The following is a 144,179-nucleotide window of genomic DNA, read 5'->3' on the forward strand; positions in this document are numbered from 1 at the left end:
GGATAGGATGTGGGGAGTCATGAGGTGAGTTACTCACTGCAGGATTCCCAGTTTCTGGCCACAGTACTTATATCGCTGGTCCAGTTTAGTTTCTGGTAACTCCCAGGAAGTTGATAAATAATGGGGGATTCAGTGATGGTAATGCCATTGAATGTTGAGCGGCAATGGTTAGATCCTCTCTTGTTGGAGATGGTCATTGCCTGGCACTTATAATATTGCTGGAATATTGTCAGGACTCATAGCCTTTGCAGTATTCTGTGCCTTCAGCCAATTTTTGCTATCATGTGGAGTGAATCAAATGGACTGAAATCTGGTATTTGTGATGCTGGGGACCTCTGAAGGAGACCGAGATGGATCATCCACTCGCTATTTCTGGCTGAAGATTGCTGCGAATGCTTCAGCCTTGTCTTTTGCAGTGATGTGCTGGGCTCCTCCATCATTGAGGATGGAGATATTTGTGGATCCTCCTCCTCCAGTGAGTTTTTTAAATTATCCACTACCATTCGCTGCTGGATGTGGCAAGACCACAGAACTTAGATCCGATCTGTTGGTTGGGGAATCACGTACCTCTCTCTATTACTTGCTGCTTATGCTGTTTGGCACACAGTAGTCCCGTGTTGTGGCTTCACCAGGTTGACACCTCATTTTGTGGTAAGCCTGGTGCTGCTCCTGGCATGTCCTCCCGCACTCTTCATTGAACCAGGCTTGATCCCTAGCTCAGTACTAATGGTAGAGCATAATAGAGTGGCGGATATGCCAGCCCATGAGGTTACAGATTGTGGTTGAGTACAGTTCTGCTGCTGCTGATGGCCCACTGCACTTCATAGATGCCCAGTCTTAACTTGTTAGATCCTTTCGATGTCTATCCAATTTAGCACAGTGGTAGTGCCACACAACACGTCGGAGGGTATCCTCAATGTGAAGATGGAACTTAGTCTTCACAAGAACTGTATGGTGGTCACTCCTACAAACCTGTCATGGACAGATGCATCTGTGACAGGCAGTTTGGTAAGTATGAAGGGAAATATGTTTTTCCCTCTTTTTGGTTCCTTCACCACCTGCCATAGCAGGTGTGTTCTTTATGACCCAACCAACTTGGTCTGTGATGGTACTACCGAGCTGCTCTTGGTGATGGATATTAAACCTCCAACCCAGAATACTTTCTGCACCCCTTCCAGCCTCAGTGCCTCCTCCAAGTGTCGCTCAGCATTGAAAAGTGCTGCCAGTGGGACAGGACACACCCAGGAATGGTGAAGGTAGTGTCTGGGACATTATCTGTAAGATAATAACCCATAACTGATCAGCAGCGGAAAGCTACCGGCCACCAAACACAATTTTTGCACACTTACCCAAGCTGAAAAATTGCGCCTGAACTCTCAATGGGAGCAGCAACATTTGGCAGAACCATCTCTGCAGGCCCCAGCAAGACACAGGAGGACTTTAACCACATCCCCTTATGGCACACCAGACTAGGAATGCCCAATAAGGTCCAACTCGTAAATAACAGTTTTGCATTGAAAGGATTTTCTTGCTGTTGTAAAAGGTATGTTGAAGCTTTTTAAATATTTGTTTTGCTATTATTTAACAATCCTATTGTCATTGACTCATTGTAATTAAGCCTGACATCCAAAGCAGTTAGGTCAGATGAAGAACAAAGGGGAAACTACTTTTAAGGAGATGATTAAACCTGTGCAGGGGAGGTGTTTTTCGATCTCAGCCAACAGCTGGAATAACTGCTAAACTCCCAGCAAGAAGTTTCTTTGAAGAAAGCCTATCTTGAAAAGCAAGCTGATGGTTTTCATCTCAGCAACTTCAAAAGATATAACTGCCTTGTGTGGTAACTGCTATTGGATTTTTAATAGATTTTAAAATCCATAAGGTGTTGTGAAACATTTGGGGAGATTTAGTTCTGAAGCTCGTATAGTGAGGATTGTTTGGAACTGTTTAACTGAGTGATACTGTGGAGAACCATTTTGTTAGTTACGTATACTTCGAGTTTACTTTATAATTGTTTATTTTATTTTTTATTAAACATTTATTTTGTTCAAAATCATCACAAAACATCTGCAACATCATCCTCCAGTTTCAAACCTTTCCTCACATTGTACCAAATTGGAAAAATACAGTTGAGGGCAGTTGTTTCAAGTTATACCTCTGGGTTAGGAATAATCGGTTTATTTGGACTTTAACCTGGTGTTGTGAGACTTCTTACTGTGCCCACCCCAGTCCAATGTCGGCATCTCCAAATCGGTGCTTATGGTCAGCCATATCCCTAACACATGCATGGCAAACAAAAAATACAGAATAAAAACAGAAGTTTACTAAGGATTAAAAAAAAAATCAGTGGCAATTCTCTTAACAAATAATATATCCTGATGACCCCAAATGACTCGAGTGTATTGCTGGTGCTGCATGGTGTGACTTAAAACATTTTAAAGAAAATTAATTCACTCAGATCTGTTGTGTTTCTGAATTTACAAAATAATTATCAGTACAGCTTTCAAATTTTTAATATTTGAGTTTTCAGTCCGAGTCTTTCATTCTGCGACAGTTGCAAAATTGTGAGTTTGAATTTATTTTAAATCCTTTCTTTATTCTGAAGTCTTCTTAGATCTTCGCTATTTTTGGATCCTCTCTTTTTTGTAAATAAATTTAACTCTGGAAATTTCAAATAGCTTCTCGTCTTTGTCTCTTTTGGCAATTAATTTTCTTTCTCTATTTGCTCTGATTCACCCTGCCCCTTCGATTTCATTTTCCTAAATGTTTGTTCTTAACTTCCTTCCTCTTCCTTTGTTCCTGATAACAGAGATCCTAGCTCTTCCTCTTGGCTCCCTTTATCATTCCTAATCAGCTTCTTTTCACTTGCTGAAGGATGTTTATTTGGTTCCATTCCTGGAGGCTCCTTCCTACCCTGATGTTTGATTTCTTCCATCCTTTTGACACATTGCAAACCCTCATGTTGGCTGGTTTGTACCATTCCTTTCTGTTCCTCTTGATATAACTCAGTTTTATTTAGACCTGTTGCATCATTTCCTTCCTGTATTGTCCTTTCATCTTTTTTCCTTTCAATGCAAAGGCTTGTCACTCCTATCCTATTTGCCTCTTTAATATTCTTTTCATCCACATTGCTTTCTGTAAACTCTTCTTTTAATTGTTCATCCCGATTTTCCTTTTCCATATCTAATATTCTTTCTACAGTTTTCTCCTCACTGACCTTTAGCTGTTGCATATCATCCTTTCCCATAATATTTTCTTTCCCATCTCTCTGACACTTCTCTCCATGGGTTTTCTCAGGTGTAACTATTTCATGTGTGTCAGTACTGAAAACCTGCACATCTTCTTTCTCATCAGTTTCTTGCGACTGACTTTCCTTTTCCATCATTTCACACTTTCTTTTTTCTATGTTTCCCATTGGCTCTTTTGTTAATGGTGCACTATTTTCTGGAGGATCTTTTATCATTTCATTGGAAGGTTGATTGTTTTGTTCAAGATAGTGATTGCCTGTTCCATCTTCCATTCTTCCAAATTCAAGGCTTTCATTTTTCTTTCTCATTGTCATTGGTTTTTCTTCATCTGTATTCTCTCCTTTGACACATATTGGAAAAAAATGATTAAACAATGTAAATAATCCTATTCATAACAGTCACAATTAAATTCATAGCATGATGTTATTTTATAATTTTCATCCTGATAGGAAACATAGTTCATAATAAAAACCTCAGCCAGCAAACTAAAGGACACCAATACTTGGCAGAAACTGGGCTTGTGGGTAGAATCATACCGTGCAGAAGGAGGCCATTCGGCCCATCAAGTCTGCATCAACCAGAATCCCACAAAGAACAAAGAACAGTACAGCACAGGAAACAGGCCCTTCGGCCCTCCAAGCCTGTGCCGCTCCTTGGTCCAACTAGACCAATCGTTTGTATCCCTCCATTCCCAGGCTGCTCATGTGACTATCCAGGTAAGTCTTAAACGATGTCAGCGTGCCTGCCTCCACCACCCTACTTGGCAGCGCATTCCAGGCCCCCACCACCCTCTGTGTAAAAAAACGTCCCTCTGATATCTGAGTTATACTTCGCCCCTCTCACCTTGAGCCCGTGACCCCTCGTGATCGTCACCTCCGACCTGGGAAAAAGCTTCCCGCTGTTCACCCTATCTATACCCTTCATAATCTTGTACACCTCTATTAGATCTCCCCTCATTCTCCGTCTTTCCAGGGAGAACAAGCCCAGTTTACCCAATCTCTCCTCATAGCTAAGACCCTCCATACCAGGCAACATCCTGGTAAACCTTCTTTGCACTCTCTCTAACGCCTCCACGTCCTTCTGGTAGTGCGGCGACCAGAACTGGACGCAGTACTCCAAATGTGGCCTAACCAGCGTTCTATACAGCTGCATCATCAGACTCCAGCTTTTATACTCTATACCCCGTCCTATAAAGGCAAGCATACCATATGCCTTCTTCATCACCTTCTCCACCTGTGTTGCCACCTTCAAGGATTTGTGGACTTGCACACCTAGGTCCCTCTGTGTTTCTATACTCCTGATGACTCTGCCATTTATTGTATAACTCCTCCCGACATTATTTCTTCCAAAATGCATCACTTCGCATTTATCCGGATTAAACTCCATCTGCCACCTCTCCGCCCAATTTTCCAGCCTATCTATATCTTGCTGTATTGCCCGACAATGCTCTTCGCTATCCGCAAGTCCAGCCATCTTCGTGTCATCCGCAAACTTGCTGATTACACCAGTTACACCTTCTTCCAAATCATTTATATATATCACAAATAGCAGAGGTCCCAGTACAGAGCCCTGCGCAACACCACTGGTGACAGACCTCCAGCCGGAAAAAGACCCTTCGACCACTACCCTCTGTCTCCTATGGCCAAGCCAGTTCTCCACCCATCTAGCCACCTCTCCTTGTATCCCATGAGCCTTAACCTTCTTAACCAACTTGCCATGTGGGACTTTGTCAAATGCCTTACTGAAATCCATATAGACGACATCCACGGCCCTTCCTTCATCAACCGTTTTTGTCACTTCCTCAAAAAACTCCACCAAATTTGTAAGGTACGACCTCCCTCTTGCAAAACCATGCTGTCTGTCACTAATGAGATTGTTCCGTTCTAAATGCACATGCATCCTGTCTCCAAGAATCCTCTCCAACAACTTCCCTACCACGGACGTCAAGCTCACTGGCCTATAATTTCCTGGGTTATCCCTGCTACCCTTCTTAAACAACGGACCACATTCGCTATCCTTCAATCCTCAGGGACCTCACTCGTGTCCAAAGAAGCGACAAAGATTTCCATCAGAGGCCCAGCAATTTCATCTCTCGTCTCCCTGAGCAGTCGAGGATAGATGTCATCAGGCCCTGGGGCTTTGTCAGTTTTAATGTTCCCTAAAAAACCTAATACTTCCTCTCTTGTAATGGAGATTTTCTCTAACGGGTCAACACCACCCTCCGAGACACTCCCGGTTAACACGCCCCTCTCCTTCGTGAATACCGATGCAAAGTATTCATTTAGGATCTCCCCTATTCCCTTGGGTTCTAAGCATAATTCCCCTCCTTTGTCCCTGAGAGGTCCGATTTTCTCCCTGACAACTCTTTTGTTCCTAACGTATGAATAGAATGCCTTAGGATTCTCCTTAATCCTGCCTGCCAAGAACATCTCGTGACCTCTTTTTGCCCTTCTAACTTCCCGTTTGAGTTCTTTCCTACTCTCTCTGTATTCCTCCAGAGCTCCATCTGTTTTCTGCTGCCTAGACTTAACGTACGCCTCCCTTTTCATTTTAATCAGATCCTCAATTTCCCTTGTTATCCACGGCTCTCGAATCCTACCTTTCCTTTTTACAGGCACATGCCTATCCTGCAGCCTTATCAATAGTTCCTTAAAAGACTCCCACATGCCAGACGCGGACTTACCCTCGAACATCCTCTCCCAATCAACATCTACCAATTCCTGCCTAATCCGGCTATAGTTAGCCTTCCCCCAATTTAGCACCCTGCCCATAGGACAGCACTCATCCTTGTCCATTACTATTCTAAAGTTAACAGAGTTGTGGTCTGTTACCCACCTAGGCCCTATCCCCATAACCCCTTGCATTTTGCCCTAGCTAGTCCCCCTGACACTAAGGGGCAATTTAGCATGGCCAATCCACCTAATCCGCACATCTTTGGACTGTGGGAAGAATCCGGAGCACCCGTAGGAAACGCACGCAGACACGGGGAGAATGTACAAACTCCACACAAATAGTGGCCCAAGCCAGAAATTATACTCAGGTCCCTGGCGCTGTGAGGCAGCAGTGCTAACCACTGTGCCATCATGCAGTAAGTAAAACTGAGCAGATTAGTTACCCACTCAGATTTCCCTCTATAACCTAAAATTGAAAATTTCAGGAGATCTGATGTGCCTGTTTAATTGGGCCCTCAAGAAGGTCTGTTGATAAGGGTACAATAATAGAAGAACAATGCATTTAATCCAAGCAGGAAAAGCTCTCCCACCTGATGGTTTGATAGTTGCTGGAAGGATGAGGAGGTCATCCAAGGTAATAAAAATACTCAATTCTGTGGTGCCAAGAGGAGTAGGAAAGCCTCCTATGAAGCCTTCTTAAATTCCCCTCCACGTGACATAACTGATTGTTGATGAGCCTTCCTTTGCTGCTTCTAGCTGGTAGCTTCAGGCCATCTGAATGCCTTTTCTAGTCCCTAGGCTAGCAGTCATTTTACATCCTCTATGGCTGGGCAGCTGAAGAGTGGCATGTAGACAAGGCTCACGGGTTAAAATATCAAGGGGCCACAAACTTTGGAACACTTGTCCCCTATCCACCCATCCAAAACCTACTATGGATCCAAATGAACCCCAATGGCTGATCATGAGATGATGAGCAGATTATCTGAGCAAGCGCTAAATTTCTACCTTACCAATGTTCATGGTGTCATAATTCACTGACTTTTTTACAATTCATGATGTAAGTGTTTGAAAATGTTTACTAAAAGTATTTCTACTAAAAGGTAGTCAGACCTGTTCTGTGGCTGATAATTCATAGGAACATAGGAATTAGGAGCGCATTCTTAATGATCATGGCTGATCTCTCATCTTTACTCCACATCCCTGCCTTTGCTCCTTCCATAGCCCTTTATCTCACTTTTGATCAAATAGTTATTTATCTTTTTCTTGAATCCATTGATTGATTCTGCATCCACTGCACTCTAGGGCAGTGAGTTCCATAGATTCACAACCCTCTGTGAGAAATAGCTTCTCCGAATCTCGGTCTTGAACCTCCCCCCTCCTACACTACAACTATGATCTCTTGTCCTAGAGTGCTCTAGAAGGGGGAACATTTGGTTTCAATTCAATGTGTCATCAACTTTTGAAGGGAAGAAAGTTAAAGTAGAAAACATATTAATAGCACTAACTTATGTTGCATCCTGATTTGAATTTAATTTCCATAAGGTTTACTCCATACATAGAATAAAACATTGATAAATTGCTGCCATTTGATTCAAGTAAGTTGTTTAGTATACTACTGATGTTGATAAGGAGGTGAGAGTCTCTGTGTTGGAGCTGTTACTGCTCAGCAAGGAGCTTACTGGGCCAGAGTCTCTCTGCACAAGGGTATGGCTGAGCCAGCAAAACCTGTCTTAATGCTCTCTCCACTCACATTGTTTGTACCTTAAAGACTTGATTAGCTGTAAGTACTTGCATTCCAACCATTATTCTGCAAATTGAGTTTGTGTCTTTATATGCCCTGTTTGTGAACAGAATTCCCACTCACCTGAAGAAGGGGCTTAAGGGTCCGAAAGCTTGTGGCTTTTGCTACCAAATAAACCTGTTGGACTTTAACCTGGTGTTGTTAAACTTCTTACTGTGTTTACCCCAGTCCAACGCCGGCATCTCCACATCATGAGCCAGCAAAAACAGGCAGTCTCCTCAGCCTGGAGCCTTCCAGAAGCAAAGGAATAGCAGCGTATTAAGGATGTTCAAGCACCTGCCAATGGACTGTGACTACTTGGGACTGGAGACTTTCCTAAAACTCCACATTTGCCTCGTCTCCATTCCCCTCAATACACCATTGATGCCTGGCACAGAGGAATGTTACCAGTTCAGACTAACCATTGGGTTTAATTGAGCAGGGAAGGGAGTGTGAATACCAGAGCCTATTTCTCTATTCCTCTTTATTCTCTTTAGGCTGAAAGTTGGTTTTGCACTCATGCAACATGAGTTATTATATTCTTGATGTCATTCTTTCTTTTTATTATTGATTATGCATAAGCAATTACACCCACGGTGAATTTCCATAAGGACAATAAAATTGAATTGATTGAAATATATTGGAGTATACATTACCTTGCAAATATGCCATTGTTACCCCCATTTTAATAACTCCAGGCAAAGAGCTGTACTGCTGCTTTAAATTGAATAAAATGCTTCCTGGTATTTCATAGAATTATTGAAACTCTACTGTGCAGAACGAGGCCATCCAACCCATTGAGTCTGTACTAACTCTCTGAAGGAGCATCCCACCCACTTGCGCTATTCCCTCTGATCCCACACATTTACCATGGTTAATCCACCTAACCTACACAGCTTTGGACACTAAGGGGCAACTTAGCAAGGCCAATCTAACTAACCTGCACATTTTTGAACTATGAGAGGAAACCGGAGCACACAGAAGAAACCCACGCAAACACGGGGAGAAGGTGCAAACTCCACACGGACAATCACTCAAGACCAGAATCAAACCAAGATTCCTGGCACTGTGAGGCAGCAGTGCTAACCACTATGCCACTGGGCTACCCTTTAATTTGAAAAATCTTGCACAAAAATTTGGTGCAGATATTAAGTTGCTGAATACAAACTAATCCATTCCATATCAGAATGGAAGACTCTATTTACCTTGATAGATGTTTACTTCCTCCTTCCTGTACATTAGCATGTATGCTGTTTTTGATCTATGGTAAAAATACATACAGTTAAAAAAGTTATCTTAAATTTATGGTAAAAAAATTCTGGGGTTCATATAGCAGGCAAACTAATGGATAATCAAGATGATTTAATCAGAACCTCGGTAACACAACACAATTACCTTATACAAGGTATGCTTGATGGGCTGTTTGCATCATCAGAGGATGATTCTAAAATGAAGTCTGGCATCTGTAAAATAAATAATCATACTAATTTCTGGTTGAAGGTAAGATAAAGCATTATATTTCAGAGATTGCAAAACTCATGTTCATGAATAAAGGGAGAGGAGGTGTACAACAATGCTCCCTCTAAGCATTGCTGTACACTATGCTCAACTATGCTTAGAGAACAAACTGGCCATGCACAAGCAACCAGAATATTGTTAGAGAAGGACAAATGGAAATTGGTACAGGATATAGGACCTTAGAGTTTCTGGTACTCTTTGATCCCATGACACTTTTTCATTTTGAGCATTAATTTGGAATTGCATCTGATGGGGCATTCCTAGGAAACCTGCCAGAAATGTATCTAATTGGTCCAGCAGTATTGCCATTGATAAAAGCATGTACAGTTTCTCTGTGTGACTGAATATAGGCTACAAGAGTTTAATAGACAGTCAATGATTGATCCCAGAGTAATCCATGAATAACCCAAAGTCACAGGTAGAACTTTTCAGGAAGATGTGATCCTTTTCATCTTGGGCCCAACTAGCTGCGATTCCCTCTTTTGTGATGGGAGGGTGTGATTTGCTGCCTCTGCAGGGTGGGACCGCCCGCTGTACTCTGAGAGAGTTTAATTACTGGGGTTTGGAACAAGTACCATGCTGAAGGCAAATCTATATAAGTAAAGTTTCAAAATATATTTGGATTACATAAAGAGTTTGAAAGATTACTCCAGAAAATTTACAAAGAAAACTGAGAATAGTCAGAATATTTTTCTCAGTGAATACAATAATATTTACCTTGCAGACATTTCTATCATCGAAACAGTACCAGTTATTGGAAGAAATTGGTTTAATGTAAGCAACATAATGGCCACTGCCATAACCTCCCGAATGATCACATATTGCAAACAGCTTGAAGGTTGTGTAATCCTAGGGAGAGATTGAAGCACGTTATCAAAAAGGGAATCAAATCACACTTTAAACATTATGAAAAAACTTCATTTAATCCTTATTACGACTTTGGAATTGGATACCTATTTAATTAATGTAATGCTCTAGCATAAAGATGTAACTAAACCTGATTTTAATGTCAGATGTGCTAAAAACTTGGTTAAATGAATAAAAGTGCTGTACCTATTGTAAATCCCAATTGCAGACAGCTCCAGATTCTGAAGTCTTGAGAATATAATGCAGAAAATTGGGGAAGAAAATTGGCCATTTTCCCAAGCTCAATTCACAGAGTTATTTCCATACGGACAGTTGACCAACAGTTAGAGAAAGAATCATCTTCTTCCACTTAATGACAAAGCATATATCTTATTTATTTGTTCTTGGCATGGAGAATTTCTGCCTTTCCCTCAATACACATTGCTGAGTTCAGCAGCATTCTCTCACCTGTGGAAGCCATTTACGCTGAAGCATATGCAAATTAAACCAAAAGGGCAGAAGAATTTTACAGGCACACACTGGTTGGTTTGCAGGAGGTGGGGGGCAGTAGAAGTCTCCAAGTGGCCTTCCCGATGCTTATTCACCCACCGCTGAACTGTCTGAAATTTTTGATGGTTCAGCCTGCAGAAATATGTTGCAAGGTTTGCACACCGGCATACCTGGTGTATTGACAAGTCTGTCAGAAAGCCTGCTGTGATTGTTAAGGAGCATGGCACACGGCTTTGTGTGGAGTTTGAAGCCCGGCCTTTCTGGCAAGGACATGGTGACAAACTTGGGAACAGGTATAGACTCGCCCAGTGATGCATTATCTAATTGGTGGATGTCTCAGTCTCCATTCCATAGCTACCCAGTATCTGACTGATGCAGAAGAAGCTCAGACTGAAGTTAAACAAGCATAGCTTCCCTGCCTTAGCTGTTCAGACTATTGCCTTCCTAACTGTAAACACCAGTGCTCAAGGTGCTTGCACTGTCTCACAGCAGTCCAGCAATCTTTCCCTCAACATATTTAATTTCCTTAGAAACTGTCCTGGAAACATGACGGTGATTCCATGGAGCACAAGTATGTCCTCTCTCAGGATGACACTTCGTCCTCCCACCCCTGCCACTCTGTTGGTGCCCATAAATCAACCAGCCCAGGTTGTCAACATCAATACCAAGATGCCGTAATCCAGTACCAGGCCTTCTATTGGCCAAGCTGCTCAAGGTTGTTCTGTTAGGCATCTGCTGTCACCCTCACTAAAAGTTGGCAGCCTTTGAACAGCCATATTGCAATGGATAGGACCACCTGAACAACCAAAGTCACTTACAAGACAGGCAGTAAAGGAATGCACAGGAATGATTAGCTGACCGTCTTATGAAATATTGGATTTTCTTTCAATGTTGTTTGTTTTGTGGTGGTTTTTATTCCAACGTTACCAAGTGGCTGGTAACAGAGGAATTAGAAGGTTTAGGACTATTGTTTAACAATGTGCTATTGTTGCTGACTTTGCTGGTAATCTGTGCACGCGTGAAGTTTGTATGTGCGCAGATCAGCACACGGCCTCTTCAAAGATATCTTGCCGGTATGCATTGTTCCCATATGCAAAATAATATATTCACACAAGTTGATGACATTATGGGCAGACTGAATGTGTGGCCACAAGCAGGGAAAACGCAACGAAGGCTGGCGGTTTTGTCCGTTGTATCGTGAGGAACTTTGAAAAAACATCCCCAAGGAACAGGTCCCATGATGTCATGGTGGTGGGGCATGGCCAGCACGATTTTTCTTTTAAAGATTTTGAATTTGAATTCTCTATGTTTATGTATTTAGATGCAGCAGCCACTTTGTAATAAGTTTAAATTAATTTATGCATGTAACATGATGATACACGTGTAACATCTCAACAAATACTTTTACCAAACATCTGCCACAACTGTCCCAGAAGTGAGTATGAGGTGCAGATGTCACTTTTCACCCCAAATGGCAGCGACAATGCCAATATTTCAGATGTTATGGAGTCATGTTCGCAGCTAGAGCCTTCACCTCTTGGCACAAACTAACTCTGTTCCCCAACCATCAACTCCATACGTCTCTTCAGCTCCTGAGACCTCATCCTTTGAAATTGCCTTCCTAAATCGTATCATCTCTTTCCCTTCTCATCACTTCTTTAAAACAACCTCTTTGACCAAGCATTTATTCTAGTATCCCCTATATGCCTTGGTGTCAAATCTTGTTTGAAAACACTTCAGGGAAGCACCATATGACATTATACAATGCGAAAAGTGATACAGAAGTGCACATTGCTGTTGATTCAACAAAATTCAGGCGGAGTGAAGTATGTGCCCAAATAAGGCTGGATTTCTGCCTGTTTGAGATGCAGTTCATGTCAATGCCATGCAACCTCCACATAACCCAGGAAACATTTTCCAATGATGCAATGACCAAATTCATGCAAATTTCTATATGCCTCAGCAAGAACAGAAAAAACGTACACGTGCATATTTTTACAGGGCGGAATTTTACCTGCATGCCCGTCCGAGGTTTGTACGATCCCGCCCGAGACAAACGGAGAATGCCGTTCTCCAAGCCTCGCCTGCCCCTGGAATCGGGGTGGGCGTGTCGGTAAAATTCCGGTGAGAGTCTTTTAATGTCTTAAATCATTCCATAAAATGATCTTCTATACTATATACTAATGTGCCTCAAGACAGAGCTGTGTGCCTTGTTCGATGTGCCGTGCTCTGTACTCCTTACCTCCTGCCTCTCATCTTTTGCTGGCTTCAGGGTTTCTTCAGAATCAGCATTTCGGGATATTTCTAATGTTTGTGTACCCGGCTTTCTAGAATCTGCTGTTTCTCCTTCCTTGGATTCCTATGGAAAATAGCAATTGAAATCTGTTCAGTGGGCAATTAATTCACTTCACATAGTAATCTTATCGGAAAGACGTTCTACTGAAATATTCATTATTGCAGCACAACATTTGGAAACTTTGTCAACTGAATGTTCTGGAAAATTCCTAGGATTGTATAGAACTTACGTAAATTCGCTTTATTCTGATATGAGCTTTATTTTACACTCTCCCACCCGAGGGTTTCATGGCAGCGGTGCTTATAAATTGCAGTGTGTGCCCTGCCACTGCCTAGCTGCCCGTCACCCATCTGTCTCCAAATTTATGGGGATGGTAGATGTGACAGGTGGCAAAGAAATGGTCAATTAAGGGCCTCACCTGCTCCGGCACTATTTTACCCAAGCAGGGGAGTCTCATTACAGCACCCTAGCAATGTTAGCTGCATCAGTCCAGGAACGTGGGGAACTCTCTGACCAACAAGGCCATACCCCACTCCTTTACCTATCCCCATCGCAACACTCATACATGACCCTCACAACACTTGTGGGGCCTTCCATCCTGACTCCGGTGATAGCTTGGAGTCACCTTCATGTTCTTCTCCATTACAGCACATATGCACTCTCAGTATAGCGGTACTGTCACTGGATGGCCAAGGCAGAAATGCAGGATAATGCTCTGGGAACCTGGGTTCAAATCCCACCAAGATAGTTGATGGAACCTGAGCTCATTAAAAGAAATATTTGGAATCATGAAACCATCTGGTTCACTGATGTCCTGATATCAGGCATTCTATTGCCCGAGCTGCTCAAGGTTGTTCCCGAAGGCATCTGCTGTCACCCTCGCTGAAAGTTGGCAGCCTTTGAACAGCCATATTGCAATGGATAAGAACACCAGGACAACCAAAGTCACTTACAAGACAGGAATGATTAGCTGACATTCTTATGGATTTTCCTGCAATGTTGTGTGTTTAGTGGTGGTTTTTATTTCAACGTTACCAAGTGGCTCTTAATCATGGAATTATAAGGTTTAGGATTATTGTTCAACAATGTGCCATTGCTGCTGACTTTGCTGGTAATCTGTGCATGCGTGAAGTTTGTATGTGAACAGACCAGCACACAGCCTCTTCAAAGACACGTCAGCACTCATCTTGCCGCTTTATATTGTTCACATGTGCAAAATGATATATTCATACAAGTTGATGACATTATGGATGGAATTCGAGTGTGGTCACGAGCAGGAAAAACGCATTGGTGGCTTTGTCCATTGTATCGTGAGGAACTTTGAAAAAAAAAGTCCTCAAGGGGCAGGTCCCATGATGTCACGGTGGTGGGGCATGGCCAACACAGTTTTGCTTTTAAAGATTTTAAATTTGAATTCTCTGTGTTTATGTATTTAGATGCAGCAGCCACTTTGTGATAAGTTTATTTATGTGTGTAACATGATGATACATGTGCAACATCTGAACAAATAAATACCTTTACCAAGCATCTGCCACAACTGTCCCAGACGTACGAGGTGCAGATGTCGTTTTTCACCCCAAATGGTAGCCATGATGCCAACATTTCAGATGTTATGGAGTCACGTTCACAGCCAGAGCCTTCTCCTGTTGGCACAAATTACCTTTGTTCCCCAACCATCATCTCCATCCCTCTCTCTGCCAATCATCAGAGGCTGATCCAGACCGTATTTGATCCTAAAGTGAGTTTCAGGGTGACATATTCTATCATTCCCAAGAATGCCTATTCCACCAGCATGTTGCTATGCATCTCCCAGTCTCTTTTGCTACCTCCAGATTTGGCTATTCAAACAGATTCCTGTCCAGGAACCCAACCTCCCATCTCCATAACAATCAGTACAAACAAAATTCGCATCAGGTATGTTCGCTTGCTGCTCGATATAAGCTCCCAGTTTGGAAACACCTTAGTTTTAACATCCTTTTTAACTCCAAATCCCTTCAGAACTTCACCCATCCCTGTATCTATGACCTCCTTCGGACAGACAATCCTTTTGGCTCTTCCATTCTAACCTCTTATGCATTCTTGATTTTAATGTTCCATGATTTGGAACTGTGCCTTCAGCTCCTGAGACCTCATCCTTTGAGATTGCCTCCCTAAATCGTACCATATCTTTCCCTTCTCATCACTTCTTAAAAACAACCTCTTTGACCAAGAATTTATCTTTGTATCTCCTATGTGGCTTGGTGCCAAATCTTGTTTGAAAACACTTCAATGAAACACCATTGGACATTATACTATGTGAAAAGTGATACAGAAGTGCACATTGCTGTTGTTGATTCAACAAAATTCAGGCGGAGTGAAGTATGTGCCCAAATAAGGCTGGATTTCTGCCTGTTTGAGATGCAGTTCATGTCAATGTCATGCAACCTCCACATAACCCAGGAAACATTTTCCAATGATGCAATGACCAAATGCATGTGCATTTCTATATGCCTCAGCAAGAACAGCAAAAACTTACACATGCATATATTTACAATCTTTTAATGTTTTAAGCTATTCCATAAAATGGTCTTCTATACTATATACTAATGTGCCTCAAGACAGAGCTGTGTGCCTTGTTTGCTGTGCTGTGCTCTGTACTCCTTACCTCCTGCCTCTCAAGTTTTGGTAGTTTCTGGATTTCTTCAGAATCAGCATGTCGGGATATTTCTGATGTTTGTGTTTCCGGCTCTGTAGAATCTGCTCTTTCTCCTTCCTTGGATTCCTATGGAAAATAGCAATTGAAATCCATTCAGTGGGCAATTTATTCACTTCACATAGTAATCTTGTTAGAAAGCCATTCTAGTGAAATATTCATTATTGCAGCACAACATTAGTAAACATTGGCAACTGAATGTTTTGGAAAATTCCTGGGATTGTATAGAACTTACGTAAATTCGCTTTATCCTGATATGAGCTTTATTTTACACACTCCCATCCGAGAGTTTCATGGCAGTGGTGCTTGTAAATTGCAGTGTGTGCCCTGCCACTGCCTAGCTGCCCGTATCCAACTTGTCTCCAATTTATGGGGATGGTGGATGTAACAGGTGGCAAAGAAATGGTCAGTTAAAGGACTTCATCCGCCCTGCCACTATTTTACCCATGGCAGGGGTATCTCATGCCAGCACCCTGGCAACGTTAGCTGCATCAGCAGGTGTTGGTCCAGGAGCATGGGGGACTATCTGACCATCAAGGCCATACCCCACTCCTTTACCTATCCCCATCTGACCTCTCAAACATGACCCTCAACACTTGCCAGGGCCTTCCAGCCTGACTCTGGTGATAGCTTGGAGTCACCTTCAAGTTTTTCTCCATCACAGCACAGATGCACTCTCAGTGTAGCGGTACTGTCACTGGATGGCCAAAGCAGAGATGCAGGATAATACTCTGGGAACCTGGGTTCAAATCCCACCATGATAGATGATGGAACCTGAGCTCAATTAGAAAAACTATTTGGAATCATGAAACCATCTTGTTCACTGATGTTCTGATATCAGGCATTCTATTGCCCGAGCTGCTCAAGGTTGTTCTGTTAAGCATCTGCTGTCACCCTCGCTAATAGTTGGGAGCCTTTGAACAGCCATACTGCAATGCATAGGAGCACCGAATTCACAGAATAATACAGTGCAGAAAAGACCCTTCGGCCCATTGAGTCTGTACCGACGCATGAAATGACCTGCCCACCTAATCCCACTTGCCAGCACTTGGCCCATAGCCTTGATTGTTATGGTATGCCAAGTACTCATCCAGGTACTTTTTAAAGGGTGTGTGGCATCCCCCTTCCACCACCCTCCCAGGCAGCGCATTCCAGACCGTCGTCACCCTCTGGCTAAAAATGTTTTTCCTCAAATCCCCCCTGAAACATCCCACCCCTCACTTTTAACTTGTGTCCCCTCATAACTGACCCTTCAACTGAGGGGAACAGCTGCTCCCTATCCACCCTGTCCATGCCCCTCATAATCTTGAACACCTCAATCAGGTCGCCCCTCAGTATTCTCTTTTCCAACAAAAACAACCCAAGCCTATCCAACCTCTCTTCATAACTTAAATTTTCCATCCCAGGCAGCATCCTGGTGAATCTCCTCTGTACCCCCTCCAGTGCGTTCACTTCCTTCCTATAATGTGCTGACCAGAACTGCACACAGTTGTGGCCTCAAAGTTCTATACAACTCCATCACGACCTCTCTGCTTTTGTAATCTATACTCCGATTGATAAAGGCGAGTGTGCCACATGCCTTTTTCACCACCCTATTTACCTGCCCTTCCGCCTTCAGAGATCTATGGACAAACGTGCCAAAGTCCCTTTGTTCTTTGGAACTTCCCAGTGTCATACCTTTCATCGTATACTTCCTTGTCAAATTACTCCTTCCAAAGTGCATCACCTCACACTTTTCAGGCACCAGGAGAACCAAAGTCACTTACAAGACAGGCAGTAAAGCAATGCACCAGAATGATTAGCTGACCGTCTTATGAAATGTTGGATTTTCTTGCAATGTTGTTTGTTTTACGGTGGTTTTTATTTCAATGTTACCAAGTGGCTGATAGTAGAGGGATTATAAGGTTGAGGACTATTGTTCAACAATGTGCTATTGCTGCTGACTTTGCTAGTAATCTGTGCCTGCGTGAAGTTTGTATGTGTGCCTTGTTTGATGTGCCGTGCTCTGTACTCCTTACCTCCTGCCTCTCATCTTTTGGTAGTTTCTGAATTTTTTCAGACTCAGCATGTCGGGATACTTCTGATGTTTGTGTTTCCGGCTTTGTAGAATCTGCTGTTTCTCCTTCTTTGGATTCCTATGGAGAATTTCAATTGAAATCCGTTCAGTGGGCAATTAATTCACTTCACATAGTAATCTTGTTAGAAAGACGTTCTACTGAAATATTCATGATTGCAGCACAACATTAATGAACACTGTCAACTGAATGTTCTGGAAAATTCCTAGGATTGTATAGAACATACAAATGCTCTTTATCCTGATATGAGCTTTATTTTACACTCTCCCACCCAGTAGGTTTCATGGCAGTGGTGCTTGTAAATTGCAGTGTGTGCCCTGCCACTGCCTAGCTGCCCGCCCCCCATCTGTCTCCAAATTTATCGGGTTGATAGATGTGACAGGTGGCAAAGAAATGCTCAATTAAGGGCCTCACCCACCCTGGCTCTATTTTACCCATGGCAGGAGAGTCTCATGCCAGCACCCTGGCAGTGTTAGCTGCATCAGCAGGTGTTGATCCAGGAACGTGGGGGACTATCTGACCATCAAGACTATACCCCATTCCTTTACCTATACCCATCTGACCTCTCAAACATGACCCTCACAACACTTGCCGGGGCCTTCCAGCCTGAATCTGTGATAGCTTGGAATCATCTTCAGGTTCGTCTCCATTGCAGCCCATATGCATTCTCAGTGGATGACCAAAGCAGAGATGCAGATTAATTTTCTGGGAACCTGGGTTCGAATCCCACCATGATAGATAATGGAACCTGAGCTCAATTAGAAAAAAAGTTTGAAAGCATGAAACCATCTGGTTCACTGATGTTCTGATATCAGGCATTCTATTGCCCGAGCTGCTCAAGGTTGTTCTGTAAGGCATCTGCTGTCACCCTCGCTGAAAGTTGGCAGCCTTTGAACAGCCATGCTGCAATGCATAGGAGCACCAGGACAACCAAAGTCACTTACAAGACAGGCAGTAAAGAAATGCACAGGAATGATTCGCTGACCGTCTTATGAAATATTGGATTTTCCTGCAATGTTGTTTGTTTAGTGGTGGTTTTTATTTCAACGTTACCCAGTGGCTGGTAATCGTGGAATTATAAGGTTGAGGAATATTGTTCAACAATGTGCTATTGCTGCTGACTTTGCAAGTAATATGTGCATGCATGAAGTTTGTATGTGCGCAGATTGGCACACAGCCTCTTCAAAGACATGTCAGCACTCATCTTGCCGCTATGTATTGCTCACATTTGCAAAATGATATATTCACACAACTTGATGACATTATGGCTGGAATTAGCGTGTGGCCATGAGCAGGAAAATTGCACTGATGGCTGACGGCTTTGTCCATTGTATCGTGAGGAACTTTGAAAAAAATGTCCCAAAGGGACAGGTCCCATGATGTCACAGTAGTGGAGCGTGGCCAGCACGGTTTTGCTTTTAAAGATTTAGAATTTGAATTCTCTGTATTTATGTGTTTAGATGCAGCACCCACTCTGTAATAAGTTTAAGTTTATTTATGCGTGTAACATGATACATGTGTTGCATCTGAACAAATACCTTTACCAAACATCTGCCACAACTGTACCAGAGGTGAGTGAGGTGCAAATGCCTTTTTTCATCTCAAATGGTAGCCCCGATGGCAACATTTCAGATGTTATGGAGTCATGTTCACAGCCATAGTCTTCACCTCTTGGCACAAACTAACTCTGTTCCCCAACCATCAACTCCATCCCTCTCTCTGCCAATCAGTGATCCAGATCATATTTGATCCTAAAATGAGTTTTAGGATGACACGTCCTTCCATTCCCAAGAATGCCTAATGCACCATCATGATGTTGTGCGTCTCCCAGCCCTCACTCTTTTGTCACCTCCAAAATTTGGCTTTCAAACAGATTCCTGTCCCGGAACCCACACTCCAATCTCTATAACGATCAGCACAACCAAAATTTGCATCAAGTATGTTCACTTACCCTATATAAGCTCCCAGTTTGGAAACACCTTAATTTTAACATCCCCATTGACTTCAAATCCCTTCAGAACTTCTCCCATCCATGTATCAATGACCTCCTTCAGACAGACAAACCGTTTGGCTCCTTCCATTCTGGCCTTTTATGCATCCTTGATTTTAATGCTCTATGATTTGGAATTGTGCCTTCAGCTCCTGAGACCTCATCCTTTGAAACTCCCTCCCTGAATTGTACCATCTCTTTCCCTTCTCACCACTTCTTAAAAACAACCTCTTTGACCAAGCATTTATCCTGGTATCTCATTATGACTTGCTGTCAGATCTTGTTTGAAAACGTTTCAGTGAAACACCATAGGACATTATACTATGTGAAAGGTGACACAGAAGTGCACATTGCTGTTGTTGATTTGAGAAAATTCAGGATGTGTGAAGTATGCACCCAAATAAGAGCCTGGCTGGATTTCTGCCTGTTTGAGATGCAGTTCATGTCAATGTCATGCAACCTCCACATAACCCAGGAAACATTTTCCAATGATGCAAATTTCTATATGCCTCAGCAAGAACAGTTTTTAATGCCTTAAACTATTCCATAAAATGGTCTTCTATACTACATACTAATGTGCCTCAAGACAGAGCTGTGTGCCTTGTTTGCTGTGCTGTGCTCTGTACTCCTTACCTCCTGCCTCTCATCTTTTAGTAGCTTCAGGATTTCTTCAAAATCAGCATTTCGGGATATTTCTGATGTTTGTGTTTCCGGCTCTGTAGAATCTGCTCTTTCTCCTTCCTTGGATTCCTATGGAAAATAGCAATTGAAATCTGTTCAGTGGGCAATTAATTCACTTCACATAGTAATCTTGTTGGAAAGACGTTCGACGGAAATATTCATTATTGCAGCACAACATTAGTAAACATTGTCAACTGAATGTTCTGGAAAATTCCTAGGATTGTTTAGAACTTACGTAAATTTGCTTTATCCTGATATGAGCTTTATTTTACACTCTCCCACCCAAGGGCTTCATGGCAGTGGTGCTTATAAATTGCAGTGTGGGCCCTGCCACTGCCTAGCTGCCCATCACCCATCTGTCTCCAAATTTATGGGGATGGTAGATGTGACAGGTGGCAAAGAAATGGTCAATTAAGGGCCTCACCTGCCCCGGCACTATTTTACCCAAGCAGGGGAGTCTCATTACAGCACCCTAGCAATGTTAGCTGCATCATTCCAGGAACGTGGGGGACTATCTGACCAACAAGGCCATACCCCACTCCTTTACGTATCCCCATCGCAACACTCATACATGACCCTCACAACACTTGCAGTGCCTTTCAGCCTGACTCCAATGATAGGTTGGAGTCACCTTCATGTTCTTCTCTATTATAGCACATATGCACTCAGTGTAGCGGTACTGTCACTGGATGACCAAAGCAGAGATGCAGGATAATGCTCTGGGAACCTGGGTTCGAATCCCACCATGATAGATGATGGAACCTGAGCTCAATTAGAAAAAGATATTAGGAATCATGAAACCATCTGGTTCACTGATGTTCTGATATCAGGCATTCTATTGCCCGAGCTGCTCAAGGTTGTTCTGTAAGGCATCTGCTGTTCAACCCTCGCTGAAAGTTGGCAGCCTTTGAACAGCCATGCTGTAATGCATAGGAGCACCAGGACAACCAAAGTCACTTACAAGACAGGCAGTAAAGAAATGCAGAAGAATGATTAGCTGACCATCTTATGAAATATTGGATTTTCCTGCAATGTTGTTTGTTTAGTGGTAGTTTTTCTTTCAATGTCACCAAATGGCTGGAAATAGCGGAACTGTAAATTTTAGGACTACTGTTGAACAATGTGCTATTACTGCTGACTGTGCTGGTAATCTGTGCATGTGTGAAGTTTGTACGTGCACAGGTCGGCACACGGACTCTTCAAAGATACATCAGCATTCATCTTGTTGGTGTATATTGTTCCCATGTGCAAAATGATATATTCACACAAGATGACATTATGGACAGAATTTTTCGATTCTTTTGTAGGGTGTGGCCATGAGCAATCAAAACGCGATGAAGGCCGGTGGCTTTCTCCATTGTATCGTGAGGAACTTTGAAAAAAAGTCCCCAAGGGACAGCTCTCATGACCTCACACTGGTGGGGCATGGCCAGCACGGTTTTGCTTTTAAAATTTTGAATTCTCTGTATTTATGTATTTAGATGCAGCACCTATTTTGTGATGTGTGTAACATGATGATACATTTGTAATAAAAGAACAAAGAACAGTACAGCACAGGAAACAGGCCCTTTGGCCCTCCAAGCCTGTGCCGTTCCTTGGTCCAACTAGACCAATCGTTTGTATCCCTCCATTCTCAGGCTGCTCATGTGACTATCCAGGTAAGTCTTAAACGATGTCAGCGTGTCTGCCTCCACCACCCTACTTGGCAGCGCATTCCAGGCCCCCACCACACTCTGTGTAAAAAACATCTCTCTAATATACTTCGCCCCTCTCACCTTGAGCCCGTGACCCCTCGTGATCGTCACTTCTGATCTGGGAAAAAGCTTCTCACCGTTCACCCTATCTATCCCCTTCATAATTTTGTACACCTCTATTAGATCTCCCCTCATTCTCCGTCTTTCCAGGGAGAACAACCCCAGTTTACCCAATCTCTCCTCATAGCCAAGACCCTCCATACCAGGCAACATCCTGGTAAACCTTCTCTGCACTCTTTCCAACGCCTCCATGTCCTTCTGGTAGTGCGGCGACCAGAACTGGATGCAGTACTCCAAATGTGGCCTAACCAGCGTTCTATACAGCTGCATCATCAGACTCCAGCTTTTATACTCTATACCCCGTCCTATAAAGGCAAGCATACCATATGCCTTCTCCACCACCTTCTCCACCTGTGTTGCCACCTTCAAGGATTTGTGGACTTGCACACCAAGGTCCCTCTGTGTTTCTATAATCTTGATGGCTCTGCCATTTATTGTATAACTCCTCCCTGCATTATTTCTTCCAAAATGCATCACTTCGCATTTATCCGGATTAAATTCCAACTGCCACCTCTCCACCCAATTTTCCAGCCTATCTATATCCTGCTGTATTGCCCGACAATGCTCATCGCTATCCGCAAGTCCAGCCCATCTTCGTGTCATCCGCAAACTTGCTGATAACACCAGTTACACCTTCTTTCAAATCATTTATATATATCACAAATAGCAGAGGTCCCAGTATAGAGCCCTGCGGAACACCACTGGTCACAGACCCTCAGCCGGAAAAAGACCCTTCGACCGCTACCTTCTGTCTCCGATGGCCAAGCCAGTTCTCCACCCATCTAGCCACTTCTCCTTGTATCCCATGAGCCTTAACCTTCTTAACCAACCTGCCATGTGGGACTTTGTCAAATGCCTTACTGAAATCCATATAGACGACATCCACGGCCCTTCCTTCGTCAACCGTTTTTGTCACTTCCTCAAAAAACTCCACCAAATTTGTAAGGCACGACTTCCCTCTTACAAAACCATGCTGTTTGTCACTAATGAGATTGTTCCGTTCTAAATGCACATACATCCTGTCTCTAAGAATCCTCTCCAACAACTTCCCTACCACGGACGTCAAGCTCACTGGCCTATAATTTCCCGGGTTATCCCTGCTACCCTTCTTAAACAATGGGACCACATTCGCTATCCTCCAATCCTCAGGGACCTCACCTGTATCCAAAGAAGCGACAAAGATTTCCGTCAGAGGCCCAGCAATTTCATCTCTCGTCTCCCTGAGCAGTCTAGGATAGATGCCATCAGGCCCTGGGGCTTTGTCAGTTTTAATGCTCCCTGAAAAACCTAACACTTCCTCCCTTATAATGGAGATTTTCTCTAACGGTTCAACACCTCCCTCCGAGACACTCCCGGTTAACAAGTCCCTCTCCTTTGTGAATACCGATGCAAAGTATTCATTTAGGATCTCCCCTATTCCTTTGGTTTCTAAGCATAATTCCCCTCCTTTGTCCCTGAGAGGTCCGATTTTCTCCCTGGAACTCTTTTGTCCCTAACATATGAATAGAATGCCTTAGGATTCTCCTTAATCCTGCCTGCCAAGAACATCTCGTGACCTCTTTTTGCCCTTCTAACTCCCCGTTTGAGTTCTTTCCTACTCTCTCTGTATTCCTCTGAACAAATATCTTCACCAAACATCTGCCATAACTGTACCAGAAGTGAGTGTGAGGTGCAGATGCCGTTTTGCACCCCAATTGGTAACCACGATGCCAACATTTCAGATATTATGGAGTCACGTTCACAGTCAGAGTCTTCACCTCATGGCAAAAACTAACTCTGTTCCCCAACCATCAACTCCATCCCTCTTTCTGCCAATCATCAGAGGCTGATCCAGACCATATTTGATCTTAAAGTGAGTTTCAGGATGACATATCCTTCCATTCCCAAGAATGCCTATTCCACCATTATCATGCTATGTATCTCCCAGTCTCTTTTGTTACCTCCAGATTTAGCTATTCAATCAGATTCCTGTCCAGGAATCCAGCCTCCCATCTCCATAACAATCAGTACAAACAAAATTCGCATCAAGTATGTTCGCTTGCTGCACTCTATAAGCTCCCAGTTTGGAAACACCTTATTTTAACATTCTTTTTCGCTGGCCAGGCCGGGTCCCCCACAGTGCTGATCCTCCAGCCTCTCCAGTGGCCCAATCGCAGCCCCCACAATAATTCCCGGGCCAGCCCTGACCCTCCCCCGCCCCGGATCTCCCTGATGTCCAGCCCACCACCCCCCCAACAGTGGTGATCGCCCCACCCCCCTCATCCCAGCAGACCCCCCCCTCCCCCCCACCACCCTCTGCTGACCCCCCCAGGGTCAGATCCCCCTGCCCCTCCTCGGGAGGCAGGCCACCACCCCCCCAGTCCACCCCGATCGCTGGCCACCCTTCAGCCCAGACCAATCCCAATGCAGAGTGGCAGCGGGACCCCCCAACTCCACCAATCGCCTCCTAGGCCCCACCAACAATCAGCCCCACCCCTTGGCACTGCCCAATGGGCAGTGCCAAGGTGCCTCCTGGGCATGGGCACTTTGCCCCTTGGGCAGTGCTGGGGGCACAGGCACACACTGCCAGGATGCCCATGCCCAGGGGCACCACTCCCACCACCCGACCACCAGGGGGCCCCCCGATTGCCCCCCCCTTCACTCTGGCGGGGTGACATCAGCAAGTGTTGGTCCAGGAACGTAGAGGACTATCTGACCACCAACGCGATGCCCCACTCGTTTACCTATCCCCATCTGATCTCTCAAACATGACCCTCACCCTCCTCACAACACTTGCCGGGGCCTTCCAGCCTGACTGCGGTGATAGCTTGGCGTCACCTTCACGTTCTTCTCCATTGCAGCACATAACTCTCTGGGACTGCCTGCACTCTCAGTGTAGTGGTACTGTCGCTGGATGACCAAAGCAGAGATGCAGGATAATGCTCTGGGAATCTGGATTCGAATCCCACCAAGATAGATGATGGAACCTGAGCTCAATTAGAAAAAAATATTTGGAATCATGAAACCCCCTGGTTCACTGATGTCCTGATATCAGGCACTTCTTAAAAACAACCTCTTTAACCAAGCTTTTATCCTAGTATCTCCTATATGGCTTTCTGTCACTTCTTGTTTGAAAACACTTCAGTGAAGCACCATAGGACATATAATACGTGAAAGGTGATACTGAAGTGCACATTGCTGTTGTTGGTTCAACAAAATTCAGGGTGTGTGAAGTATGTGCCCAAATAAGAGCCTGGCTGGATTTCTGCCTGTTTGAGATGCAGTTCATGTCAATGCCATGCAACCTCCACATAACCCAGGAAACATTTTCCAATGATGCAATGACCAAATGCATGCACATTTCTATGTGCCTCAGCAAGTACAGCAAAAATTTACACATCTATATATTTACAGTCTTTTCATGTCTTAAACCATTCCATAAAATGATCTTCTATGCTCTGTGCTAATGTGCCTCAGACAGAGCTGTGTACCTTGTTTGATGTCCTATGTTAAACACTCCTTACCTCCTGCCTCTCATTTTTTAGCTTTTCATATTTGGATCTTTTCAATGGTTGTGGTTCCAGCTCTTTAGAATCTGTTGTCTCTCCTTCTTTGGAATTCTATAGACAATTGAAATCTGTTCAGTGGATAGTTAATGCTCTTCACATAGTAATTTTGTCAGAAAGACGTTCCACTGAAATATTCATTATTGCAGCACAACATTGGTAAACATTGTCAATTGAATGTTCTGGAAAATTCCTAGGGTTGTATAGAACTTATGTAAATTCTCTTTGTCCTGATATGAGCACTTGGGCTGGATTTTATGCTCCCCCACCTGGTGGTTTCATGGCAGTGGTGCTCGTAAAATGCAGTGTGTGCCCTACTGCTGCCTACCTGCCCGTCCCCCATCTGCCTCCAATTTTATGGGGGTGGTAGTTTTGTCAGTTGGGAAAGAAACAGTCATTTAAGGGCCTCATCCGCCCTGCCACTATTTTACCCATGGCAGGGGAGACTCATGTCATTGGGTAACCCTGGCAGCTTTAGCTGCATCAGCAGGTGTTGGTCCAGGAAGGTGGGGGACAATTTGACCACCAAGGTCATACTCCACTCCTTTACCGATCCCCATCTGACCTCTGAAACGTGACCCTCACTCTCCTTACATCCATTGCCTGGGCCTTCTAGTCTGACCCTGGTGATAGTTTGGAGTCATCTTCAAGTTATTTTCCATTGCAATATGCAACTCTCTGGGGCAGCCAGCATTCCCAGTGTCGTGGTACTGTCGCTGGATGACCAATCCAGACAGCCAGGGTAATGCTCTGGGTTCTGGGTTCAAATCTCACCATGACAGATGATGAAATTTGAATTCAATTCGAAAAAAATTTGGAATCATGAAATCATCTGGCTCAGCCAGCGATGTCAACATCCCACGAATGAATAGGCAAATAAAAACAGCCATCTGATTATCTGGCAGCTCATGGATGTCTCTCCTAACATTGCTCCCAGTATTAAATTTCTGAAGAGAAGCTAGTAGTATTGTGGATGGGTGGGCAGGTGCGCTCGGTTGAAGTCTGCTTGGAGCGCCATTGCACAGGTGCGGAATCTCCCAATATACTGTATACAGTTTAATATCCCAAAATATTCTTTTTCAGATATTTGCAACTCAATGACTTTATCCTGAATAAGATTACTCTTCTTCTTGAAGATAAGGTAACCCCCGTAGAAAGAAATCCTATTATCTGCGGAATCTAAGCAATTAATCATCAAATTTTGAGAGTATACATTGGACATTCTGCAGTCTTGGGAAAATGAGCTTGCTATTGATATTGATGAGGAGACATGGGGTGATATTTGGGAATGTGCCAATAAAATCTTGGTTTGCAATGGAACAAAAAGGGATTCAGCTTAAGATATTACACTGTCTGCATATTATTCCAAACTTGAGGCATAGGTTTGACCCTACTATATCTGAGATGTACAGAAGTGTGGGGTGGTCACGGGAATTGTGTCTGACTTGTGTTAGGATCAGATCCTACTGGTTCGGCATCCTTAAAGAGCTTGAGAGGCTTTTGATACGACCTTAGAGTTGAACCTTTTGTACTTGATTCTGGTTCTCCCAGATAAAAAGATAATTAACACTAATGGGAAAAGGTAGTACAATGTTCTAACTTATGAATTGGCAATAAATCTCCTTCAATTCAAAATTGGCATTAAACTATTATGGAATATATCCCTATGGAATTCCTGACTTGTATACTCAGAGCTAGATCGAATATATTCCGTAAGCCATGATGTGGAGATGCTGGCGTTAGACTGGGGTAGGAACAGTAAGTCTCACCGCTCGACAATCACCAGGCAGGAGTGTTCCCTTCCTTGGGAACACTTCAGCAGTCAAGGGCATTCAGCCTCTGATCTTCAGGTAAGCGTTCTCCAAGGCGGCCGTCAAGACACATAACAACGCAGAATCGCCAAGCAGAAACTGATAGCCATGTTCCGCACAGGAGGACAGCCTCAACTGGGATCTTGGGTTCATGTCACACTATCTGTGACCCCCACGACTTGTCTGGGCTTACAAAATCCTATTAACAGTCCTGGTTTGAGACAATTCACACCTCTTTAACCTGTGCTTAATCCTCTCTCCACTTGCATTGTATGCACCTGTAAAGATTTGAATACCTGTTAAGACTCGCAATCCAAGCATTATCGTGTAATTGAGTTTGTGTCTATATAGTGTTCAATTCTGGTCACCACACTCCCAGAAGGATGTGGAGGCTTTGGAGAGGGTACAGAAAAGATTTACCAGGATGTTGCCTGGTATGGAGAGCATTAGCTATGAGGAGAGGTTGGAGAAACTTGGTTTGTTCTCACTGGAACGACGGAGGTTGAGGGGAGACCTGATAGAAGTCTATAAGATTATGACAGGCATGGACAAAGTGGATAGTCAGAAGCTTTTTCCCAAGGTGGAAGTCAATTACTGGGGGGGCACAGCTTTAAGGTGCGGGGCAAGGTTTAAAGGAGATGTACGAGGCAGATTTTATACACAGAGTCGTGGGTGCCTGGAACTCGTTGCCAAGGGAGGTAGTGGAAGCAGATACAGTAGTGACTTTTAAGGGGCATCTTGACAAATACACGAAAAGGATGGGAATAGAGGGATATGGTCCCCGGAAGGGTAGGGGGTTTTAGTTCAGTCAGGGAGCATGGTCGGTGCAGGCTTGGAGGGCTGAAGGGCCTGTGCTGTAATTTTCTTTGTTCTTTATATGCCCTGTTTGTGAATCCAACTCTTCACTCACCTGATGAAGGGGCAGCGCTCCGAAAGCCCGTGCTACCAAATAAACCTGTTGGACTTTAACCTGGTGTTGTGAGACTTCTTACTATGCATATTCCGTAAGGTACTGGACCCCCTACCTCAAAGTATTAGACTCCGCATTGCCTGACTTAACCCTGCAAGGTTTTCCATAAGTTATCCCGTAAGCAAAGATGTGCATCAATGTGCCTTTCTTGGCTTTATCCTGATATCTTCCATTTTCTGAAATATCCTTTCACTATGTATGATATGAGGTGCCGAATACAATGAATAATTTGTACCAACTGTGTTGGTATTTTTTTCTGTCTTTTTCTATTTGTGTTTGTGGGAAATTGATCATTCTGTACCGTACTAATCTTTAAGGGTTTTTTGCATTGTTAAAAACTGAAGAATATTTAATAAATATGTATTTTTTTAAGAAAGTACTTAATGAACACACCCTTCTCTCTGTGACAAGTTCAATCCATGGTTAATATGTCGGTACTGCAACTTTGCACAGCTCAATACATTTGACTGGGGAGTGAGGGAGCAAGATATTGTTTTTTGCAAAGGTAATGGAGATCAACACATCTTGGACAGCAACTTATGAATTTTTACATTGAACTGTATATCTGCATTCACCTGAAACTGTTATCCAAATTGTGCATAGATAACAATGTGTGCCATTAATGACACTTTTATTTCTATAACAAACTTGACCCATCACAAACTGAAAAAAATCACTGCACAATTAATTTTACATACTATGGAATAATTTTTGAGGCAGGCAAGTGAGATCAAAGGCAGATGTATGAAAATACAATTCACAAACTCCCTCTTTCTGCTTTAAAAGAAATGGAACTGAGCACAAAAGAATAAGTGAGAATCCAGTGTACTGTAACTAAAGGGGTCAATTTTATTGAAATGCTTAGACCCTATTGCTAAACCCTAATTGCTATTTACAACATAATCCACATTTATTATTGATCAATTCTGCAGATGCATAGAAACATAGAAAATAAGAGTAGACCATTCAGCCTTTCAAGCCTATTCTGTCATTCAATACGATCATGGCAGATCCTTTATCTCAACACTATACTCCCTCGCTCTCCCCATTTCCATTTGACACCTTAGAAATCTATCTATTTCCTTCTTAAATATATTCAGTGAGTTGGTCTTCTGTGCTAGAGAATTCAACAGGTTCACCACCATCTGAGTAAAGATGTTTCTCCTCATCAATCCTAAATGGCCTGCTCTGTAGCTTGAGACTATGACCCTTGTCCTAGACCACCCCCAGCCAAAGGAAGCAACATCCCTGCATCCAGTCTGTCAGAATTTTATACATTTCAGTTAGTTCCCCTCTCACTCTTCTGGATTCCAGTGAAAAATCAGGCCAGTTAACCTAATCTCTCCTCAAACGACAGTGCGAAGGCCTGTAAGATGCTGCTTATATTCAACTTATGACAATGCCAATAACTAACTACTGCATTTACAGATTTTCAGTCTGTCTGTAACAAAGATAGGATCAAGTCTGCATTCCTCCACTGTATAGCACCATACATCCATGCGCTTGTATGCTGTGACATCACAAAGCTGTCCTTAAGATTGGTATAAACTGCCTAAAATTGTGAGACTTCTCTGTAAATAGCAAACCAATCCCCAGGAGATATATTGCAACAAAAATAATTTTTGAAAGGTGAAGAAATCTTACCACGGATGTCAGTTGCCACTCTGTTTTACCAGCAACAATAGTCTGTGAAATAGAAAAGTAAGTTGAAACAGTTTTATAAATCTAGTTTGCCCTAACTGTTTTTAATTGCACAGAAAAGAAAGACAAAAGAAAGCTATTTTAAAAAAAATTTCAGATCTGGAATTTCATCATGATGAAGAGACTCTCCAATGTGGCGATAATGGCAGAAGAGGCTAAAATCTGGAAGTCCTGCCATGAACATGGCACCTATCATTTCCACAGGGACAGAAATGGGCCCAGGTCAGGATTTGTTCATATGAATTTTCTCGAGGCTATATGAAACAGTAGGTGCTTCCAGTCATGTCTAATTTTCATTAGCCACTAGTGGGAGACATGACGGCCGGATTCTCCGGTCCCACCGGCAACGCACTCCCACCGGCAACGCACTCCCACCTGCAGTTTCCCGCCGGCGTGGAATGATGTCAATGGGAATCCCATTGACAGTGGCAAGACCAAAGAATCCCGCCACTAGCAACAATTCGCCACCTCCTGCCGGCGGGAAGCACGTGGCTGGAAGGCCGGAGAATCTCGTCCAACATGTGCAGATTAGAACTGGTAGGAGCTGACCTAAACTTTGCATAGTCCAATGGAGATGTGAGGTATCCCTTTGAAAAGGTAGGGTATCACTTTGGATCTGGTCCTGGGACACCACCAAGGGAGGTCAGGTGCCCTTTGTAAGAAGGTGGAGGATGCGGTCAAGAAGGCGTATGGCGTACTGGCCTTCATTAATCGAGGGATTGAGTTTAGGAGTCGGGAGATAATGCTGCAGCTTTATAGGACCCTGGTTAGACCCCACTTGGAGTACTGCGCGCAGTTCTGGTCACCTCATTACAGGAAAGATGTTGAAGCCATTGAAAGGGTGCAGAGGAGATTTACAAGGATGTTGCCTGGATTGGGGGGCATGCCTTATGAGGATAGGTTGAGGGAGCTTGGTCTCTTCTCCCTGGAGAGACGAAGGATGAGAGGTGACCTGATAGAGGTTTACAAGATGTTGAGGGGTCTGGATAGGGTGGACTCTCAGAGGCTATTTCCAAGGGCTGAAATGGTTGCTACGAGGGGACACAGGTTTAAGGTGCTGGGGGGTAGGTACAGGGGGGATGTCAGGGGTAAGTTTTTCACTCAGAGGGTGGTGGGTGAGTGGAATCGGCTGACGTCGGTGGTGGTGGAGGCAAACTCGTTGGGGTCTTTTAAGAGACTTCTGGATGAGTACATGGGATTTAATGGGATTGAGGGCTATAGATAGGCCTAGAGGTGGGGATGTGATCGGCGCAACTTGTGGGCCGAAGGGCCTGTTTGTGCTGTGGCTTTCTATGTTCTATGTTCTATAAGTCGGGTGGCCCTTGGAATTCTTAAAAGGAGGCTTGAATGCGCGTAAACCCATTAACTGTCAAGCTCATTGGAAATGTCAAAAGTGACAAAAGTGAACTGTCTAATATTAAAATGCACTCTGAAAAGCAACTGTCAAGGCATTTCAAACTCTTGCCCTTTAAATCTTTGAAAAATATCTGGAGGTGTTTAAAAACAAAAATCATTGTTTGTTATTTCACTTTGTTTATATAAGCCATTATTGATTTAGTGCTACATAACTAATTTCACAACCTTCCATTATCACAGGGGCAGCACGGTGGCACAGTGGTTAGCACTGCTGCCTCACAGTGTCTGTGTGGAGTTTGCATATTCTCCCCATGTCTGTGTGGGTTTCCTCCGGGTGCTCCGGTTTCCTCCCACAGTCCAAAGATGTGCGGGTTAGATGGATTAGCTTTGCTAAATTGATCTTTAGTGTCAGAGGGATTGACAGGGTAAATACGTGGGGTAACGGGGATAGGGCCTGGGTGGGATTGCTGTTGGTGCAGGCTCGATGGGCCAAATGGCCTCCTTCTGCACTGTAGGGTTTCTATGATTCTATGATCACAGTAGAGTCCCTTCAATGACAGCTTCAAGCGCTTATAGATTCTTTGAATTGGGACTATGAATTACAATTATATGTTCATAGTGGATTGAAAGCTTGAATGAAATATGTTTGTTTTTATAAGAATGCAGTTAAAGGAATATAAATGTAGCGAATGGCATTTTATGAATGAATTATTTCAAAATAAATTTGACAATAGATACTTAGAACTTCATATCATTTCATCTCAGCATAGTTCCTGAGGTCTGTCCATGGTAGATACTGTGAGAGTTAGAATGGTAGGTATGAGGGTAAAGGGTTGTAGGTGGGGATACGTGGTTCTGTATCAGTTGGCATGGGGCTGTAAATGATTTTGAGGATGGGTGGAGGGGCATAGGTAGGCAAAAGAGCTTTATAGGACCATGGAAGATAGGTGGAGTGGCATAATTTAGCCTAGGGACTATAAAGACCCATGGGGGTTGGTCGAGGTGGCATAGGTTGGCATGGATGGGTAGAGTACATTAGGTGGCCAGGGCTGGCATGGATTGGGCATGATGAGTGTGTGGTGGAGTGAGGGATTGTGAGGAGTGAGGACTGAAGCGTTGCTTTTTAAAACCTTGAACACATTGCCAAAGCACAGGTATAGGCTTTTCACCCAGCCTGCCTCTGCAGCCAGCATTTTCTATAGTCATTCTGGGGGAGATGGACATTGTCTCATAACTTTTGGAAGTGACAAACAAGGATGATGGTATCTGGGACCTTAGTAAATAGTGAGACCAACAGCGTAGCTCCTAAACCAATGACATTTAAGAATGAAAGAAGTAGAGGAAATAAAGGAGGGTGAATTAGAATTATAAACTACAATAACAGAAATAAACATGGAAAGTTTTACTTGAGGAATGAATGAGTTTGGGAGTGGGTGGGGTTTGAAAAACAATGAAATTAAAAACACACTACGAAGCTGACTCTAATTCATCAACATCCTCAGTTAATTGCAGCATGTTAGACTGCCTGTGAATAATCCCTTCAGGAGGACGAGTTACTGGCCGGAATTTTACCGGCACGCCCGCCCTGATTCTGGGGGCGGGCAAGGCTCGGAGAACGGTATTCTCCTTTGGCCTCGGGTGGACATGCTGATAAAATTCTGCCCACTAACTTATTAACAGAGATTTAAAATGTGTTTTGAGATTTAACTAATGATGGACAAGTTTCCCAGACTTCCTGGAACTCACTAGTCAGAACAATGTGGGAACACAGGCTAATTAAGCAGGGGGGGGGGGGGCACTGTAGAAATGAGAGGCACAAATTTCCATTAGCATTGAAAACCCCACAACTAATTTTCATCTCATTGTGAAAGACGTTAAGACACTTGTTTTGAGAGGATACTTTCATGATTTTACAGATAAATTTCACTTCAGAGGCTTTATATCTAATCTCCAATTTGCAACTGTGATCAGATTGGCATGGGTGTTGCTTACGCTGGGTGAAATCTGGAGCCCTGCCCCAGGGCAGGTTTGGTGACAGGGAGACATTTAAATGGACGAGAGGTTGCCGAGTGGGGACCCTGCCATTTTTTTGCTTCCGTCCCAATTAAGTCCATAGTGGGAAGGCTGTGAACAGCCTTCCCGACCCACTGTCAACTGAGACCCTTATGTGAGCAATTAATGTCCACTGGTGGGCTGGCAGGAGTGATGTCACCATGTGTGTTCAGGGGGCCTCCTTAAAGTGCACTCAGTTGCTGATTGAGGGACCTGGCATTGGGATGGAGAAAGCCATTGAAAGCCAATGCTATGACCTTGCTGTTGACCTTATTCACCCCCACCCCCCAACATTTGCAGCCTCCTGGAAGATGACCTACTGCCAGCTGGACCTGCTGAAATATTCACTTAAACCAGTGACTATTAAACTCACCATCACCCTCAATTTTTCCCCCTCGACCTTCCTTCCAGAGATCTGGATTGTGCATTCAACTGCCCACAAAGATAACTGATGCCAATCAGAAAGCCTTGGCTAGTTAGACATGGGTGTACAGAGACTTTTTAGATACTCCCATATTGCCCAGTTGTATTCATTAGCTGGAAGGACATCCACTCTCTGTCAATGGGCACAACCACAAAAAGATTCTTATGATAAGTTTGTGTAAGATTCTCGACAGCTGCCATGATGATTTCATCCCAAGTTAGTCTACCTCTCTAATCTCTTGACATCTCAGAGTTACTTTCTGGCTACTTGGTGACCAGACATACCCACATCAAACTTTGCCAATAATAATTCTGAGGAACTCAACAAATGAGTCCCAGGAATAATATAATGAAAGCCAAATGAAATCCGGAGTTGTCATTGAACCAGCAATCATCGGCTGAAAATATGCTTCAGGTGTCTCAATGGGTCTGGAGACACTCTTCAATATTCAGCAGCCAAGATCTCCAGAATGGCCATGGTGAGCTCCTCTCTACACAGCATTGCACAGTAGCAAGGTTTGGCCTTTCAGCTGAGCAAGACGCAGAGTGCAGAGCCTCTTCGGAGGAGGAGGAATGTGATGCAGGCAGTGTACCAACAACAGCTGGCTGAGATGTCCTAATATTGTGGAGGTTTGGTTAGGTTTCACAGTGGTCCCCCCTGGCAGCCACATGCAAAAGTAATTCCCCTCACCCCATTCTTCCCCCAACAGAAAGCACTGCTGCAATCCACTGAGCTTCCTTTTCAGAACTCCCTCCACTGCTCGGCAATATTTCCCGTCTTAGTCATCACAAGTAAAAAACATACGGCTGCAGTTACATCTATAAATGGACAATACAGGGAAGTGGTGGAATTGAATAATATTTCGGTGGTTGAAAACTGAAACAGAAATTTATCATTCTAATATTGCGAAACATAGCAATGTGCATAGTATTGTGCAACTACAACTCTTCACACTTCCTCTTCCCAGCGTGATATAATCTCTGCAGCTTCAGCAGGGCTGGAGGCAGGCTACTCAGACTATGGTGAAAGTGGAAGTGACTGGAGTTGAGCACTTTTATCATCACCCATCTCATGGAGATTTCAATTTCTGTATTAACAAAGTGCTTGAGAACATTCTGCTGCTAGATCAGTGGGGTAATGAATGCAAGACTAGATTATCATGAGTCCTATTTAAAGTGATATTCATTGAAAGCAAGCCATTAGTGGGATTCGTCAGGAACTTGTGTGATTGCAATGTTTGATGTTCCTTGCCAATGATCAGTGATCATTCTTTCCAGGGATGAAGACATCATTGCAAACGCCTGCAACATCATGCTACTCATGCCTGTGATTGACTGCTCCAGTCTCCCTGCATGTGTGCACGGAGCAGTCGGAGTGCAAGTCATTACTTAACACACTCATTGTGCATGCTCCAGAAGCATCATTTGGTCTATGGCTCATAACAATCACCACTGTGACCAGCTGAGTTTACCTTTGAGTATCCATGCCCGGTGCTGTGAATTCTGCATTGCTGTCTCTGCCTTCACCATCTGCTCTTGCTCATTTGTGATGCAAGGGACACCAGTGTGACTATCTTCTTTAATGGTCCCACTGAGTATCTGAACTGATGCATGCATAAGTCTTGTGACAGTTCACCCTCAGAGAGAGTGACTCCTTTGAGGAATTATCACGTCCTCCTGAACTACCTCCTTTGAATTGCTTGAAGGCCGTGTGGGACATTATAGACATGAATTAGAACTGTCATGGGGAGAGTATTTGAGCTAATCATTAAGCACGGAATGATAGATCATCTGCTATAAACATCAGGTCAATATGGATGAGTGTTGTATGCAAGGGGCTGGGTGAGATTTAATTCTGTCGCCAGATATCTAGGGCAACCCTTTCTCTCTACCTCCGATGGTCAGACATCCCGAGACTACTGATTTCCAGTGCTTCCATCTCTTCCAATGCTAATTGCTAGATTAATGGAGGGCCACCTCAAATTCTTTGTCTTTTCTTGATAGTCTATGGTAATTTCTCTTGCAGAGGGAGAAATAATAGACCTATGAATGAGCCAATAAAAGATGCTGAACAGATAGATGGACATCGTTTGTTGAGGGTGGTTATGCGGGAAAGCGTGAAAGTGCAGTAAGGTGCCAGTGTGTAGAGACAGATGGGTATGTGAGGAAGTGGACAGAGCAAAAGCACACCTGCAATGTAGATTTTTGTGAGGAGTAAAGAGTTGTATTGGTTTTGAGAAGGCAGAGTGACGGGAGTTAATACACACGTTAAGATGCAGTTGAACATGCCCTTTCCTCATTTTTCCTGCCCTGATTTGGTCACTGATACGCTTTCAGCATTGAATCCAAGAGTGTAATTCTTCCATGGCTCTGCTATTGGGTTCAATATGAGGTGGGAGTTCAATAATCAGTTTTAAGTTGGCCTGAATTTCTCACGGGATCTTCTGCTGGTGCCTGCCATCGCAGAAGGGAAAACGATTCGGACCAGTATTCTTATTTCCCAATTTTTATTGGTATTCTATTTTAAGGTATACAAGTATTCTTATTTTCCCATTTCTACTGTGTTTTCCTTCTGAGATGATAGATCGGGAAACCTGCTGGAGGCTGATATGATACTAATTTGCATCCAAATAATAGGATGTACATGAACAAAGAAAATTACAGCACAGGAACAGGCCCTTCGGCCCTCCAAGCCTGCACCGACCATGCTGCCTGACTTAGCTAAAACCCCCTAACCTTCCGGGGACCATATCCCTCTATTCCCATCCTATTCATGTACTTGTCAAGACGCCCCTTGCAGGTCACTACCGTATCCACTCCCACTACCTCCCCCGGCAACGAGTTTTAGGCACCCACTACTCTGTGTAAAAAATCTACCTCGTATATCTCCTTTAAACCTTGCCCCTCGCACCTTAAACCTATGCCTCCTAGTAATTGACTCTTCCACCTGGGAAAAAGCTTCTGACTATCTACTCTGTCTATGCCTCTCATAATTTTGTAGACTTCTATCAGGTCTCCCCTCAACCTCTGTCGTTCCAACGAGAACAAACCAAGTTTCTCCAACCTTCCTCATAGCTAATGCCCTCCATACCAGGCAACATCGTGGTAAAGCTTTTCTGTACCCTCTCCAAAGCCTCCACATCCTTCTGGTAGTGTGGCGACCAGAATTGAAAACTATATTCCAAGTGCGGCCTAACTAAGGTTCTATAAACCTGCAACATGACTTGCCAATTTATAAACTCAATACCCTAGCTGATGAAGGAAAGTATGCCGTATGCCTTCTTGACTACCTTCTCCACCTGCATTGAAGGCCCAACCACGCCTGGAAAAACTTGGCATGCAGAAGTTGGGATTTACCAATGCCTGGGATTGTCTCTGAAATTTGGAATAGAACATAGAAGCGCAGTACAGGCCTTCGGCCCTCGGTGTTGCGCCGACCAGTGGAACCAATCTAAAGCCCCTCTAATCTACACTATTCCAATATCATCCACATGTTTATCCAATAACCATTTGAATGCTCTTAATGTTGAACGGAGGCTGCCAGCAACTGTGGACCCCAGAGCACCCACAGCAGTGGGTGGGGAGAGCATCTACAGGTAGATTTATCAATATGGCACCCAGATATGATGATGGGACTCATGCCATCATGCTCACACTGCCAAGGAATATGGCACTAAATCCACTGGTGCATAATTAAAGAGGTTAGGGCTGGAGGATACAGCATGGTTTCCAGCCAGACTCTACAGAGGGAAACACTCCACATTTCTGTCTTGCCACCAGACTTAGTCCCAAAAGAGAGAATTCCACTCCCAAGAGTGTCCCTCCACTACCATTGCTTACCTCCTGAGCAGCTTCCAGTCGCACCTTCTTGGGTTCATCAGCAGGTTTCTTGTTCCTATCATTAGGGAATAGTATCTTCCTGTGGACTCTTAAAGGACCCAGCATTACATCTAAGGACACATCACTATAAGGAGGCACCAATTTGAAATGTTGGGATTCCATACTGACAGGTTCTTCTTCCACCCCCAGAATCCATCAATTGTCATTGAATTGCACTTCTGGTTTTGGTATGCACTAACAGAGCAAACTCACCTCTCACCTTGCTTCTACTGCATGTTCACATTAAAACTTCTCTCAGAGAGAGAGAGAGTGGAAAATAATGGGTTAATAGAGTCAGAAAAGACTAAGGGAAAGTCATAAAAAAAATTTAAAAATCTTTAAAACTCATTACTTCAAGAAATGATACTCACAAGTTTCAATTAGTACCTTTTATATGTCAGAGAGAGCAATGCATTGCATTAAATAAAGTTAAATGTACTTACACTGCTAATTACCAGACATAACTTTCTGCAATTTTAATGAACATGTAAAGTCAATAATTTCTTAAAACAGGGAGGCATTAATTTGGCCTTAATTTTAATACTGAAATGAAGTCTGTGCCAGTTTGTCATTGTTTCTAACCCAAGATTACAAAAAGGGAAACTTCTATAAAAATAGAAAAGCAAAATGAATGTGTACCTTCCGAAATGTTAACTTCAGTGGAATCTCGACATTGTCATGCAGCTTTGTGAAACGCAGCTCAGTATAGTCAAACTCAAATCTTTTCAGCTGCAGAGCCAATATCTTTGGCAGACTTTCAAAGTAATATTTCTGAAATTAAAAAGGGGACAGGCAAACAGTTATGCAGATGTCAACTTATTTGGGACATTTTGGGCCCGATTTTACCATTTTGATTCTAAGTGCCGAATCTGGGCGTAGTACAGATCCGACCTCGAAATCCGCTTTCCAGTGCGCCCATACGCTTTCAGCCAGCTCCAGTCCGATCCGCGCTGTGGGCGGGGCTCAGCACTGCCGGGACGATCGGAGCTCTGAACTGTGCATGCGCAGTTCGAAAAAAATTTGAAAAAGCGCGCCTGGGCACTGGACTGGAGCGCGCGGCTGTGGCGGTTTGTGCCTTTTTTACAGCCATATGTTTCTGGAAGATTGCTTCCTGCTGTGTATCCTGTGTCCAGCGTACCCAGGCAGAACAATTCGCATAGAACATCAGTAGTTCGCTTTGGAAGGCAGGTCTATGCCAGGCTGTATCCTGTTTTGCTGGTTCGACCTGATGGGTCCACTATCAAAATCCGATACAAGGAGCCTAAAAAAATTATGACGCCAGTCGATGTCTCCCTTCTGCCAGAAGCTGAAAGGAAAGCAAGAATGCACAAATGTGTTCCCAAAAGAGCTAGAATGAAAGAGGAGCAATTTGAAGATGAATTTAAAGTTGACAACTATAGCAAATTCTGGAAGAAAAAGTAATCTTCAAAATTTTGGATTTTAGAAACAACCATCACTGGACTGCTTGACTGGTGTTGACACCAGTGGAACTTTGACAAATGCACAAATTATTGTGATGTCATTAATAAGTTGTGTTTTTAATTTATGATCTAATCCCCATTTATTTTATTAAAATGTGTTCCTACAGGAAGGATACAGGGAATGAAAAAACAGATTCCAGTTTTCCTGTTGTCCAAAGATGTGCGGGTTAGGTTGATTGGCCAGGTTAAAAATTGCCCCTTAGAGTCCTGGGATGCGTAGGTTAGAGGGATTAGTGGGTAAATATGTGGGGGTTGGGCCTGGGTGGGATTGTGGTCGGTGCAGACTCGATGGGCCGAATGGCCTCCTTCTGCACTGTAGGGTTTCTATGATTCTATGATTTCTATGATTATTTCTACTATTACATGGCTTAAATGCAAGGAGAAACTGCTTTGTATGTTAATTAGACAACACCCATTCACATTAATTCTGTGCCTCCTGTTCCTGACTACATTTGTGTGGATTTGACTTGCATATATTTAGTTGTTTGTGTGATGTATCATTAAAACCAGTTGCAGGGGGAGAAAAAGCAGAAAGCGGGGGAGAGAGCAGCTCTCTGACACAGATCGTCCTCTGGGCGGGGGGCAGGAGGAGGAGGGGGGCGGCTCAGATGTATCTCTGGTTGGGGGGGGGAGGAGGAGGGGGGCGGGTCAGATCATCCTCTGGGGGGCGGGGGGGGGGGGGGGGAGGAGGAGGAAGGCGGCTCAGATGGATCTCTGGGGGGGAGGGGCAAGGGGTCCACTGCCACTCTGCAGGCGATCCCTCCTCCCCACTGGAGGAACGAATCCCTCCTCCCGGAGTGGCCACACGTCCACTCTGGGAAGAGGGATTCGTTCCTCCAGTAGGGAGGAGGGATCACCCGCAGAGTGGCAGCGGACACCCCTGCCCTCCACCCTCCCCACTGATCGCCTGCAGAGTGGCAGCAGACCTCCCTGCCCCCCCAGAGATCCATCTGACCTGCCTCCCTCCTCCACCCCCCCCAGAGATCCATCCGACCCACCTCTCTCCTCCCCCCCCGCCAGAGGATGATCAGACCGGCCCCCCCTCCTCCTCGCCCCCAACCAGAGATACATCTGAGCCCCCCCCCGCTCCTCCTCCCCCTCCCAAGGTTCTATGGTGCTCAGATGCATATTGAAGAGAGTTCAAAGGACTTAAAAGTCAACAATTGTTAATCTTAATTTGACTGTTTATCTTTTTTTCCCCCATTGATGTTTAAGCAGTAATGAGACTTAATGCTCAGCGTAACATGTTTTTAATCAGACACCAATGAATTTTCAAATGGAAGCATGCTATCTGATGTTTGGGGGAAAAAATGAACACCAATAGATAGATGCCAAGTAGATCAGACTGCACAACAGCTGTTCTGCACATATCCACCAGTAAAGAGATTCTTGTGTCTCTGGACAGAGATGAGCATTCCACACTTTGGTGAATGATTAGCGCACGTAGAAGCTCCTGATCTTAAAATGCAGATTATAACAACAGGTTCAATGACACAGGTAGGTGTGATGGTCAGACTAACCATAATGCTGGATGGTTCTTCACACGTATCTCAATCAGACGATATCATGTTTAGTCAGTATTAGAGTAAGCCATTGTGACCATCAGTCAACAGAGCCTGACTGACCTTATGTTAGCAAGTAACTGAACAGGGCGTTTGGGGAACAGTCTTCAGAGACAGATAAGAATCAGATGTAGAAATATGCCACCTGCACTTAACTTGCAGCTTGTCGGGGGACGGGGGGGGCGGGGGTGGCTCTGCCACTGATAATGCCCTTCAATGTGGTCCCAAAACACTTTCCATCTCCTTTCAGCTATGCTGTAAAATGGACGCAAAAGGATTGGACCAAAGTTTGACAACGGAATGGCCTTTGTCACAGCCCCCTCTAATTCAAATTGAGATCAGTAGCTAGAATTATTCTGTCACTTTTTCGTATATTCCTTTTTGATATCCTCTTTATTCACTTTTGACTCCAAAATGTATTCACATTTACATAGGGAAATAACATGTTTTTAGAGCCTTTAGATTTCTAAAACTTTTTAGAACTTTTGTAATTCTATTGTTTAATTGCCTCAGAAAAACATATGAAGTATGAGTGCAGACCATATGCCCCACTGAACCTACTGTACCTTTCAATACAATCATGGCCACAATGGCTTCTGCTTCACAATTGCTTTCCATATCTCTTGATTCCCTGAGAGAACAAAAATCTGTATGCCTCACGTGTAAATATATTCAATGATGCAGCATACACAACCCTATGGAGTAGTGAATAAGTTTCTTTGTCTTAAATAATGGGCCCCTGATCCTGAAGCAGAAAACTTAGCATAAAACAACATGGGCTCTTATCTTGTTAAGTAGCCTTTTGTGCAGTACCTTATCAAACGTTTTGGGAAATCAATGGATTAGTTAGCTAACAGGAAACAGAAAGTAGGTGTAAATGGGTCTTTTTCTAATTGGCAAGCTGTATTCAGTGGAGTACTACAAGGCTCAGTTATGGTGCCTCAACTGGGAGAGGCCGTGGTGTAGTGATAATGACACCAAACTAGTAATCCAGAGGACCAGGCTAATGCTCCAGTACAAATGAAGCCTAACACAAGTTAAAAACTGGTGGAATTTTAATTCAGTTAGTAAATCTTGAATTAAAAAAAAGCTAATCTTGGTAATAGCGATGATTCTCTATTGTCATAAAAACCCATCTGGTTCACCAATGCCCTTTCGGGAAGGAAATCGGCTGTCCTTACCTGGTCTGGTCTACATGTGACTCCAGACCCAAAATAATGTGGGTCTCTCTGAAATGGCCTAGTCAGATATGTCAAACTGCTACAAAGCCTACAACTTGGCATCGACCTAGACACTGGAAACAATAATAGAAAACCTAGCCCCATTGATTTCCCAAAACGTTTGATAAGGTACTGCACAAAAGGCTACTTAACAAGATAGGCGCCCATGTTGTTTGGGGTGTTATATTAGCATTGATATAGGATTGGCGAAACAATAGAAGATAGAGGTGCATTCTCAGGATGGCAACCTGTAATTAGTGGAGTGCCACAGAGATCAATGCCGGAGCGACAATTATTTACAATATATGGGGACGATTCTCCCATCCCGCCACACTAATGTTTCAGCGCAGCAGGCTGGGAGAATTACATGTCGACTGATTCGCGGGATTCGCACATACATTCTCGACGCGCACACATCTCCCAGCGCCGGATATCCAGCGCCGTCGGAACCATGCTAGAAACCGACGGGAACACCATCTCTTTTTAACGCGATTAGTGGACCCGGGATCAAATTTTCCGGGCCTGCATCTCCCACCCTGCCAGGAGTATTTCACTCCAGCGGGATTCAGACTAGCTCCCCACGTTCGGGGAACTAGTGAGACAACCCCGCTGGAGTGAAGGGGGGAGCAATCGGAGTCCCCCAGGGGGTCAGGCAGCAGAGGGGTGGTGCTCCCTGGGCATGGGGACCCTATCAACGCCCGTGCCCCCTGCCCAGGGGGAACCTTGGCATGGCAGTGCCAAGGGGGCAGGGCCTAGATGTGGGATGGGGGGGTTTCCACTGCCACTCTACATTGGAATCAGTTGGGGCTGGAGGGAGGCCATTGATCGGGGCAGGCTGGGAGGGCGTGGTCTGCAGATCGGGGTGCTCCGGGACGAAGGGGGGGGGGAGCGGTCAGAGCTGGCCTGGGAATACTCGTGGGGGCCGCGATTGGGCTGTGGGAGGGGTGGAGAGGCAGTACTGTGAAGGTCCCGGGCTGGACAGTGATCAGGAGATGACAGATCGGGGCCACTCCGCATGCGCAGAGGCCCGGAACTGTCAACCTTCAGCGTGAACAGGCCTCCCCTCCTGGGCTTTTAATTATATTCAGGATTGTGACCTCTCCATTGCACAGGGTATGGGATATTCGAGTGTGAAGTTGCACTGAAAACACTGCCGTGATTTGCACCAGTTTTCCCACACTTAGAACTTTTTTGGGAGAATTGCGGCCTATATTCTGACTTGGATGAGGAAGTGAATGTATTATTGCCAAGTTTGCAGATGACACAAAAATAGGTGGAAAAGCAAGTATTAAGGATAATACAAAGACTCTACAGAGGGATAAAGAATGTTAAGTGAGTGGGCAAAAACTAGGCAGATAGAATATAATGTAGGAAAATGTGAGTTTATGCACTTTGTGACGAAGAATAAAAGGAGCTGAATATTATTTAAATGGAGAAAGACTGCAGAAAGCTTCAGTACAGAGGGATTTGGGAGTCCTCGTGCATAAATCACAAAAAACTAGCATGCAATAGGGAAGGAAAATGGAATTTTGGTCTTTATTTCAAAGGGAATGGAGTTTTACAAGGCACTAGTTAAACCACACCTGAAATACTGTGAACAGTTTTGGTCCCACTATCTAAAGAAATATATACTGGCATTGCAGGCAGTCCAGAGAAGGTTCACTAGGTTGACCCCGGGTATGGAGAGATTTTCTTATGAGGAAAGGTTGAGTAGGGAGAGTCTTTACTGATTGGAGTTTGGAAGAATGGGAGGCAGACTTATTGAGACATATTGATTTTGAAGAGCTTGACAGAATAGATGGTGAAAGGTTGTTTCCCCTCGTGGGAGAGTCTCAGACCAGAGGGCACAATCTCAGAATAAGAGGTTGTCCATTTAAGACAGAGATGAGGAGGAATTTCTTCTCTCAGAGGGTAGCAAATTTGTGGAATTCATTACCACAGAGGGCTGCAGAGACTGGGTCATTTACTATGTTCAAAGCTGAGATAGACAGGATTTTTAGTCATTAAGGGAATCAAGGATTATGGGGATAAGGCGGGAAGTGGAATTGAGGATTATCACATCAGATCAGTCATGATCTCATTGAATGGCAGAGTAAACTTAATGGGCCGAAATGGCCTATTTCTGCTCTTATGGTCTGAACAAACATCTGGGAACTAGTGCCAAAATTTAGAGAGCTGTCCCATAGACTAGTGAAGCAACAGCCTGATATGGTCATACTCACAGAATCATATCTTACAATGTCCCAGATTCCACCATCATCATTCCTAATCCCTGCAGGACAGACCTATCTGAGGTATTATACAGTTGGAAGAGAGCCCTAGCAGTTCTCAACATCAATTCTGGACCTTATGGCATCAGGCCAAATCTCCAAGGTTTCAGCAAGGAAACCTCCTGATGATTCTGATGTGCAGAGGGATCTCGGTGTTCTTGTGCATAAATCATGCAGGTAAACATGTAATCAAGTAAAGGAATGCTCTCCTTTATAATACGAGGAATTGAGCATCGAAGTAAGGATGTTATGCTTCAGTTATGATCTGGAAAATTCTGATATTGACAGTTAAATACATGCTTCAGTTATACAGGGCATTGGTGAGACCATATACTGTGAGCAGTTCTGATCTCCTTACTTAAGGAAGAATGTAAACGTTACTATGCAGGTACAGCAAGTGATGAGGAAGGCAAATAGAATGTCGGTGTTTATGACAAGGGGAATGGAATATGAAAAAGGGGAAGTTTTATTGCAGCTGTACTGGGTGAGACCATGGCCTGAATTATAAGTCCCCTCCTAGATGTTCCGGAGGTCAGGTGTATTGGATGCACGTAATATTGCATGAAATTACGTCAGATGTGTCCTGATGTGTGGTGCACAAGTATAATATTGAGGTTGCAGTCGGAGCAACACCCGCCTACAATTAAAGAGCCAATTAAGACCATTAAAAACCTGTTAATATAGATTTCACATTGCTCAAGGCAAGCAAGCGTTATGTTTTATCAATTTTCCATCCAGGACAGGATTAAAGGCCCCCAGAGCACAACGACTTTCATTTCATTTATAATTTTGCTGCTGTCACATTTCTCAGTATTGCCAAATTTCCTTTTGATTGCATTAAGTTTCTAAGCTGGTTCACCTACTGTGAACTTTACTGTGCCAAAGTTCTAACAGAATGATCAATCTATACAAACACTGGGGAACATTGACCTTTACAAAACATATTGAAAATGTCAACAGCCATTTGGCATATTGCCGTTGTAATTCATAGAATCATAAAAACCCTGCAGTGCAGAAAGAGGCCATCCAGCCCATCAAGTCTGCACTGACCCTCCGAAAGAGAGAAGGGGAGGGCTTGAGTGGGATGCTCTATCTCCATAGTCCCACACTTTTACCCTGCTAATCCCCTTAACCAACACATCTTGGGACATTAAAACATGGTCAAACCTGCACATCTTTGGACTGCGGAAGGAAACCGGAGCACCAGGAGGAAACCCACACAGACAGTCACCCAAGGCTGGAATCAGACCGGAGTCCTTCGCATTGTGAGACTGCAGTGCTAACCACTATGTCACCGTGCCACTTATGGGGAAGTGGCACTGAGCTGAGGGTCGGAGGTCCGTGAACATCAGATTCCCCATGACCCAGGCCTTCATTATAAGCTAGCATTCAAATACTGCAGGTTGTCATTGGGGGTTTCCCAACTGAGCCAGCAGTAGACGTTGAATATGACCAAATCCCTGCACTATTAAAACTTTTTTTTTTAAAAAAAGGGATTCCCCTACAAAAAGGGAATGACCACACTTGCAGCCCCAGCAACCCCTCTCTCACTCTGTAACCCCCCCTTCCTGCCCACCATGCTGATTAGCCCCAGCCACGCCACCTCAGCTGGGCAGTCCAAGCTACTGCAATGTCAGGTAAAGCAGATGCATCCTTGATAGTAGGGGCCTCTACCATATTGGTTGCGCAGCTCTCTGGAATTCAGAAGGTTGTGGGTTACAGTCCCACTCCAGAGAGTTAAGCACATGGGCTTACAGTCCCAGCTCAGTCAAAGAACAAAGAACAAATAAAGAAAATTACAGTGCAGGAACAGGTCCTTCGGCCCTCCAAGCCTGCACCGACCATGCTGCCCGACTGAACTAAAATCCCCTACCCTTGCGGGGACCATATCCCTCGATTCATATCCTATTCATGTATTTGTCAAGACGCCCCTTAAAAGTCACGATCGTATCTGCTTCCACTACCTCCCCCAGCGACGAGTTCCAGGCACCCACCACCCTATGTACAAAATCTGTCTCGTACATCTCCTTTAAACCTTGCCCCTCACACCTTAAACCTGTGCCCCCTAGTAATTGACTCTTCCACCCTGGGAAAAAGCTTCTGACTATCCACTCTGTCCATGCCTCTCATAATCTTGTAGACTTCTATCAGGTCATTCCTCAACCTCCGTCATTCCAGTGAGAACAAACCAAGTTTCTCCAACCTCTCCTCATAGCTGATGCCCTCCATATCAGGCAACATCCTGGTAAATCTTTTCTGTACCCTCTCCAAAGCTTCCACATCCTTCTGGTAGTGTGGCGACCAGAATTGAACACTATATTCCAAATGCGGCCTAACTAAGGTTCGATAAAGCTGCAACATGACTTGCCAATTTTTAAACTCAATGCCCCGGCCGATGAAGGCAAGCGTGCCATATGCCTTCTTGACTGGCTTCTCCACCTGCATTGCCACTTTCAGTGACCTGTGTACCTGTACACCCAGATACCTCTGCCTATCAATACTCTTAAGGATTCTGCCATTTACTGTATATTTCCTATTTGTATGAGACCTTCCAAAATGCATTATCTCACATTTGTCTGGATTAAACTCCATCTGCCACCTCTCCGCCCAAGTCTCCAACTGATCTATATCCTGCTGTATCCTCTGATGGTCCTCATCGTTATTCGCAAATCCACCAACCTTTGTGTCGTCCACAAACTTACTAATCAATCCAGTTATATATAAATGCTTTGGAGGAAAATGTATTACAAATAGCAAAGATCCCAGCACTGATCCCTGAGGAATGCCAGTTGCCACAGCCCTCCATTCAGGAATGCACTCTTCCACTGCTACCCTCTGTCTTCTTTGACTGAGCCAGTTTTGTATCCACGTCGCCAGCTCATCTCTGATCCCATGTGACTTCACCTTCGGCCATGAGGGACCTTGTCAAACACCTTACTGAAGTCCATGTAGACAACATTCACTGCCCTACTCTCATCAATCAGCTTTGTCACTTCCTCGAAAAACTCGATCAAGTGAGTGAGACACGACCTTCCCTTCACAAAACCATGTTGCCTCTCACTAATACGTCCACTTATTTCCAAGTGGGAATAAATCCTGTCTCGAAGAATCCTCTGCAATAATTTCCCTACCACTGATGTAAGGCTCATTGGCCTGTAATTACCTGGATTATTCTTGCTACCCTTCTTAAGCAAAGGAACAACATTGGCTATTCTCCAATCCTCTGGGACCTCCCCTGTAGCCAGTGAGGATACAAAGATTTCTCTCAAGGCCCCAGCAATTTACTTCCTTGCCTCTCTGTATTCTAGGGTATATCCCATCAGGCTCTGGGGATTTGTCTATCTTAATGTTTCTCAAGAACCCCAATAACTCCTCCTTTTTGATCTCAACATGACTCAAACTATCTACACACCCTTTCCCAGACTCATCATCCACCAAGTCCTGAGACAGTGCTACACTGTCTGTGATGGCAGTGTTCAAATGAGCTGTTAATCTGAGACTATGGGCAGGACTTTACAGCTTTGGTCAAGCGAGAACGGAAATTTCCTCCCGAGGTCAACGAACATTTCCATTGTCCGCTCCATGCCTGCTCTGAATCCGTGGTGGACGAGGCGGTAGAGTTCCGGCGCATGTCTACCCTCATTCGATTGATGTGAAAGATCCAACAAGCAAACTCCCTAATGACAGTTGCAAAGTGTTGTCCTGAGGTCACGAAAGGAGCTGGAGAAATTCTTATTCATTACTTTTTCCTTTCTTCACTGATGTAAGTACATGAAGGCAACCCCTCCCCCAATTCTTACACCCTCCCCCCCCCGCCCCCAGATGTTGGGCTGGGCTTGTAAATTGTCAAGGCATATTTCGGAGCTACTATACACAAATGCATTGCGTCAGTGAAGATTTTAGTCAGAATCAGTTTACAGACAAAAAGCTGCTATATTAACACCAAATTTTTTCCCAAGTTGGAGGACTTCTGCTTTTCCACTGGAAGTTTAATTGAAGTTACCAAAATCCCGGGAAATATTACTGTACCCGGTATCCATCTCGTTCTCACCCCCACCCTCACTTTCAGGCCAACTGGAAGATGCATTTCACGCTAGGCAGACCTTAATTGGTCACCCAGTGTGAATTCACACCTGGTAGCGTATTCTACATCCGCTCCCAGGCCTGACAACCAAACCTTTCAGGCCTGTACTTGGAGTACTGTGTATAATTTTGGTGTCCTTGCTTGAAAAAGGATATAATTGTATTAGAAGCAGTTCAGAGAAGATTCACTCAACTCATTTGATACGAAGGGCTTAACTTACGAAGAAAGGTTGAATATATTATGCACTGAAGTTTAAAGAATGAGAATTTATCTATTATACAAAATGCTTAGGGCACTTTTCTTGGTAAATGCTTCCTCTTCTTGGGAGTCTAGCATGAGGAAACATGGGTTTAAAATAAGCGTTTCCCTTTTAAGATGGAGATGAAGAGAATTTTTACCTCAGAGGGTCATCGGAATTCTCTTCCACAGAAGGCAGTGCTGGGTCATTGAATTTATTCAAGGCTAGGTTGAACCAATTTTTGATCAATAAGTCAACACTTTTAGCGACAGACAGGAAAGCGAGGTCGTGACCACAACCAAATCAGCCATGACCTTATTGAGTAGTGGGGCAGGCCCAAAGGGTCAAATAGGCTACCCCAGCTCCTATATTCCTTTGCTTCCTGAACCAGGAGAAACAACCTTTCAGTGGTTGCCCTGTAAAGCCCCTTCAGAATCTTGTATGTTTCAATGAGATCATCTCTCATTTTCCTAAATCAGTGAGAATAGACCCAATTTACTCAACCTCCCATCACTAGACACCTCTCTCATTCCAGGAACCAATCCTGTAATTCTTTGCTGTACTACCTGCAATACAAGTATATCCATCTTTAAATATGGAGATCAAAACTGCATGTAGTATCCTTGAACTATAGAATCCCGACAGTGCAGAAGGAGACCATACGGCCCATCGAGTCTGCATTGACACTCCGAAAGAGCATCTGAACCAGGATCCCCCTCTGCCCTCTCCCTGTACATTTACCCTGGCTAATCCATCTCACCTACACATCATTTGTCACTAACGGGCAATATGGCATGACCAATCCACCTATCTTTGGACTGTGGGGTGAAATCGGTGCACCCGGAGGAAACCCACTCAGACAACACAGGAAGCACGTGTAAACTCCAGACAGACAGTGACCCAGGGTATTACAGGTGTAATACTATACTCCTTATACACTTATGACAGTGCGACCAAATTCCCCTCCAATTCGATTTTCAAGTTTGCTGACGACAGCACCGTAGTGGGTCGGATCTCAAACAATGATGAGACAGAGTACAGAAATGAGATAGAGAATCTGGTGAACTGGTGCGGCAATAATAACCTCTCCCTCAATGTCAACAAAATGAAGGAGGTTGTCATCGATTTTAGGAAGCGTTAAGGATGCCCCTGTCTACATCAATGGGGACAAAGTAGGAAGGGTCGAGAGCTTCAAGTTTTTAGGTGTCCAGATCACCAATAAACTGTCCTGATCCCCCCATGCCGACACTATAGTTAAGAAAGCCCACCAACGTCTCTACCTCCTCAGAAGACTAAGGAAATTTGGCATGTCAGCTACGACTCTCACCAACTTTTACAGATGCACCATAGAAAGCATTCTTTCTGGTTGTTTCACAGCTTGGTATGGCTCCTGCTCTGCCCAAGACCGCAAGGAACTACAAAAGGTCGTAAAGGTAGCCCAATCCATCATGCAAATCAGCCTCCCATCCATTGACTCTGTCTATACTTCTCGCTGCCTTGGCAAAGCAGCCAACATAATTAAGGACCCTACGCACCCCGGACATTCTCTCTTCCACCTTCTTCCTTCGGGAAAAAGATACAAAAGTCTGAGGTCACGTACCAACCGACTCAAGAGCAGCTTCTTCCCTGCTGCTGTCAGACTTTTGAATGGACTTACCTTGCATTAAGTTGATCTTTCTTTACACCCTAGCTATGACTGTAACACTACATTCTGCACTCTCTCGTTTCCTTCTCTATGAACGGTATGTTTTGTCTGTATAGCGCGCAAGAAACAATACTTTTCACTGTATGTTAACACATGTGACAATAATAAATCAAATCAAATGTGTGGTCACATCAATCCTAATGCACTTTGTGAGTTATAATGCAAGTAAATTGACTGACAAAATTCAATTGCTATTAGCCCTTCATCATTCTATTACTTACTCCTCCTTGATTATTTCAAAGCACAGGTATAAAGAACTCAGCCATACATGCTATACAGATATGACCATATGATATTATGCACCACAACCAGATATAATTTGACTAATTTTTGAATGGTCAAGGACAAATATGAAACTTTTTGAAGCCAGTTGGAATATCTGCTGTTGGGTGTTTTACTGCTCCAGTCCAGGTCCATGATATACAGAATCATACCATCTCTGATCGGTCACTCCCATCTCAATCTCTGATCTGTCTCTAAGTGACCTCTCAGTGCTAGTTTGCTGTGTTTACTGCGTCATTGATAATTGTTTTCTGTGCGGTTCCATATAACAGGTCCCAGATTTGGATGAACAATTCTTCAAAAAGCGATTAAAAAGGGAAAATCCTTAAAGCAATGAGTTGTACGTACAATCAGGTGCTATCAATCAGGAACTGAAGTTTAAAGAATGAGAGTTTATCTATTTAAAATCCGTAGGGCACTTGGCTGGGTAAATGCTTCCTCTTCTTGGGAGTCTGGAATGAGGAAACGTGGTTTTAAAATAAGCGTTCTCCCTTTTAAGATGGAGATGAAGAGAAGTTTTTACCTCGGAGGGTCATCGGTCTGTGGAATTCTCTTCCACCGAAGACAGTGGATGCTGAGTCATTGATTTTATTCTGGGAACTGGAACTTACGCGAATACGTATTGTTGATAAAATCTTGAGTTATGCTTTTTACATTTGCCGAGTAATACAAATATCTAGCGTATGGAACATTTTGCCTGTCCTAATTAATGTTTACAACAAAGTTACCAGTTTGAGTTAGAGGAATAGAAAATTAACTCACCGTCTTTGTCTCTGTTTTCTTCCCACAGGTTTCACAGTAACACAAATTATCTCCATTCAGAATTGTCTCTTTCAAAAATGCATCAAGACATTTAATCTAAAAAGACAATTAGAAGTGACTTTTTTTCAGCAGAATTTTATGAAAATAGGTGATAGTTGGAATATAATTGATTTTTTTGTCACATTTTCACCAATTCACTTTACAAAATTAAAAAAAAATTAATCTGTGGGACATGACCGTCGCTGGCTGGCCAGCATTTATTGCCCATCCCTAATAGTCCTTGAACTAAGTGGCCTGCTCGGCCATTTCAGAGGGCATTTTAGAGTCAACCACATTGCTGTGGCTCTGGAGTCACATGTAGGCCAGATCAGGTAAGGATGGCAGATTTCCTTCCCTAAAGGACATTAGTGAATCAAAAGGGTTTTTCCAACAATCAGCAATAGTTTCACGGTAACCAGTAGACAGATATCTTTTATTGAATTCAAATTCCACCATCTACTGTGGCGGGATTTGAACCCGGGTCCCCAGCTGAATTATAATGATAATACCACTAGGCCATCGCCTCCCCTAGTTTGTGGTATTGTAAACATCTTAGCATGCTTATTTCAACAATCAACAAAACAATTGTTTCATTCACCCGGCCTCGGTGACTGGGTGAGTGGAGTTTGTACCTTCTCCCTATGCCTGCGTGGGTTTCCTCCGGGTGCTCCAGTTTCCTTCCAGAGATATGTGGATTAGGTGGATTGGCCATGCTAAATTACCCCTTAGTGTCAGGGAGATTAACAGGGTAAATATGTGGGGTTCTGGGGATAGAGCCTGGGTGGGATTGTTGTCAGTGCACTGCTGCCTCACAGCGCCAGGGATCTGGTTCGATTCCTGGCTTGGGTAACTGTCTGCGGCATCTGCATGTTCTCCCCATGTCTGAATGGGTTTCCTCCAGGTACTCCGGTTTCCTCCCACAGTCTGAAAGACGGGCTGGCTAGGTGCATTGGCAATGCTAAACTCTCCCTCAGAGTAACCAAACAGGCGACGGAATGTGGCGACTAGGGGATTTTCACAGTAACTTTGTTGCAGTGTTAATGTAAGCCTACTTGTGACACTAATAAGTAAACTTTGAAAAGATTCTTGATTAACAAGGGGGTGAAAGGTTTTCGGGGTAGGCAGGAATGTGGGGTTGAAGTTATGAACAGATCAGCCATGATCTTATTGAATGGCAGAGCAGGCTCGAAGGGCTGAGTGGCCTCCTTCTGTTCCTAATATGTACGTTCATATGCCCTTGGCTGCTGAAATAAGCCCCTGTCGCCTTAAGCATGACTGGCATCAGGTGGTTTCACAAGCACTTGGAGCTCATCTCCCTGGCCATCATGTTACAAAGAGACATCAAGATAAAAATAGACATCTAAGGCACTGGTACTCAAAAGAATTGTAATAGTTGGATCTCTGCCTGTAGATGTATTGCAACCTGACAACACAGAGGAATGCACCATTGAGAAAACTGTGGCAATGGGAATTTTAAACTTAATGAACCCATTTCCTGAAATAAAAATAACATGAAATTGACATACAAAGCCAAATGAGCCTTTAAAAATGAATTACACTTGCTGGGCTGGATCCATTTGTACAGTGGCAAAGTGCCACATCTGCCCCCCCTTCCCCCAAACTCTGAGGTATGTACGGCACAAGTGCTATAGTGGCATGGGTGCCTGTTGAGTGTCAATATATAGGATAGGGTCAGGAACAGATGCAATGTGCAGGAAAAAGATCTGACTCCTCCTCAGATCAATACCAGAAGGTCAGTGCAGAGATTTGTAGCCTATATTTCTAGCCTGGGACAGCATTCATGATTTTCATTTTGAAACTGACCCTCATTGTGGTCCTATTATTAATTAGGATTTGCTGGAATTGTAACTAAGAACATTGATGTGCTACTTACCACACTGCTGAAATGATCAGAATGCTCAAATGGGGGAATGCTCAAAGGGATATCCAAAAGAATGCATTCCTCCGGGGATTCAATCTTGCATTTCAAACACTCCAGAGAATTAATCACTTTACTCTGGTAGATCTGGAAAAAGAATTATTTTAGAATCTTCACCTTTTCCATGTTTTTTTCTCTCCCCTCTATCCTTCACATTCCCTCAATGACTAAAGAAACAAACAAACCTTCATGTATTTTTCTATTTACTTCCTTTTTCCTTGCATCTTTTAGATGATGATGCATGCCATCATATGGATATGGTTGCATAGCAATCAACATCCAGATGGTATTTTGAACAAGCATTATCTTTTCATGTGAGCCCAGAATTTGCTCATCAAGGAGGCATCAGAGTCCAGTCTGATTCTATCTTCATCTAAAATTCTCTCACTTGCGCTCTCCAGAAATCAAAACTCGGACTCTTGACCTCTGCATTTTACGCATGCTTTACACAGACGTTAAGACCAGTTGAAGTGCCCATCACTGTATGCATGTTAGCAGCTGCCTGGAAATATTTGTAAACAGATTGGTACAGCTCTGTTACAATGCCAGGTGGGAGCTATGCTCAAAAGGGAACTGGAGACGGAGATGGGGTGAGATTGTACCACCAAATCTCCAATCGGTCCTCCTCTAACATAGAACTCTCCACCAGGAGGGTGGGGTTGTTGAATTTGTCCTATTGTGCACATTTTTCTTCGCAAATCATTGAGCCAATAATGACAATTAATATCCCTAATGCACATATTTGTGGCCAGGGTCAGAACCAACATCCAGTCAGCAGCGTCTTTACATCATTTAGAAAATGGATGGTCAGCAAGAGTTGAATGACACATATTAATTTACTGATCAGTACCACATTAACACCTCAAGTTACATTTAATAGCAACAACAAGCCACAAATTATAGATTATCACGGCAGTATAAAATGTAACAGTGTGAATGTGGTCATTTTCATGCAATTGATTGAGATAATCAATCCAGATAACACTTGCTGACAAGATAAAGAAACCCAAGGAAAACTTGCTTAGGTTAACTTTATTAATATGCAAGAATTGATTTTAAAATCTCTCCTCCATTCTAAGCTCACCTGCAATATTTTGCAAGACCCATCACTTTCTCTGTCAACTTCATTCAGTAACCATCGGAAATATTCTTCTATATCCTGTTGTTTGAATACTTAAAAATAATCCAAAAGTAATCTTTATAGTTCTGTACTTCAGTTAGTGTGAACTTGAAATAAAAAATGTTTGTTGAAAATTCAGGAAACGACAATAATGTTGGAAAATATAGTGGCACCATAGAGGCTGACATTGGATACTTCTCAGAGACCATTCTTGAATGAATTATCAGTTTGGAGATAAAATCATTAATGAAAATAAATTACCATATAAATAAATAAAACTATATTCACTCTGATGACTGGAATAATATAATTTCTGACAAGCAGGTTCTCATTAATGAGAAAATTAGGAACATGACAAATTAGGATGCACTTACCTCAGTCCTTAATTCTCCAAATATGGTACAGGAAAATTTATTCTCCAGTATCACTTTTGCAGAGCTATAAAATGCCTTTTCTAGTATATTTATCTACTATATTTCTGGCCTTCAAATTATGCCATGGCATACTTCCATGTAAATGTTTTGGGCAAAGCATTGTCTTGTTGAATTTCACATACCAAAGATCATAGTGTATGAGTAAATAGATATACAAAAGGATCCCATTTCTTCAGGGCCAGATACCATGTTTAGGCCCATACTTCTGCTGAGGAATGCTATGCTCACATTAGGAGATGGCCTCATTTTTTGCATTTCAGAAATGCATATTTTACACACCTGATACACCATCAGCCCATGGGACCAAGAAAGTGATACAGACCTTATTGCCAAGATGATGCATGGGAGGTTAAGATACACTCACATGTAGAGAAATGGTTCCTCTAGCAAAAGAATGAAGTATGAAGCTGGTTTCCGTTGTAGCAGCTGCTAACTTATCAAATAAGTATGTACGGTGGCAAGCAGCTCTGCCTATTCCGCTGACCATAATGCGGGATCTCACACCAAACTCTGAACTTGGACCCTCATTAACTATTCACAGGTGTTTTCCCCTCTGACTCTCCTGGTTGGTCAGCAGCTGAGTCGTCCGCCCACCTTCAGCTGACAAAGGTTTGAATGTCTTGCACCATGTCAAATACCAGTCCCGCACATTCATATCACACTCTCCAGCCCACCTATCTTCACCAGACTGTGCAGGATGTCAACAACCCAGAGGGAAAAGGCTAACAGCCTCAAAAAAGTCTCTTCCTTTATTCAAACACCTCCTCTCCCCCCCCCCCCCCCCCCCCCCCCCCCCCCCGCCCACCCCCTCCATGAGCCCATTACCTGCAAGGCACCCATGCCCTACTTGGACCTTCATCCACTGCCTCTGGAATCTTCATTTATCCCCTTCCAGTAAACAGTGTGATATCCCTTTGATCCTTTTGTCTGTGAGCTTTTCATGCAGCCTTGTGTGGGTCCATTATCCCTCCCCTCAGTCCTCCCTCTGCTTTTCATTGTCTTCGTTATCCACCACCTCACCCCTCTGCCTGCCATCATGAAATCTCACCCTATCCCCACCCCAACTCCTTGCATAACCCTCCTTCCATATTGCCCCCATCCCTTGTCTTCATCAGACCACCAAAACTAACCCCCACTCCTCACCTCACACTCTACCCCCGGTCAAACTTTGGACTTTGTTGCGGAGGCTGCATGGGTCCCACAGCATACTGCTGTTCAGATAGACACTAGTGTGTGGCACCAGAGGTAGGAGACTCCTGTACTCCCCAGCCCCAGGTGCAGTACTGAACCAAGAAAGACAGTGACACAGGACAATCCATGGGTCCAGCAGCATGGTGCTGACCATGAAGACCATCTCGACATGGAGATTGAGGGCAGGGACCAGTCTGCCCTGGCAAAGTGGTGAACAGCGCATTAGGAGCAGTGCTGCACTATGGCAGAAGAAAGTTGTTGCACTGACCTCAAAGTCTCTGGCGAACTGAAGACTGCCCTGTGCACACCACTCTATCAATCGGGTTTGACGCTGACATGATTTCCCACTTGTGTGACACAAGAAAGGAAGGCCTGATGGGACACTGGCAGGCAGTTGTTTTAATAAGCATTCATAAGATGCAAATTAATACATTAGTATTCACACCTCCCGTCAGCAGGACCACCGACTGGCCATTAAGTGAATTGCAATGTAATTTTACGCTGGGTGACACTAGATTCTCCGCTCTTGCCCACCAGCAAACCCACCATGATGGGTTGGGAGAATTCCAGCCTATGTTAGGGAATTTGGTATTAGTACTAAACTGGTCTGAAAAAGGAGGATGAATCCAGCCTGAAGAAGATGTCCAAGACCAAATACACAATGAGATGAGGAATCAGCTGCTGACCTGATCTTGAGAACCACGTATCAGAATGAGTCCTCGAAAATCATCAATACGGCTACATCATCACCAGAAATGCATTCCGTACAGAGGCACACAAGTGGGAAAATCAAACCCTGAGCCCAGCAAAGATTTCAGAGCAACATTTTTATGTAAATATTTTTTATGTAAATAAAATGTCCAGTGTTGTTGCATTAAAAAAAACAATGATCACTCAACGAAAGACCTCAATGCCAAAATGACCAGTTTCCAGTGATACATCATGAAACAGCGCCAAAAACGTGAGTACCGTGATGTCACATTAGCAACATGGATGTATTATATGCCCAACGGTCGAATTGTGAAGTGGGAAGGTTCGACAAAAGTTCAAATACTAACCACAGGATGTGAGAATCAACTGGTGAATTCTTTGCATTGGATGCCAAGAAAAATGAACACGCTTCATTGGAGATTTTTAAAACATATTGCTTGCGGTTAAAGGTAGGCTTGTAGAATTATTTCATTTAGTAAAATGTGTCACATTTTGATTTAGTTTGTATTACCAGTATTTTTACATTTCAAAGTGGCAACCAAAACGAGCAGTTCATGTTATATTTGGCATACAAGTCAAACCCCATTTTGGGAAGATATATTTGAGCCATGATCCAAGGTAAATCTTCTGATAAAGGAACGGCACGGTGGTATAGTGGTTAGCACTGCTGTCTCAGTGCCAGGGACCCGGTTCGATTCACGGCTTGGGTCACTGTCTGAGTGGAGTTTGCACATTCTCCCCGTGTCTGCGTGGGTTTCCTCCAGGTGCTCCGGTTACCTCCCACAGTCCAAAGATGTGTGGGTCAGGCGGATTGGCCATGCTAAATTGTCACTGAGTATCAGGGGGACTAGCTAGGGTAACTGCATGGGGTTATGGGGATAGGGCCTGGGTGGGATTGTGGTCGGTGCAGACCGAATGGCCTCTTCCTGCACTGTAGGATTCTATAAACTTCAGATGAACATTTCACATGACTGCCAAGCCAGTAACTTAACATATAACATTTTACAAGATATGCCATTATTCATGCTATATGCCAGTCTGATATATATGTTGTCTTTTCCTGCATGTTGTGACTTACCATCTTGCTCCTTCATGCCCAGGTTCCTTGTAATCCCATGCGTGTTTGCTGTATGATTTGCATCTAACTCTGCAAACAGAACTTTCAGCTGGTAGCAAATGCTGGAGTCCTCAATAAACTTTCCATCTGTCGTTTCCACAAATCTAATGGGTTGATTATTTGTTTAACAATTCAATACGTTTCCAGTACAGAGAATAACTTTTACATAACCTATTATTCACTTTTCATCTGTAAATATTCAAACAAAAACATTTTACACTTCAAAGTAGTTAGAGCACATGTGACTAACATATATTCAGAAGTTCATTATTACATTAACTGTACAAACCTGATGATAGCTTCCTTCACTTCAGGAGTCATGTAGAGAGTTTGAAGCAATGTGTTCAGATAGCAAGTGGCTCCTTGGTTATGTAATCCTGAAAACTCTAATCAGAAATAAAAGTTTTATTAACACTGATCACTAATGGAGAAACAGCAGCATTTCCTGACAGACAATAACCAAACAAATGCTAATTTTCATATGCATGTAACCTACAAAATTTCCTATAGCTGTGGAATTCTGCAGCATTTTTCACAATAATTTAGAAAAAGTTGCAATACATGCTACACAGACCAAATGCTTTACTGTGGTAATTTTAAATAAATATTAATAAGCAACTTTATGTTTATTGATGTCACAAAGTTGAATAATTTGGAATCGAGCTGAAGACATCAAAAATGTTCCTATTTTTTGACGTCAATCCTAACATCACCAATCAGGAATAGCATCGGTAAATATTTATTATTTATTCATTTATGGGATGTGGGCATTATTGGCTAAGCCAGTATTTTTTGCCACTTCCCAATCTCCCTTGAGAAGGTGGTGTTGAGCTGCATTCTTGTCCCTGAACATAGAATATAGAACATAGAACATTACAGCGCAGTACAGGCCCTTCGGCCCTCGACCAGTGAAGCCAATCTAAAGCCCATCTAACCTACACTATTCCAATATCATCCATATGTTTATCCAATGGCCATTTAAATGCCCTTAATGTTGGCGAGTCCACTACTGCTACAGGCAAGGCATTCCACGCCCTTATTACTCTGAGTGCAGAACCTACCTCTGACATCTGTCCTATATCTATCACCCCTCAATTTAAAGCTATGTCCCCTCGTGCTAGCTATCACCATCGGAGGAAAAAGACTCTCACTATCCACCCTATCTAATCCTCTGATCATCTTGTATGCCTCTATTAAGTCACCTCTTAGCCTTCTTCTTTCTAACAAAAACAATCTCAAGTCCCTCAGCCTTTCCGCATAAGACCTTTCCACCATACCAGGTAAGATCCTGGTAAATCTCCTCTGCACCCTTTCCAATGCTTCCACATCCTTCCTATAATGCGGCGACCAGAACTGTACGCAATGCTCCAAGTGCGGCCGCACCAGAGTTTTGTACAGCTACAACATGACCTCCTGGCTCCGAAACTCAATCCCTCTCCCAATAAAAGTTAACACTCCGTATGCCTTCTTAACAACCCTATCAACCTGGGTGCCAACTTTCAGGGATCTATGCACATGGACACCGAGATCTCTCTGCTCATCCACACTACCAAGTATCTTACCATTAGCCCAGTACTCTGTAATCCTGTTACTCCTTCCAAAGTGAATCACCTCACACTTTTCTGCATTAAACTCCATTTGCCACCTCTCAGCCCAGCTCTGCAGCTTATCTATGTCCCTCTGTAACCTGCAACAACCTTCCGCAGTGTCCACAACTCCACCGACTCTAGTGTCATCCGCAAATTTACTAACCCATCCTTCTACGCCCTCATCCAGGTCATTTATAAAAATGACAAACAGCAGTGGCCTCAAAACAGATCCTTGCGGTACACCACTAGTAACTGAACTCCAGGATGAACATTTCCCATCAATCTCTGTCTTTTTACAGCTCGCCAATTCCTGATCCAAACCGCTAAATCACCCTCAATCCCATGCGTCCATATCTTCTGCAATAGCTTACCGTGGGGAACCTTATCAAACGCTTTACTGAAATCCATATACACCACATCAACTGCTTTACCCTCATCCACCTCTTTGCTCACCTTCTCAAAGAACTCAATAAAGGTTTGTGAGGCACGACCTACCCTTCACAAAACCATGTTGACTATCCCTAATGAAATTGTTCCTTTCTAGATGATTATAAATCCTATCTCTTATAATCCTTTCCAAAACTTTGCTCACAACAGAAGTAAGGCTCACTGGTCTATAATTACCAGGGTTGTCTCTACCCCCCTTCTTGAACAAGGGGACAACATTTGCTATCCTCCAGTTTTCTGGCACTATTCCTGTAGACAATGATGACATAAAGATCAAAGCCAAAGGCTCTGCAATCTCCTCCCTAGCTACCCAGAGAATCCTAGGATAAATCCCATCCGGCCCAGGGGACTTATCTATTTTCACAACCATTACGACCCATATCGTGAGGTATACCTCTCATGAGGTATAGGTACGAAGGCACAATGGTTACCACGATGCCTCACAGCGCCAAGAACAAAGAAAATTACAGCACAGGAACAGCCCCTTTGGCCCTCCAAGCCTGCACTGACCATGCTGCCCGACCTAACTAAAACCCTCTACCCTTCTGGGGAGCATATCCGTTTATTGCCAAGGATCCAGGTTCAATTCCAACCTTGGGTAATTGTGTGGAGTTTGCATGTTCTCCCTGTGTCTGTGTCGATTTCCTCCAGGTGCTCCTCCCACAGTCTAGAGATGTGCAGGTTAGTTGGATTAGCCATGCTAAATTGCCACTTCGTGTCCAAGACGGTTAGATGGATTAGCAATGGTAAATGTTAAATGTGAGTGGGGTCGCGGGCGGAGGGGTGAGCCTGGGTAAGATACTGTTTTGGAGTCACTGCAGACTCGATGGGCTGAATGGCCTCCTTCTGCACCATAGAGATTCTATGATTCAATGATATGTCACAGTGCTATTAGCAAGGGAGTTCCTGGATTCTGACCCAGCGACCCAGAGGGAATGGAGATATGTTTCCAAGTCAAGATGGTGAATGGCTTGGAGAGGAAACTCCAGGTGGTGGTGTCCCCATGTGCCTGCTGCCCTTCTGCTTTTAGATGGTAATGGTCGTGAATTTAGAAGATGCTGCCTAAGGAGCCTCGGAGAGTTCCTGCAGTGCATCTTGTAGATGAGTGCTGCAACTATTCATTGATAGTGAAGGGGTGCCAATCAAATGAGCTGCATTGCCCTTGGAAGGCGACAGACTTCTTGAGTGTTGCTTGAACTACACTCACCCAGGCAAGTGGAGAGTATTCCATTGCACTCCTGACTTGTGCCTTGATGGACAGGCTTTGGGGAATAGGACACGAGTCACTTTCTGCAGGATTCCTAACTTTTGACTTGCTCTTTCAGTCACAATATCTAAATGGCTAGTCCAGTTTAGTTTCTGGTCAACCCCCTAGCAGTGTTTGACATGAATATTACTTGCCACTTATCAATCCAAGCCTGGATATTGACAGCTTTTGCTGCATTTGGACATGGATTGTTTCAGTATCTGAGTGGCAGTGAATAATAGTGAACATTATGCAGTCATCAGCGAATGTCCCCAATTCTGAATTTATAATGGAAGGAAGGCCATTGGTGAAGAGGATGAAGATGGTTGACCCTAGGACAGAAGCCAGAGGAACTCCTGCAATGATGCCATGGAACTGAGATAATTGATTTCCAACCACCAGAACCATCTCCCTTTGTGCTTGGTATAATTCCAACCAGTGATGAGTTTTCCCCGGTTTCCATTGACTCCACAATTGCTAGGGCTCCTAGGGTGGCACGGTAGCATAGTGGTTAGCACTGCTGCTTCACAGCTCCAGGGACCAGGGTTTGATTCCTGGCTCGGGTCACTGTCTGTGTGGAATTTGCACATTCTCCCCGTGTCTGCGTGGGTTTCCTCCGGGTGCTCCGGTTTCCTCCCACAGTCCAAAGATGTGCGGGTTAGGTTGATTGGCCAAGCTAAATTGTGTCCCGGGATGCGTAGATTAGAGGGATTGGCGGGTAAATATGAGGGTTAGAGGGATTAGCAGGTAAATATGTAGGCATACGGGGATAGGGCCTGGGTGGGATTGTTGTCGGTGCAGACTCAATGGGCCGAATGGCCTCTTTCTGCACTGTAGGGGTTCTATGGTTCTATCCCACATTCAATCAAATGCTGTCATGATGACAAGGACAATCACTCTCACCCCTAGAGTTCAGCTCTTTTGTCCATGTTTGCGCCAAGACTTTAGTGAGGTTGGAGGCTGAGTGACCAAACTGTAAGTATGCATCAGTGAGCAGGTTATTGCTAAGCACATACCACTTGATAGCACTGTTGATGACCCCTTGAATCACCTTACTGATAATCGAGAGTCGACTGATGGGGCAGTAATTGGCTGGGCTGGATTTGTCATCCTGTTTGTATACTGAACATAGCTCGGAAATTGTCCACATTGTCGGGTAGATGTCAGTTTTGTTGCTATACTGGAGCAGCTTGGCTAAGGGTGCAGTCTATCAGCCATGTCCTTTAGGACTCATCCAGCTCGGTCTGTGGTGGTGTTACCGAGCCACTCTTGGTAATGGACAATTTAATGTCCATCCAGAGTACACTCTGCATCTTTGCCACCCTCAATGCTTCTCCCAACTAGTGCCAAACATGGAGGAGTACAGATTCATCAGCTAAGCTTGGCAATCAGCAGAATGTTTCTTTGCCCATGTTTGACTTGATGTCATGAGACTTCATCGGGTCTGGAATCGATATCAAGAACTCCCATGGCAAATCAATGATACACCACTGTGCCCCCTGTTGCCAAATTATCAGGAGATTTAGTACTGTGGATGTGTGTCCCATGAGAACTAAGTGTATAATTGATGCAAGCCTGACAGTTATTAAGTACAAAGTAGGCCTTCATGCAATTGCTTGATAGAAATAAATTAGAAATGTAAACAACAATATCCCAAGCAACTTCACAGAGGGGTAATCAGAATAAAATCTGTGCGAATATTTTCCTTTATCAATTATTTTTTTCTTGAGGGCTAACAGATCTTTCTCTCTGGGGGGGGGTTGCATATTTTTCTCAAGTGGCTTCCATTTTATTAAAGTTAAATATTCAGAAGAATGCATGCACAGTAGCTATATTAATTTTTTTTTAAATCCACAGACTGAATCATTTCCTATTACTTACTCTTGCACAAAATTTCCTGTCAGGAATTGAGGAAAAAAGGATACTCAGATAAATTTAAACTGATGCTGACCTCTGGCTGACTGATTTAGTATTTGGAGCTTGCATGAGCTACCATAATGAGGGGACTCTCTGCATGGAGAAATAAACTGGTCATAAATTAGCTGTCTGAAAATCTCACAGGTCCTAAGGAGGGCAAAATAGGCAGAAATCCCAGAGTAGCTAGAAAATGAACTCAGACCATCCCTAAGGTTTGATGGATGAGAGCGAAGTTGGCAGAAAATGTGCTTGCTATTGTCCATGACGATTTTGCAGCATATCTTCAATGGGAGAGAGACTGGGTGGATTAAGTTCTTGGAGCAATTTAACTATCTGAACTTTGCTCTTCTCCAGTCTAGAAACTTAAAACCGTAAAGGTCTAATATTACAATTCAAAATTGAAAGTGCAAATTGACTTCTAAGGGCATTTTGCTGAACCCACCTGAATGGGTTAATAATCACATAAGTTTAAAAATAACATAAGCTGTTATGAGAAAATCCCACAGGTTTTTATTAGAGCAGACCCTGATAAGCGTTAGGGCCATGTTACAAGGGATCCAACCCAAGAATATAGTTTTGCTTATCTAACAAAGACTCTTAGGCTGAAAGAATTCATTAAATCAGACCTCTGGGCTTAGAATCATAGAAACCTTACAGTGCAGCAACAAGCCATTTGGCCCATTGAGTCTGCACCGACCACAATCCCACCCAGGCCCACCCCCACATCTTTACCTGTTAATCCCTCTAACATACGCATCTCAGGACACTAAGGGGCAATTTTAGCATGGCCAATCAACCTAACCCGCACATCTTTGGACTGTGGGAGGAAACCAGAGCACCCGGAGGAAACCCACGAAGACACGAGGAGAATGTGCAAACTCCACACAGTGACCCAAGCCGGGAATCGAACCCAGGTCCCTGGCACTGTGAAGCAGCAGTGCTAACCACTGTGCTACCGTGCCGCCTCCGGGCATGGGGGAGGTAATTGATGTCTACAAACTCAGACACAAGCTGAGATATTAAGGATAACTTGTAACAATGATAAATTAGGTCAGCTAACATGATCAAACCTTCTTGCTGATTGGATATTATAATTAAGCAGATGTGCAACGATTGTGAATTGCTTTTTACATTTGTATCTTATGCATGATGTAACCCTATTCAGTAGTTATGAGTGGATAGAGGCAATTCTTTTACTTTAATTGGTATATGTATATTACTTGTAATCAAATCTGGAAGTATATTTGCTTGTATAAACCTGTACGCTGGACTCTGGTTGGCCATTAGCTGGCGTTCCAGGTCCTTGCTATAGTTCGAATAATAAATAGTTTTTTCAAAACTCTGGATATTGGTCTGGTCACTTCAAGAGAAAACACAATAAGGAGTCTAACAACACCAGGTTAAAGTCCAACAGGTTTATTTGGTAGCAAATGCCACTAGCTTTCGGAGCGCTGCTCCTTCGTCAGGTGAGTGGAAGATCTGCTCATAAACAGAAAACAGGGCATATAAAGACACAAACTCAATTTACAGAATAATGAATAATGATTGGAATGCAAGTCTTTACAGCTAATCAATTATTAAAGGTACAGACAATGTGAGTGGAGGGAGCATTAGCACAGGTTAAAGAGATGTGTATTGTCTCCAGACAGGACAGCCAGTGAGACTCTGCAAGTCCAGGCAAGTTGTGGGGATTACAGATAGTGTGACATGAACCCAATATCCCGGTTGAGGCCGTCCTCATGTGTGCGGAACTTGGCTATCAGTTTCTGCTCAGCGACTCTGCGCCGTCGTGTGTCATGAAGGCCGCCTTGGAGAACGCTTACCTGAATATCAGAGGGCGAATGCCCGTGACCGCTGAAGTGCTCCCCAACAGGAAGAGAACAGTCTTGCCTGGCACCAGGCAAGACTGTTCTCTTCCTGTTGGAGACACTTCAGCGGTCACGGGCATTCGGCCTCTGATATTCAGGTAAGCATTCTCCAAAGCGGCCTTCATGACACACGACGGCGCAGAGTCGCTGAGCAGAGACTGATAACCAGGTTCCGCACACAGGAGGACGGCCTCAACCGGGATATTGGGTTCATGTCACACTATCTGTAACTCCCACAACTTGCCTGGGCTTGCAAAGTCTCACTGGCTGTCCTGTCTGGAGACCATACACATCTCTTTAACCTGTGCTAATGCTCCCTCCACTCACATTGTCTGTATCTTTAAGACTTTATTAGCTATAAAGACTCGCATTCCAATCATTATTCATGATTCTGTAAATTGAGTTTGTGTCTTTATATGCCCTGTTTGCTGCTTATGAGCAGATCTTCCACTCACCTGACGAAGGAGCAGCGCTCCGAAAGCTAGTGGCATTTGCTACCAAATAAACCTGTTGGACTTTAACCTGGTGTTGTTAGACTCCTTACTGTGTTTACCCCAGTCCAACGCCAGCATCTCCACATCATTACTTCAAGGGAATACAGTTGTAATAAGTTTAAAGGCTGCACACCATCAGCCCTTCAACACCATCATATTACCATCTGATACAATTTTTTTAATATACTTTTCCAATTCAATCAAATCAAGTCCAATTCAGAGTCTCAACAAGTTGAGACATTTCCGATCCAGGCTGACAAGACAGGGTATGCAATCCTTTACCCTGTCTTGGGCCTGATCTACATGAGCCAAGCTGATTGGAGTAGGCGGAGGTTTCCTTCTCCAAGGCTTGATCCCATTTGCATCTTAGCCACAAGGCCGAGGTGCCGCTTTTAAAAATGGCTTCAGATGGAAATGAAGCTTAAATGCAACCCAATGACCTCAACCAAGTGCAGCATCCGCATAACTACACTTGATCTTAGCCAAAAGGCCGAGAAACGAAATTCAATGAATGCATCAGAAAATAATAGCTGTGAGCTATAACATTGTGATATATGTTAAGCCAGTCCAACCACATAGCAATGCCAGTCCCTCTTACTAAACCTTCTGGTATGATGACACTTGGATATTCTCCAAAAACACCGTCATGGTATTATTTTGTTGTGCTGATATCAGACTCTCCCTCATTTACATTTGCACTCAGTACCAACCACCATTAGACAGCTCCATTAGAGTAGCCAGTGAAATTAGTAGTTCACAAACCGATTACAGCTAGAATGAAATGATTTGGTTAAAATTCCTCAATCCTATCTACTGTTACAATTGTGATGCACAGGGGCTTCAATTGCCCTCTCCAGTAACCAAGGGTTCAGTCCCTATGCACTTAATGGGTAAGAGCTGTGGGAAATCTTGCGAGTGATGCCATCCTACAATCTCTGCTTCCTGACTGATGTCAAGCTGTCCACAGCCCCCAGTGAGAATGCCCACATTCAGATCTCTGGGGTGGAGAACCCATTTCCACAATTCATCCCGTCAAAACCCACCTGAGCCGAGAAAATCCAGGGCCTGTTGAGACGAAACTGAGGCATCACTGCTGCAAGTTCTTTGTACATAGTCTTGGGGCCCTGCAGTAGTACCAGCATCTGTCAATAGTTACAAATCTTCAAATCTAGATAAACTTGAGCTTATTCAAAATTCTCCTGCCAAGTCCCTTGTAACTATCAGCTCTGTGCTCACCTTCATTGGCTCCCAATTCACCAACACCTCAAGCTTAGAAATGTTTTTCTTCTGTTCAAAATACTCCATAGCCTTACTCCTCTGTTTCTCCAGTATTCTCTGGACCATTAACCCTACATTAGCTCTTCGTTCCTCCAATGTTTGCTTCTTGTGTATCCCCTGTTTCCTTCGTCAAACATTGGCAGACATGTCTTCACTCATCTAAGCGCTGTGCTCTGACATCCCCAACTCAAACCTTTTCACTTTGCTATCTCCCCTCCATTAACACATTCCGTGAAACATTTCACTTTCTCTAATACGTCACACATTTTGACTGACATCCAGTATTGGGCAAGCAGTATTTTTTTTATAAGTATTAGGAATACCAGTCATTATCCTTGCTGGCCACCAATTCTGTTCTCCAGCCACTAAACCCATCCCCTCCCTGGTAATTGAGAGACTAGAACCAGCTTGTTCACAATATTGGTGTCATGTTTGGCCCCAAGGTGTGATTCAGCCACAATTCCACTCTATCACCAAGAGCACCCATGTCCACTTTCATAACATTGCCTGAATCCAGACAGCTTCAGCTCATCCTCTGCTGAAACCCTCATGCGTGCCCTTGCTACCTTAATGACTCCTTCTCCCTCCTGGTCAACTTGACAACTTCTACCTTCCGCAAACTCAAATTCATTCAAAGCTCTGTGAGCGACATCCTAAATTACACAAACCCCCGTTTGCTCTGCTACCCTGCACTCACTTACCTACCTTATTTCTTGATTAAACAATTCCACAACTTCAAAATTCTCATCCTTGTTTTCAAATCCCTCGATGGCCTCACCCCTTTCTATCTCTCTAACCTCTCCAGCCCCACAACCCTCCCAGATATCTTGACACAGTTCATTCTGACCTCTTGATCATCCCTGATTTTAATCACCTCACCATACCTTTAACTACCTTTACCCTAAGCTCTGGAATATCTTCTGTCAACATCTCCATTTTACAACTTTCTTTCCTCTTTTAAAACAGTCATATAAATTTTAAAGTTGTGGCATTGTTTAATCCCATAAGGAATTATATAATCCCAACATTGCAGAAGGAGGCTATTCAGTCCATGGAGGCTGTACCAACAACAATCCCACCCAGGCCTATCCCCACATATTTATCCTGCCAGTCCCTCTGACACTATGGCTATGCTAAATTGCCCCTATCAACCTAACCCACACATCTTTTTGAGTATGGGAGGAAACCAGTGCACTCAAAAGGAAACCCCATGCAGACAACGTGCAAACTTCACACAAGACAGTAACCCTAGACCAGAATTGAACTCGGATACCAGGCACTGTAAGGCAACAGTGCTAACCACTGTGCCATCGTGCCTCCCCAGCCTTTCCTGGCTCCATGGTTTTTTAAATATTGATTTGGGACGTTTTACTATTTCAAAGATGCTATCTAAATAGAGGCTGTTGTTATACGTCTTTGAGCAAGTTTTTTTTAGGCATGTTCTTTAACTCAGTTGTCGTTTTTATTTGAGTATGCCCTACCTCGGGCCGATTTACTACATTAACTGTATTATATTTTATTATCCATAATATGGTCTGTCGCTTAGTTTTCAGTAACGGCTGGCGACTGAAAAAGTTTTGAAATTAATGTGCAGTTGGAGATGTATCAAAATAAAAGCTACCGTCGCCACAGGTTAAGCAAAGCAAGTTAATGACATTAGTTCATTATTAATTCACTCGATAACAATTTCATCCCTTACTTTCAGGACTCTCACTAGGTGGTTGTCTCGACCTTTTCTCCATTTCTCTCTGCTGTGTTTTATCTCAGTCCTTCCTCTCTTGTTAATCTGCAAGTAAATGAACGGCGTCACTCAATAAGCTTATTTTAACCATTTCTTTCCGTGTTTATAATTAAATTCACGCGTTCCTTATTTACAATGAGTTATTCCGCTCCGGGAAGTCTCTCTCTCTTCTACAGAAACGGTGAAGCGAATGTTTCAGAGCCTGAGGATGGTTCCAGCTCTCTGCACTAAGATTCAACTCACTCCTTATTTATCACCCACTCGGCACCTCCCCACATTCATTCCGATTCGGAGCAGCAACACGTTTCAGTTTCTGTTCCTGAAGATTCAACATACGCAGCAATATTAAAACAGCACAGGGTTCTTCTCAAATGCTGCTGCATCTATCTTCCCTTTAATTACAGAAAACATCTTTTACTTCGATATTTATTGAGTTCGATTTACGTAAAGCTAGAATCTTGAATCAACCGGCCTGGGTTCTGAACTCAGTGGTGAACCCGCCACCTACTGTTCATACATTCAAAGTAATCAAACACAATTTGTCTTTAACAAATCTATGCTGTCTTTCATTTACTAACTCACATTTTTTCCAATTTCCAATTAATTTAATCCCAGTTTATTGTTTGTTAAAATTTCCTTATCACTAGTAGTTAGTAGTTAGGCTGCCTCGTCTGGAATGACTGGAATAACAGTAAGAAGTCTCACAACACCGAGCCTTTATAGAAGAAGGATATCCGCCATGGCACAACTGATAACAGCTTTGCTTCTGAATCGTAAGGTTCAAGTCCCGTTTCAGAGTTTGAATATGAGAATCTAGGCTGACACTAGTGCAGTACAGAGAGGGGTAGTGTCTTTCGGATGAGATGTTAAACCAAAGGTCCTATCTGCTCTCCTGGAAAAATATAAAAGATACTATGGTGCTGTTTTTTGGGTGGGGTGGGAGTGCACTCTATAGAGAGCAGAGGGGGTACAGTCATTATGTATATTCAAGGCTGAGATAGATTTTTGATTAGTTAGGGAATCGAGGGTTGTGGGGAAAGTGGACGTGAGGAATGTTGGATCAGCCATGATCCTTTAGAACGGTGGAGCAGGCCCGAGGGGCCAAGCGGCCTACTCCTGTTCCTATTTTTATGGTCTTATTGGTCAACTTGACGGTTTCCTGGCACCATCCCACCTGTGAGCCTTTTTTAGGAAGGACTGATCAGATTCTCCTGCACAATAGTGTTTCAGCATCTGTGGCTATTTTTAATTTCAAACATTTTAGAAGCGCTGAGCGACTGCCTAATGGCTTCGAGAGTCTGACCATGGTTCTTAATTAGATAGTAATGCCCCCGGCCAATATCACTGTCTGTTGGCTGTTCTTGACACTGTGTGGGCTCGGGATCTGCACTTAATTCAAACGTTGAAACTCCAACCCAAATTGGAAAATCTTCTCTGGCCGCTCGCCTCAAAACCGGAGAATCCCGCCCGAGGTCAATGGACCGCTGTATGGTTAACCCCCGCCTGCCCACCACATAAACTTGTGAACTTTATATTCACAAGTTCCTGAATCTTGTATAATGAAGCATGTATTTTGGTGCCCCCTTGTGACCTCACTTAATCCAGCAGCAGAATAATCAAATTTATAATATATAATCTAAAAAAAAAGTCAGCTATTTTAGAACTGAAATCCCTACTTCTTCTGCTTGATTTGCCAATCGCCAAGTTGGTACTTTGTTCATTTGTTGGATTGGTGAGTAACCAGCATCACTTTATACTGTGTTTTGCAAGGTGTGCCAAACATTTCTCTGGTCTTCTCAAAGATAAGGAAGAATAGGTATTGTCTTCATGGACAACAGAGCATTCTAATGTAATGAAGAAGTTAAAATGAACAGTTATGCACCAGGTCTGGAACAGCTATTTTATTGGAAACAGCATCCACAGATGAGAGGATGATGGCAGTACTGGGACAGGACTATGCAGGCCACAGGCATCCAGTAGTTTGTTCCTCTCACATTCTACAGGGGGCAGAAAATCACCAGAATCACAATATTGCTGCAATGAAGGAGGCCATTTAACCTATCACATTTGCACCAGCATTCAGAATGGGCATTTCACTTAGTGCCATTCTCTCGCCCTCTCCCCATAACTCTGCACATTTTCTCTTTTCAGATAAATGCCTAATTCCATTTTGAATGCTTCTATGGGCAGCACAATGGCACAGTGGTTAGCACTGCTGCCTCACAGTTTCAGGGACCCGGGTTTGATTCCGGGCTTGGGTCACTGTGCAGAGTTTTTGCACGTTCTCGCTGTGTTTGCGTGGGTTTCCTCCGGGTACTCCGATTTCCTCCCACTGTCCAAAAATGTGTGGGTTAGGTGCATTGGCCACGCTAAGTTACCCTTTAGTTTCCTGGGATGCATAGGTTAGCGGGATTAGCACGGTAAATATGTGAGGTTACGGGGATAGGGCCTAGATGGGATTGTTGTTGGTGCAGACATAATGGGCTGAATGGCATCCTTCTGCACTGCAGGGATTCTATGATTTTTTCTATGATTTATTGAACCTGCCTTTACCATACTCTCAGACAGCGGATTCCAGACCCTAACCACTCGCTGTATGAAAAAGTTTTTTTCTCACATCGCTTTTGCTTCTTTTGAAAATTACCTTCGATCTATACCCTCTCATTCTCCATCCTTTCACAAGTGGGAACAGTTTGTCCCTTATCTACTTTGTCCAGGCCTCTCATGATTTTGAATATCCCTATCAAAACCTCTCTCAATCTTCTCTTCTCCAAGAAAAAAACAGCCCCAATTTCTTCAATCCAGCTTTGTAACATAAATTTTGCATTCTTGTGAGTAAAGTCTTAATTTGCGAACGGCATTTGTTGGCCATCTTTGGGCAGCGCATTGTTTAACATACAACACAGGCCTACAGAAAGTAATCAATCATTCACTTCATACTCCTCTGAATTTATTGATGAAGCCAGGAGATACTTTAGTATCATCGCAGAAACTGAATAGAATCATAAAATCCCTACCATACAGAAAGAGGCCATTTGGCCCACTAGTTCTGCACCAACTCTCCCAATAGACCATTTTATGCAGTCCAGTGCCCCCCCTCTCCCATAACCCCGTAAACCTATGCATTTACCCTGCTAATCACCCTAACCTACATATCTTGGGACACTATAGGGCAATTTGCCATGGCCAATCCACCCAATGTACACATCATTGGACTGTGGGAGGAAATCAGAGCACTGGAGGAAACCCACGCAAATATGGGGAGAATGTACAAATTCCACACAGATCATCACCCGAGTCTGGAATTGAAGCTGGGTCCCTGTGCTGTGAGGCAGTAGTGCTAACCAATGCGCCATGGTACCACTGTGGATGCCAGAAATACTTCAATGATTTAGATTTGACCCCATATGGCATTATCTTTCTCTCTATAATAATTTGTAAGAAGGCCATCCTCACAAGGTGAAGAAAGCAAACGAACAATTGTTTTTTTAAGAAATTCATTTATGGGATGTTGGTGTCACTGGCCAGGCCAGCATTTATTGCCCATCTCCTATTATCCTTCAGAAGGTGATGGTGAGCTGCCTTCTTGAACCGCTGCAGTCTATGTGGTGTAGTTATATCCACAGTGCTGTTAGGGAGGAACTTACAGGATTTTGACCTATCAAAAGTGAAGGAATGGTGATATATTTCCAAGTCAGGATGGTGAGTGGCTTGGAGGGGAACCTCCAGGAAGTGGTGTACCCAGGTATATGCTGCTCTTGTCCATCTAGATGGTAGTGGTCGTGGGTTTGGAAGGTGCTGCCTAAAGAGCCTTGGTGGGTTCCTGCAGTGCATCTTGTAGATGGTACACACGGCTTCCACTGTGTTTTGGTGGTGGAGAAAGTGAATGTTTACAGAAGAGGTGCCAAACAAACGGGTTGCTTTATCCTGGATGGTGTCGCTCGATAGCACTGTTGATGACCCCTTCCATCATTTTACTGATCGAGGGTAGATTGATGGGGCAGTATTGGCCAGGTTGGATTCATCCTGCTTTTTCTGTACAGGACATACCTGAGCAATTTTCCACATTGTTGGCTAGATGTCAGTGTTGTAGCTGTACTGGGACAGCTTGGCTAGGGACACAGCAAATTCTGGAGTGCAAGCCTTCGTACTTTCTGGAATATTGTCAGGGCCCATAACATTTTCAATATTCAGTACTTCAGCTGTTTCTTGGTATCATGTGGAGTGAATTGAATTTGCTGAAAACTGTGATGCTGGGGATCACTGGAAGAGGCCAAGATGGATCATCTACTTGTCACTTCTGGTTGAAGATTGCTGCGAATGCTTGAGCCTTATCTTTTGCACTGATGTGCAGGGCACCCCCATCACTCAGGATGGGGATATTTGTGGGGCTCCTTCTCCAGTGAGTTGGTGAGTGCACCTCCATTCATGGCTGGATGTGGCATAATTGCAAAGCTTAGATTTGATCTGTTGGTTGTGGGATTGCTTAGTTCTATCTATTGCTTGCTGCTTATGCTGTTTGACACACAAATAGTCCTGTGTTGCAGCTTCGCCAGGTTGACAGCTCATTTTTAGGTATGCCTGATATTGCTGCTAGCATGCCCTCCTTCACTCTTCATAGAACCAGGGTTGATCTCCTGGCTTGGTGGCAATGGTAGAGTGGGGGATATGTCAGGCCGTGAGTTTACAGATTGTGGTTTAGTACAATTCTACTGCTGCTGATGGCCCACAGCACCTCATGGATACTCAGCCTTGAATTGTTAGATCTGTTCAAAGTCTTTCCAATTTAGCCTGATGGGAGTGCCACAGAACACAATATGAAGATGGGACTTTGTCTCCACAGGGACTGTGCAGTGGTCACTCCTATCAATACTGTCATGGACAAATGCATCTGCGGCAGGCAGGTTGGTGAGTATGAAGTCAAGTATGGTTTTCCCTCTTATTGGTTCCCTTACCAGCTGTCGCAGTCCCAGCCTAGTGGTTATGTCCTTTAGGACCCGGCCAGCTTGGCATTTGGTCATATTACCGAGCCACTCTTGATGATGAATACTGAAGTTCCCCACCCAGAGTACATTATGCACCCTTGCCCCCTCAGTGCTTCCTTCAAGTTATGCTCAATATGGAGGAGTATTGATTCATCAGCCAAAAAAGGTGGGTGGATGGATGGGGTGGTGGTGGTATGTGGTAATCAGCTGGATTTTTCCTCACTCATTTTTGACATGATGTCATGAGACTTCATGGGATCCAGAGTCAATGTTGGAGACTCCCAGGACAACCTTCCCCCAACTGTATACCACTGTGCACTGCCACCTCTGCTTAGGCTGTCCTGCCAGTGGGACAGGAATGGATGTTGGTCATGGTGTTGCCTGGGACATTGCCCTTTAACTTTCTGGCTCCCAGCATTGGATTTGGGGGTTATGCTAAAGAAGCATGAGGGTAGTGAGGTATTGGGGAAGGTATCAAGGTCAACGGTGGTACCAGTAGACAGGAAGGTGGGTTGAAGTGTGTCTACTTCAATGCAAGGAGCATCCGGAACAAGGTAGATGAACTTGGGGCGTGGATTGGTACTTGGGACTACGATGTTGTGGCCATGACGGAGACATGGGTAGAACAAGAACAGGAATGGTTGTTGGACGTTCTGGGGTATAGATGTTTCAGTAAGTGTAGGGAAGCTGGTAAAAGAGGTGGAGGAGTAGCATTGTTAATCAAGGATAGTTTAACGGCTGCGGAAAGGCACTTCAAGGGGGATCTGCATACTGAGGTAATATGGGTTGAAGTTAGAAATAGGAAAGGAGCGGTCATGTTGTTAGGAGTTTACTATAGGCCCCCAAATAGTAATAGAGATGTGGAGGAAGAAATTGCTAAGCAGATTATGGATAGGTGTGGGGGTCACAGGGTAGTTGTCATGCGGGACTTTAACTTTTCAAATATTGATTGGAACCTTTGTAGGTCAAATAGTTCGGATGGGGAAGTTTTTGTGCAGTGTGTGCAGGAGGGTTTCCTGACACAATATGTGGATAGGCCGACAAGAGGTGGGACCACATTGGATTTGGTACTGGGAAATGAACCGGGCCAAGTGTTAGATTTCGTTGTGGGAGAGCACTTTGGAGATAGTGACCACAATTCGGTGTCTTTTGTTATTGCAATGGAGAGGGATAGGGTTGTACGGCAGGGCAAGGTTTATAATTGGGGGAGAGGTAATTATGATACGATTAGGCAAGAATTAGGGGGCATAAGATGGGAACAGAAACTGTCAGGGAAAGGCACTAATGAAAAGTGGAACTTTTTCAAGGAACAAATACTGTGTGTCCTTGATAGGTATGTCCCTGTCAGGCAGGGAGGAAATGGCCGAGTGAGGGAACCATGGTTCACAAAACAAAGAACAGTACAGGACAGGAAACAGGCCCTTCGGCCCTCCAAGCCTGTGCCGCTCATTGGTCCAACTAGACCATTCGTTTGTATCCCTCCATTCCCAGGCTGCTCATGTGACTATCCAAGTAAGTCTTAAACGATGCCAGCGTGTCTGCCTCCACCACCCTACTTGGCAGCGCATTCCAGGCCCCCACCACTCTCTGTAAAAAACATCCCTCTGATATCTGAGTTATACCTCACCCCTCTCACGTTGAGCCCGTGACCCCTCGTGATCGTCACCTCCGACCTGGGAAAAAGCTTCCCACTGTTCACCCTATCTATACCCTTCATAATTTTGTACACCTCCATTAGGTCTACCCTCATTCTCCATCCTTCCAGGGAGAACAAGCCCAGTTTACCCAATCTCTCCTCATAGCTAAGACCCTCCATACCAGGCAACATCCTGGGAAACCTTCTCTGCACTCTCTCTAAAGCCTCCACGTCCTTCTGGTAGTGTGGCGACCAGAACTGGACGCAGTACTCCAAATGTGGCCTAACCAGCGTTCGAGACAGCTGCAACATCAGATTCCAGCTTTTATACTCTATACCCCGTCCTATAAAGGCAAGCATACCATATGCCTTCTTCACCACCTTCTCCAGCTGCCACCTTCAAGGATTTCTGGACTTGCACACCTAGGTCCCTCTGTGTTTCTATACTCTTGATGGCTCTGCCATTTATTGTATAACTCCCCCCTACATTATTTCTTCCAAAATGCATCACTTCGCATTTATCTGGATTAAATTCCATCTGCCATTTCTCCGCCCAATTTTCCAGCCTATCTATATCCTGCTGTATTGTCCGACAATGTTCATTGCTATCCTCAAGTCCAGCCAACTTCGTGTCATCCACAAACTTGCTGATAACACCAGTTACACCATCTTCCAAATCATTTATATATATCACAAATAGCAGAGGTCCCAGAGCCCTGCGGAACACCACTGGTCACAGACCTCCAGCCGAAAAAAGACCCTTCGACTGCTACCCTCTGTCTCCTGTGGCCAAGACAGTTCTCTACCCATCCAGCCACTTCTCTTTGTATCCCATGAGCCTTAACCTTCTTAACCAACCTGCCATGAGGGACTTTGTCAAATGCCTTACTGAAATCCATATAGACGACATCCATGGCCCTTCCTTCGTCAACTGTTTTTGTCACTTCCTCAAAAAACTCCACCAAATTTGTAAGGCACGACCTCCCTCTCACAAAACCACGCTGTCTGTCACTAAATGCGCATACATCCTGTCTCTAAGAATCTTCTCCAACAACTTCCCTACTACGGACGTCAAGCTCACTGACCTAAAATTACCCGAGTTATCCCTGCTACCCTTCTTAAATAACGGTACCACATTCGCTGTCCTCCAATCCTCAGGGACCTCACCTGTGTCCAATGAAGAGACAAAGATTTCCGTCAGAGGCCCAGCAATTACATCTCTTGTCTCCCTGAGCAGTCTAGGATAGATGCCATCAGGCCCTGGGGATTTGTCAGTTTTAATGTTACCTAAAAACCTAACACGTCCTCCCTTGTAATGGAGATTCTCTCTAACGGGTCAACGCCTCCCCCCTGAGACACTCCCAGTCAACAAGTCCCTCTCCTTTGTGAATACCGATGCAAAGTATTCATTTAGGATCTCCCCTATTCCCTTGGGTTCTAAGCATAATTCCCCTCCTTCGTCCCGGAGAGGTCCGACTTTTTCCCTGACAACTCTTTTGTTCTTGACATATGAATAAAATGCCTTAGGATTCTACTTAATCCTGTCTGCTAAGAACATTTTGTGACCTCTTATTGCCCTTCTAACTCCCCGTTTGAGTTCTTTCCTACTCTCTCTGTATTCCTCCAGAGCTGCATCTGTTTTCAGTTGCCTGGACCTAACGTACGCCTCTCTTTTCTTTTTGATCAGATCCTCAATTTCCCTGGTTATCCACGGCTCTCGAATCCTACCTTTCCTATTTACAGGCACATGCCTGTCCTGCAGCCTTATCAACTATTCCTTAAAAGACTCCCACATGCCAGATGTGGACTTACGCCCGAACAGCCTCTCCCAATCACCGGCCACCAATTCCTGCCTAATCCGGCTATAGTTAGCCTTCCCCCAATTTAGCACCCTACCCTTAGGACAACACTCGTCCTTGTCCATTACTATCCTAAAGTTAACAGAGTTGTGGTCACTATTTGCCACATGTTCCCCTACCGAAACTTTGACGACCTGACTGGGCTCATTTCCCAGAACTAGATCCAGTATAGCCCCCTCTCTAGTTGGGCTATCTATATACTATTCCAAAGAACCTTCCAGTACGCATTTGACAAATTCCTCCCCGTCCAGACCCCCAGCCCTAAGCATTTTCCAGTCTATACCAGGGAAATTGAAGTCTCCCACTACAACAACCCTATTTTTTCTGCACATATCCAGAATCTCCTGACATATCCATTCCTCCACTTCCCGTGGGCTGTTGGGTGGCCTGTAGTATACCCCCAGCATAGTGATTGCACCTTTCCTGTTTCTGAGCTCCACCCACAGCGACTCATTACATGACCCCTCTAAATTGTCCACCCTCTGCACCGCTGTAATATGCTCCCTAGCCAATATTGCTACTCCCCCACCTTTTTTAGCCCCTCCTCTGTCTCGCCTAAAACATTTATACCCCGGAATATTCAGCTGCCAGTCCTGTCCTTCTTTTAACCATGTGTCCGTCACCGCAACCACATCCAAATTCCACGTAAGCATTAAGGCCCTAAGTTTGTCTGTCTTACCCGTTACGCTCCTCGCATTGAAACAGATGCACTCCAGACCTCCAGGCCCACTCAGGTCATCCTGCTCCAGAATGCTCTTCTTAGCTAGCCTTGCCCTGGCCCCCAGCTTGACCCAGCCTCAGTACTTACTGACCTACTGCTTTGATCCCCACCCCCCTGTCACACTAGTTTAAACCCTGCTGAAACACTCTCGCAAAACTGCCAGCCAGGAGGTGGAATGTCTTGTAAAAAGGAAGAGGGAAGCTTATGTAGGGATGAGGAAACAAAGTTCAGATGGCTCGATTGAGGGTTACAAATTAGCAAGGAATGAGCTGAAAAAGGGGCTTAGGAGAGCTAGGAGGGGGCATGAGAAGTCCTTGGCGGGTCGGATCAAGGAAAACCCCAAGGCTTTTTACTCTTATGTGAGGAATAAAAGAATGACCAGGGTGAGGTTAAGGCTGGTCAAGGACAGTAGTGGGAACTTGTGTATGGAGTCAGTAGAGATAGGAGAGGTGATGAATGAATACTTTTCTTCAGTGTTCACCAAGGAGGGGGGCCATGTTTTTGAGGACGATAAGATGTTACAGGCTAATAGGCTGGAGGAAGTAGATGTTCGGAGGGAGGATGTACTGGCAGTTTTGAATAAACTGAAGGTCGATAAGTCCCCTGGGCCTGATGAAATATATCCTAGGATTCTTTGGGAGGCAAAGGATGAGATTGCAGAGCCTTTGGCTTTGATCTTTGAGTCCTCACTGTCCACAGGGATGGTCATGATGTGGCGATGCCGGCGTTGGACTGGGGTAAGCACAGTAAGAAGTCTCACAACACCAGGTTAAAGTCCAACAGGTTTATTTGGTTGCAAATACCATAAGCTTTCGGAGCACTGCTCCTTCGTCAGATGGAGTGGTCTCTGTTCTCCATCAGAGCACAGACACAGAAATCAAGTTACAGAATACTAATTAGAATGCAAATCTCTACAGCCAGCCAGGTCTTAAAAAGTACAGATAATGTGGTTGGAGGGAACATTAAACACAGGTTCGAGAGATGTGTATTGTCTCCAGACAGAACAGCTGGTGAGATTATGCAAGACCAGGGGCAGGCTGTGGGGGTTACTGATAATGTGACATAAATCCAACATCCCGGTTTAGGCCGTCCTCATGTGTGCGGAACTTGGCTATCAGTTTCTGCTCAGCGACTCTGCACTGTCGTGTGTCGTGAAGGCCGCCTTGGAGAACGCTTACCTGAAGATCCAAGGCTGAATGCCCGTGACTGCTGAAGTGCTCCCCCAGGAAGAGAACAGTTTTGCCTGGTGATTGTCGAGCGGTGTTCATTCATCCGTTGTCGTAGCGTCTGCATGGTTTACCCAATGTACCATGCCTCGGGACATCCTTTCCTGCAGCGTATCAGGTAGACAACGTTGGCCGAGTTGCAAGAGTGTGTACCGTGTACCTGGTGGATGGTGTTCTCACGTGAGATGATGGCATCTGTGTCGATGATCCGGCACGTCTTGCAGAGGTTGCTGTGGCAGGGTTGTGTGGTGTCATATTCACTGTTCTCCTGAAGGCTGGGTAGTTTGCTGCGGACAATGGTCTGTTTGAGGTTGCGTGGTTGTTTGAAGGCAAGAAGTGGGGGTGTGGTCAAACAACCACGCAACCTCAAACAGACCATTGTCCGCAGCAAACTACCCAGCCTTCAGGAGAACAGTGACCATGACACCACACAACCCTGCCACAGCAACCTCTGCAAGACGTGCCGGATCATCGACACGGATGCCATCATCTCACGTGAGAACACCATCCACCAGGTACACGGTACATACTCTGCAATGAAATCATAGAAACCCTACAGTACAGAAAGAGGCCATTTGGCCCATCGAGTCTGCACCGACCACAATCCCACCCAGGCCCTAGCCCCATATCCCTACATATTTACCCACTAATCTACACATCTCAGGACACTAAGGGCAATTTTTAGAATGGCCAATCAACCTTACCCGCACATCTTTGGACTGTGGGAGGAAACCGGAGCACCCGGAGGAAACCCACGCAGACACGAGGAGAATGTGCAAACTCCACACAGACAGTGACCCGAGCCGGGAATCGAACCCAGGTCCCTGGAGCTGTGAAGCAGCAGTGCTAACCACTGTGCTACCGTGCCGTACTCTTGCAACTCGGCCAACGTTGTCTACCTGGTACGCTGCAGGAAAGGATGTCCCGAGGCATAGTACATTGGGGAAACCATGCAGACGCTACGACAACGGATGAATGAACACCGCTCGACAATCACCAGGCAAGACTGTTCTCTTCCTGTGGGGGAGCACTTCAGCAGTCACGGGCATTCAGCCTTGGATCTTCAGGTAAGCGTTCTCCAAGGCGGCCTTCACGACACACGACAGCGCAGAGTTGCTGAGCAGAAACTGATAGCCAAGTTCCGCACACATGAGGACGGCCTAAACCGGGATGTTGGATTTATGTCACATTATCAGTAACCCCCACAGCTTGCCCCTGGTCTTGCATAACCTCACCAGCTGTTCTGTCTGGAGACAATACACATCTCTTTAACCTGTGTTTAATGTTCCCTCCAACCACATTATCTGTACCTTTTAAGACCTGGCTGGCTGTAGAGATTTGCATTCTAATTAGTATTCTGTAACTTGATTTCTGTGTCTGTGCTCTGTTGGAGAACAGATACCACTCCATCTGACGAAGGAGCAGTGCTCCGAAAGCTCATGGTATTTGCTACCAAATAAACCTGTTGGACTTTAACCTGGTGCTGTGAGACTTTTTACTGCACAGGGATGGTACCAGAGGACTGGAGAGTGGCGAATGTTGTTCCTCTGTTTAAGAAAGGGAATAGAAATGACCCTGGTAATTATAGGCCGGTTAATCTTACTTCGGTGGTTGGTAAGTTGATGGAAAAGGTCCTTAGGGATGGGATTTACGACCATTTAGAAAGATGCGGATTAATCCGGGATAGTCAGCACGGATTCGTGAAAGGCAAGTCGTGCCTCACATATGTGCCCCCTGGTTCTAGTTTTTCCCACTAGTGGAAACATTCTCTTCACGTCTACTCCATCCAGGCCTCGCAATATCCTGTAAGTTTCAATAAGATCCCCCCTCATCCTTCGAAACTCCAATGAGTACAGACCCAGAGTCCTCAACCGTTCCTCATATGACAAGCTCTTCATTCCAGGGACCATTCTTGTGAACCTCCTCTGGACCCTATCCAAGGCCAGCACATCCTTCTTTAGATACAGGGCCCAAAACTGCTCACAACATTCCAAATGGGGTCTGACCAGAGCCTTATACAGCCTCAGAAGTACATCCCTGCTCTTGTATTCTAACAGAGCATTGCTCACCTGATGAAGAAGCAGCACTCTGAAAGCTTGTGATTCCAAATAAACCTGTTGGATTTTAAACTGATGGCGTGAGACTTCTTACTGTAAAATGAGTAAACCATGGAAAAACTTGATGACATTTTTTGCAAGATTTGGTAAACGACAACCTATTGTTAGTGATAATGGTTCACAGCTTACCTCACAAGGCCAGGTTAAAGTCCAACAGGTTTATTCACCTGATGAAGACTCACCTGATGACTTCACTCACCTGATGAAGGGACAGCGCTCCGAAAGCTCATGCTACCAAATAAACCTGTTGGACTTTAACCTGGTGTTGTGAGACTTCTTACTGTGCTTACCCCAGTCCAACGCCGGCATTTCCACATCATGGCTACCTCACAAGGGTTTGTGTATTATCTCACAGTAAATGGGATTCAGCATATAAAGTCCACACCTTATTATTCATCATCCAATGGATTAGGTGAAAGATTCATACAGTCATTCTTTGGAAGGTTCAAGAGAGCAAGATTTGATATTACATCGTGTAAATTGCTTTTTGTCATCTTATAGAAACACTACTCATGCAACTACCCAAAGTTCACTTGCATTACTACTCTTAAATAGAAAGCTGAGAACTACGCTTGATTTGTTACTACCTCCCGAACCTTCAGAGATAGTAGAGCGTCAACAACAATCTCAAGTTGCTAAACAAGATGTGACGGCAAAACAACACTCATTTCATCAAGGAGATCGAGTGTTGGTGCGTAATTATGCCACAAGTGAGGAAGACAAGAGAGGAAATTGCTGGGCCTCTATTGCTGGACGGCATGGTGGCACAGTGGTTTGCACTGTTGCCTCACAGCACCAGGAACCCAGTTTCGATTCCCAGCTTGGGTCACTGTCTGTGTGGAGTTTACACGACCTCCCCATGTCTGTCTGGGTTTCCTCTGGCTGCTCTGGTTTCCTCCAACAGTCCAAAGATGTGCGGGTAAGGTTAATTGGACATGGGATTATCAGAGTAAATGTGTAGGATTAAGGGGATTGGGTGGGATTGTTGTCGGTGCAGGCTCGATGGGCCAAATGGCCTTCTTCTGCAATCTAGTGATTCTATGATTCTATAAGTGAAAAATGGGTATCAACCATAGTTAGCAAAAACATGTTCAATTTCTTGCATGGTTCAAACTGAAGATGAACTAATTTGGCGATGCCATGCTGACCAATTGTTATCATCTCGAGATGATTTCTCAGAATCATCTCCAGAAGTACCAACTTCTTTGGTCCCTAGTATTGTGAATACTACAATGGAAGACTTAATTGAATCTGAGTTGCCTGATGATTGTGTCTCTGCTGCGATACTGAGTGAGAATGATACAGAATTAATTCCAAGAGAAGAAGGGTCCACTGAAGTTCCAAATCATACTTCTAGGGTCGAGAACAGCCAAATTCCAGAACATTGTGTACAACCAAGGAGGAATAGATGTCCTTTTGATCGACTTTCTTCCTGACTATATACAATGATTAATGATGCCGAGTACTGTGTCTCGAGTATTATTGATACATAGATGCTGTAGTGATCCGGATATTTAAAGTGTCACATGTTGATCATGCAGGAGTTCTCTTTAACACACAGGCAGAGTCACAGCATGTAAGAGTGCTCAGAGTATTTAATAAACTATTGTTGCTATAAGTCCTTGATTGCCAGTCATTGGAACCCAGCATTTCCACAATATGTACAGCATTTTCTCTTTTTATTTCAGACTTCCAGCGCGCACTGACTTTTTTTTACATCTAGCAAAATAATTCTCTCAGGGAAATATTCAAGCTAAGATTGGCCACATTTGGGAATTTATAGATGATGATCTTTCCAAATTGCGCAATTGTTAAAGTTAAAGTTTGTTTATCAGTGTCACAAGTAGGCTTACATTAACACTGCAATGAAGTTACTGTGAAAATCCCCTAGTCCGGCACCTGTTCGGGTACACTGAGGGAGAATTTAGCATTGCCAATGCACCTATTGCACTTCGTGCATTGGGCAAGTGTCCCGAGGTGCCGAAACACTTCATAATTTAATAACAGAATTTGGTGTGATGCATTTTAAGGAAGTTATTTACGGCCATATACCAATGAGATTGCTCACCCCTTTGGTTCCATCAAACTGCCTGAAACTAAAAGTGAAACTGAATGCATTTAGTTTACATTTGACTTCGAGAAGCACAGAAGAGACACAGCAGCTTGCAAATTCCCCAAGACAGTACAATGGGGAAAACCTTTCAAGCGTTTGTTTTGGGGCTGATGGGCAGAAGGTCACTGTTGATGTTACTCATTCTGAGACAGAGCTTAACGCGATGACAATCTCTACATTTAAGGGAAACTGCTAAGAACCCACTGAAGCAGCTATGTGGGTATTGAGAGCAACGAGTGACCTTTTAAAATTACTGGGGAAAAAAATGTGGGCAATCATTTTGATTGGTGATGGAAGTTGCCTCCCCTTTCCCCCAATGATATAAACTTCAAGGAGGCAATTCTCCCAAAAGTGCTGAATTGGTGGGAAAACTGTTCTGGGGGATTACGACTGTTCTGACAGTTCAGCATCTCACCCGAATCTCCGCACTTTGTGCAATGCAGAGGGCCCAGTCGTGAATCTTATTGAACACTCGGGGCCAAAGAGCTTGAAATTGGCGGGATGGAGCAGGAATCCACGCATACGCATATTGCTGAGAGATCGAGGAAAATACCTCCCAGCATTGAGATCACTGCCATCCAACCCCCACAGACATCACTGTCCTCACCGCTGGCCCCCATAACTCCCCCCCACACACCACTGGCCTCATTGCTGGCCCCCACAACCCCCCCACAGAGACATCGCTGGCCTCATTGCTGCCTCCCATCTCCCCCCACACACAGACACAGCTGCCCACTCACCTCATGCCCCAATGGATCCGGATAATGCAGGCACGCAATCCATCCATCCCTTGAACATACTGCCCTCACTGCTGCCCTGCAGAGAACAAGCATTGTGCTGACATGCACAACCCCACCTTGTGATCATTCCCTCTCTTGAACGGGAGTGTTAAGTATTGCACCCCCCTGGACACAGCAGCCTATTGAATGGCAGTCAATCAGCATCCCGAGGGATGAATGACACTCAACTGAATGCAGCCTTCAAAATCTCTTACAACTATTTGTTGCCAACGGGCCCTTCACTGGCCACACTCACTGCACCTGCACTCCCCTAATAACAGTAAGGAGTCTAACAACACCAGGTTAAAGTCCAACAGGTTTATTTGGTAGCAAACGCCACTAGCTACCATTGCTACCGTTGCTACCAAATAAACCTGTTGGACTTTAACCTGGTGTTGTTAGACTCCTTACTGTGTTTACCCCAGTCCAACGCCGGCATCTCTACGTCTCCCCTAATAAGTCAGAGCTCCAAAAAAGCTGCAGGAATGGACACACAGTCAGTCACGCCACAAAGATGGCTGCACGTAAACCGGCTCTCAGATTTTTGGAGGCCGACCAGGAGCACCTGCTAGATGCCGTGGAGGAGAGGCGTCATCGTCTGTTCCCCAGCCAGGGCTCTCACCCAAGGGGTGCATCTACCACGGCATTGTGGGAGTTGGTGGCAGAAGTGGTGAATGCCAGGAGCCTGACACTGCTCTGGCACAGTAAGAAGTCTCACAACACCAGGTTAAAGTCCAACAGGTTTATTTGGTAGCAAAAGCCACTAGCTTTCAAAGCGCTGCTTCTTCATCAGGTGAGTGGGAGTTCTATTCACAAACAGGGCATATAAAGACACAAACTCAATTTACAAAATAATGGTTGGAATGCGAGTCTCCACAGGCAATCAAGTCTTAAAGGTACAGACAATGTGAGTGGAGAGAGGGTTAAGCACAGGTTAAAGAGATGTGTATTGTCTCCAGACAGGACGGTTAGTGAGATTTTGCAAGCCCAGGCAAGTCGTGGGGGTAACAGATAGTGTGACATGAACCCAAGATCCCGGTTGAGGCCATCCTCATGTGTGCGGAACTTGGCTATCAGTCTGTGCTCAGCGATTCTGCGCTGTCGTGTGTCGTGAAGGCCGCCTTGGAGAACGCTTACCTGAAGATCAGAGGCCGAATGCCCGTGACCGCTGAAGTATTCCCCAACAGGAAGAGAACACTCCTGCCTGGTGATTGTCGAGCGGTGTTCATTCATCCGTTGTCGTAGCGTCTGCATAATCTCCCCAATGTACCATGCCTCGGGACATCCTTTCCTGCAGCGTATCAGGTAGACAACTTTGGCCGAGTTGCAAGAGTATGTACCATGTACCTGGTGGATGGTGTTCTCACGTGAGATGATGGCATCCGTGTCAATGATCTGGCATGTCTCGCAGAGGTTGCTGTGGTAGGGTTGTGTGATGTTGTGGTCACTGTTCTCCTGAAGGCTGGGTAGTTTGCTGCAGACAATGGTCTGTTTGAGGTTCTGCAGTTGCTTGAAGGCAAGAAGTGGGGGTGTGGGGATGTCCTTGGTGAGATGTTCGTCTTCATCAATGACATGTTGAAGGCTCCGGAGAAGATGTCGTAGCTTCTCTGCTCTGGGGAAGTACTGGACGATGAAGTGTACTCTGTCTGCTGTGTCCTGTGTTTGTCTTCTGAGGAGTTCGGTGCGGTTTTTCGCTGTAGCGCATCGGAACTGAAGGAGCAGCGCTTCGAAAGCTAGTGGCTTTTGCTACCAAATAAACCTGTTGGACTTTAACCTGGTGTTGTTAAACTTCTTACTGTGTTTACCCCAGTCCAATGCCGCCATCTTCACATCACTGCTCTGGCAGGCAGTGCTGCAAAATAATGAACGACCTGCTGTGAGCAGCAAGGGTGAGTGAGCATCCCACTTGGAACCACGCATATGCTTGGCACGGATCTCCAACCCTGCTTAGACACCTGAAGGCCATGCAACAAGTGACTCTTCCACTAGGAACAGAATCTAACCCCTTCCCCTCACCCCTCAATGAGCACCCTTCAGTGGTGACCGCTTTCCCCGAAACTGCCAGCACAATGCCTGAGTCACAGGCACGCATTGCGCACCATGCACTGCAGTATGTTAATGCTTGCTATCCACCTTATGTTCCCACAGGAAAAGAACATCCACAATGCACGGGAAACGACACAGACCTGAGGCAGCTGACCAGCATGGAGGAGTGTGCCATGGAGCTGGCAGGGGGTGATGGGCCATCCCGAATGGTCACCGACAGCCAGGTCAGCGTCCAGCATGCAAGTGAGCAGAAGCGCACCATCAACCTTGGTCCTCCTCTAAGTAAGTGCGATGCTGCATGGAATGTTTTGCCTCCCTCCCCCTAATGTGTTTTTTTTACAGTTCTGGACTCAGAGGAACCCGGCTCTTCGGGTGTTGCCGCCACCCCCACTGCTCTGGAGCAAACTGCCCACGGTCCCCTGAATGACACCTCGGAGGGAGGCACTGAGGAATCCTCCGAGGGCAGCACCACTGAAGCGGCACCGGCATCTACCACACAACCCACCAACACAGAGACGAGCACACAGTGGGTACCTTTAGTGTTGAGACTTCTGAGTCATGATCTGGTGAGCACATCACAGCCGCTGATGCACATTAGGTGGAGGCGGGCACACCCGAGGGCTCGGGCACATAGAGGTCTACCGGAGGCGAGGATTCAGCTGTCCCCAAGCCAGCTGCTGGGCCTCTGGGTTTGTTCCTCCCAAGGCTGGTGGAGATGCATCAGGAAACCCGGGGACTTGTGGAAGGGCTGTCAGCGACCATGCTGCGACTGCAAGGCTGTTTAGGGGAGTCCAACAGAGAGCTGTTGCAGGAGGTGGTGTCGATACAGCGTGAGACCCAGGCCAACACTGCAAGGGTGGCGACCGCAGTGGAAAGTCTGGCTCAGGGGACTGTCCTCTTCAGTGACAGGGTCCAAGCCATCCTGGAGGCACTACAGACCACGGGTGAGTGTGTTTCTGATACCCAGGAGGCAGTGTTCGATGGGTATTGGGGGCATGTGGGAGACACTGCTGGCCATGGCTGGGACTCTCGCTGGCATTCTGGAGACACAGCAGGCCGTGGCTGTGAGCCGCGACAACTTAGCCCAGGCTCAGAGGGCTACTGCTGAGGGGCTCCAAAGCCTGGCTTGCTCACAGAGTGCTGCAGCAGAGGGGCTCCGGAGCTTGGCTGAGTCTCAGGGGGCCAGGGCTGAGGGATCACATGTCATGGGGCAGACGCATCTAGGCCTTCAGGACTGGCAGAGCCAGGTGATGCCGGAGCTTCTGGAGCTCAGTCCAGCTACCTTGGCGTCCCTTGGAGTGTCCCCGGGGCCTCTGGGTACCCCAAGGGAGGAGGAAGGACTTGAGCCCAAGCCGGGGTCTTCCACCCAGGACGTCCAGAGACCTACCGATTTCCCCCCCTTCCTCACACCGGGGCATCTCAGGGCCAGTGAGATGAACACGGTGGCACCGAAACAGTGCCATCTGCAAGTCAGACAGGGCCCTCCAGGTCCCGGCCACCCAGGGGACGTCCGCTAAGGCAATGGGGCGTACATCACAGCTGGACACCTCCACCTCTGATGTGCATCTTGGCGCAGCTCCTAGAAGAAGCAGTAGACAGCACAAGGTTAGAAAGTTGTATTTCACTTTAGGGCACGGATGAAGGGGAGCATTAGTCAGGGTTTGGTAATTATTTATGTTAAGAGCACAATAAACTGTTAATTGCACATCATGCTGTGACTAATGTGTCTCTGATTGTCTTCCCCGCACCCCCCACCTCCCCCCCGGCCACACACAGCTCAGTGTTCCCGACTCCCAAACATAGAGGTGCTGTCTGTTGAGCCTTGCAGACTCAGCCACATGTTACAGAGTGCCTGCCCTACCTTCCCCAACATCCACCAGACCCTTGGTGCAAGTGCCCCCTCTCCCTTGGCCAAGAAACATGTGTCCCCAACCCTTACAGCTACGTCGACCAGGGTGGCAGCGTGCATTCAGAGTACAGGTAGGAGTCAGGCTTGAATTGCACCAGGGGCAGGATCCCAGTGAGCACAACAGTGAGTCGTCATCATCCTCCAGCCTTCAACCAAGACTCACAATCATTGCCAGCCCAGGTCGAATATTCCTGGGGGAAAGGGTGATGGGATGACGGAATGAGGGGAAGGGTGATGTGGTGGTTTGAGGGCCCAGATCGGTTTGGAGGGGGAATAGCGGCTGCACTTGCTCCTGGGGTGTGGTGGATGTGTGGTGATTGCAGCCCCCTCACTGCACAGCACCAGCTAGGTGAAGCGGGCTGCAATCAAGGCATCCCTTGTTGCCTTTCCTTGCCTGCTATCGCTGCCCGCCGTATTTCCTCTGGTTCTTCATGTGATAGGGCGCCCACCTCGCCCCCTTGCTACTCCTCCTCCTCCTCCTCCTGCTCCAGCTGGTCTCCCCACTGCTGGGCAGTGTTGTGAAGAGCGCAGCAAATGATCACGATGCGTGAAGCACGCACAGGGTCATACTGGAGGGCGCCCCACCCCAGAGCGGTCCAAGCAGTGGAACTGCATCTTCAGCAGGCCGATGCGCCGCTCTACAATGGACCGGGTGGCTGCATGGGCCTCGTTGTAACAGGTCTCCGCCTCGGTCTGGGGCCTCCACACAGGCGTCATCAACCGTGACCTTAGCGGGTAACCGTTGTCACCCAGTAGCCATCCCGGGAGCCTGGGTTGCTCTTCAAAGAGCCCAGGGATGTCCGACTGCCGGATCACAAAGCTGTCTTGGACACTCCCTGGGTGGCGTGCATCAACCTGCATGATCTTGAGCCGATGGTGGCAGACGATTTGAATGTTCAGGGAGTGGAACCCCTTCCTGTTCACAAATCACTGCGGCCCTGCATGGGGAACCCACAAGGCGATGTGTGTCCCATCCACTGCTCCCTGCACATTCTGGATCCCGGCGATGGAAGCGAAGCCAACAGCCCTGACCTCCTGCTGTGCACGGTCCACATCGAAATTAATGAACTGCCCTGCCCGGGCACACAGGTTATCTGTGACCTGCCGCACACATCTGTGCACGGAGGCCTGGGAGATCCCAACTAGGTCGCCACTGGGAGCTTGGAATGACCCGGAGGCATAGAAATTGAGGGCTGCCGTCACCTTCACGTCCACAGGGAGCAGGTGGCCGCCGCTCCCCCGAGATGCCAGGTGTGTGAGCACCTCACGAATGTGTCGCACCGTGGTCTTGGACAGGCGCAGCCGGCGATGGCACATCTCCTCCGAGAGGGCCTCAAAGGAATTACAGGGCCTGTATCTCCTTGGCCTCAGCACCCTCCACCTTCTGTGCACCCTCTCGGGAGCCTGCTCACCCACCTCCTGGCCCTCAGCGGCAGCCCCCTGCCCTCCTTCCTGAGGGTCTGGTAGTGGCTGCTCTTGCAGTGGTCTCTCCACACCCGCCATCTCCTGAGCCGCTGCCTCCTCCTCCTCCACCCCTGCTGCCACCAACATGGCCAGCTCCAGATCAAGCAAACCGAGATCCATCTGCACAGTAGGTTTGGAAAGAGCATAGAATGACGGATTATTACCATTGGCTGCATAGACCCAGCACCACCCTAATCCCTCACTTGGGCCAAAACCCCCACTTGTAAGCGCTGGCAATCCCACACAATCCATGGGTGGCCCGATTAGGGTTGTGTGAGATTCCCATCATGACAAATGCTGGCACAGATTTTGCAGGTCAGTGTGCAGCCATGGGCAATGCGCACCCTTGAGCCATTGCTATGTGTACAACTGCAGCATCCGTTACAGGCATGTGTTGCTGGTCCGTGTCACAGGGCAGGGACAGACTGCAAATCAGCACCAGATGTGCCCAGTGACAGCAGCCCATGTCTGAACATCTGCACCCCGGCCTGGAGCAGCAGCTGCTTCATCTGGTTAGGCCTCAGTCAGCACATGGTGCACTCCTCCCATAACCCGGAACACCAGCAGTTAGTTGAGTCCCCAACCACACCCCGCAGAAAGACAATGCCACTGCAGAGTGCTGTGGCGGGTGGGGGGTGGGGGGCGGAGCGGGAGCCCGCGAGGCTGCTTCCAACAGTCAGCCTCAGAGCTGCTTGGAGGGGGAGTGCTGGGGGGAGGGGGAGGGGGGGGGGTGGGTAGCAGGACTCCCTGTCGAAATCTCACCCAGGGAGCTATGAGGAAATGGACCCCCCCCACCAAACCATCCCCCCCCCTCCCCTCCCCCACAGATGTCACTCGTCAATGGGCCAAAACCTGAAGGCAGCAGGAGGAAGGCCACCAGGCATCTCCAGGGCCGGCCTGCAACATCCCCCACGTTCCGCTAGCAGCACTTACCTCCTCATGCCAGTTCAAGGCTGCCACGCCAAGTTGAGACTTTTAAATAACTGTTCTGATTCGCGACAAAGTTACATCACACCAAAGAGGTGGGAAATGCAGGCGTGGGCGGAGATTGCCATGTGGATTCCAATAATGGCATGCAAAGATATGTAAACTTAGGCTGAACAGCGACCCGCGATTTTCAGCGGGTTCCTGGCGGCACCATTTTTCTCCAGCTGGGAGATGCGTGTGGGTCGGAAAAACTGCCAGGGAATCCGCGGGATGGCCATGATGGGAGAAACACGGCTCTTGTGTGGAATCTTCTGGTCCCGTCAGCAATGGGAAGCTGGCCACACTGGGTAGCTTAACAGCATGAGGCCAAAAATCAGTTTCTCGTCATCGGGATGAACCGTAGGAATTCTGTCCTTAGGACTTTAAAGATGTGATAAAGGTGGATCGAGCTTCCCGATGGATAATGTCAGCTCTTTTGCACGCATGACAGGGTGGCACCAGGGAATAGTGGTTAGCACTGCTGCCTCACAGCACCAGGGACCCAGATACGATTCCCGGCTTGGGTCACTGTCTGTGCGGAGTCTGCACCTTCTCCCTGTGTCTGCATGGGTTTCCTCCGGGTGCTCCGGTTTCCTCCCACAGTTTGAAAAACATGTTTGTAAGAGTACATTGGCCATACACCTCAGTGTATCTGAACAGGCGCTGGAGTGTGGTAACTCGGGGATTTTCACAGTAACTTCATTGCATTGTTAATGTAAACCGACTTGTGACTAATGAATAAACTTTAACTTTATGTCATGCATGCTAATTAAAAGGCCACCTTACCCAGAATTAAGTTCCCTTCTAAATGAAGTGCACCAGCACTGAGAAATTAGAATGTTCACTTTCACAATAGCACATTAAAGTGACGTGTATCTGGAGAGCTTGACGTCTTCCATGATTAATGGTGAGTTGCCAGAGGATTGTTCTCTTTGGAAAGTGTATGTAAATGCCAGCCGATGCTTGAGACTGGGTAGCAATGCAAGTTGCGTGGAGAATGACCAAGGAAGGAAGACAGGGTTGGCATGGAAAGATGGAGCAGTGGACGGGCAAAGATGGAATGGATAAGTGCACACTGTCCGGGTCCCGTTTAATATGATGCTTGGACCTTTGCCTCCATGAGGTAATGGTGGGGATGATGACCTTCTGCCCATCACAAGATTCATCATGTGCCATAATAATGAGCTGACCGGCGCAAGATAGCACGTGGTTAGCCATCCAGAGTGGAAATCACTCTGACCACGGCTCCCAACATCAAATTTAGATTGCAGAATGGAAGATTCTGCCACCTATTTAGATTTGCACTCCATAATGAGCAGTTTTACAGAACATAACATTATGACTTAATCTGTACCAAATGCTTATCCTTCCTCTTTTAGTATCTGTGCATAATCACATTCCTCCTGTTTCCCTAGTTATTTTTATATAGACTAAGTTGGCAAGAATTAGACCAAAGATGTGTAACAAATTTAAGAAAATCTTTGTGTCAATCTGGCGCCTCCACAATGCTCTGTCAAATGATTACTTTGACTGTAGGATTTCTTTGATGTCTGAAATGCTGCCATTGTCATGAAGAAGCACAACCTGTGGATGGGCCGACTAGAGGTGAGGCCACATTGGATTTGGTACTGGGAAATGAACCGGGCCAAGTGTTAGATTTGGTTGTGGGAGAGCAATTTGGAGATAGTGACCACAATTCGGTGTCTTTTGTTATTGCAATGGAGAGGGATAGGGCCGTACGGCAGGGCAAGGTTTACAATTGGGGGAGGGGTAATTATGATGCGATTAGGCAAGAATTAGGGGGCATAAGTTGGGAACAGAAACTGTCAGAGAAAGGAACTAATGAAAAGTGGAATTTTTTCAAGGAACAAATACTGGATGTCCTTGATAGGTATGTTCCTGTCAGGCAGGGAGGAAATGGCCGAGTGAGGGAACCATGGTTCACAAAAGAGGTGGAATGTCTTGTGAAAAGGAAGAGGGAAGCATATGTAGGGATGAGGAAACAAGGTTCAGATGGCTCGATTAAGGGTTACAAGTTAGCAAGGAATGAGCTGAAAAAGGGGCTTAGGAGAGCTAGGAGGGGACATGAGAAGTCCTTGGCGGGTCGGATCAAGGAAAACCCCAAGGCTTTTTACTCTTATGTGAGGAATAAAAGAATGACCAGGGTGAGGTTAGGGCCGGTCAAGGACAGTAGTGGGAACTTGTGTATGGAGTCAGTAGAAATAGGCGAGGTGATGAATGAATACTTTTCTTCAGTGTTCACCAAGGAGAGGGGCCATGTTTTTGAGGAAGAGAAGGTGTGACAGGCTAATAGGCTGGAGGAAATAGATGTTCGGAGGGAGGATGTCTTGGCAGTTTTGAATAAACTGAAGGTCGATAAGTCCCCTGGGCCTGATGAAATGTATCCTAGGATTCTTTGGGAGGCAAGGGATGAGATTGCAGAGCCTTTGGCGTTGATCTTTGGGTCCTCGCTGTCCACGGGGATGGTGCCAGAGGACTGGAGAATGGCGAATGTTGTTCCTCTGTTTAAGAAAGGGAATAGAAATGACCCTGGTAATTATAGACCGGTTAGTCTTACTTCGGTGGTTGGTAAATTGATGGAAAGGGTCCTTAGGGATGGGATTTACGACCATTTAGAAAGATGCGGATTAATCCGAGATAGTCAGCACGGATTCGTGAAGGGCAAGTCGTGCCTCACAAATTTGATAGAATTTTTTGAGGAGGTAACTAAGTGTGTTGATGAAGGTAGGGCAGTTGATGTCATATACATGGATTTTAGTAAGGCGTTTGATAAGGTCCCCCATGGTCGGCTTATGATGAAAGTGAGGAGGTGTGGGATAGAGGGAAAGTTGGCCGATTGGATAGGCAACTGGCTGTCTGATCGAAGACAGAGGGTGGTGGTCGATGGAAAATTTTCGGATTGGAGGCAGGTTGCTAGCGGTGTGCCGCAGGGATCAGTGCTTGGTCCTCTGCTCTTTGTGATTTTTATTAATGACTTAGAGGAGGGGGCTGAAGGGTGGATCAGTAAATTTGCTGATGACACCAAGATTGGTGGAGTAGTGGATGAGGTGGAGGGCTGTTGTAGGCTGCAAAGAGACATAGATAGGATGCAAAGCTGGGCTGAAAAATGGCAAATGGAGTTTAACCCTGATAAATGTGAGGTGATTCATTTTGGTAGGACAAATTTAAATGTGGATTACAGGGTCAAAGGTAGGGTTCTGAAGACTGTGGAGGAACAGAGAGATCTTGGGGTCCATATCCACAGATCTCTAAAGGTTGCCACTCAAGTGGATAGAGCTGTGAAGAAGGCCTGTAGTGTGTTAGCTTTTATTAACAGGGGGTTGGAGTTTAAGAGCCGTGGGGTTATGCTGCAACTGTACAGGACCTTGGTGAGACCACATTTGGAATATTGTGTGCAGTTCTGGTCACCTCACTATAGGAAGGATGTGGAAGCGCTGGAAGGAGTGCAGAGGAGATTTACCAGGATGCTGCCTGGTTTGGAGGGTAGGTCACATGAGGAAAGGTTGAGGGAGCTAGGGCTATTCTCTCTGGAGCGGAGGAGGCTGAGGGGAGACTTGATAGAGGTGTATAAAATGATGAAGGGGATAGATAGAGTGAACGTTCAAAGACTATTTCCTCGGGTGGATGGAGCTATTACAAGGGGGCATAACTATAGGGTTCGTGGTGGGAGATACAGGACGGACATCAGAGGTAGGTTCTTTACGCAGAGAGTGGTTGGGGTGTGGAATGGACTGCCTGCAGTGATAGTGGAGTCAGACACTTTAGAAACATTTAAGCGGTTATTGGATAGGCACATGGAGCACACCAGGATGATAGGGAGTGGGATAGCTTGATCTTGGTTTCAGATAAAGCTCGGCACAACATCGTGGGCCGAAGGGCCTGTTCTGTGCTGTACTGTTCTATGTTCTATGTAACCTCATGGTATATATCTGACAAACCTGCAGGGGGAGAATGGGTCTCTTCAGGAGAAAATTTCCAATCACTGAACAACTATCTCATGAAAAGTTAAACTGAGTTCAAACCTCATTCAATCATTCTTATTTTTTGCTAAACTGCTGATGCATTGTCTCGTGCTAAGTATAGAATTGTAACTATCAAAACTTCCACACACGCATTGCCACTGAAAGCTGGCTGAGTGATATTATCCCAAATCACATGCTATGTGATTCTTAGCTGGTAGAGCTTACAGTGACAATTGGCAGATGGTTCCTCAAGTATACAAACTTGTTATCTGCCATTATTGTACGACGCCTATACAACTGAATCTGTGTGGGAAGCTAATATATTTTCCTTCATCTATGCTTGTGTTCTTAGACTGTGGCGGAGCAGGCTTCAGCCTGTCCTTTGGTCTACACAAGCCTAGTTAGTGAACACAATTCATAAATAAAAGATAAACTCCTTATTGTTCATATCTGTTTCGTCTCCTGGTATTCAAAATGAGTTTGCAGCACTCCACTAGTCAATTAATTTGAAAATAATTTGAACTCCAAGAATGAAAATTGTTCCGCAGAGTTGTTAGTGTCCGCAAGTGATCCTCAGTCTGAAGTAGGATATGTAGGTTTTAGGGGGATTGGGCCCCTTCACTGTTATGGAAACAGACTTGGCAACAAAATTCCACTGTGAGACTGCTTTTCCGAAATAAAGTCAGAACAAGTTGTTAAGTTTCATGCAAACTATAGCAATAAACTCAGGCAGTGACTTACAGTTCAATGCGGGTTATATATATAATCTTTTCCACCTTCTTCCATCAGGAAAAAGATACAAAAGTCTGAGATGATGTACTAACCAATTCAAGAACAGCTTCTTCCCTGCTGCCATTAGACCATACATTAAGCTGATCTTTCTCTATACCCCAACAATGACTGTAACACAAAATTCTGCAATCTCTCCTTTCCTCTTCCCCCATGTGCTCTATGAACGGTATGTTTTGTCTGTATAATGCACAAGAAACAATAACAAAGAACAAAGAAAATTACAGCACAGGAACAGGCCCTCCACGCCTGCACCGACCATGCTGCCCGACTTAACTAAAACCCCCTACCCTTCCGGGAACGATATCCCTCTATTCCCATTCTATTCATGTATTTGTCCAGATGCCCCTTTAAACTCACTATCGTATCTGCTTCCACTACCTCCCCCGACAGCGAGTTCCAGGCGCCCACCACCCTCCGTGTGAAAAACTTGCCTCGTACATTTCCTTTAAACCTTGCCCCTCGCACCTTAAACCTATGTCCTCTAGTAATTGACTCTTCCACCCTGGGAAAAAGCTTCTGACTTTGTTTATGCCCCTCATAATCTTGTAGACTTCAATCAGGTCACCCCTGAACCTACGTCGTTCCAGTGAGAACAAACCAAGTTTCTCCAACCTCTCCTCATAGCTAATGCCCTCCATACCAGGCAACATCCTGGTATCTTTTCTTTTCTGTATCCTCTCCAAAGCCTCCACATCTTTCTGGTAGTGTGGCGACCATAATTGAACACTATATTCCAAGTGCGGCCTAACTAAGGTTCTATAAAGCTGCAACATGACTTGCCAATTTTTAAACTCAGTGAGCTGGCCGATGAAGGCAAGCATGCCATATGCCTTCTTGACTATCTTCTCCACCTGTGTTGCCACTTTCAGTGACCTGTGTACCTGTACTCTCAGATCCCTCTACCTATCAATACTCTTAAGGGTTCTGCCATTTACTGTATATTTTCTATCTGTATTAGACCTTCCAAAATGCATTACCTCACATTTGTCCAGATTAAACTCCATCTGCCAGCTCTCTGCCCAAGCTCCCAACCAATCTATATCCTGCTGTATCCTCTGATGGTCCTCATCGCTATCAGCAAATCCACCAACTTTTGTGTCGTCCGCAAACTTACTAATCAATCCAGTTACATTTTCCTCCAAATCATTTATATATATTACAAACAGCAAAGATCCCAGCACTGATCCCTGAGAAATGCCACTTGTCACAATCCTCCATTCAGAAATGCACCCTTCCACTGCTACCCTCTGTCTTCTATGACCGAGCCAGTTTTGTATCCACCTTGCCAGCTCACCTCTGATCCCATGCGACCTCACCTTCTGCACCAGTCTGCCATGAGTGACCTTGTGAAAGGCCTTACTGAAGTCCATGTAGACAATATCCACTGCCCTACCCACATCAATCACCTTTGTCACTTCCTTAAAAAACTCGATCAAGTTAGTGAGACATGACCTCCCCTTCACAAAACCATGTTACCTCTCGCTAATATGTTCACTTATTTCCCAGTGGGAGTAAATCCTGTCTCAAAAAATCCTCTCCAATAATTTCCCTACCACTGACATAAGGCTCACCGGCCTGTAATTACCGGCGACCCTTCTTAAACAAAGGAACAACATTGGCTATTCTCCAATCCTCTGGAACTTCCCCTGTAGCCAGTGAAGATGCAAAGATTTCTCTCAAGGCCCCAGCAATTTCCTCCCTTGCCTCTTTCAGTATTTTGGGGCATATTCCATCAGGCCCTGGGGACTTATCTACCTTGATGTTTCTTAAGAACCCCAATACCTCCTCCTTTTTGATCTTAACATGACTCAAACTATCTACACACCTTTTCCCAGATTCATCATCCACCAAGTCCTTCTCTTTGGTGAACACTGACGCAAAGTACTCATTTAATACCTCGCCCATTTCCTCTGGCTCCATGCATAGATTCCCTCCCCTGTCCTTGTGTGGGCCAACCCTCTCCCTGGCTATCCTCTTGCTCTTTATATATGTATAAAAAGCCTTGGAACTTTCCTTAATCCTGCTGCCAATGATTTTTCATGACCCCTTTTAGCCCTCCTTTTATTGCTTGCTTAAGTTTATTTCTACTTTCCTTGTATTCCATACTTGCTTTGTGTGTTTCCAGCCTCCTAGCCTTGACAAATGCTTCCTTTTTCTCTTTTACAAGGCTCACAATATCTCTTGTTATCCAAGGTTCCCAAAACTTGCCATATTTATCCTTCATCCTTACAAGAACGTGTAGGTCCTAATTTCCTATCAATTTACACTTGAAAGCCTCCCACATGCCAAATGTTGATTTGCCCTCAAACATCTGCCCCCAATCTACATTCTTCAGTTCCTGCCTAATATTGTTGTAATTAGCCTTCACCCAGTTTAGCACCTTAAGAACAAAGAACAAAGAACAGTACAGCACAGGAAACAGGCCCTTCGGCCCTCCAAGCCTGTGCCGCTCCTTGCTCCAACTAGACCAATCGTTTGTATCCCCCCATTCCCAGGCTGCTCATGTGACTATCCAGGTAAGTCTTAAACGATGTCAGCGTGCCTGCCTCCACCACCCTACTTGGCAGCGCATTCCAGGCCCCCACCACCCTCTGTGTAAAAAACATCCCTCTGATGTCTGAGTTATACTTCGCCCCTCTCAGCTTGAGCCCGTGACCCCTCGTGATCGTCACCTCCGACCTGGGAAAAAGCTTCCCACTGTTCACCCTATCTATACCCTTCTAATCTTGTATACCTCTATTAGATCTCCCCTCATTCTCCGTCTTTCCAAGGAGAACAACCCCAGTCTACCCAATCTCTCCTCATAGCTAAGACCCTCCATACCAGGCAACATCCTGGTAAACCTTCTCTGCACTCTCTCCAATGCCTCCACGTCCTTCTGGTAGTGCGGTGACCAGAACTGGACGCAGTACTCCAAATGTGGCCTAACCAGCGTTCTATACAGCTGCATCATCAGACTCCAGCTTTTATACTCTATACCCCGTCCTATAAAGGCAAGCATACCATATGCCTTCTTCACCACCTTCTCCACCTGCGTTGCCACCTTCAAGGATTTGTGGAATTGCACACCTAGGTCCCTCTGTGTTTCTATACTCCTGATGACTCTGCCATTTATTGTATAACTCCTCCCTACATTATTTCTTCCAAAATGCATCGCTTCGCATTTATCCGGATTAAATTCCATCTGCCACCTCTCCGCCCAATTTTCCAGCCTATCTATATCCTGCTGTATTGCCCGACAATGCTCTTCGCTATCCGCAATTCCAGCCATCTTCGTGTCATCGAGGACTACACTTTTTTTTATCCATCAGTGCCTTAAAACTTACTGAATTGTGGTCACTGTTCCCGAACTGCTCCCTTACTGAAACGTCGATCACCTGGCCAGGCTTATTCCCCAATACCATGTCCAGTATGACCCCTTCCCTAGTTGGACTATCTACATACTGTTTCAAGAAGCCCTCCTGGATGCTCCTTACAAACTCTGTCCCACCCACACCCCTAACACTTAGTGAATCCCAGTCAACAGAGGGGAAGTTAAAATCTCCCACCACGACAACCCTGTTACTTTTACACCTTGCCACAATCTGCCTCCATATCTGTTCCTCATTGTATCCCAATACAAGTGACAATAATAAATCAAATCAAATCAAATTAAATATCTCATATTAGGACTGGGTGAGAGACACACAATATGGTTGCTAATCGTCTTGGATTGTCCTGGAGTCTCCAGTTTCTAATAATGTTCAATGGTAATATTCTTATTAACAACCTGGTAATCTAAACAGGCAAAGAATGCACATTTTTCAAGCATAACATTTTCATACAATTTTGCATTTGCAAAATTCTAGGTACAAAAGAATAGCTTTGAATGTATCCTTTCTGAATCAATATCCTTGAATTGTGTGCCGTCCTGTACCCAGTAAGCAGATTGTGAGAAATCTCACTCATGATGAAAGGTTTTAAGCAGGTTCCTTTGCATGTGATGTGAGCAGAAGGAGAGTGTGATGCAAACAAGGGCCAGTTTCAGTTCCAGTTTTCAGCTTGTTCCTCAAAGGTTTTGTGTATTATTGGTTTGCTTATATTTGCTCTCCAAAATTACAGAGCATTGGTGCAAAAATTATATTTCAATTCAAAAAGGAAGTACTGGGACAGTGAATCCTCTTGCACTCAGATCTGATTCGAAACATTTTGCTGTTCTCTTCTACCTGGTTACACACACAATCAATTCATCCAAAATATAGGTTACTCAAGATGGCTCACGGTGCTTTATACCCAATGAGTTACCAACTTCCAGTCAGCAAGGTTCCACAAACAACAAATAAATGGTTCGCCAGATCATCTGCTTTTGACTGTATTAAATAAGGAAGAGAAAGAACTCACATTCAATGTGAATTCACAATTTCACAATCTTTCACAATCTCAGGATGTCCCAAAGCACTTTCGAACCAATGTTTTTGAAATGGTGTTACTGCTGTAGGGCGGCACGGTAGCACAGTCGTTAGCACTGCTGCTTCACAGCTCCAGGGACCTGGGTTCGATTCCCAGCTTGGGTCACTGTCTGTGTGGAGTTTGCACATTTTCCTCGTGTCTGCGTGCGTTTCCTCCGGGTGCTCCGGTTTCCTCCCACAGTCCAAAGATGTGCGGGTTAGGTTGATTGGCCATGCTAAAAATTGCCCTTAGTGTCCTGAGATGCATAGGTTAGAGGGATTAGTCGGTAAATATGTAGGGATATGGAAGTAGGGCCTGGGTGGGATTGTGGTCGGTGCAGACTCGATGGGCCGAATGGCCTCTTTCTGTACTGTAGGGTTTCTATGATTCCATGATTTCTATGAGTTGAGGGAGAAATGTCCGTCAGGGTGCTGAAGAACACCCTGCCTTTCTTCCAAATAAGACCACAAAATCCTGCGTGACTCCTTAGGAAGGCGAGTGGAGCCTGAATTTTCTGTCTCATCCAGCAGATGGCACAATAACAATATAGCGCGTCTGTACAATTACAAGATCAAACCAATGGAACCATAACCGGCTGTCTCAACTAAACCAAACTGACTTAAGTGACTAAAGATTGGCTAAATGGACAATTCATGAATTACAAATACATCAAAGCTTTGTAGGGAGAGCTTTTATCATTTGTAGTTTCAGTTCAGATAATAATCCTTTATAACTCTTCCCATATCGCTTTGCTTAGCTTCACATGGCTAGTGTGAAGTTCAGAATAGTGGCATGGGTTTGATTCCTGGTCGGGCTGAGGTAGAATTGAGAACTGAGACCTGTGTTATTGTCCTGCCCTCTGAGTGGGTTGGAAGGTGATGGTGAAAACCCACTGACACAACCAAATGTGAAGAAAACAGCTCAGGATGAAGCATTAACAGACGATAAACCAAAAGCCTGCCTTCAGGCAGAGCGCACACAATCAAAATGAGAGTCTATAATTTTCATCGGCAAATAAAGGGAATGCTATAAGAGTTTTTATTTCCAAGGATATTCCTGGAAAATATTCTAGGATTTTGCATTGGAATATCATAGCTGCAGAAACATGATTGACTTTCAACGCTTGCAGAAAGTGTTCTTAAGGAAGACACATGAGGCAGGCTACATTATCCTTTATTAATAGGTAAAAACAAAATCCAAATTTGTAAAATAAAATAGAAAAATAAATGCTTAACATACATAAGCATGTATCTAAAATAAGTTCCTCATATATAAATGACTAATGCATGATATTCTAAATAATACTGTTGCAGCCTCCTTAACACTTTTATTAAGCCTGAATATAATGCAGAAATAACAATGGAGCTCTTATTAATAATTATTGCTAAAGCTTTTGATTAAATTTCAGACAGCAATTCACTCCAAAACAATGCGAAATGTATCTTGTTTTCAAGCATCTGATGGTTGATGTTCTAGGACTATATGGAGAGGATTAGCCCTCGAGTCTGTCAATTAGATCATGGCTGATCTGTGCCTCAGTGTAATTTACCACCTTAGCTCCATATTCCATTATACTTTTGCCCACCAAAAATGCAAATAAGACATTGTAACTGAACGTTACTAAGTATCACCAACATTCTGCTTACTAGCAATATAAAACAAATGTTGGGTGAGAATTGATATTCTGTTACATTTGATAATTGTTACATAGATAAATTTGATAATTGCTATCTCATATAAAACTTGCTGAAGATGCCTTGGGCACAGAACATCATTATCGCACACATATGATTCCACTAACTGCCATATAATAGACTGGACTTCTGCAGATGAGACGAGGAATTATGAGCAGAGCTTTCGCTTTGGAATTCTAGATCTGACAGTGCTTTCAGGATTCAAATTATTGTTGCATTTCAAGCATCAAAATGACTTACATTGCGTATTTCTAAATAAAATTGGGTCGATGTTAAGCTTTAAAGCATAGCAATAGAGTATTCCAAAGCATAAATCTTAGATAAGTACTAAAATACGTGAAAGATCATAAGATTATAGATGAAATATTCCGATTGATTCTGAAGTTTCATTCTCAGATTGTCTGATTAACCTTGAGAGTTATGACTGACTTGGGAACTCAGTTTACAAAGTGAGAATAAAACACCTTGACAATCACAGGCTTTAGAAATTCAGATAATTCAAACATTCAGTGAAATCTTTACTTGAACATTATTATGGACAGGAAGCTTGAGATCCATTGAGCTTCTGTGAGAAATATGTGACTCTAGAGGTCAAATAACACAGCAAAAATACAGACATTCGTTTGCATAACTGAACAATGGCGCCTGTTTTCATCCCTTCCTCATTGTTAGGTACTGCCAGTCTCCATCCTGTTTCTTGAAAGAAACAAAAGATTAGTAGAGAATATAACCTCAAACTACTGGCATGATCCTGTTAATAAACTGAGATGTTTTATTGGTATGACTAGATACAGTATTGGAACAAACATTAGGAAAGAGAGATATTTGACAATAACAAGGAAAGTACTCATATTAAGACTCAGAGAAAAATCAGCATGAAAACTAACAAAGAGAGGACAAGCAAGGGAAAGACAAAGTAAATTATTTCTTTTAAGCTGAGAAACTGAGGTGAAAATTCAGGGTTCATGGGTTGAACATTGTGAAAGCAAAAATGTGGTAAATCATAAATTAGTTTGAAGGTGATATCAAGATGTTAGGAGATGGAAAGGTTGAAAGGCTCTAAATCCTGTGTATTTGAGATACTGGGAGAAGGATGAGTCAATGTAAGCTGTATTGGCTTGACTTTATCGTGCTGATGCAGGGATAAGGAAAGTGGTGCAAGCAGAGGAACAAAATGTACAAAAGCCAATGGAACTCGCAGTAAAGAAATGTTAATAATATTGAGAAAGAAACAAATGCACGAGAGGGTGGAAATTGGAGAACACTGTGCCCACCCCAGTCCAATGACAGCATCTCCACATCATGAAATTGGAGAACAGGGGGGAGAAAAGGAATGAATATCCATAATTAGTTACTTATGCATTGTGAGAAAACTACTCCCAAGTTATGGAGCAGACACTAATGAAAGCAGGTAAAAGCTGGCCTAATTGGAAAACAGCAGCTTGCTGTTAGAAAATAATCCTGCAGAACAGAATATTAGCATAATTACTCAAAGGAAATTTCTCAACAAAAGTACCTTCAAATGATATTTGTCAAATTGTGCCTTTCAGTACAATAGAACATTTAAGTTCAACAATTTAATCATTGGTTGGAGTGCACTAACTCCTCTCTATTTCTAGCTGGAGGGTCAGATTTCTGCATCATCAGATAAAATATCTGGCATAGTGGTTTGTACTGTATTGTATATGCTGGAATGTCAGATGTAACACACATGTAATAAGGTGCTATCGGCTGGAGAAAAAGCTGGCCAGTACCATCCTATTGACTATTTTTCAGAGGGTTCTGAGGGCATCATGGTATTTCTGATTAGTGGAGTTACAAACTGAAAGGATGCAGAACTAACATTCAACACAAAGAATGATATTATGTTGATTACTGTTAACTCGCTCCCCTGTTCAATAACTCCCTTTAAACAAGTTTACCATGTGCCCACAGGTTCACTGTTTTAACTGAAGGTACTTTTACCATGTAGCGAGGACACTGATTTTGATTGTGCCAAAGTGGAGACCTCCGACCATGCTCTCCCTTTCTGTTGAGCCAATGTGGCTGCAGTTACTATCGGAAGACCAATAGAGAGAAACTTGCATGTTTGTTATCTTCACTGGGGCTCTCAAAGGGGACCCCAAGGAGAAATAAACGTTTTTTTCACATGGTGCATGGTTTGGGTCTGGAATGTACTATCTGTAAGTGTGGCAGAGGCAGGTTTAATGGAGACATTCAAGAGAGCATTAGATGATTATTTGAAATAGAAGCAATGTGCAGGGTTGTGAGGAAATGGCAGAAGAATGGCGCTAAGTCAGAGTGTTCAAATGGAGAGCCAGTGCAGACATAATGGACTGAATGGCCTCCTTTTGCACCATAACAAATCCTGTGCTTCTGTGAAATCAGTAAGAAGTCTCACAACACCAGGTTAAAGTCCAACAGGTTTATTTGGTAGCAAATACCATTAGCTTTCGGAGCGCTGCTCCTTCGTCAGATGGAGTGGAAATGTGCTCTCAAACAGTGCACAGAGACACAAAATCAAGTTACAGAATACTAATTAGAATGCGAATCCCTACAGCCAGCCAGGTCTTAAAGGTACAGACAATGTGGGTGGAGGGAGCATTAAACACAGGTTAAAGAGATGTGTATTGTCTCCAGACAGAACAGCTAGTGAGATTCTGCAAGTCCAGGAGGCAAGCTGTGGGGGTTACTGATAATGTGACATAAATCCAACATCCCGGTTTAGGCTGTCCTCATGCGTGCGGAACTTGGCTATCAGTTTCTGCTCAGCGACTCTGCGCTGTCGTGTGTCGTGAAGGCCGCCTTGGAGAACGCTTACCTGAAGATCCAAGGCTGAATGCCCGTGACCGCTGAAGTGCTTCTGTGAAATAGTCAGCCAAGCAGATAACATCTGACTAGCAGTAAATTCAACTTACTGGATTTCTCTGATCTTTTTTGACACCCAGCGTGCAACTGGATTCGAACAGATGGGTCCAACCTCCACTGTGTAGAAACTAAAATCGCAGAAAAATTAGAGCGCTTTTAGAATTTTGAAGTTGAAAATAGAAAGAATTTTTGTGCACAACTTATATAAATAACGTTTGGAGCCATGAGTCACCATTGATGTGTGAAGCTTTCCGTTAAGGGTGCGATATGTTTTGAGATAAAGATAGGAAGAATTTCAAATTATAAGTAGTCATGTCAATATATTTAAAGCCAAGATTGACCTATTAACCATGGTGGTGGGGATACTTGGTAGAAAAAAAAGGAAGATATATCTCAATTGTTGTTGTAGAACATTTGAACAGATGCGACGGAGATGGAGGACTGGGAGAATGGAATAGAATCCTTCCAGGTATGAGGAAGTGAAAATAACATAGTTGTCAGTGGACTTGTACGCCAGGATTTTACGACCACGCTCAGGCAAGGCTCGTAAAATCCCGCCCGTGGCCAACGGAGAATTCCGTTCTGCAAGTGTCGCCCGTCCCGATTCTGGGGCAGACGAGCCAGTAAAATTCCAACCATAGTGATTAGCGACTGATAGTCTATTCCCAAATATGGAAACAAAGAAGTCTGGAAGGGAATGGTAGATTCAGAGATGGATCATATTGCAAAGGAAGGGTGAGAATTGAAAGCAAAGTCGATGCAATTTTCTAGTTCAGAATGAAAGCAGAAAATGGCTCCAGTACAATTATCAATCTACTGGAGAAAGAACTGAGGGAGGGGACTTTGGTAAGATTGGAACAAAGAATGTTCCACATATTATACATCAGGCAGGTGTAGCTTGAACCCGTATGGGTACACAAAACAGTACCTTTTATTTGGAGGAAGTGAGTGGAATTGAAGGAGAAGTTGTTCAATGTGAAAACAAGCTTAGCCAGGCAGAGGAAGGTGGTGGTGAGTCGGGACTGGTTGGGCCTCTGTGCAAGGATGAAGCAGAGAATCCATAGCAAAACTATCTTGGTTGAGGATGGAGGCATGGGGAGATTGGGAATTGGAAGATTGATATAGGACAGTACAGCACAGTACAGGTCCTTCAGCCCTCGATGTTGTGCCGAGCTTTGTCCGAAACCAAGATCAAGCTATCCCACTCCTGATGTTTATTCAGAGTGCATATTAGAAGCTATTTATTTTCATAATGAAAGCATTTACTAGATTTTATAAAATGCCTGTAATATATAAAAATGTATGGTTAGAAATTAATGTTGGTACTGTTAGCGACAAACATTCAAAGCATTTATATTTGTGGTTTCACTATTACACCAGAGTTGCTCACCCATTTAAGCTGATGATGACTAGTACCTTATGTAACAAGAGAGGAATGTCTTATGGTAACCTCTGATCTCTGTAAAAATTGGCAGTGGTGATCTCTAAGCTGATATATTATTGAGTATGCCAACTAATGTTTCCAATGCATTATCTACAAGAATCTTTGAAGATCAGTTTCGTACTCAAGTTTTGAATCCAGTCAGCAAGGTGGGAAACTTATTATTCCAACCCACTTAGATATAAATACGGTCTTCTCCACTTAAAAATCTTTTGTTCAATTAAAAACTTTTTCCAACATATGCCAAAGGATTTTGGAATACCAAAATTTTCTTGTCTTCTGTAGTTCACACAAAACCAGAAAATACAACAGTTACCAATCATTTTTTAAGATTCATTATCACCATGTCAAAAGAAATGGACAATGATTGTTGAAAATACCCCCTTACACCACCCTCCCACTGCTATGCTACAGCGTGTCGTATTTTGCCATATGTCAATTTGTTACAGTATATTTGCTTGCTCCTATATTCTCCCTTAAGACTGCCTCTCCTGAAAATGGTCAACATTCGAACATATAACATTGATTGTCAAGCTAGCTGCTCCTACACCTCACGATAGCTGATAACACAAACCTGGCCACAGCACCATAGTGTCAGGGGGTATCAAGGGGTACTTTTTCAAGCAGAACATTTTCCAGGATGGGACAAAGGGCCTCTTTTTGTGCTGTAAAACACGATGACTGTATGACTTGGGGTGTGCCCAGATTGCATTTGTTGCCCAAGCACAATGTCTGCTTTTAAAAAGAAATAGTAATTCCAGAAATAATATTTTTGGAGCACATACCCAGAGCCAAGGTTTCACAGAAAAATTGTCAGGTGGAGCTCTGCCCAAGAATGATTGAAGCCTCCAGGGAAAGAGGAGAAAATTTCAGGGAAAAAACATAGCAAAAAAAGGGGATTTTTAGAAGATTCAATTTATGGATATGTTAGCATAGTGAATATGTTGCGGGACTAATAATCCAGAGCCCTTCCAGAGGTATGAGTTCAAATCCTAACGTGCAGCTGGGGAATTTAAATTCAATTATTCTAGTATCAGTAATGGTGACTATAAAACTATCCGATTAAGGTCAAAATCTATCTTGTTCGCTGATGTCCTTTAGTGAAGGAGAATCTACCTTCCTTACCTAATCTGTGATTCCTGAACCATAGAAATGTCTTTGGCTCTTAACTGCTGTCTGGGATGATCTAGCGAGCTACTCAGTCGTATTCAAGAAGGCAACTCACCATTGTCATCACAAGGGCAATTGGAATGGCCTTAATTACCAGCAAAATCACAACCCGCGAATGAATAAAATAAAATATTGAACCTTTGAAGATGGTTTGATTAAGCATAGTCACTTACACCACAGCTTCCACACAAGGATAAAGGGCATTCTGTATCCTGTAATGTGTAATGTTATAGGGGAATCTTCTTGAAGACACCCGCTTGCAGCAGTTTGTGGTAACCCTGCTTGGCCGGAGATCTGAAAAATAAGAGTACTGCTTTTGTCCAAGATGAGCATACACAGGCTCTTTCAAATCAGTCTGTTTGTTTATCAGATATGGAAGATATTAAAAGAATGCAAAACTTACATGAATCGCTTGATACAAGGATGATTCCAAACAACATAAAAATGACAGCAATTTGGAGTGATATTTTCGACTGCATTGTAGACTCTGAGAAATGTCTCTTTTTTGCAACCTGTCTCTTCGGCAGAAGCTGCTGAGTGAGGTTAGAAATGGTTCTGCCCTTGTGCGTTTCTCATGGTTAACTTATTTCCCTTTTATAAAACAAGTATCATAAAAAGCACACAGGAAGGCGGTCGGCAGTTAATGTCAGTTACGCCTACGTGGTTTCATTCAAATGAAGTGCTACTTTCAAGGTTTGAGGTAAAGTTAATCACTCACTTCTGCAAATCAAAACAAGTTCATCTCTTTTGACTGCTAAGAAAGGCTTCATGGAATTTCAAGTCTTCATCTCTTCTCTTCAATCCCGATATCATTTCTTTCTTGCAAGAACAAGTGTTATTTTATCTTCAATCTGCAACCAGCACATATTGCCCATCCCCAGTTGCTCTTGAGAAGGTAGCAATGTGCCATCTTCTTCATCTTCAAGTGAAGGTTCTGCCACATTGCTCTCATTTTGATCCAATGATCACGAAGGAACATCCAAGTTGGGATGGTGTGCGACTTGGAGTAGAAATTGAAGATGATAACTTTATGATACTCTTGTTGTCCTTGGCCTTCTAGATGATGGTGATTGTGGTTTTGGGAGCTGATGCCAAAGAGGGTTGGTTGAGTTGTCATACTACATCCTGTAGATAGGACACACTGCAACCTTGGGATCCTGGTGGTGAAAATAATCAATGTTTAAGTGGTGGATGGGATTCTGATCAATGGAATGCTTTGTCCTGAATTGTGTCAAGCTTCCTCAGTGTTGTTGTAGCTGCAAGTGGAGAGTATTCCATCACACTCTGGACTTGTGCCTTCGAGGTGATTGATATTCAGACACTTCGACATAGTACCAGCAGACCTACAGTCACTCAAACAACCAGGGTGCTTCATAATCGAACCTAAATAGAGAGTTGGCCCATACGAATGAGCCTGATGTTGTTCTTATCTTGCCAGCGTCAACTTGCTCAGCATCAACCTTGACTGGAAAATTTGGGCGTTTGTTTCTCTCTCCACAGATATTGCAGGATCTATTGAATATTTCCCACATTCTCTGCTTTTATTTGAAATTTCCAGTTTACACGGTATTTTGTGTTTGTACCTTAAGACAACTGGATGTAGAAGTATATCTACCATATAGTGTTCCTGACAACGTGTTACACTTTGGCCCAGTTTAAAACACCCAGGAGGTTTCACAGCTTTAGCTGTTATGTAGACCCACATGATAGCACTTTGCACCTGTTACTTTCAATTGGAACATTTATATCTTCAAAGATGCGCACTCAGCAACTTGTTCCACCAAACAAGAGAACAAATGACTTAGAGGAGGGGGCTGAAGGGTGGATCAGTAAATTTGCTGATGACACCAAGATTGGTGGAGTAGTGGATGAGGTGGAGGGCTGTTGTAGGCTGCAAAGAGACATAGATAGGATGCAAAGCTGGGCTGAAAAATGGCAAATGGAGTTTAACCCTGATAAATGTGAGGTGATTCATTTTGGTAGGACAAATTTAAATGTGGATTACAGGGTCAAAGGTAGGGTTCTGAAGACTGTGGAGGAACAGAGAGATCTTGGGGTCCATATCCACAGATCTCTAAAGGTTGCCACTCAAGTGGATAGAGCTGTGAAGAAGGCATATAGTGTGTTAGCTTTTATTAACAGGGGGTTGGAGTTTAAGAGCCGTGGGGTTATGCTGCAACTGTACAGGACCTTGGTGAGACCGCATTTGGAATATTGCGTGCAGTTCTGGTCACCTCACTATAAGAAGGATGTGGAAGCGCTGGAGAGAGTGCAGAGGAGATTTACCAGGATGCTGCCTGGTTTGGAGTGTCGGTCTTATGAGGAAAGGTTGAGGGAGCTGGGGCTGTTCTCTCTGGAGCGGAGGAGATTGAGGGGAGACTTAATAGAGGTTTATAAAATGATGAAGGGGATAGATAGAGTGAACGTTCAAAGACTATTTCCTCGGGTGGATGGAGCTATTACAAGGGGGCATAACTATAGGGTGCATGGTGGGAGATACAGGAAGGATATCAGAGGTAGGTTCTTCACGCAGAGAGTGGTTGGGGTGTGGAATGGACTGCCTGCAGTGATAGTGGAGTCAGACACTTTAGGAACATTTAAGCGGTTATTGGATAGGCACATGGAGCACACCAGGATGGTAGGGAGTGGGATAGCTTGATCTTGGTTTCAGATGAAGGTCGGCACAACATCGTGGGCCGAAGGGCCTGTTCTGTGCTGTACTGTTCTATGTTCTATGTTCTAATAGTGCAATGATTATATTGCTGGTTGAGTAATCCTGAATTCTGAAACAATAATCCAGAGCAATGAGTTCAGATCTCACCATGGGGAATTAAAATTTAATTAACTAATTAAAATCGGAAATAAAAATCTTGTTTTAATAATGGTGACTGGATTGCAGTAACAACCCATTTGAATCTGATTCATGAATATCCTTTGGAAAAGGAAATCTACCATCATTGCCACGTCGGGTCTACAGTTGATTCCAGATTCACAACAATGTGGGAGACAGAAAGCAGGAACCAATAGGCAAATTAGCCTATGGTTTCCCTAACTGTCATTGGGAAAATGTTAGAAGCTATTGTTAAAGATGTTATAGCAGGGCACTGAGATAGAAGTAACATGTGCTGTGAATAAAGGGGAATTGGTGCATGTACTGTAATTAGATTTTCAAAAGGCATTTGATAATGTGCCACCTCAAAGGTTTTTGAGGAAAGTTAAAGCTCATGGTGTAAGGGGTAACATATTGGCATGAATAGAAGATTGGTTACTAACAGGAAGCAGAGGGTAGGCATAAATGGGTCATTTTCAGTTGGCAAGTTGTAATGAGTGTTTTGCCACAGGAATCAGAGCTATGGTTTCAACTTACAATTTATATAAATGGTTTGGATGAAGGGACTGAAGGTACGATTGCTAAATTTGCTGATCACACAAAGACGAGTTGGAAGTAAATTACGTAGAGGACATGAGGAGGAGGTTACCAAAGGATATAGATAGGTTAGTTCAGTGGGCAAAGATCTGGCAAATGGAATATAATGTAGGAAAATGGAAATTGTCCATTTTGGCAGGAAGAATGAAACAGAAGCAATCCTGTTACATGCAGTTGTGAATAGCGGTGATGAGCAGATGATTCACCATTACCCACAATCATAGATGATGATCTTCAATCAATTTGAGTCTCTCTATATGATATAAGAAACAGTTGAGCTCATTGCATACAGCAGAGATGATGAGCTCTGACAAAATCCCAGCTAGACTGCTAAAGGTTAGTGCTCCAGACCCAGCTGTATTCTGGGCTAACCCTGGACGTAGCTGCTAGACTGGCTCTGTAGCAGATGGTGAGGGAGCTCATCAAAGGAAAAAGCATACTTGACCTCATCCCCACCAACCTGCCTTGAGGGCATTGAGGATACCCTCCATCATGGTGTGTGGCACTACCACCGTGCTAAACGAGATGGACTTCGAACAGATCCAGCAACTAAAGATTGGACATCCATGAGGTGTGGTGCGCCATCATCAGCAGCAGAATTGTACTCAACCACAATCTATAACCTCATAGTCCGGCATATCTACCATTACCTGCAAGGCAGGGGATCAACACTAGTTCAATGAAGATTGTAGGAGGGCGTGCCAGGAGCAGCACCAGGCATACCTAAAAATGCATACCAAACAATGGGAGCAGTATTTAATGGGTGAATCATCCACTCAGAACTTCTAGGTGAAGATGGTTACAAATGCTACAGCTTTGTTTTTGCTGTTGTGTTCTGGGCTCTGCCATCAATGTAGGTGGGGATGTTTTGGAGCCCCATCCTCCAGTTAATTGTTTCATTGCCCACTACCATTTTTGACTGGATGTAGCAGGACTGCAGAGCTTCAATCTTATCCGTTGGTCATGGGATTATTCAGCTCTATTTATTGCGTGCTGCTTTCCATTGTTAAAAAAAAGCATCACATCCTGAGTTGTATTTTAAACCAGGCTGGCATCTTTTGTCAATGTTGCTTCTGCTGGGTTCTCCTACACACCTCATTGAGCCATGGCTGGTGTCCTATCTTGAGGGCAATGTTGGAGTAATGACTATGTCAAGCCATGAAGTTAAAGATTATAATTGAATCCAATTTTGCTACTGCTGATCGCCCAGAGTGTCTTGTGGATGCTCAGATTGAGCTGCTAACTATCAAAGATGTGTTACATAGAATATTAAATTGTAATGTAATCTTCCATAGAACCTTCTGAACAAAATATTTTTGTGCTAAACATAAGAAATCTCACCTATATTTGTGATATATGAAAAATACACTTTACAGAGCTCTCAAAGACAATGGTTAAATAAGCCCCAGAGTGAAACCAGTGAGAGGTTACACGGTACTGCCACAGTGACAGTAGGGACAATAGCCCTCCTGCCTCTCTCCCTCTTTGAATCCTCTCTCAATAAAGCTGAGCTCTGTTTGTTGTTTGAAAACCCACCAGAAGACCTCATTGCTGCAAACTGAGCATTCTTAAAGGAGGATTCTAATTTAACACTTGCCTTCAAAGAAAAGAGAATCTATCAGCCATTATTGCAGAGTGACTGCTCCAGTGAGAAACCAAAGTACCAGCAGTCACTCTGGAAAGTGACTCTCCAGCTGTGAACAAGCATTTGGGCAATCTGTGAATAATCTCTCTGACTTTTCCTTTTTTTCACTTGGCCAAGTTTTGGCATCTGAAACTCTACAAAAGTTCATTTGTTTCTGTAAGTAGAAGCCTGGGGAAATTGTGTGTTTTTTGCATTAATGGGAAATTGGACATTTTAAACCATTTTGTTAATAATTTCTGTGACTTCACCTGAGTGAGTTTTTGTAATAAAACTAGTTTCTTACTTGCTATCTCAAGGAAACTGGTTGGCTTAATTCTTACACTGAGTTATACATGGTTAAGTACATATTGGGCAGAATCTTACCAAAAAATGGCGAACCATCAGTGTTTGACTCCAAACTGATGACAGGCATGTTTTCTCTACAGATTTTACATGTCAAAATAAAAGCAGGGCAGCATGTTTCACACCAGGTCATGTTGAGGGGAAGCACCTAAACACACTGGCAAAGCTGGCTGCATTGAGGTCAGGGCACCCTTTAAAAAGGAGCAAAAAATAACTTTGCCCTCTCCCCACCACAGAGGACTCAGGGTTCCTCCCACCCCAAACAGTCATCGCTGGCATCCCCTACGTGCCCCCAAACAGTCATGGCATGGTGGCACAGTTGTTAGCACTGCTGCCTCACAGCCCCAGGGACCCATATTTGATACCTGGCTTGGGTCACTGTCTGTGCAGAGTCTTCACGTTCTCCCCGTGCCTGCGTGGCTTTCCTCCGGGTGCTCTGGTTTCCTCCCACAGTCCGAAAGACGTGTTGGTTACGTGCATTGGCCATGCTAAATTCTCCCTCAGTGTACCCAAACAGGCACTGGATGTGGTGACTAGGGAATTTTCACCATAACTTCATTGCAGTGTTAATGTAAGCCCGCTTGTGACACTAATAAATAAGCTTAAACAATGCCGGCATCAGCTCCTTTCCCCCCGAACATCGCCGGCATTGGCCTCCTTCCCTACCCCCCAACCATTCACCGCTGGCATCCCCGCCACTACGATGTCCACTGACCCCATGACCACAGAAAAATTGAGACTCCCTATAGGGCCCACACCTGGCACAGGTTGACATGACCAGGTTGTCACTGCCAAGTTGGCACTGTGCCCACCTGGCAGTGCCAACCTGGTAGTGCTAACCTGTGCCAGGCAGTGCCAGGGCACTGCCTAGCCATGTCCCTCTCCCCCAGGGGGGTATCCCCATAACAGGTTCAATCTGGGTGAACCTGTTGCAAAATCACGTCGATAGGGATGTCACGTTGGTGAGGTACGAAAATGTGGTGAGGGGAAGATTTGGTGAGGGGATGGCTAATTATATTAACATTTATTAGAATTAATGTAAATCAGGTTCATGCCCATTGCCCATTATGGGTGTAAACCTCATTATGTTGCCGATGAGGGACAGCACAAACTAGAAATCTTGATCTTCCTGGTGAGATTCACGATTTCCAGATTTTGCCAGATCTTGAGCCCCTGCTGTCAATCCCGCGGACAGAGAGCACAGTCTCAAGGTCGCCCCCATTGAATTGACAATATCATTTCATTTTTAAAATTCAATTTCTGTTATAACCAAGCCAGGAGTGAGAGAAAGAGAAGAGTGAGCTCAATCTGATTATAAAATGAGTATGTCCCATATAGCAGCATGATAATGTCACACAACATGATGTGGAATATCCTCAGTGTGAAAATAGGACATTGGTTCCACATTGTGTGATGACTGCTGCTATCAATATTGTTGTCTGCAACACTAGATGAGCTCAACTTGGATTTTCCCTTGTGTTGATCCTCTTATCATCTGCTATACTCTCAGTTTGCAAATAAGTCCTTCAGGACTATGCTAGCTCAGTCAGTAGTGGTGTTAAGGAACTACTCTTAGTGTTGGATATTGAAATTCCCCACCCAGAATGCATTCTGCACCCTTGCTACATTCAGTGCTCCTTCCATGTCATGCTTAATATGGAGGAGTACTGATTCATCGGTTGAGGGAGGGCCATAGGTGGTAATCAACAGGGTTCCTTGTTCATGTTTGATCTGATGTTTGGACTTAATGGGGTCCAAAGTCAATGCTGCCAATTTCCAGAAGCATTCCCACCTGATTATCCTAAATGTGTAACCGTGTCTGGTAGATGTCTCCTGGCAGTGGACAGGACATACTCAGGATGGTGATTGAGAACATTATAGCTCGAACATTAGCTATTAGGCATGATTCTGTGAGTATGATTAGATTGCTTGGCTAGTCTGTGAGACTACTCTCATAAATTTGGTCCGAATGGGTCAATAGAGTATAGTGTGTACTGTGCCACGCACATTAAGGTTGTGCATTCAACTTTCATTGTGCTGCATTGGACAACCTCAATTATAATAGTGCTGGAGACTGTGATTGGACGTGATTCCCCCAGTTAGTATCCATGAGCCCTTCTTGAAAGTGCACATATTTGTACATTGATAAGAGATGATTTACAAAATGGAGAGCTTCATAATAAGAATGGTTATTTGAATGGGACATCAGACAGACACAGATGTATAGATGTATAGAGTACAGTTCAACATGAATTTGAAAAGGCAGGGTAAGCAAACTACAGATAAAAGGGTGACTTCTGTGGTTTTATGATTCTACATCATTCAGGAAATCATAGAATTTGTGATATCAGCACAAACACATTCTAATTGGTGTTGCAGTTCTTTACTGATGCAAATTCCTTGATGAAAATTTTGTTCCAGTTAAAATTTATTGCTGAATTCTAAAATGATATTTCCATCGAGGAATTCATATTTACAACTAAAAAAGCACAGCACTAAGATTTACTTAAGAACTTTACAGTATTTGGCAGAGAACACATTTTGGGCAGATGTTCACAAGCAGAAATAGTGGAAAATGTGAATCAAGTTGATGGTGGTAAAGCTGTCACTATAAAACTGATTTCTCAACCTAATTATATCTAGTAGCCATCAACCCCTTACTGCGCTATTGCTTCTAAAGAACACATTTGCATCCCTGTGCAGAAACTCAGGAGCTATGGTATAGCCACTCACAAGTGGTCTCATTTCGGATAATAGCTTAACAAATAAAGTATCATGCATTAAAATGAACAGGCCTTGCACAACAAAAAGTAAATTAAAGGAAAAATTGTCCCAAAGAAACCACTTTGATTGACGGACAGGTTTTATATAGAGGATGTGCGAACATAACCCTAGGAACATAGGAACAGGAGTAAGCCATTCAGTCCCTTGAGCCCGCTCCGCCATTCAATAAGAACATGGCTGATCTGTGGCCTAATTCCATGTACCTGCCCTAGACCTTGATACCCCTGTTCAGTAAAAATTTGTCTGCCTCAGACTTAAACCTAACAATTTAACCAGCATCCACCGCTGTTTAAGGAATAGAGTTCCAAACCTCTGCCACTCGCTGTGTGAAGAAGCGTTTTCCAACATCTCTCCTGAACGGCTTGGTCCTAATTTTTAGATTATGGCCGCTGGCTCTAGAGCACTCAATGAGTAGAAAAAGTTTATCCTTATCCACTATGTCCTCCACCAAACAGGCCTTGGGGGAGGGCATTAGATTCCACCCACTGTGTGGAACATTTGGTCATGTTTTGTGACCATGTGATTGCACATAATGCTGTACTTGTTTTGCAATGTGGACCATCACATTGAGGCAGCATCATCATACTTGACCGAAACTGCTATTTTATCTGTTTTTAGCTCAGACATAGGTTTCAGGAATGTAATCATATTTATTTGAAAACTCAACATTACACAAGTTGTGGTATTTTATTGTGGTTACTTATGCCTTGTCGCTGTCTCCATTTCTACACATCTGCTAGTGTCAGCAATCAAGAACAGATTGTATAGCTGGATAAAAGAAAAGGGGACATAGAGATATGAGAAAGGAAATGTGATCAGGAATAATTGCTCACGTGGAAAATCAATACTAACACAAACTGGTTGGGCCAAATGACCTGTTTCTGTTCTATGTATTCTATGTATTTCTCTGTATGATGATCTTTGTTCAATTGCAAATTGTTGCACGTCTGAACAATATATATTTATAGTTACACTTTCTCAGCTATGTTCTTTGTATCCTCCGGATGACTTTAACTGAAAGGATTCAAGGATGACTGATGACACCTAAGATCTACAGATTGGATTATGTTACCAACCTTATTGGCCAATAGACCTATGCCTATGTCCACTGTATATAAAAACAGAAAATGCTGGAAAAACTCAGCAAGTCTGGCAGCATAATGGATGAGAAAAGCAGAGTTTACATTCCAAGTTCAATATGACTTCTTCAGAATTTATAATAAATACACTTATATTGCCCCTGGTGAACTGATGAATTCAGGACAAATCAGCCTGCTTAATTGGTACCCCATCCGTCCCCTTAAACATCCTTAAACATTCACTTCCTCCAGCGCTAATGCACAATGACAGCAGTGGTATATAACCACTGCACCTACTTACCAAGGCTCCTTCGAAGGCGTATTACAAATGTGACCGCTACTATCTAGAAAGGGAAACACATCATAAGCATTGGAATTCCACCACCATAGAGTTTAATTTAGATAAATGTGAGGTGGTGCTTTGGTAGGTCAAACCAGGGCAGGACTTACTCAGTTAATGATAGGGCGTTGGGGAGAGTTATAGAACAAAGAGATCTAGGGGTACAGGTTCATAGCTCCTTGAAAGTGAAATCACAGGTGGACAGAATGGTGAAGAAAGCATTCAGCATGCTTGGTTTCATTGGTCAGAATATTGAATCAGGAGCTGGGATGTCTTGTTGAAGTTGTACAAGACATTGGTAAGGCCACATTTGGAATACTGTATACAGTTCTGGTCAACCTATTATAGAAAGGATATTATTAAACTAGAAAGAGTGCAGAAAAGATTTACTAGGATGCTACCAGGACTTGATGGTTTGAGTTATAAGGAGAGGCTGGATAGACTGGGACTTTTTTCCTTGGAGCATAGGGGGCTTGGGGTGATCTTATAGAGGTCTATAAAATAATGGGGGGCATAGATCAGCTAGATAGTCGACATCTTTTGCCAACGGTAGGGGAGTCAAAAACTAGAGGGCATAGTTTTAAGGTGAGAGGGGAGAGACACAAAAGGGCAAAAGGGTCCAGAAGAGCAATTTTTTCACACAGAGAGTGGTGAATGTCTGGAACAAGCTGTCAGAGGTAGTAGTAGAGGCGAGTATAATTTTGTCTTTTAAAAAACATTTAGACAGTTACATGGGGAAAATGGGTATTAAGGGATATGGGCCAAATGCGGGCATGGTTAGTGGTTAAAAAAAGGGCGGCATGGACAAGTTGGGCCGAAGGTCCTGTTTCCATGCTGTGAACCTCTATGACTCTATGACTTGCAATTTCCCCTCCAAGTCTTGTAAAATGCAGTCTTGGAACTACAGGGTGGATTTTCTGCCCCCCACCTTGGCAGGTTCCCCCACAGCAGGTGGGGAGAGCCAACCAAAAGTCTAGTGATGTTGGTGAGATCAGAAGATCCCACCTATGTTTCCTCACTGTCATTGAATCAACATCCAGGAACTTACTTGCCAACAGCACTGTGGGTGTACCTACACCATATGGGCTGCAGCGGTTCAAGAAGACGGCTCACCACCTTCAGTGTTAAAGATTTTTATTAGATTACAGCTGATCATACCATAGAAACATAGAAAATAGGAACAGAAGTAAGCTATTCGGCCCTCCAAGCCTGCTCCACCATTCAACATGATGGTGCCATATCGCTATCTCAACGCCATGCTCCATCACTCTTCCCATACCCTTTGACAACTTTAGAGTCTAGAAATCTATCTATTTTCTTTTTAAATATATTCACTGATTTGGCTGCACATCCTTCTGTGGTAAAGAATTGCACTGGTTCACCACCTTTGAGTGAAGAAATTTTTCTTCATCTCAGTCCTAAATGCCCTACTCTGTATCCTGAAACTCTAACCTCTTGTTCTGGACCCTCCAGCATGAAGAAACAACATCCCTGCATCCTGGCCACCCGGTCCAGTCAGATTTTTACATATTTCAAAGAGATCCCCTCTCATTCTTCTAAGTTCCAGCGAATATTGGCCCAGTCAACCCAATCTCTCCTCACAAGACAAACCTGCCATCCCAGAGATCAGCCTGGTGAATCTTCCCAACACTCCCTTTATGGTAAATATATCATACCTTAGATAAGAAGACCAAAACTGCACACAACACTCCAGGTGCGCTCTCACCAAGTCCCTGTAAAGCTGCTGTAAGACAACATTGCTCCTGTACTTGAGTCTTCTTACAATGAAGGCCAATATATCATTTACATTCCAACTGCTTGTTGTACCTGCATACTTGCTTTCCGTGACTGATGTACTAGGACACCCAGGTCCCTTTGTACATCAACATTTCCAAATCTATCACTATTTAAATAATAATCTACCATTCTTATTCTCTGACAATAGTGGAAATTTCACATTTATCCATGTAACACTGAATCTGCCATGTATTTGCGCACTCACTCAACTTGTCTAAATTACCTTGAAGCCTCTTAACATCCTCTTCATCACTCACAACTCCACCAAATTTCATGTCATCAACAAACGTAGAAATATTACCTTTGATTCCCTCATCCAAATCATTGATGTATATTGTGATTTGATTTTATTTGATTTATTATTGTCACATGTATTAACATGCGGTGAAAAGTATTGTTTCTTGCGCGCTATACAGACAAAGCATATCATTCATAGAGAAGGAAACGAGAGAGTGGAGAATGTAGTGTTACAGTCATAGCTAGGGTGTAGAGAAAGATCAACTTAATGCAAGGTAAGTCCATTTAAAAGTCTGACAGCAGCAGGGAAGAAACTGTTCTTGAGTCAGTTGCTACGTGACCTCAGATTTTTGCATCTTTTTCCCTACGGAAGAGGGTGGAAGAGAGAATGTCCAGGGTGCGTGGGGTCCTTAATTATGCTGGCTGCGTGTGATAGCTGGTGTCCAAGCACTGATCCTTGCAGGACCCCACTCATCATCGGCTGCCACTTCAAAATACCCCCACTTATTCCTACTCTCTGGGCCTGATTTTACCATTTTCATTCTAAGTGCTGAATCTGGGTGCAATTCAGATCCGACTTGGAAATCTGTTCTCAGGCGCTCCCATATGCACTTAGCCTGAAAAAAAAAATCGCGAGTCTGAATTGCGCTGTGGGTGGGGCTTAGCGCGCCCAAAACAATCAGAGCTCTGAACTGCGCATGCGCAGTTAGAAAAAAATTTGAAAATTGCGCTCCTGTCCCATTGCTCCCGGGCCGGATAATGCCTCCCCCTAGCTCCCACAGACATTGTACCACCCCCACAACATTACAGACTCACCTATCTCCCCACCCTCCACCACCCAGAACTATCGTGGCTCCCTCCCCCTTTCCCCTCCACCGATCTCAGGCAGAATGGCAGCGGACCCCCCCCCTTTCCCCCACTGATCTTAGGCAGAGAGATCCACCTTCCTCCCTCCACCTTACAGATATCAGGCAGAGTGATCCCCCTCACTCCCACCCCAGACCCTCCCGCACAAGGCCCCATCTCCTCTGGACTCCAATGGCTGTTTGACACCTCCCTCTCTCTCCCCTGTCGCTAATCATTGAGGCACTCATCCACCACCAGCCCCCACTCCCCTCCTGCCCAACCCCCCCCACCACACGCACCCCCCCCAATCTCCCCAGCAGCACACCTGCAGGTGCTCACTTGCCTTCCCCTCAATGCTAATAAGCAAACTGTATGGAACTTGCTGGAATGCTCTGGCAAACTGCCTGCAGCTGATCTGCTCTAACGAAGGGCAGCTCCATAAAAAACTCAAGAATGGACAGGAAGGCAGGCAGTGCAGGGAGAAAATGAGCTCACAACCATCTCCCCGATTTTCTGAGGACGGCCTCGGGAGTTTCTGGATGCAGCAGTGGCAGGGCGGGACACCCTCTTCCTCCCAAGAAGACCCAGGGGGCTAATGGCAATACGGCCTGGGAGGAAGTCGCCACTTTGGTCTGTGCCAGGGCAATGGCCCCCCGAACCGCAAAGCAGTGCCGGAAAAAACTCAATGACCTTATCCGTGCAGCAGGGGTGAGTGCTGAACCCTATTTAGCATGTACCCCCATATCTCCCCCAGATCCTTCCATTCCCAGCATCCAACATTCTTCCAGCTCCTGATCCGCAAGCATCTGCCTCCTTTCCTCCCAATGAGTCTCACTGTGTTTGCCCTCTAAGGGTCACCACCTGATCCTCTGCATGAGCAATGCCACCATTTATTTCATGGCTCCTTCTGTCTCCACAAAAGAAGACCGAGCACTGATGCGCGTTATCACACACGAGGCTTGAGATGCTCAGGAAATAAAGGCTTTTATTTGCTGTTACAACGAAGCTACTAATTATATACACGATCCCAGACTGAGGGGTCCCAGACAGAGCAGTGACCTTTATACCTCTCCCAGGAGGCAGAGCCCGACTGGGATGTACCACAATAACTATAATACAAGGTGTAACAGCCCAACCCTAACCCCAAAAGCAACAAGTAGAACAACCCATCCCTAACCCCAACAGCAACATATATATATACTTGTAGTACTGGCCAGACCCTGGCTCAGTACTATCTAGTGGGAACCAACGATGGTTCACCACAAGCAGAACACCCATGAGAGGGCCAAGACAGGGGGCAGTGAGCCATACCTCCGGGTCCTCACGCCCTTTGAGGAGCAGGCGCTGGAGCTCTCCAGAGAAAGTGAGACGTGGGCTGTTCGCGACAGCATGGTTGGGTTGCCGTCCAGACCATGAGCACCTGTCATTCCTACACTCACTTTGAGGCAACTTCTTGGGGGCACGAGTTTTGGGTGCAAGGGGCAAGGTGTAAAGGCGTGTTTATTTGCATAGAGAGGGTAGGGGGTGCCCAAAACCCGTCCGGGACGGTCCGACGGAGGTCGTGGATGCAGAAACGATAGGGACATTTAAGGGGCATCTTTACAGCTATCTGAATGGGATGGGAATAGAGGCATATGGCCTCCGGAAGGGTAGAGGCAAACAAATCAGATGGGCAGCCTGGTCACTACAGGGTTGGAGGGTCGAAGGGCCTGTCCCTGTGATGTAACTTTTTTGGTGCTTTGTTCAATGGAGACATGTGATTCATGTATTTGGCATCCCAGATTCCTCTCCCTCCCTTGCACTTAACCTTGTGTCCTGTGTTGCAGAGACAGACCCTGATGCCCCGGGGCCTTCTGGACTCCAGGCCTGTACTGCAGCTCCTGCCCATCCTGAGAACGATAGCTCGGACAAGTCCTTGGAGGATATGGGTGAACGGCCCTCCGAGGGTGGCACCGTTCATCCGTCAGCTTTTACCTCACAACTCACCATCGCAGAAACTGACACGTCGGTGGGTCCAGTTAGTGTTGAGGCTTCTGGGTCACAATCTGGTGAGCACGACACATCTGCTGATGTACATCGGGTGGAGGAGGGAATGTCCAAGGCCTCTGCCATGTGGGGGCCTGCTGGAGGCGAGGACTCAGCTGGCCCCAGGCTACATGCTGGTCCTCTGTGATCACTTCTCCCTCAGCTGCTGGAGATGCAGCAACAGAGCCAGGGAATGCAGGAGGGGCTGAAAGCCACACTGGACCAACTGTGAGGCTGCTGGGAGGAGTCCCAAAGCTTTCAGGTGGACCAGCTATTGCCTGTCTTGTGTGCTTCCCAGGCCAACACTGCCATGGTGGTGTCTGCAGTGGAAAGCCTGGGGCAGGGGATCCTCACCATGGGTGGCAGGCTCCAAGCAATGGCCGAGTCACAGCAGGCCACAGCGGAGGGATTGAGCAGGCTTCTCGAGATTCTGCGGCCCATGGCTGAGAGGCTCGAGAGCTTGCAGGAGACCCAGCAGGACAGCACTGAGACACAGCGGGCAATGGCAGCAACCCTTGAGAAGGTGGCCCAGTCTCAGAGGGCCACGGCTGAAGGTTGGCAGAGCATGGCCCAGTCTCAGAGGGCCACGGCTGAGGGCTTGCAGAGTGTGGGCCAGTCCCAGATGGCACTTGCTGAGGTAATTGAGAGATGGCCCACGACTCAAGTGGTCGACCACCATGGGTAGGATGCAGGTGGTCCTCCAGGACTGGCAGTGCCAGGTGACAGCGGAGCTTCTGGACTTCACTGCAGAAGCACCAGTGTCCCATGGAGTGGCCCAGGGGCCAAAAGGGACCCCAAAGGAGGAAGAAGGGCTCAAGCCCACGCCGGTGCCTTCCAGCCAGGAGACTGTGGCTATGGCAATACCTTCTGAATCCCCCCCTTCCTGAGTCCGGAGCATCTCAGGGGCAGCGGGATGAAGTGGGTGTCATGGAAACAGGCCAGGGCCTCCAGAGGATGCCCGCCACGCGCATCACAGGCCACATAGGCAGCTGGCCCCCTCCACCTCTGATGTACATTCTGGGGAGCCACTGAGACGTAGTGCAGGCCACGTAAGGTTAGGAAGTTGTAGTTGCACTGAGATGGCACGGGTGAAGGGCTCCACTAGTTAGAAAGAAATGTAAGCACCTTAACGTTTTCTTTTCACAAGTTTTTTATGTTACAACAGCTTATCTGAATGCCTTTATTGTAAATAAAAAAATTTTCTCAACAGCCACCTGTGAACAAGTTGTCTCGAATATGATTCCTGCCCCATTGACGATCACCCGATGGATGCCTCATGGTGATATCAGTTGGGGTGGCCCCTCAATGCAGTGTCACTGAGAAAAGGAAGCCATTGATCTCCCATATCCCATGAGTGATTACCTCCTGTCCCCCACCCCATCCACCTCAGGGCCCTGTATGGGGGTTTTGGATCCCTTATCCACTAGACAGACATGGGCCCAGGTGCCAGTGTGCATGTGGAGCTCAGGTAGGAGTCAGACTAGTTGGCTCCAGGGCATTATCAAAATGGTGCTTAGCAAATCGTCATCACCCACCTGCCTGGTAAAAAACTCACTAACAAGAGTACCCAGGCCCACCACTCTGGTGTGACAATGTGCAGGATAAACAGAAGGCATTTTGCAGGGCGGAGGGGGGAAGGGGAATGGAACCCACAATCACCAACCCCTAGTGACTGAACCGCCTGGTTATCAGAGCCTCCCTCGCCACCCTCGCATGCCTCAGCTGAGATGACAGCCCACCACCACCTGGCTGGTGTTCCAAGGCACTCTCATCCTCCTCTTCCTCCTCCTCCTGCTGGTCGTCCTCCCCAGTGACGGCCAGCTGGTCATCTCCCACATCCTCTTCCTCCTCCAAGAGGTCACCTCGCTGCACAGCCAGATTGTGCAAGGCACAGCACACCACCACTATGCGGGAGGAGACCAGGGGGCTGTACAGGAGGGCCCCTCCAGATCAGTCCAGGCACCGGAATCGCATCTTGAGGAGCTCAATGCATCTCTCGACTGTCGCGCGGGTGGCTTCATGGGCCTCATTATAGCGGGTCTCCACCTCAGTCACAGGCCTCCACACAGGCGTCATCAGCCATGTCCGAAGCAGGTAACCCATATCACCCAGGAGCCAACTTCACAATCTGGGCTCCTCCTCAAATGCTTCCGGGATGTCCGATCTCCTGACAATGAAGCTGTCATGCACTCTGCCTGGATGTCTGGCGCAGACGTGCATGATGGTCATATTGTGGTCACACACGATTTGTACATTCAGGGAGTGGAACCCCTTCCTATTAACAAATTGCCGTGGATTCTGTAGGGGGGCCCTGAGGGTGACGTGCGTGCAGTCGATGGCCCCCTGCACATTCCGCATCCCCGCAATTGCAGCGAACACCACAGCCCGGGCTTCCTGATGGGCCTGGTCCAGGTTGAATTTGATGTACTGCCCAGCCCGGGCATACAGGGCTTCAGTGACCTGCTTGACACAGGTGTGCACTGAAGACTGGGAGATGCCACAGACATCTCCGCTTGGTCTCTGGAAGGAGCCAGTCGCATAAAAGTTCAGAGCAGCCGTCAATCTGACAGCCACTGAGAGTGGGTCCCCCCCCCCCCCGCCGCCTCTAGGAGCCAGGTCCTGCCAACAGGCTGCACAGGTGTCGCACAGTCTCCTTTCAGAGTTGGAGACGTTGGCGGCACACGGTGTCCGACATCTCCTCGAAGAACACTCGTGCACGGAACTGTCGGGGTCTCTGCTCTCTCCTTCTCCTATGCCCCCGCTCTGGGTGAATGGCACCCACCTCCTGCCTCTGGTGGTCGTCTTCCTCCGGAAGTGGTAAGGCCTGGGCCTCCTGTGCCCACAATTCTTCTTCCAGTTCCTCCTCCTCAGCTCCAGCAGCAACCAAAAGAACAGCAAGATTGATTGGTTGCATTACAAAAGTCATCTCATCACTCTGAAAGGGGCGGTGGGGGGGGGGGGGGGGGGGCGGCGAGGGCGGGGGGTGAGGTGGAGATGAACAAATGTGGAACTCATGCAATGCTGCTTGCCTCTAGCACATCAACAATCACAGCCCCCTCCATGCCCCCCAATTCCCCAAGCCACATGCTCCCCACAATCACAGCCCCCTCATGCCCCCCAATCCCCCCAGCCACATGCTCCCCACAATCACAGCTCCTGGTAAAGTTGAGAGGCTGCAGCAGTGCTATCTGCAAGGGCTTTGTGCACATCCTTCAGCCTGAAGTGAACTGAATGTGCTCGGACCCAGCAGCACTGCAAGACCCAAGGTCAGTGCTGAGACCCGGGTCCGTGCTGCAAGACAAACATTGTCGACTCTGCAGAGCAACAGCCCCCCCCCCCCCCCACACACTCGCAGAGCTGCCACTGACCCGAGACAGAAAATGGCCTCAACAACAGGACACCCGTGGGTAGCAGCGGGCCATTGGACGCCATGCACTTACCTCCTCGCCAAACCTCACTGATGAAGCGCCCGAATCAGACTTTTATTTAGCATGACCATTTCGCGCCGATTCCAGTGGTGGTGAAAGGGGAAATGCTGATAAAGTTGGGCAGGCAGTTCATTAATTCAATTTAAATGCATGCAAATGCATTTAAATCCCCGTTGCGCCCATTTTGGGAGCGAATCGGATCGCGGCCATTCCCGGGCCTTAGTAAAATGGCCATCTGTGTGAACGCGATCACGTTAATGGCCTCATGCCCAACTTTATCACGTTTTCTCGCCCGAAAATGAGCACAACGCAATGATAAAATCGGGCCCTCTGTTTCCTGTCTGCTAACCAATTCTCAATCCATGCCAATATATTGCTCTCAATGCTTTAGTTCTGCACACTAATTTCTTATGTGGGACTTAATCAAAAGTTTTCTGAAAATCTAAATGCACCATATCTACTGGTTCACCCTTATCTATTCTATGGGCGGAATTTTACCGGCACGTCCACCCGAGGTTCATATGAACCCGCCCGAGGTCACCGGAGAATGCTGTTCTCCCAGCCTCGTCTGCCCCCGGAATTGGGGCGGGCGTGCCAGTAAAATTCCGGCCCATTAGTTGCCTTCTCAAAAAACTCCAGTGGGTTTGTCAAACATGATTTCCCTTTCATAAATCCATGTTGATTTTGTCTAATCCTGCTGATATTTTCTGTGTTCTGTTATTGCATCCTTTATAATAGACTCTCGCACTTGCCCTCCTACTGATATTAGGCTAACTGGTCTATAATTCTCTGTTTTCTCCCTCCTTCCTTTTTTAATTAGTGGGGTTACATTTGCCACCCTCCAATCCGCTGGCATTGTTCCAGAATCTACAGGATTTTGGAAGATGACAACCAATGCATCCATTATTTCCATGGCCACCTCCTTTAGTACCCTGGGATGTAACTTATCAGTTTTCGGCCCAATTAATTTCTCTAATATTAATTTCCTCAATTCCTCCTTCTCAATAGACCGTTGCATTTCTGGCAAGTTATTTGTGCCTTCCTCTGTGAAGACAGAACTAAAGTAATTGTTTAATTGCTCTGCCATTTCTTCGTTCTCGATTGTAAATTCTCCTGTTTCAGACTGTAAGGGACCTACAATTGATTTCATTAATCTTTTTACTTTTATGTAATTATGGAAGCTTTTACAGTCCATTTTTATGTTACTTGAAATCTCCTGGAAAATGAGGTAAATTTCAAACAATTTATATTGGGGGCTAAACTCTGAAGTTAAAATATTTAAAATTGTCCAGCAGTGCCTGCTGTTAATCATCATATGCAGTTTCTTTATTAATGAATTTTCTTCCTTTTGCAATCCCCATTCTTGTTGCTTGTTTATTGATCAGGGTGATCCATAAAATGGAGGCTTGTTTTTAGAAGGGAAAACTTGAACTGTTGCCAACTTTCTCTCCTTTCTTGACTTTGTGAGGAAAACATAACTTTATTCAGTTGTCTAAAATGGATATGAGCAGGTTAGAAATAGAAATCAGGAAATAATTAAAACAGGCTACCTACCTGCCATGATCAGACAGTCAATCTACCCATTTTCATACATCACCTTTCCTCATGAGCTAGCACAGGCAGCGAATGCATGCGAGTTATATGCCGCCGTCCCAATCTGCCTCCCCAGCCATCATCCCACAGACGTTTTAGCAGGAATCGCTGGATAGTGACCAGGAACATTGGCTGAAATTTCCCTTCCTTGGTCCAATAAAGCTAAAGTGAACCTTGCACCCCTTGCTGCTCCGTTTAAACATTGACGGTCGTGGGACTGTAGGGGGTGAGGTCCTTAAAACGATTACTATTACTAAAGAGGTAGTGCTTGGTAGGCTAATGGGACTAAAGATAGACAAGTCCCCGGGCCCGGATGGAATGCATCCCAGGGTACTGAAAAAAATAGCAGAAGTGATAGCAGATGCGTTGGTTGTAATTTATCAAAATTTGCTGGACTCTGGGGAAGTGCCGGCTGATTGGAAAACAGCTAATGTGACGCCACTGTTTAAAAAAGGAGGTAGACAAAAGGCGGGTGACTACAGGCCGGTTAGCTTAATGTCCGTAGTTGGGAAATTGCTGGAATCCATCATTAAAGAAGAAATAGCAGGACGCCTGGAAAAAATGGTTCGATCAAGCAGACGCAGCATGGATTCATGAGGGGAAAGTCGTGTTTGACGAATTTACTGGATTTTTATGACGATGTAACGAGTGCAGTTGACAGAGGGGAACCGGTGGATGTGGTGTTTTTAGATTTCCAGAAGGCATTCGATAAGGTGCCTCACAAAAGGTTGCTGCAGAAGATTAGGGTACACGGAGTTGGGGGTAAAGTGTTAGTGGGGATTGAGGATTGGCTATCTAACAGGAAGCAGAGAGTTGGAATAAATGGGTGCTTTTCTGGTTGGCTGTTGGCGACTAGTGGCGTGCCACAGGGATCGGTACTGGGGCCTCAACTGTTTACCATATACATAGACGATCTGGAGGAGGGGACTGAGTGTAGGGTAACAAAGTTTGTGGATGACACAAAGATGAGTGGGAAAGCGAATTGCGTGGTGGATGCGGAAAGTCTGCAGAGAGATTTGGATAGGCTAAGTGAGTGGGTGAGGATCTGGCAGATGGAGTATAACGTTGACAAGTGTGAGGTTATCCACTTTGGAAGGAATAATAGTAAAATGGGCTATTATTTAAATGGTGAAAAATTACAACATGCTACTGTGCAGAGGGACCTGGGGGTCTTTGTGCATGAATCGCAAAAACTCAGTTTGCAGGTGCAGCAGGTGATCAAGAAGGCAAATGGAATGTTGGCCTTTATCGCGAAGGGGATGGAGTATAAAAGCAGGGAGGTCTTGCTGCAATTGTACAAGGTACTGGTGAGGCCGCAACTGGAGTACTGTGTGCAATTTTGGTCCCCTTATTTGCAGAAGTATATATTGGCCTTGGAGGGAGTACAGAGAAGGTTCACCAGGTTGATACCGGAGATGAGGGGGTTGGCTTATGAGGAGAGATTGAGTAGATTGGACCTGTACTCGTTGGAGTTTACAAGGCTGAGGGGAGATCTTATAGAGACATATAAGATAATGAAGGGGCTAGACAGGGTAGAGGCAGAGAGATTCTTTCCACTTAGAAAGGAAACAAGAACTAGAGGACACAGCCTCAAAATGAGGGGGAGTCAGTTTAGGACAGAGTTGAGGAGGAACTTCTTCTCTCAGAGGGTAGTGAATCTCTGGAATTCTCTGCCCATTGAAGCAGTGGAGGCAACCTCGTTAAATATGTTTAAGTCACAGGTAGATAGATTTCTGATCAATAAGGGAATTAAGGGTTATGGAGAGCGGGAGGGTAAGTGGAACTCAACCACTATCAGATCAGCCATGATCTTATTGAATGGCGGGGCAGGTTCGAGGGGCTAGATGGTCTACTCCTGCTCCTATTTCTTATGTTCTTATGTTCTTAAGAAATGTCCCTTTTTGAATGATTACACACCAAGCTCCATGGTGCTTTCATCCACTGAACATTCAGGACGATTATTGCAAAGGTAACTCAAATCAATATGAGCGATGGGCAGAGACTTGCAAATTTGCAAGGCAATTTTTGGAAGTTGAATTACAGGAAATTTTAGTGCTTTGTATGTGTTATATAATTGTGGTGAGCATAATAAAAGAACAAAAATGACATCTCATGAGGGAAGGGTGGTCTTTCTGTACAGTTCTATTTCATTGCGTGTCTGTGGTTGAACATAGTTGAACCTTAACAAGCAATTTGCTGATGTGGTCAGAATGTTTCAGCTTGAGTTAATCAAGAATGCTGTGTAAAATTTGTATGATACTGAATAGCGCAGCTCATGACTCACACGTGGAAATAAATTCAGGAAATAAAAGCTTTGATTGCATTTTGTTTTTCCTCTACTTCACAGCTCGTTGATCAGTATTCTCACTGTCTCACAAGGATGGCACGAGTAATGCAGCTGGTTCTTTTACAAAATGATTCAAAGTGAAAGCTCGCACCACTAGTTCTGTTTCTGGGCAAAACCCTCTGGTCAGGCACCAGACAAATAGATTCTTGTGGTATCAAAAGCTCATGGTTAAATCTCCCGATGTTCAATGAAGCTACAATACGCTAAAGTAATGTCAGGCAAACATTACTTTAAAAGAAAACACAACAAAGGAAATTGCCTCCAACTTCCTTCACTAATGTGTAATCTTCTCAAACTAGTATTGAAAGTTGGAGTTCGATAAAATGGAAATATCTATAAATATTTCAAAGCTGAGTGAGAAATATTTAATAGGTTCAAAGTTTTAGATTATTAGGAGTCAAAAAATGATCAGATATCCCTGTGGATTCTTTATGTTGCAGAAAAATGATGGCATTTTTACCTGAAATCTGAGAGTGTAACAATTTTCTGAACCTTATTGATTTTATATCAAAGCTGGAGTGAACAAAGTAATGCTACTTCAAGTTCATAGGGGGGTGAGAAAGACAGTGGGGTGGGTGGAAATAACTAGAATAACCCTTTCAAATAGCTGGCACAGACTCAAAGAGCTACATGATCTTCTTCCTTGCTGTAAGATTCTATGATACTCTCATAACTCAACATATGCAAACTTGGATATATACCTTAACTAGGATTTGCTGATATTAAATAAAGCGCAGGGATAAAATGCATGGTGCATAGTTAAAAGAAGACATGTGAGATAAATATGAATTAGATTTTTTTTAAAAGCTGAAGTAAAGTAACAAACAATGAAATATTATTGGGATTAAAGTGATTTAGATTCAAAAATCCTATATGTACTGCACTGGAAAGCTATTTTTTAAGTAAATCATTTATTCAGGGAAGTTTTATGTTGCTGATAATCCCTGAAGGTCCCTGAGACTTCTTGACTGAGGGGACTGTGCAGAAAAGTTACATATAATAATCTGAACTCAGAAACAGTGCAAAAATGTAACAGTACATTATCCAGAGCTGAAAAACGTGAAAGTGCTGAAATGTTGGGCAGAATTTTGCTATAGATATTATGAGTGAGACTCACAACATTTACCAAGATTGAAGCGTAAATCAGACAGTGGGCCCTACTTTACCATTTTGATTCTAGTTGCTGGGTGGACTTGAAACTAGGAGTGTTTCAGATCCGACTTTTAGACCCGTTCTCAAGTGCCCCCAGACGCACTCTGTCTGAAAAAATATTAGCAATTCTGAATCGTGCTGCAGAAGCCTGTGGGTGGGGCTTAATGTGCCCGAAACCCTGCAGCTCCGATCGGCGCCTCGCACAGAAAAAAATGATAGAATGCTGTTATCCTGCCACATCGCTCCCAGGCCAGATAATGCCTCCACCTGGCCCCCATAGACATTGCCCCACCCCCACAACATTACTGACCCCCTTGTCCCCCCGACCCCCTCCTCCACCCAGACTGATCGCAGGCCCCTCCCCCCTTTCCCCCACCGATCACAGGCAAAGTGGCAGCGGACCCCAACCTTCCCCTTCACTGATCTCAGGCAGAGTGGCAGCAGATCCCCCTGCCCCCTCCCCACCGATCTGAAGCAGAGAGCTGTCGGACCCACCTTCCCCTCCCCACCAATCTCAAGCAGAGAGCCATCGGATGCTTGGCACTTACCTCCTCACTGACTGGAACGCCCGAATCGGACTTTTGTGGAGCATGTCTATTTTGCACCGATTCTGGATGGGCAAATGCGGTGGTAAAGGGGTAAGGTTGGGCGTGCAGCCCATTAAGTCATTTTAAATGCATGCATTTTGGGTGCAGTGCCAATCGCGACCGTTTTTGGGCTTTGGTAAAGGGGGAACCGACGCGGAGGTGGGCGTGGATCGCGCTACTCACCTCACGCCTGACTTTACCAAGTTTTTGCACCCGAAAACAGCTGCAACTTGATGGTAACATCGGGCCCTGTAAGTACCAGTGATTGCGCATTCTCAGTTAAACACAGAAGTCAGGATGTTGCTGATTGTGTTACCCTACTCCTCCTGAAGCTGTGCAATCTCAGTGGCTGGAATTCTCTGGCTGTTCACGCCTTGTTACAACTGCCAGCGAGAATGGAGAATTTGGCGCACAGCCAAGTCTCTGTTCACTGGAGAGCCCCAGCTGTGAGCAAGGTCGGAGAATCCAGCCCAGTGTCTCACCATTGAAATAAATGGAACAACTTGAAGTTGCTGTACTTCCAGGACAGATACGCATTAAATTCTTTGGAAAAAAGAGGGTTTACCCATCCCAGCGTAAGTATATTTTTACCTCTGTAAACAATCTAATAACCTCTTTGGCACTGAAAATAAACTTTTAAAATGGCGGAATCTTATTCCTTCAGATTTTAATTATTGTTGGTAACTTTTAAAGTGTCAAATTATCAAAATAATATCAGAATTTATTCTGAGGTGCCGTGAACCAAGACTCTTTAAAAACCTGGTCTGACTCCATGAAGATTATAGAAGAGTAGGTCATGTCTTAATCCCCAATGGAGGAGACCAGGCCATGAGTGCCTGGGTCAGGCTTTTGACAGGGCTCCGCCCATACCCTTTAAGGCACTCCTGAAATTGGACAATCTAGGAATGTGGTTGGGAATCCTGGGATCGAGACCCACCTAGCTGAACCATCCTGACTTGATTAAAATTCAGCCCACCATTCTCCATGAACTGGCTACATGGCATACCTTCTACTTGGGCTTACTTTAGCATTGAAAAATACTGCCAACAAATTATTAAATGGCCTCAGTTGTTACACAGCCCAGACTTCCTGCTGTGAAGCTGCCTCCCAGGCTTCTGACACAATGTGGCCCATGGAATGCAGGGAAATTTGCCTTCTTCTGTGGAAATTGCCATTAGACAACACCTTAACTGTCTTAATCCTCTGCCTATTTCCCGTAGCTGGCCAGTTGATTTTACTCACAGATTTCTGATCTGGACTGTGACCAGAAAGAGAACTGGACTAGCCAGGTAAATACTATGGCTACAAGAGTAGGTCAGAGGCTAGAAATCCTATGGTGAGTAACTCACCTCCTGACTCCCCAAAGCCTGTTCACCATCTACAAGGCACAAGTCAAGATTGTGATGGAATATTATCCATTTGCCTGGAAGAGTGCAGCTCCAACACAGCTCATGAACTTGACACCATCCAGGACAAAGTAGCCCACTTGATTGTCACCCCTTCCAAACATATTCACTCCCTCCACCACCAGTGAACAGTGGCAGCAGTAAGTGCCACTGACAGGACGCACCGCAGGATTTACCCGAGGATCCTGAGACACCATCTTCCTAACCCATGGCCCTTACCATCTAGAAGGACAAAGGCAGCAGATACAAGGGAACACCACCACTTGGAGGTTCTCCTCCAAGTCACTCACATCCTGACTTGGAAATATATTGCCGTTCCTTCACTGTGGCTGGGTCAAAATCCCAGACCTCCCTCTCCAACAGCACTGCGGGTGTGCCGACACCTCAGGGACTGCAACAGTTCAAATATTTGCCTTGGGTGGGAATATGTTGGGGAGCTCCCCCAACATGTTGGGTGGGATTTTACGGCCTTGCTCAACCCGAAACTGTAAAATCCCACCCAAGATCAACGGACCTTTCAATGGTCCACCCCTCTCCCGCTCCCATTCCCGTGGCAGGGCATAATGATAAAATTCTGGCCACTGTGTTCTAAATTGCCAAGCAATGCCTGCCTCCAAAGTAACTTCTACAGAACCGGGAGGACTCCTGCCAATATTTTTAAAACATTCTCTCTTTGATCTCTTGCAAATAATCCCATCTTTCTTTCTCTATCTTTATATTGCTTTCTGAACCAGTTTTTACAACAAAAGATGACTTTCTGGTTTAAACTGCCTGTCTCAGTAAGAATTCTTTAATCTGATTGATTAAAGCAATATACTGATCTCAGATCCCTTGTGGAGAGATAGTTTCAGTTCTCTGATTGACAGTAAGGTTTGCGCAAAACCTGATAGAAAGACAGTGGTCTGAGTGACTTGGAGGAGAACCTCCAAGTGGTGGTGTTCCCTTGTATCTGCTGCCTTTGTCCTTCTAGATGGTAAGGGCCATGGGTTAGGAAGGTGGTGTCTCAGGATCCTCGGGTAAATCCTGCGGTGCGTCCTGTCAGTGGCACTTACTGCTGCCACTGTTCACTGGTGGTGGAGGGAGTGAATATGTTTGGAAGGGGTGACAATCAAGTGGGCTACTTTATCCTGGATTGTGTCAAGTTCATGAGCTGTGTTGGAGCAGCAAAACTCTGCCTGTTGTCTTTAACCTGGAGGCCAGCTCACCCTGGATACAAATGTCAACAACAAAGCCGTTACAATGATGAATATGATAATACATTTTCATGAGGAATAATTAAGGGCATTTATTTTGCAGGTGTTCACCTTAGACTTTCAAATTTTAAGAAAATAATAAAATTAATCATTCAACAAAGTTACCTAATTCTGCTTTTTTTTGAATAATACGGGAAGTTAGACTATCATATTCGGTTACACAAGCATGCATGTCCTGTGTTAATTCTGATCAACGTATTATCATAAAATAAGTTAATTTTATCCTGAATCATTTAATACACCAATGGGAAAATATTTTCCTATTCTATTAGTAGATGTTGAATGTTATCATGTCCTTTTATATGTCTAACAACTATGAATAATAAATCATAGAATCCCGACAATGCAGAAGAAGGCCTTTCAGTCTATCGAGTCTGCATCAGCCATAATCCCACCCAGGCCCTATCCCCAAAACCCACATATTTATGCTGCTAATCCCCCTGACACTAAGGGGCAATTTATCATGGCCAATCCACCATTTTTGGAGTGTGGGAGGAAACCAGTTCACCCGGTGAACTTGCAAACTCCACACAGACAGTGACCTGAGACTGGAATTGAACCTGGATCCCTGGTGCTGTAAGGTAGTAATGCCAACCACTGTGCACCATGCCATACTAAATAGTCATTCTCTAATTCAGTCTTAGGTGTTCTACCACAAATTCTAGTGGAGAGAAGTTATTTAGCTTGGTGTGTCAGTTGCATAAGAGGCCATCACCATTCTTAACCTTTCTGCCCTTTCTTCCTTCTAAGTTAAGAATAATTTATCTATGTGCTTCTCATGTATGATGCATCATTCAGAACATATACTTTCATCTTGACTCTTGGTGAGCTGTTTGCTTGTAAAAATTTCTCCAATCGACATCTGTCACAGCAGTTTCGCAGCTATTTGACTGTAGTATACCTCACTTCTCGTAATTGACAAGGAGATACTCAGTTCATTAAAGGGGGGAATTCTTCTGTCCTGCATGCCATGGGAATTGTAGCGGGGGGGGGTGGGGGGGGGGGGACGGACCACACAAAAGTCCATTGACCTCGGGCGGGATTCTCCGGTTTTAGGACAAGCGCAGCCGGAGAATCCCACCCAAGATTTTTTTCCAGTTATTGCAAGGAAGTGTACTGCCCACTAGGGGCTCACAGACTGTCCAAACAAAGAAATACAATGGCAATTATACACTTTGGCTCAAATGCAAGCAATTAACATTTACCAATCAAAGGTGTACATTTGTTTAAAAATGATTTATGTTCATTCACAATTAATAATTGGGATTACATAATGTATACCATATGAATATAGTTGTCCAGTTACAATTTGAGCATGTCTACTTAATGATGATATTACTAAACAAGTACTTTTCTCTATTTATCTACTAACTTGTAGACATGAGCATGATAAAAATATGTTTGACCAGTTGCAGCTGCAAAGTGACCAATAGGAGTTTTGTATGCATACTGTGTGACTATACTCTCCCTTGTAATTCAAAGTTGCATGGTCCTTGAGACGAGCTGGTGCTAAGGCACCTGGTTTCTCAGGGCTTTTCTATCTTTTAGAATTTAGCAGCTTATGTGATTTTTAAACTTGTAAGATTTTTAATCCTTTCAACGGATAACATTGGGAAGGTGATTTTCTTTCTCCCGCCCACGCTAACAGGTATAACATAGAAATCATAGAAACCCCACAGTGCAAAAGGAGGCCATTCGGCCCATCAAGTCTGCACCGACCACAATCCCACCCAGGCCCTACCCCCACATATTTTACCCGCTAATCCCTCTAACCTACACATCCCAGGACTCTAAGGGGCAATTTTTAACCTGGCCAATCAACCTAACCCGCACATCTTTGGACTGTGGGAGGAAACCGGAGCACCCAGAGGAAACCCACGCAGACACGAGGAGAATGTGCAAACTCCACACAGACAGTGACCCGAGCTGGGAATCGAACCCGAGACCCTGGAGCTGTGAAGCAGCAGTGCTAACCACTGTGCTACCGTGCCGCTTGGGTGGCATGGTGGCATAGTGGTTAGCATTGCTGTCTCATAGTGCCAGGGGTCTGGGTTCAATTCCGGCCTCAGGTGACTGTCTGTGTGGAGTTTGCACATTCTCCCCGTATCTGCGTGGGTTTCCTTTGGGTGCTCTGGTTTCCTCCCACATTCCAAAGGTGTGTGGGTTGAGTAGATTAGGTAGATGCTAAATTGCCCCTTAGTGTCCAACGATGTGTAGGTTAGAGTGATTAGTGGATTAATTATGTGGGGTTCTGAGGACAGGGCCTGGGTAGGATGCTCTGTCAAAGAGTTGGTGCAGACCCAATGGGCCAGTTGGCCTTTTCCTGTACCGTAGGGATTCTATGATCTGTATTTACAATCTTCACATTGACACTTGGACGGCATTGGAGGAATTATCACCAACCAAGCTGAAAGTTATGAAGCTGGAATCAATGACCCATTTCACTTTTGCGAAATGAACAGTGAGTTGAATAGGACATTAGTGACACACTAATCTCTCTATTCAAGAGGAAGGATGTGAAATACAGACCACTCTACATGATATCTTAGTCACCCGTGTGACAGGAAACAGAGGGCATGTGTGAATAGGAAAGGGCTGTAGATGAGAGGATGTGATAAATAGAGTGCTGCAATACTTACCAAGGACCCAAGGGAAACCAGACCGAGGAGAATAGGCCCAGGATTAATGGAGACTGAGTGATTATATGGGATTTTTTAGAGTATAGCTATATGTTAGAGTATAGCTATATAAAAGAAAATGATATTAGGCGATGCTAGGTATGCAAATTATTGATTTTTTAAAAATAGCAAACATTAGTTAGCCCACATTTAGGGTATTGTGTACAGTTCTGGTTACCATTTTATATAAAGAATATAGAGACATTAGAGAGCGTGTAACAAAGATTCACAGGGAAGTTTATTTATTAGTCACAAATAGGCTTACATTCACACTGCAATTAAGTTACTGTGAAAATCTCCTGGTCACCACATTCCGGTGCCTGTTCGGGTACACTGAGGGAGAATTTAGCATGGCCAATTCGCCTAACCTGCACATCTTTTGGACTGTGGGAGGAAACCGGAGCACCCGGAGGAAACCCACGCAGACACAGGGAGAATGTGCAAACTCCACCCAAGCTGGGAATTGAACCTGGGTCCCCTGGCACTGTGAGGCAGCAGTGCTAACCACTGTGCCGCAGTGACACCAAAATCGCAAGGACTGTAAAATTATGCATCAAGAAAGGATTAACAAGCCAGAGCTCTTTATTCTTGAACACAGAAAACTGAAGCATGATCTAATAAGATCTTTAAAATCATATAAGTTTTTGATAAAATAAATTTCCCGACATTGCAATCCTGCCTCCTGCAAGGCAGTGTCAGTCCACAATATGACGGGGGCAAGCTGGAGTCAGGGGCATCACCTTCCAAGGTAGGCCTCCAGTGGGAACAGAGGTGGACAGATGCCAAGGTGGGCAGGTTAGAAGGCTCCTCTCTGTTCGCTGAGACATCGGCCCAGTCCCGTACATGAGTGCTATGTACCCTTGCCTGCACTGTTCACCTGTCCATCCATTCTCTATTACAGCCCCCTCATTTCCCTCACCCACCACCTATCCCCACCCATGCCACTTCCCAATCAATACTCTCTGTCCCCTCCAGAAGCCATTGCCCACCCATATCCCTCAATGCCCCCATATCCCCCTCATGCCCTCCATATCTCCACATGTCAACTCATTCAGTATCAAATATGAACAGAACTCACAAGTCCTATACTAACATTGAGATGCTCATGGAACTGTCAAAAAAACAAATAGCCATTCACATTCCATTTGAAAAAAAGACCTTGGTCATGGAACTTCCCAACTAACAGCAATGTGGGAGTATTGTCAACACATGAACTGCAGTGGATGAAGATAACGGTCCACCACGATTCAATAATGGGCAATATGGGATACGCAATGAATGCTAAAATTTGCCAGGGATGCCCATATCCCAAGAAGGAATTTAAAAATATGCAACTTTCAGTAATTTCTGGGATCTAAGGAGGTTTCTTTCCAAGGGAACACCAGAATGTATCCACTACCTCCAATAGAAATGTTCATTTGTGCAAAGGTTAATTGAAGGATTTTCCCTTACTTGGAAACAAATGGATAGATCTTGACTTTGTCCAGTTGTGTAAAATGGGTGACAGTGAGTGGGCAGCCTGGTTTACACCTTTCCCAGAAAAATAAAAATTGAGAGAGATGCCTATTGTGTTGTTGACTCTATCACTTGTTTTGCATTATTGTACATCTTCAGAATTAAGTTCCTTATTTTGTGAATGACTCCCATGAATGCCAGAATTGTAACATCATTTTGTATGATTCATTTATTGAGGAAATATTTCTTCATGCATTAAATAGTCGTGAATGGCTAAACCAGTAGCTAATTCTGTGATGCTAGTCATCACTGTGAGTGGTCGTTGCACATTTCCACTTGTAACAATTAACCTTACTTTACATTTATGAGAGAATGCTTTCTTTTGCTCCCTGTTCTGTATATCTGACCTTAAGAATACACTAACCATGTAATTCAAATACTGAGGTTTAAACGCAGTTTTTTTAATCAAAATAACACATCTTGAAACTATCTTCCATCAATGTTATTTTCCAACACTATATCCTGAAATCAATTGAACATTAAAACAGAGAATAAATATATATTAAGGATTACAATGCAGCATTGAACAGCAAAAAGCAGTCAAAAGTGAATCTCTTACAAATTATCTCAAATAAAGTCTGAAACAATTCAATTTCTGAACTTCTATTAATTCAATAAGTGAAGTCAGGTTTTATTCTATTGACAGAGGATGAGTGAGCCTTCATTTTAGAGCTTTAGCATAATTAAATTTTATTCAATCAGCTTTATGCTCATGGTGTAATGTTTAAATGGTGTAAGCTGTTTAAAAAATTACTTTATTGTAATGCTTCCAAAATTAATTATTGGCAGCATAATCCCTGGGATGGCAAGATTTTCTTATGAGGAGATAAAACCAAAAATACTGCGGATGCTGGAATCTGAAAAAACCGAAAATGCTGGAAAATCTCAGCCGGTCTGACAGCATTTGAGGAGAGAGAACAGAGTTAACATTTCAAGTCTGAGTGGCTCTGAGGAACTCCTGCAATTATATCCTGGAACTGAGATGATTTGCCTCCAACCACCACAACTATCTTCCTTTGTACTGGGTATGACTCCAACCAAAGAAGGATTTCCCCCATGATTCCCATTGACTCCAGTTTTGCTCGGCCTCCTTGATGCCACACTTGCCTAATGGAGAAATAAAGGAGCAGGGCATCTCCTCGGATGAGGAAGATGCCGAAGAGGAGTGACACAGTGGCACACGGGCAGTAAGGTGGCACAGTGGTTAGCGCTGCTGCCTCACAGTGTCAGGGACCCGAGTTCAAATCTGGCCTTGGGTGACTGTATGGAGTTTTGAGATTTGAGATACCTGGAACTATGCACATTCTCCCTGTGTCTGTGTGAGTTTCCTCTGAGTGCCCCTGTTTCCTCCCACGTCCAAAGATGTGCAGGTTAGGTTGATTGGCCATGCTAAATTGTCAGGATTGATGTGTGGGACTACAGGAATAGGGCCTGGATGGGATTGTTGTCGGTGCAGGCTTGATGGGCCAAATGGCCTCCATCTGCACTGTCGGGTTTCTATGAGTAATAAGGTCAGGAGCTGATTGACCCTGGCATAACCCAACTGAACTTCAGTGGGCAGAGCACTGTTAAGCAAGTGCCACTTGATGGTGCTGTTGATGACCCCTTCCATTACTTTATTGATGATCAAGAGTAGACTGATGGGGTGGTAATTAGACGAGTTGGATATGTCCTGCTTTTTGTGAACAAGACAATCCCGGGAAATTTTTCACATTGCTAGGTAAATGCCAGTGCTGCAGCTGTACCGGAACAACTTGGCTCGAGGCATGCCAAGTTCAGGAGCATTACTATTGCCAGACTATTGTCAGGGCCCATAGTCTTTGAAGTATCTAGTGCCTTCAGCCATTTCTTGATATGTTAATAGTGGGAAATGAGGATATGGCTGAGTCTTTAAATAAGTTTTTTGTGTCGGTCTTCACGGTGGAGGACACAAATAGTTTGCCAAATATTAACGATAGAGGGTTGGCAGCAGGAGAAATACTTAATACAATTAATGTTACCAGAGAGGCAGTGCTGGGTAGACTAATGGGACTGAAGGTGGACAAGTCCCCGGGTCCGGATGGAATGCATCCAAGGGTATTGAAAGAAATGTCAGAGGTAATAGTGGATGCGTTAGTGATTATTTATCAAAACTCGTTGCATTCTGGGGTAGTGCCGGTTGATTGGAAAACGGCTAATGTTACGCCGCTGTTTAAAAAAGGAAGGAGACAAAAGGCGGGTAACTATAGGCCGGTCAGCTTAACGTCTGTAGTAGGGAAAATGCTGGAATCCATTATTAAAGAGGAGATAGCAGGGCATCTGGATAGAAATGGTTCGATCAATCAGACGCAGCATGGATTCATGAGGGGAAAGTCGTGCTTGACGAACATGTTGGATTTTTATGAAGATGTGACTAGGGCGGTCGATGGAGGAGAACCGGTGGATGCGGTGTTTTTGGATTTCCAAAAGGCGTTTGATAAGGTGCCCCATAAAAGGCTGCTGAAGAAGATTAGGGCACACAGAGTTGGGGGTAGTGTGTTAAAGTGGATTGGGGACTGGCTATCCGACAGGAAGCAAAGAGTTGGAATAAATGGGTGTTTTTCCGGTTGGAGGAAGGTAACTAGTGGCGTGCCGCAGGGATCGGTACTCAGGCCGCAACTATTTACCATTTATATAGATGATCTGGAGGAGGGGACGGAGTGTAGGGTAACGAAGTTTGCAGACGACACAAAGATAAGTGGAAAAGTGAATCGTGTGGAGGACGGAGAAGATCTGCAGAGAGATTTGGACAGGCTGAGTGAGTGGGCGAGGATATGGCAAATGGAGTATAACGTTGATAAATGCGAGGTTATACACTTTGGAGAAAATAATAACAAATAGGATTACTATCTCAATGGAAACAAATTAAAACATGCTACCGTGCAAAGGGACCTGGGGGTCCTTGTGCATGAGACGCAAAAGCCCAGTCTGCAGGTACAACAGGTGATCAAGAAGGCAAATGGGATGTTGGCCTATATCGCGAGGGGGATAGAATATAAAAGCAGGGATGTCTTGATGCACCTGTACAGGGCATTGGTGAGGCCGCAGCTGGAATACTGTGTGCAGTATTGGTCCCCTTATATGAGGAAGGATATATTGGCATTGGAGGGAGTGCAGAGAAGGTTCACCAGGTTGATACCGGAGATGAGGGGTTTGGATTATGAGGAGAGGCTGAGGAGATTGGGTTTGTACTCGTTGGAGTTTAGAAGGATGAGGGGGGATCTTATGGAGACTTATAAGATAATGCGGGGGCTGGATAGGGTGGAAGCGGAGAGATTCTTTCCACTTAGTAAGGAAGTTAAAACTAGAGGACACAGCCTCAAAATAAAGGGGGGGTCGGTTTAAGACAGAGTTGAGGAGGAACTTCTTCTCCCAGAGGGTGGTGAATCTCTGGAATTCTCTGCCCACTGAGGTGGTGGAGGCTACCTCGCTGAATATGTTTAAAGCGCGGATGGATGGATTCCTGATCGGTAAGGGAATTAAGGGTTATGGGGATCAGGCGGGTAAGTGGTACTGATCCACGTCAGATCAGCCATGATCTTATTGAATGGCGGGGCAGGCTCGAGGGGCTAGATGGCCTACTCCTGCTCCTATTTCTTATGTTCTTATATCGTGGAGTGAATTAAATTGGCTGAGGACTGATATCTGTGATGCTGGGGTCTCTAGAAGAGGTTGAGATGGATCATCCACTCGGCACTTCTGGTTGAAGATTGTTGCAAATGTTTCAGCCTTATCTTTTGCACTGATGTGCTGGGCTCCTCCAACATTGGAAATCAAGACATTTGTGAGCCTCCTCTTCTAGTATATTGTTTAATTGTCCACTACCATTCAAGACTTTGTGTGGCAAGTCCTCTTTCCTCTTTATTTTTCAATTTGCCCTATTTCCATTTTGTTAACTTTACCTCGATTATTTTCTAGACATTAATTTTCCAAGAATCTATTTCAAAATCTTTCGCTGGCAGTTTGAAAGGCAGCATCTTAAGCCAATCCAGAAGCAGGAAGCTAATGATTGCTGTGCTCCTCTGATAGATTGGACAATTCTGGAGCAGACATACCCGATCTTTTTTGACAAAGTACTGAAGCTGTGGGGAGAGAAAGCATGGGTTGGATTTTATGGTTTCCTGTTGGGAATCTTTTCATAAAATACAAGGAAGGACAATTTTACACCAACCTGTCTGTTGCTGAGCTGTCCCCAATAACACATTTAGCTCTCCTGAAATCGGCTACCCACTCACCGGGCAGAATTTTACCATTTTTGGTAGACTGTCATCCTGGGTGGGAAAAGCAGAGGATAGCCCACCAGTGGTGCTGCACGGTTTCCCCACTGTATTTTTAAATGTATAGCCAAAAAACAATGAAAGGTGCGGGTCCCACATCACAATGGTGAGACGGGCTTTAGTTGTGCCCACCTTGCCAAAAGCTTAGGTGTTTAAAAGATGGGGGTGCCATTTTTAAAGGGCACTATGATGTAAAATAATACAAGTTGAATCAAACCTCACCCCCACCCCAACTCACACACCTCCACCAGCATGTCATTAGGAAGCACTCTCTCCGGGACTTTCCCCCACTCACCAGATATTCAGTCGGCATTTACAACAGGTTCACCGAGACGTGAGCCTGAAATGAGGACATCCTTGGGGGTGTAAATGTGAGCATCGCCCCCAAGGAAGAGGGACATGGCCAGGCAGTGGCCTGGCAATATACCCTGGCACTGCTCCTTGGCACAGATTGGCATTGCCAGGTTGGCACCTGGCAGTGTCAACTTGGCAATGCCAACCTGTGCCAAGGGGCGGGCCACAGCCTCATGAAGGATGTGTGGGGGAGTAATTCAGATTTGGTAGTCGGCCGGAAGTGGACAGAGGAGCAGGGGAGGTTGGGTGCTGAGTCTGATTGTTGGGAGGTGGGGGGAAGGGGTTCGATGGTTGGGAAGAAGCGGGGGGAAGGGGTGGAAAGGGCGATGATCAGGGTGGCGAAAGGGGCTGATGATCGTGAAAAGGGGGGGGAGGAGCAAACTCCGATCAGGGATGGGGACGAGAGCCCCTGGTTCACTGCAGGTAAGTTTGTTCCTGTTAGGATCAGGGCACCTTCTACCTCAGTGCAGCCAGGTTTTGCCATTGTGTTGAGGCCATGATGGCGTGATCTTTTCTGGCAGAGTGTTGTAAGATCTGGAGAGAAAATCGGCTGGTTTCTCTGGATAGAAACATGCCAGTTTTCTGGCCAGAATCAAAACTCTGCTAATGTTTGGTAAGATTTCCCCCATTGCTTTGCCTTTGTGTAGGGAGACAGCATAATGGACTTGCTCCTGCATCCAACCACAAGGTTAATATTAGACTCAGTTTTATGTGTGAAATCTCTTGGCTTTAAAGATAGGTGAAAGCTCGTGAAATTGGCATTGCGACATGAAGTCAGATTCAAACCACAGACTTCCACATTTGACTGCAATGTGTTGGACTGCCTGCACCCAGTCCCTTGGGAAAGGAGACTTGTCAATTTTCATCTGCCAATTGTTCAATTGGAGTGATATTGACACACTGGGCCTGATTTTACCAAAACGGGCGGGAAATCGCGGTAAAGTTGGGCATCGGGCCTATACCGTGATCTGCACCCGAATCCGAGCAGATCGCGCCTTTACCGACACCCGATTCAGGCGCGGGTCCAGCGCATGCCCGAATCAGGCATTTGCATGCATTTAAATCGACTTAATGAACCGCGCGCCCAACTCTACCGCCAAATCCCACTTTACCGTCTTCTGGCCCGATCCGCGTCCGCGCTGTAATCGACCTGCAAAATAAAAGTCTGAAGTCGCCGCTGCAGCCTCCGAAGAGCGGCCCCTCTGCAGCCCCTCTCAGAGACTGCAATGGCTCCCTGACCCAGGTCATCCTCTGGTCGGGGCGGGAGGGGGGGTGGGAGGGGGAGAGGGGGTGTGACGTTTCATCCCCTGGGGGGGTGGGGGGGGGGGGGTGGTAGGGGAGGGGGTGTGATGTCTCGTCACCTGGGCAGGGGGGGCGGGGCGGGGGGAGGTGGGAGGGGAGGGGGTGAGACGTCTCATCCTCTGGTGGGGGGGGCGGTTGGCTGCCAGTCTGCGGCCGGTGCCTCCTGGCACCATCACTGGTACACTACCACCACAGATTACTCTTCCCTGCAGGGGCAAGAGAGCGGGAGAGATGGCTGTGGCTGGTAGTGTACCAGTGATGGTGTATCCCTTTACACTGTGGATTCGGCCACTGTGGAATCGGCCGGTTCTGCTTCATCTTCTTAGCGAGGAATCGCTTCATCCTGAAGGTTTTGTGGGATGGCATGGCCGCACGTCCACTCCGGCAGGAGGCATCGGCTGCAGACTGGCAGCCGACCCCCCCCGACCAGAGGATGAGACGTCACACCCACTCTCCCCCTCCAGGGGCTGAAACGTCAGACCCACTCTCCCCCCCCCTCCCCCCCCTCCGCACGCCGGGGATGATACGTCACACCCCCTCTCCCCCCCCCCCCGCCCACCCAGGGGATAAAACGTCACACCCCCTCTCCCCTCCCCCCCAGGGGATGATCGGTCACACCCACTCCCCTCCCACCACCCCCCCCCCACCCCCCCCCCCCCCCCCACCCCCCAGGGATGATCGGTCACACCCCCTCTCTTCCCACCCCTCCCCCCGATCAGAGGATGATCGTCAGAGAGCCGGTATCTCTGCGTTCTGCTTTTTTTTCGAGCCCAGGCGCAGTCTGTCAGATTTTTTTCGAACTGCGCATGCGCAGTTCAGAGCTCCGATCTGTCCGCCAGCGCTAAGCCCCGCCCACAGCGCGAATCGGACCAGAGCCGGCAAAACGGGTATGGACGCGTTGGAAAGAGGATTCCAGGTACGGATCTAATTGACAGCCAGATTCGGCACTTAGGCTCAAA

The 144,179-nt window shown here is 44.9% G+C and overlaps 2 protein-coding genes across 11 annotated transcripts; both read right to left on the reverse strand.

The window, feature by feature from the left end:
• Nucleotides 1–2,027: 2,027 nt before the first annotated feature.
• Nucleotides 2,028–69,331, reverse strand: LOC144491367 (ubiquitin carboxyl-terminal hydrolase 47-like). 10 transcript variants are annotated; one of them, XM_078209078.1, is made up of 18 exons: nt 69,297–69,331; nt 68,550–68,636; nt 58,301–58,397; nt 57,973–58,115; nt 54,523–54,611; nt 53,394–53,525; nt 51,461–51,556; nt 38,496–38,627; nt 30,090–30,131; nt 25,623–25,718; nt 20,258–20,374; nt 17,578–17,694; nt 15,512–15,628; nt 12,814–12,930; nt 9,933–10,064; nt 9,093–9,160; nt 8,903–8,958; nt 2,029–3,585 (listed from the first exon to the last, which is right to left on the reverse strand). In XM_078209078.1, exons 2-18 carry the CDS (start codon nt 68,590–68,592, stop codon nt 2,771–2,773), a joined length of 2,409 nt encoding a protein of 802 aa, XP_078065204.1. In that variant the 5' UTR covers nt 68,593–68,636; nt 69,297–69,331; the 3' UTR covers nt 2,029–2,770. The 10 variants fall into 10 exon arrangements, with proteins under 10 accessions (XP_078065206.1, XP_078065207.1, XP_078065204.1 ...); XM_078209077.1 differs by lacking the exon at nt 69,297–69,331 and adding an exon at nt 68,928–69,114; XM_078209076.1 differs by lacking the exon at nt 69,297–69,331 and adding an exon at nt 68,835–69,114.
• Nucleotides 69,332–100,772: 31,441 nt separating this feature from the next.
• Nucleotides 100,773–107,599, reverse strand: LOC144491369 (C-C motif chemokine 8-like). The gene is made up of 4 exons (XM_078209085.1): nt 107,192–107,599; nt 106,962–107,082; nt 104,228–104,305; nt 100,773–102,005 (listed from the first exon to the last, which is right to left on the reverse strand). Exons 1-4 carry the CDS (start codon nt 107,265–107,267, stop codon nt 101,978–101,980), a joined length of 303 nt encoding a protein of 100 aa, XP_078065211.1. The 5' UTR covers nt 107,268–107,599; the 3' UTR covers nt 100,773–101,977.
• Nucleotides 107,600–144,179: the final 36,580 nt, after the last annotated feature.

Source organism: Mustelus asterias, chromosome 3 (genome assembly GCF_964213995.1).
Source record: "Mustelus asterias chromosome 3, sMusAst1.hap1.1, whole genome shotgun sequence".
Lineage (NCBI taxonomy): Eukaryota > Metazoa > Chordata > Chondrichthyes > Carcharhiniformes > Triakidae > Mustelus > Mustelus asterias.

What these genes read in the sequence shown, in the direction of transcription:
- LOC144491367 (XM_078209078.1), bottom strand. Translation starts at nt 68,592, where the DNA reads ATGGAGAAAAGGTCGAGACAACCACCTAGTGAGAGTCCTGAAA. An exon ending in TGAAGTTAACATTTCGGAAG is followed by an intron (nt 30,132 to 38,495) that starts GTACACATTCAT and finishes TCTATTTCACAG; the next exon opens with ACTATTGTTGCTGGTAAAAC. An exon ending in TAAAAGATGAGAGGCAGGAG is followed by an intron (nt 17,695 to 20,257) that starts GTAAGGAGTACA and finishes AATTCTCCATAG; the next exon opens with GAATCCAAAGAAGGAGAAAC.
- LOC144491369 (XM_078209085.1), bottom strand. Translation starts at nt 107,267, where the DNA reads ATGCAGTCGAAAATATCACTCCAAATTGCTGTCATTTTTATGTTGTTT. An exon ending in CCTTGTATCAAGCGATTCAT is followed by an intron (nt 107,083 to 107,191) that starts GTAAGTTTTGCA and finishes CTTATTTTTCAG; the next exon opens with ATCTCCGGCCAAGCAGGGTT. An exon ending in CCTTGTGTGGAAGCTGTGGT is followed by an intron (nt 104,306 to 106,961) that starts GTAAGTGACTAT and finishes CTGCGATTTTAG; the next exon opens with TTTCTACACAGTGGAGGTTG.